The sequence below is a fragment of the Patagioenas fasciata genome, chromosome 13 (assembly GCF_037038585.1).
Source record: "Patagioenas fasciata isolate bPatFas1 chromosome 13, bPatFas1.hap1, whole genome shotgun sequence".
NCBI classification, from domain to species: domain Eukaryota; kingdom Metazoa; phylum Chordata; class Aves; order Columbiformes; family Columbidae; genus Patagioenas; species Patagioenas fasciata.
Window position 1 is genome coordinate 18,821,504 of NC_092532.1, and position 144,179 is coordinate 18,965,682.

Genomic DNA, 144,179 nt, shown 5'->3' on the forward strand with positions numbered 1-144,179 from the left:
ACGTCCAGTGAGATCTGCTTCCCGTAGATGCTCCAGAAAGCATCTGTCATCACCAGTGCCCTAAATCAGCCTGGCTTGGCACTTTCTTATCCATTTCTACCTTTTCTTTCTTAGCTGGTGTTTCCTTTTCCATGTTAGAGTTTGGTCTTTTTCTCTACTTCCCTGGCCAAATCTTAGAAACTTTCTGTTGAGAGGGTTAATTTTAAACAAGATGTGGTGCCGTGACAGTAGCTCTGTGGAATGGTTTCATTGTAGATGTATTTGAAAGTATTTGTTTATCTGAGCTGTCTGTTTAAAATAACGCTCATGAGCTTATGGGCAGATGAGGAAGGTAGTTCTAATTAATATTTTCAAACAGCATGGCACCCCAGACAAATTAAGTATGCTTTTCTCTCATATTTTAACCATATAAACAGATGTTTAGAATTGTGCAGCTGTTTTCCTCAATGGGGCAAGCATAATTAACAAATGTCTGAAATATCTGTCCGGATGCGTACCTGGGTGTGCATCAAATGGGCCTTTGGTGTGACAGGCCTGATGCTGTACACAGCCGGGCGAGTTACCTGTCACTGGCTTCTCCTGAGATCTCTCTTGTGATACAGCCACTAAATGCAAAGATCCAATTTGTTTAAAGCATGTACAGAAGTTTTGTCAGCGTTTATAGTGAAATGGAGCAAGACCTTATCTTTGCCCTGGAGGATCTAACAGTGCCCAGCAGCACAGCCCTCATTTGTGTAGTTGAAGAAGAGGTGCTGTCACGAAGTTTTCTGTTGTTGTTGGTATCTGTAGCTGAATTAACCTGCTGCAGCGTGGTCGGGGCTTGGCTCCTCGGGAGAAGCTGTGCCACCAGAGAGGTGCTGGTGTGCTGGGGGTGGATGTGGGCGCCTGTAAATGGGAAAACAATGAAACGTTCAGGAAATACGTCAGGTAGAGCTGGTTCATTTTAGCAGTTCGTCATCTTTCATCTTTTTGCTGTTTTGTGATGCTGCACCTGAAGTTCCCAGTTGACTTTGTCATCTCGCTGCTTGTTGTGAACACATGAGCCTTTGTCTGTTTTCAGTGGAACAAGATGGTTTTACGTCGTTGATAGTGATCCAAACTGTGTTGACTTGCAATGGATCCATAACCCTGTTTGTATGATGAGTTTACTTCAGTTTCACACTCCACAGGGCCTGGAAGCGTTTGAGTCCCATCCCTTCGGGAGTGACCCGCAGGGTGCTCTGAAGGGAGCGGAGAGCCCCGGGCACAGCCGAGTTCCGGGGGAGGCTCATCGCCCCGTGCACGTTACCGCTGACATCTGATTTAAAACCCCCAACTCCGGCGAGCTGCGGAGGAGGCAGCTCGGGCCGTCGCTTCCCCGCTGCCGCCCACAGGCCAGCAGCGCAGCTCCGCAGGAGCCTGGCGGGAGAGGACGCGCCGGCTCGGCTGGGCCGAGGGGATCCCCCAGCCCGGCTGCGGCGGCCGGGGAGGCAGCGACTGCCGCCCCCGCGCCGCTTCCCCGGCAGAGGGGGCCGGCGGGCCGCGGTGGCGCTGGGCGCGGCCTCTCAGCGCGGGGCCGCGGGCTCCCCGCAGCCCGCCCGGCGGAGGGGCAGCCCCCGCGGGCCGTGCCCGGCGCTGCTGCGCTGCCGCCCCGCCCCGGTGCCAGGGCGCGCCATGGCCGCGGCTCCCGCGGAGGAGGGGGCCGGGGCGAGGCGGCCGCGGGGCGCCCCGTGCCTGACAGGAAGCCGGGCGGCCCGGCGCCCTGGCGCTGCGCGGGCGGGCTCGGCCCTCGCCTTCCCTTCCGCCCCGGGCCGCGCTCCGCCCGCCGGCTGGCGGCGGCCCCTCAGGTGTGCGCGGCGGGGCGCGGAGCGGGGCGGCGCTCCCCTCGCCCTCCGGCCCGGCCGCCGCAGCTGCACGGCGGGCCTGTCACGTGGGGCGGCGGCGGCGGAGCGGCGGCGGCGCTGCGGTCTGTCCTCTTCCACCTGCCCCGGAGCGGGCAGCGCGGAGCGGCCATGGGGCTGCGGCGCCAGGCGGCCGCGCCACTCCCGGCCCCCCGGCCTGCGGGGACACCGGAGCTGCCGTGGTTCCCCCCGCGCTGAAGGGCAGGCACCGGCGACCCGCCATGGAGAAGGCAGCGGCCGCGGAGCTCCGGCAGGGCGCGCTGGTGCCGCTCACCGCCATCTGCCTGGGTGAGTGCCGGCCCGGCCGCTCCCTGCGCGCCGGGGCATGTCCGGGCACGGCGGGTGGGGGTGCGGGCACCTGCGGCGGGGCTGCCGGGCCCCCTTCTCCGCTACGGGAAGTTACCGTGGTGGGGGTGGGGGAGAAGGGAGCAAGACGGGACGACGACACACCGAACCGGGTCGGCGGATCCCCCTCCCGCCCCTCCGCTTCCGAACGGGGCGGGCGTCCCCCAGGGCGCCCACCCGGGTGGCCGAGCCCGGTCGCTCCCCGGCGGGGGGGCGGCCGAGCGGAGTTGTCCCCGCTCCTACGGAAACCAGCCTTGTGCCCTTGGCTTTGAAACCGCATAGCGTTTGCTGGGGGGATTGGGTGAAAGAAAAAAAGTTGAGACACCCTCGGTGCGTTCTCCGGAGTTGCGACTCGTGCGGTGCGGCAGCGGCTCCCGGGGCCGTTACGAAACCGCCCGCGGTGCCGCCGCGCCTGCCCTGCGCTGGGCGCGCTGCTCGCCTCCCGTCACTTCTCTTGAGTGGCAGGGTGGAAAAACGGTCCCCCCCCACGTTTCTCTGCCATATTCTGCTCTCCTCCCTCCCGTCTGCTTGAAGCAATTGCTCTCCGCTCTGCTTCGCAGCAGGTGTTAAGTTATGGCAACGTGATGAAATGTATTACTGGTTTCCAGTCTGTCAGCCCTTTCTGTCAGGAAAGATGTTTTTTGTTAGGGAGAAGCGTTGACGCCTGTGACTAGAATGAGCGAGTGAAAGGCCCCGCGTATTTAACAGGGGCAGGTAGAAATTAGGAGTTATTAAAGCTGACTGCTCTGTTCTGCGTGCTGCCAAGAGATTGTGGTGGAGCAGCGTTGTCAGAGGCACTCACACAGCTGAGCGCTGCTGGGGCTGCTCCGAACTCTCCTGATGCTTATTTGGTAAACTGTTACATGTGCTAAAACCACAGCTATTTGCTAATCAAGTGGGTTAGAGCTCATTTTTAATCATCTCAAATTACAGCGTTCTTTACATAAATAATCAGAAATGGGTATCTGTGGCCAGACTGCTCGTTCTGTTTTTTTGTAGAAGTTTCTTTTTAACATCGATGCTTGCCTGGAAGAATGTAGGAAGTTAAAGTTTAAAGGCTGCTCTGGTTACTTTAAATGTATCTATTTTAATTAACGGAAGCGCAACACAAAAAGCTATCTAAGCAACAAAACCGTTTGAACATCCCTTCTATCTAGTACAACTTTTTTTGCGGAGACTTGAGGGGATATGAGAGATGTGCACAGCATAAGAATAATGTCTGCAGCGCAGTTTATTTAAAGTTAGAGAAACAGACAAGTTTCTGCTGTATCTCTGAATTTCTTGGGATTATTTTTGTGGCCTGGTCAGACCTTTGTTAAAGCTTTTGGTATTTAACAGAAATAGCACAGTTATTATTGAAATGACTAATAAGATAATAAAAGATCATGTAAAGTCCAGAGTTTAAGTGAGAACGCTTCTTGCGTTTAGCTGTGGGTAATGCCAGGTTGAAAGTTTAGTAGATTTCTGCTTTCTGTGACTGCTGGAATTTCATGGTCTGGCTCTTCAGCTGGAAAGTTTTATTCCTATTCTTTGCACAACTGACAGTAGTAGAAGTTGAGCCACATGGGAGGTGGGAAGCTTGTAAAGTATAAGAACCTATTAGAATATAGTGCTGCTGCTTTAACTGGTTTTGTGTTTTACTTCCTATTTGTCTGTCCTTTCCTTTCATCCTTAGTTTTGGTTCGTGCTTTTTGTCATTCTTTGCTGTTACTTTTTGTTTTCCTGTAGGCTGTATGTGGCGTTTGGTGTCTGTATCAGAGCGTTGCTGTATGTGACCTTGTCTGTAAACTACAGCTCCAGAGAGTGAAACTGGGTTTGTTGCAATTGTTTTTTCATGAGGCCACTTTGTTTCTTATTCTTGAGAAATTCTGGAGGACACAAAGTTATCGAATAGGAAATAATCAAACCAGCAGAGCGGGTGTCTCTTTTTGGCTGTGGGAAAAGCCTGGTAGCTGTCGCTTGGTTTGGAGGTGCCGAGATGTAAATTTCCCTTTTGATCCAAATAACCGCTTTCCCAGCTGAAAACCTCACCCCGAGAATTATTTAGCAATCCAAATAAAGGCACAGTAAGTTTCCTACATGGAGTTCAGGCCAGCTGAACCACTTCTGTTTTTTCTGGCTTTCCCATGACTCTGCCCAACCATTAAGGAAAAGAGCATCTAGAAAACTTTCTAGTGTACCTCATGTCTCTCACCTGTTTTTATTTTGACAAGAATTTGTTTTGACAAGAGTCAAGAAAACCAGCAGGGAACGGCTGTTCTTTCTTTTGGGCCTCTGACACTTTTGAGAGCTGAGCGCTTCAGAAAATGCTGGTGTGCTGTGTGCTCTTGTGGTTTGATTTGACCATCTTGAGTGAGACCGAGAGTGAGGAAAAGAGAAACCATAAGCTTATTCAGTTGCTGGGGAAAGTACCTGATGTGAAACTTACACTGTTTTAAACAACTGTTCTCGACTACTGGCTTAGTGTGAAAGAGTTTGAAAATGAGAGCAAAGAACTTGCAACAGTGGGCAATAGATGTTTTGCATCTGCAGAGATAAAAGAACATTTTTGAGGGTTGTCTTTCCTAGGTACCTGCCAGGCCTGGCCTGCAAAGCTGCTGGTAACTCTGTCCTTCTGGTGGCAAACTAGGGCTGTTTGTCTGGCAGCCCTCAGAAGAAGGTGAAGTGGCTCTGGGTGGGCTAATTCCACTCTATCACGCCCCTTGTCTTCATGCTGCTTATTTCCATTTAAAGGGCATGGGGGCCCCTCATCAGCCATGGGAGGGAACCTCTGCTTGGGAGCTCATGTTCTGTTATGGCCATCAGGAAGATTTGTTTAGGAAACATGAAGAAAGGTTGTAGAATGTACAGACCCAGGCGTTTCCATACAGTGCATCTTCAAACACTCCTTTCAGTTGTGCTGGTAATAGTTTTGTGGTGCATATTCATGTGCTTTCTTTGGAGCAAACAAAAATATTTTAATTTTCATGAAATTAAATTTGTGACTTAATCACTGGTTAATTTCTTCTTGGTCTTTGTGACCGTATTACTATGGTTACAGGAATAGCGGTACTTTAATACTGTGAGAAAACTGTTGTGTTGCTGTTACTGCTGTGATCCAAGGTTTGTCACAGAGCAAGAGTTACCGGTGCTGAGCGGTTTCCTGGTGCAGGATGGCAGCGTTGCTCCTCGTGTGCTCGCTGACCTATGGAGCAAGCTGTGCTGTGAAACAAAGGAAGTAATTACATGGCACCTTGTTATTATCATATAACAAATGTTACTGTACATTAATTATGTAATAAAATCAGGGCTGTTAAGGTCCTTTGAACATTGTGTTAATGCTTATTAACACAAACCTGCAGCTCAGGCCTGTTTCTTCTCAAGCCACGGCATGCGTGCGCTGCCATTTAGTTGCCCCCCTTCCCGTGTGCGTTACTGAAAGCTTGATCCATGTAGAAGGAGCAAGCAGTCACTGCCCCTGCCCCTGAAGTCCTCTGCAATGGGTGACACCAGGAGCGGTCGTGGTCCTTTTCTCTGGTTTGCAGGGCCTGTGCTCAGCCTGAGGTCTGTAGCGGTCTGTGCACCCCCCGACATCGCTCCCTGTGTTTAGGTCTTGGAGCGCTGGCTTCGGGAAGGAGAAGGTCCAAAGTGTGGGCGTCCAGATGTCCGTCAGGGCAGGGCTGCTGTGATTCAATAGTTCAGACCCACCACTGACAGAAAACCGTGACTGGGGTGGAGCTGGCAAGCTAAGAGATCATTTTTAGCTTTCCTGTTTCCACCCCTTTAGTCTTAGGTACTTTTTTCCTCTTGTGCTAGTTTAATTTATACCAGGAGGTGGTCAGGGCAGGGGTCATTGGTTTGTGATGTGTTTGGATGGTGTCTGAGACAATGGGGGCCTGCGCTTGTATGTGGTGCTCCGAGACATAAATAGTTGTAATTGTCAGCAGCTTCCCAAGTGACTGCTGGGAACAGGGACAGTTTCTCTTCCTCTCTTCTCCTATTGTTCATTTTTTAATGATGTTTTTTTACTAAATGCTTGCCAACCGGTCGACTACAAAAGGATGTAGGACTTAACATACTCAAAATAAAGCCAAAGCCAGTGCTTGGGCTGGCATGTTGTAAATCAAGTTTTGTTAACCTTTTAACCCTTTCTAATTCAACATTTGTCAATTTATTAATAGGTGGTCTTTGTAGATTATAGAATACTGCTAAAATGCAGCAGTTAGCAAAATACACTGTAATCATTAGAGAAGCGCCTTAAAGACTATATGGGGAAACTAATATGGAACTATATGTTAGTGCTGATCTGTGGAGCAACAATTACACAGGAGAATTTATTTTTTTGGGCAGTAATTACTCTTACCAGCTAACTCTAGTGATGCATACTGTGAGAGAAGACTTCTGAGAAAGTGAAGAGTATTTGGAAACTAATCTGTCAGTCGGGTGTGTGTTGCCAGCACCACCTCATCCTGTTTTGATTTTACCAGTGGACCTTTTTGAAAGCTTTGTTGCCTTTGATTAGTCAAGGCAATCATGTTATATTTAGTGGTTTATTTTCAAGGTGACGTTTACCTGAGAGGAACAAACTTTGCTTTATTCAGAAGAAATGTATTTACAGATAATCTCATGAGTATTTTACAGCATTTAAGCAGGTGAGATGGCTGGCTATGATGATGGATGTTTCAGTGTAATTGTTCTTTTGTCTTCCCCAATTAAAAAAAGTCCCGCAGAAGACAATTTAGAATAGATTGGCCATTGTTTCTTTTGGCAGCATATTTGACAGATGCCAAACTAACCTTGTGTGTTGACCTTTTTTATGGCTGCAGTGAAGGATGACAGTTGATTACATGACTTGCCTGGGTAGATAAGCAAAGTTCTTGCTGGAGCACTGCAATGCGTTTGTGTTAACACCCCAGCGACACCTGGAGATGGTTAACTACTGATTGTCACCCTGTGCCGCTGGAACCGCTCTGAACAGTGTTTTTCTGTCTTTACACAGTGAACCTCTTCCTGACCGGTAAAACAGAGAGTGCTGTTACCTCATTAGGTAAGACGTTCTTTTCTTACTTGTATTTACTGTTCTTTTGAGTTGTTGCTGTTTCTTCCTTATGCAAATAGATCTTCTAACAAAACAGTAGGACCTTTGTTTGAGACAGAGTAACAATGTCGTTCTAGGGAGTTCAGGACTTCTCGCTCTTCCTGGGGTTAGAGGCTCCATCAGTGTCACTGTGCTAGGAAAAAATCGCAAGCCTGAGGTTAAGGTCCTAGTACGTGCTGATACATCCAGGAGAAAACTCTATGTTTAGGAAATGTGCCTGGGAATATCAGGCCAGGGACAGTGGCCTCTTCCCAGGGGAGCTAAACAAGAATGTTAAAAATGTCTCATGAATGTCAAAGTGGAAATTCAACTAGGATCACAGCACTTACTGTAATTTCCTTCTCTGTAGCAGTACTGTGACTTACCGACGTTACAGGAACATTGCAATCAGCATCCTCACAGTGATAAGGGCCCTCTTGCACCTGTCAATCTGTCACGTTGGTAGGTATACTGTATGCCCAAAGGGGTTGCAGCTTAACGTAAAACAGAAGAACCAAGTAAGGGACACAGCAGGAAAAGGAAAAGGAAAACATGAAGATAATTCTAAGGCAGTGGATTGGTTAGTGTGAGCATTGAAGTTGACATGAGGGGTTGAGAGAAGGTTTCAATCAGGAAAAGGTAGTAATTTTATGATGAGGTAACTTCCTTCAATTTAGCCGAGGGAAACTGTGGATGAACCATGTAGGGTGTGCTGTTTGCAGCATAGTGGTTTAATTCTTTCATTGGAAAAACTCCAGAATCTCATCTGTGTCCTAGTCTGTTCTGCCTGGACGGTTCTTTGGCTTTTGGTGGAGTTTGCCATCCGTTGGTATGAGTTTACAAAGTGTAAATTGAGTAATTATACAGTGGCTGGCCTAGACTGGTGATACTGTCTTGGCCTGAAATATATAATGCTTCATCCAGTTGGCTCTGTTGTTTTCTAATGCTGTTCTTTTGCTAGAAGCAGCGAGTTGTAATATTTGGCTTTTATTCTTTCAAGTATGCTGAAAACCTCAGAGTAGCTTTTGTGTTTTCCTGTCTTGATACTAGTTTTGAGTTACTTTATCTCCTGACAGTGCAACTGGAGTGGGGGAGAAAAATAGTCATAAAAGGTCATTGCAATAATGTGATCCACGTGTAGCTTCTTTTAGCTGTGTGTTGGAGGGTAACAGGTTAGGGTGGTGCAGTCGCAGGGCAGGTGACCCTGCTAGGAGTCATCTCACAGGAGACGTTCCTTAGGAGGCCTCTTAAAAGCTGGGAGAAATGCTTGCTGTCCTGAACATGCTCTGATACGGGAGCAGAAGCAGCCTGCTGAAGGCTGATAGAATGAAGAGGAGCCTAAAATCCTTTTCTCTCCCCAGACTGCGTTAAGCGATGTGTGCGCCCCCTCCTCGAGAACTCGGGGAGAGTTTCCCGCCGACCCCAAGACAGCCACTTGAAGAAGGGGATATTGCCAACTGTTCGGTTTTGAGAAGTTCCTTGTGGCAAGTGCAGACCATCCTTTATCCAGGAGCAGATGGTTGGGATGTATCCCCTGGGACTGGGGCAGACCCCGGGGCATCACAGGAGAGTGTGAAACTGCAGGTTTTATTTTCTGCAGGGTTTGTCTGAAAATGTGTTCCTGCACAGCTTAGTGCCCCCAGCGCTGTCCTTTGGTGGAGCTCGATGTCTGTTCTGTTATAGTCACTTTTGCAAAACCAGGAGTAATGTTATTCTTGTAAAGTTTTGGAAACTTTTCTTGCAAGTATTTGTGGCATATTTAGCTGGCAGGGGGAATCTACTGCTGTTTACAGTAGAAGAAATCCATTTGATTATTACAGAAAGAGCCTCATTAAGATTTATGCCTGTTTGACAGAAACTCTCTGAACTCAAACCTCTTCTGGAATATGTTTAAAATTGTTTTTTTGTTTTTGTTGGTTTTTAATCTATAAAAGATTCATTATTGTTTGTCTTCAGAATTCATCCTTCTTCTTTTTTTTTTTTTTAAAAGCACCATCTCAGCAAGATTTTTTGTGGATTGGTTTCCCAATCTAGGGATTGGTGTTTTCTTATGTTTTTTCAGTAATCCTAAATATGAAAAACATAAGCCATTGGGAGCTTTTAGTAAACTGAGTGTTCACTTCTGGGTTTCTGCAGAAATGCTGCAGAAAGAGAGTTATAGAACAGTTGTTGAAAAAAACGTCCTTGCTATTGTGTGGTGTCGGGGATGATAAGCCCTGCAGAAGCCAAGACTGTACCTTTCTATTTAGAGACTTCCCTTTCCTTTTGATGTTTTGAATTTGAAAAGCCTTTTGTTTGCTTTCCCTAAGTGATCGCACTGTCATGCCGACAATGCTGATCCCTGTGCGGATTCCACACACTCCATGGCCAGGAGCTGAGTGGGGAAGTGGGGCCCCTTTATTGACGCTGAATCCCCAACAGTATGAAGTGGTGCCCTGGTGTGGTTGTGCTGTTTTGTTGCCAGCACTGAAGGCTTTGTCTAGTGCAGGTTTTCCTTTCAGAATCTATGTAGGTGAAAGAAAAGCTGCTGAAAGCAGTGATCAGGTACTTCACCTTGTCTGCCACTCAGTGGGGAGTGCACAAGGAGTAAATGGGCAGATGACTGGTTAGGAAGGAGATCTGTTGATATATTGCAAATGCTGTAGTAATGGGCGTTGCTTGGAAATGAAAGGCATCAGAAACATAAGGCAATCAAGTGAGGTTTGGGTAAACACAATAACAGTTTTGGGGGGTGGATGGATGTGTGTCCCTTGTTTACCTCAACATGTTTAGGGGACTGTGGACATATCCTTAAAATAGTGTAATTGCATTTTGACAATATGAATTCAGATCAGTGGTCCGTTCAAATCAGGAGCCTTTGAAAGAGCAAATCAGTTGTTCTTTTCATTTTGAGTTGGGCAAGTCTGAAATGCTTGTTGTGTGTCAGAGGGGTAAAGTGTGGGCAGGTATTGAGTAACACTGGCCATTGCCAGATGAACTGCCCAAAATGGCACAGAGTGGTAGTGCAGCCCTCACCCTGCTTGTGTCCTTAGATTTTCACAGCTACAATTCTTCTGTTAAAATGGAAAATCTTTTTCTCAGTTCTTCCTGTGTCTCACGTTCATAGCAGATGTGCAGTGTTAATATGAAAAAGCATTTCTCACTGAGAACCTGAACTGTCATGTTGCATCAGATCCCCTGCTTGCAAATTAGGAAGATGTACGTTATTTGAAAAGGAAAGAAAACGCTGGTGGTGTTGCTTCAGAAGAGCTGGGTTATTTCAAATAACTAGTGCTCAGGATCTTTGTAAATGCTTCCTAAAACTGAAGAACAAGTATTTGGGAGAATAAGAGCTCTGCTTAACTACACTGATGAATGTATGAGTGGGAGAGTCACCAGCATGTCAATGGAAACTAAAATATGCTTTGTGTAATTATGATTGTTTTCTGTTCTATTGCGTATACTGAGAATAAAGGATATTAATCCAGAACAGTGTTTGGTGCAAGGGGAACAGAAATATTTGCAGAGCTGTTGCTGGAAGCCTCTGTATAGTGCTGTCTGGTGGTTTTGCTCTTTCTGCTTTGTGCATTCTGTTTCCTTCCCATTGAGAAGTTTTCATCATCTGGCAGTTATGAAATGCACTCTTTCCAGCTCCTTTTATGTGGTTGCTAGCTCTAGGTCCTCTTATGCTGCTGTGATGCGCTGATGCAGTGACACGTGTGGACGAGCACATTTAGAGACCTAAACAAACTGAGAATTAGAGTTGAAAAGTGCTTCGGATCTTGTAGTTGCTTGTATAATTCTGGAATTGCATCTGTGTCTCGGTATTTTGCCAGCATCTAGTGTGGAGCCTGTCTGGTTTTAGAAATGTGATAACAAAAATGGTGGGGTGTTGTTTTTTTTTTTTGTAATTGCTTTGCTGCAAAATATTTGTTTGGAAAATAGGTGTTTTCATGTATTTATGTAGTCTGTATGCCTTTGTGGCCTTTGAAACCAGTAGGAATGATGTATACATTTCAATGAAATGCCCTGCTTGGAGAGTAAAAATAAGCAGCTTTTTGTATGTTTTGCCTCAGGTAAGTTACTCACCTCATGCTTTTTGTATTGCTGTGGCTCTCAGTTAAGAAGCGCTTCCTGGGAACAAGTGGAATGGTGCCAGGCACAGGTTTGGGGTGGGGACAGGCAGCTTCTTCACCCCGGCCCCCCAGTGCATCCCAGTCTGATCCCGTAGTGAACTGGAAATTATAGATTTATGTGGCTGAACTCCAAGCAATACTGTAAATCCGTGATTTATAACACAAGTATATTTGGATGCATATGTGTATAGAGGAATGTGAGGTATTGGCAACCTTTTTTTCTTTGCCACCTTTTTAAGCTATGAGAAGGTAAGCTGCTGTCAAAAATTGGAATATTCAGCTGCAATCCACAGGTCGTGCTCTAGATAGTAATTTGTTTTAAAAATAGTTTTAAAATACTTTTGGAGAACGTTCAGAATAGCTACTGCATAACACAGAATTTTCTCTCGTGTAGTCTGCTGAGAGCACATTTTCCCATCAGAACAGCTTTTCCCCTCGTCCTTGCAACATTTAACTTTTATTTTTGAATTACTTAATTATAAATTATCAGTATTTGCTGTAACCTTAATTGGCCTGCTGTTTTCCATAGGAAGATCTGAAAGTGCTTTGAAAATATTGAGCTTTATTTAGCCCTGTTTGCTCCTTACCCTGTCTGGAAATTTTGTTCTATCTTTGGGAAGGAATTTAGAGTACTTAGTAATGTTCAATGAAAACATTTGGCATCAAAATCTATTTAACTTTTTTCTTTTTTGTAGGGGATTTTTTTAAACCATTATAAACTCTTTGTGTCTATTATATGGTTAGGAGAATAAACATCATCTCTGGGAACATGTTACAACAAAACGAGCTTCTAGGAACTGTACCCAGTTGCTGGGTGAGGCAGCCAGGCTTTGGGAAGCTTGTACAAAGGATTTCTGTGTTACATCCTCTTGGCAGATGCACGCTGTAGTATTGATTGTAGGGTTTGGTAGATTTGTACAAGGTTATTGATTGATCCTGCATTGAAATGCAGGTTATACTTACCTACACTTAGAGTGAGTGTTTTAACTAAAAACCAGAGCAGGAAGAAAGCAGTATGAGGATAAAACCGTTGACTCTTTTGTCTGCAATCCCCAGAAACTGATGAAAGCTCTTGTAGATAATGTGAATTGTTGATGAGGCAAAGCATTAACAATGTATTTCTAACCCCCTTATCAACAGCTCCTTGCAGTGGAAAACTGGAACAGCACACAGAGAGACGGGGAGTCATCTATAGTCCTTCTTGGCCATTGAACTACCCTCCAGCTGTAAACTGCAGCTGGGACATTCAAGGAGATCGTGGAGACATGATAACGATAAGGTATGGTTTGATATTGTGTGGAGATAATGGATTGCTTTGCTTAAGTGAAACAAAATGTGAGTTTATATCTAATAGATCAGAGTGAGGCCATTTGTCAGAGCTACTGAGTGGTGGAAGGAAGCTGAAGTTGATTACACTGGAACATGATTGCAGGTTGGGCACCTCTCTCATTTTAGAAGTGTTCTGCTGTGTCTTGTTTCTGTAGGCTACTTCTGACATCCATTATCATATATGCAAGTCACTTGTAGTCTATTTATGTATTTACCTTCACAATACCCGTGTGAGTTTCATCCACCTCAATAGATGAGGAGGTAGAAAACAGTGGTATATTCACTCACATTAAATAGTCCATCTTCTCTTAGTTGCTTAAAAATAGGAATAGGTGAAGGCTGTAAAATCTGGAACAGCCTCAGTGGAATACATAAAATTCTTAGAGCAAAACTGTTTTTTTTCTGTAATGTCTTGAGATGGTGCTGTGTTTAATTGACAGTTGAATTTAATCATTGCTTATTGTTGCTTGTTAACCAAAAGACACGTGCTTTTCTGGTTAACATTTATTTCCAACAGAATTACATAATGGTTAGCATTTGTGGCACAATTTCTGCTCATTCTATAAAAATGCTATTCAGAACAGACTGGAATGTATTACAAATGATTTGTTAAGAATGTTAGGCTATAATATCAGCGTATTGCAAATGTCCATAATTTCTCTGGGCTAATTGTAGTATCCTTCCCAAACTAAGAATTTCTTATTAAAACAAACAAACAAACCAACCTAGGAAAGGGGTTTTTGTTTGGTTTTTAGTACTGTTGTATTTGACACCATCTGCTCATTCTTTGCTCAGCTGCTTAAAAGGACTGCAAACCTCTTCAACTGCAGATGCTCAGCAATTAAAAACAAATCTGCCACAGATGGAATAATAGGAAGGCTCCATCATCCGTAGTTGAAAATAGGAACGACTCATCAGAAATAAGGAAGTAGATACCTGCCAGCATTTGAGATCCAGAAATAGAGACACTCTTTTAAACCCCATTAAATTGTATTGGACTTGGGGAATTTGTTTCAAAGCAGAGATTGTTGGGAACTCTGCGGGAGCATACAAATGAGACTCAGGACAATAGTCCTGCAATTTATGCTGGGAAAACGCCTCAGAGTTCCCAGTTAGAACTGGACTTCTCTTCTGCAAGTACGAGTGTAACAGAGGCTGAAGAAATAAAGGAAAGTAAGATGAGGAAACTGGTACTAATGTGTGTATACAGTTTAGATGTGTGCATAGCAATATGATTTGAAAGTTTTCTTCTTAATGGGTTTGTTTTCTATCACTGCCATATCCTGCCCTGCTATACACATACAAATAATGGGAGCCGTGTGTTTACATCCTGGGGAGTAGTACTGTGGTGTTACATTGCTGACTATAAATGTACTTGAAATGACTCACTATGGTGTATGGAATGAAAAATGTTACAGCACTAGAGGGTTTCTTTAAAAGGTTGTAGCCCTCGTAATGCCAAGGATGCAGAAGAAGCAGCTTGCACGATACAGGCAAACCAGGAAAGAGGGTTCAAATACAAACATTTTTTCTCCTTGGGTATGCTTCTTGTCCTAACAGTGTGCTGATAAGGCCATAAAAGAGTAGCTTTTTAAATTTTCCTAGGAAAATGAATCACAGGTTTTGTGATAACGTCTGGATTTTGAAAGGTTTTCAAAACCCCACCTCCTCTGTGTTATGTCACACTGAATGCATTTCCTTTGATCTTGGATTCTCATTGAGAGTAAGACAGCAACGTTATATAAGTATCGCATTTGAGATGCAACAGGAGTCATTAAGGGATAAAATTGCTATGTAAAGTAGTTTTGATTTCTAAACCATTTGCAGTTGGTGGTCATTTTTTATTAACGTATTATTCAGCAGCTTTTGATAGAACAGTGCCCAGATCTACATGTGGATGTAGGATGCTGGCTCCTGTGGGCATGTCCTTCAGAAGCTTGGTCTTAATATGTACCTTTCATGTGTGTGTATTTGTTTTCTTTGTATCCTCACATTTCTGTGCTTATTGTTTACCTTCATAGTTTGCTTTCTAGAAATCCTTGGTGGAGACTTCACAAGAACAGGAAATCCATGTTCCTTGTGCTTACACCTCTCTGTTATAATTGTGTTTCAAAACTTCCATGTTTGTGTGTCTGGTGGAATGGTGCTGCTAAAACCTGGGCACAAGTGTGTAGCTCCTGTTTTCCAGGACTGTATTGTGTCAGTTTAGATTCAGGTAATTAGTATGTTAATTATTGCTTTGGAAAACACTTGATTTTTCCTCCCATTTTCTCTATTTTTGTTCCTGTTTTCACAGAGGACTACATAAAAACCCTGTAGGATCAGATGAAGATGTCATTTGCAGTAGCTGCCTTTGTACCATCCTTAAAAGGATTTATATATGTATTTTTCCTCATATCTGAGAAAAAGATCAAAATAATTTTTGGTTAGCAGTTACTTTTATCTGATGGCTGTAATTAACCTGGTGTGGGCAGAGTATAGATGAATTGTGGTTTATGATGCAGTTTAGGGGACTGAGGGTAAAATGTTCTCCATGTTCAGAATTCAAGATGAGAGTATTGAAAAGTGATCTATTTAGTGATCTCCTCAAGCTGTTTCTTACTAATTGGGGCGAGGGGGGAATCCCCTTCTTTGGCTTCCACTTCAGGCACTTGTGTCATGGCTTTGATAAAAGAAATTTTCAGATACCGTCTGAGTTTTGGTTTCTGAGTAAAACCGAGGCCTGTTCACAAAAAGGCTTGCTGGTCTGTAATTGTATGAAGAATTAAAGGGACTGCTTCCTACTCTATTTTTACCAGACTCACAGTGTTTCAGAACTTGGCATTAATTGGAAAAAACTCATAATAGCCATTTATTTCATTCAGTTGCACGTGCTCGGCTTTTGAAAACACGGCCCCTGTGTCCCTTGCCTAAGGTTGCAGTGTTAGCTGGTGCTTGGGAGCTGGGAACAGAATAGAGCTTTCCTGACTTCCAGGTCCTTGTGCTTCAGTGGTTAAGCAGAAGTTTTTAATGAGCCAATTAAGTCATCAGTTGTTCCCGGTCTGCGCTTGCTGTGAGAGGTTGGCAAATAGAAGTAACTTTTTTTGCTTAATTGGCTGGTCTGTTTTATTTTGGGACCGTGCTCTACTGATCTACACATAATATTTATTCTCCAATTTTTTAATGAGTTTAAAGGGCCAAATTAGACATCATTAAAAAAATATTTACTAATTACCTCCATTCAGGTTTTACATCTGCTTGCCCTCAAAGAGTGTACCCGTTTTCGTGATCATCCCATGTTTGTCCTATTCTAGTTATTAAGAATGCTTTTTTTTTTGCTTTACTCTGTAGTTGTTCGTGCTTAAATTACAAAGAGGGTTGTAGGGAATTCCCTACATTATTTATAGAAGTACTTCTTTTTTTTTCCCTAGCTGCTTCTCCTTCTTTCAGTGCAGATGGCGAAAAGCTTAGCTCTGCTAACCATTAGTTTTGCAGGCAGCACATTTTTTTCATCTTTTCAGAGTGTAAATGAATATTTATGATAAGCTGGTTTAATGAAGTTCTTTCCAGCAACATAAAAATACTTGGCAGTTAATAGGAAAATATAATTGTAGGCTATTGTTGCTTCACTTGAGTAATTTTACAGGCAAGATCTGATACGTGGCTGATCCTGTAGTGTTCTGTAAGCTCCTGGAGTCCTGCTCAGTGTTGGAGGTAACCTTGTTTCAGTATCATACTGTTGAAAGAAAAATCAGATCGTTTTACCTGTTTCTGCAGACTTCTGTGAGATTTAGTGTAGTGTTTGTCAGTTCGCATCAAGTTGTTCTGATCCTCAGGCTTTGAATGCTCCCAGTGTTTAATACACCATTCTTATATTTTTCTAAAGGAATTAGCTGCCGAAGAGGCATTCCAGAAACAAGTTAACTGGACTTAGTGCTTTCAAATAGCATTTTTCAGAAGAAACAAAACCTGCTAAATTGGTCCAATAATTTAGATCTTTCACATGAGTCTCCTCCTCTATTCCTGTGTTGTGCTGGAGATCACAGGTAACAGTGAGAACAGCCCAAGGGGCAAAGCATTTCAAAGGATGTTGTGTGTGTTAGCGGTGGGTTCTGTACTTCAATATTGCAGTCCTAAGCATTTGAAATACCAGTGTTTGTTTGAGTCCTGCAGCACCGTGCCCCAGTGCTGCTCCTCTCCCTGCCCTCCCAGCTCGGACTGTGGGCTCTGGTGGTGGAGAGGAAGGGGAGCCTGGAGGAAAGCTGGTTCTGCTTCTCTTCATCACGGAGCGCTGAGGTGCCGCAGCAGGAGAAGCTGGTGGGTGGAGGGGTTGTCAGCATCACGTGGAGCAGCCGTGGTGCGGTGGGGAAGGCTGCGGTTGAGGGGTGCGAGGGCTGGGGTTCAGTGCGTTGTGCGCGGTCGGATGGACCTCTGGGTCCACATCCTGCTCCTTCAGACATGTGCACTGCTGGACAGGGTTGGCAGCTGAACCGACCCTTCTTTTGCTTTCCTCCCAAACCCTCTGCTGCCCTCCCCAAGATGTTCAAAAATACCACAGTACTGCTTGGTGCTGCCTGAGATATGGGTGACATTATCCATTGGTACTCTCTGTACAACTTGATTCTGTTTCTTCTTTTAATCACAGAAAATAACGTGGGTTTTGGATATAAAGGGCCTGAGACCTCCCTCAAGAACTGTAACTACAGACTTAATTCAGTACTTTTCGAAGGACTCTAAGATGTTTTCACAGTCCTACAAGCAGTAGGAGCATGAGACTTTGTCCTTTATTTCCAGTGCATGCCCTCAATCATTCAACCATTGGGCTAATCCTTTTGACAGAAAAATTTGCATTCCAGTTGGAAAAGGTTCAATAGAATAAGTAGATGTCCCCATGCTCTATTTTGTGGGTAGCAGGATTAAATTATTCTTCAGAAGACTGTAACAACAGCAGCGCTAGATCTAATTACAGATGATGAACGAAGTGAGGTAGCAGAGGTTGAACACACTACTCAGGACTCTTAGGTAAAATAAATCACTGGGCTATTTAATGTCAGATTAATATGGCAGAAACTTCTTACACAAAACCTTGTTTCAAATGGATTATAAAGTGAAAACCAATTTTACGTATTCATACATGCACACATATGTATGCATGTTATTTTGAATTATTTTTTTACAAAGGAGTGTGGTTTTGTGGTGAGGTTGTTTGATGGCTCATTCAAATATACCCTGCTTTTGGTCTTGAGTAAAAATCCCCATCAGTTGAAATGGGACAAAATTTGCTTTGATTGGAGACAATATAACTTAAAAGGATGCTGGAGAGGAGCGACAATGCCTTAATCAAAGCAAAATTTGCTCAAAATATGTCTGTTGATTAGTTTGCATGAGGTAGAACATAATTGCTTTGACTTAGCTTTTGCCTTAAGAAGAAGAAATTTTATAACTGCTATGGTATCTATTATATGTAAAACTTTGCATCAGAACTAGAACATCTGTATTTCAGAGAAATGGTGTTTATTCAGTGATGTTTGAAACTCCTAGGGGGGGACCTTTTTGAATACCAAGGCATTTGTTTCAGTAGCTGGTGCATCCCTGAGAGGCATCGTGTGTTCAGGGGGGCTGCTGAAGATGATACTTCCTTGCCAGTCTGTTCATGCAGGGCATGTGTGTAGCTGACTTCTCTGTATTCCTCCTTTGTGTGGATCTTAAAAGGATTAATTTTTATTTACTTATTTATTTATTTATTTTAAGAAAGAAATGCATTTTAATGTGAGGTGCAGACAGCTTATTATATAGGCAAATTCTCCCCCGGGTGCGTGCAGTCTGTGTCGTGTAACTCACTATGGGTGAGTTATTTACCCGATGGACAAAAGTAGCTCTTTTCAGCAGAGCGGGGAAATTGAGTGGCTGTGGGACCTGGTGGGAGTGATGGGAGATGAGCAGGATAGGAGAATGAATTCTGTAGCTCTTTAGGTTGCTCCTGGTACATCCAAAATAACTGTAGAAGTAAGAGATTAAAATATGTAGTAAATCCTCTTGTTTGTGTCGCAAAAGCAGAAGTTTTCTAGTCATTCCACCCATACCTAGTTCTGAATTTCTATTTCTTGATTTACTGACTTTTTCCTTTTCTTAAAAGTTGTTGTTGGGCAGATTGGTATTTCTAATAACTATCCAAAAAGCCTTTATGACAAGAAAACCCTACGGGCAATCCTCCAAGTAGGCGATAGAAAGCCTTGTTGATGTCTGGTGCCAAAATGAGTTACAGAGGGAAAAACCAATGTGGTATTTCAGTAATGCTGCCTCACATCTCTTGCATCAGACTTGATGTGGGTGCCTGTAGTTTCACTGGTGCTTTGTGTAATTCCTTTTCATGCTGTAGTGCCTGTTCATAACTTTCTTGGTCATTAAAAAGTTTCTTGCAGAACACCTGGGACAGAAACTCTTTACTTTACCTTTGCATGACTGAATACTTCAGTCCTTTCATTCTGACTGCACAGTCATCTAAAACTTCCTTGCAAAATATGCTGATTTCAGAAGCTTGATAAGATTGCTTCTAGCAAAGAAATACGTGCCGTGGGAATATTTCTCCCCAGCTGGGAAGACACACAGAGCATGGTGGGAGGAGAGTTAGAAAAGAGGAAGGATGCATTTCTGGGCAGATTGTCCTTGCCTACACATATGTTGTTGGACATCTCATAATTTCCGTTTTAATTTAACACTTTCAGTGATCTCTACTCATTCTCTTGCTGTTAATTTTTTTTTTAGAGTCATTAATCGCTGATATGTTTGGCAGAACCTAAAGGTGCGTGTTGGCTGGGTCTCCTGCTTAAATGAATAAGCTAGTTTATGTACTTGCCATTCTTTCCCTTTCACCTCCAAAAGACGAGGTCTGGCAGGTATTGACAGTGTTTTGTAAATACACAGTGGTATCAGAAAATTATCTTTCCATTTATCTTTTCCAAACAATTAATCCTTTATGTTTGTGGAAAGCCGTTTGTGGAAAGTGGTCTGTATTTCGTAGCACCTTTTCAGTCTTTCTGAAACTTCTGTCTAGGTATTTCCAAGGAGTATGCACAAACTTCTACCAAGTTAATTTTGTGTAGCTGAGTTATATGAAGGAGGACCAAAATTAATTTCTAAGTGTTCTGAACAGCGTGCCCTTTCCCAATGAGTGTGCTTCTTGGTGCAATGCTATTGTCATTGCAGATTACCAAATGCAAATGTAATCTGTTTCATCAGACACCAAATATGCTGTATGATTCCTGAGCTACGGGTCAGGGAGTATTATCTGATTGTCTTTGGTGTTCTGCAAACAACTGGGGCACCTCTTTGCTCTTGGTAAGCTGCTATCAAATAATCACTGGGCTTGGGGTAGCGGCAGGATGGAGGTTTGTCTGGAAAATGTTATAAGCTTATTTGCATTCCCAGAAAGGGAATATTTTAGTCTTTGAATTAAAAAGCGATAGTGTTAGACTTCAGGTTCCATTTCCACCCCTTGCAGTCCTATTCTATTCTTGCTCTCTTCCTGCCCCTCCATAGCTTGAAGACCTGATTTTTGTCTCTTATATTTATCCCTTCAGGGTTCTTTGTACTGCTCCCTGTTATTCTTTTTCCAATACAGTAGTGTCCCTCTCACCTCATAGTTTCATAGCTTTTAAGGTTGGAAAAAACTGCTGAAATTAATCTGTCTTCTGTATTATATATTCTGGAGTTTTGCTTTTACTCCTATCTGTATTTTAGGAAGCAGTTTTGTTTGAGTAAAAGAAGAATCATCCTTTCAGCTTTTGGAGCTATTTGGCATGCCTTTTGTGCCTATAAGTTGGGTGCTTTTCCAAACTGAGGGAATTTGAGTGCTCTGTTTATATGTGCTCAAGATACTGTAGGTGTTTCATTATCTTTGAATGCGATCTCTTTATGTCAGCACTGCTTGGTGCAGAAAGCCAGCCGTCACAGTCTGTTTTTTCTCTCTTTGGCTTTGTTTCAGGTACATGTCCTCTTTTTAACTTGTGGTTTCTTTTGTTCCTAACAGTTTTAAGAACTTTGATTTGGAAGACTCTCACAAGTGTGCAGTAGACTGGTTGATGATTGGCCCGTCTTCCAAGAGGGAGGAGTACAAAGTGTGTGGGTCTTCCATACCTCCATCTTTCATCTCTGCAAGGGAGCACGTTTGGATATTTTTTCACTCAGATGCATCAAGCTCAGGACAGGCTCAGGGATTTCGCCTTTCTTATATTAGAGGTAAAATCTCGCGGTTTTGTTGATTTCATTTGTACTCTCTCTGGTAAAACTTGAAGACAGTAGGACAGGAGTCTTGGGCCCGTTTTGATGAGCTATTAGGATGTTAACCACTGATATTATTTCCACTTGGCTTTTTAACAGTATTCGTGAGGTGCACTGGCCTGATCAAGTGACTTGTGACATACAGGGTAGTAAATGTTAAAAATTAACATCACATGGTTCCAAAAGTTTTCATACTGACTTTTTTCTCCTTACCCTCTTTCACAGGAAAGATAGGTCAGGCTGTATGCCAGTCAGATGAATTCCGTTGTGCAAATGGCAAGTGTATTCCCAGTACTTGGAAGTGTAATTACATGGATGAGTGTGGTGATAACTCGGACGAGAGAAACTGCACTGTCCCTCCAACAGAGCCTCCATCCAGTATCTGTCCCTCAGGAATGTTCCAGTGCAGCGCAGCCCACTCCACCAAGTGCTTGATGAACGAGCTGAGATGTAATTCAGTTAAGGACTGCAGCGATGGTTCGGATGAAGATAATTGCCCTGATCTTTCCTGTGGCAAAAGGCTGGGTAATTTTTATGGATCTTTTGCTTCCCCAGACTTGTTCCGTGCTGATCACAGCAGATCAGACCTTCGTTGCACATGGTATGTGGACACCCAAGATAATCGACATGTTCTGTTGCAGCTCGATTTGCAGTTAGGCTACAACGACTATGTAAAGGTGTATGATGGCATTGGAGAGAGAGGTGATAAATTAATGCAAACGTTTTCATACCACAACAATAGGCATTCGGTGAGTGTGGAGTCTTCAAAGGGCCAGCTCACTGTCTCATATCATGCACGCTCCAAGAGCACTGGCCATGGGTTTAATGCAACCTACCAGGTGAAAGGCTATTGCCTTCCTTGGGAACACCCTTGTGGAAGCGATGAGGAGTGTTTCACAGATAAGCAGCATTGTGATGGCTGGTGGCACTGTCCAAATGGCAAGGACGAGGAGAACTGTCCTGCTTGCCAGAAGAACGAATACCCATGTGAAGGAAACAGTGGGCTTTGTTACTCAATACTTGACCGCTGTAATAACCAAAAGAACTGCCCAGATGGCTCAGATGAAAAAAACTGCTTCACTTGCCAGCCAGGAAACTTCCATTGTGGTACAAATCTGTGCATCTTTGAGACTTGGCGCTGTGATGGCCAAGAAGACTGCCAGGATGGAAGCGATGAACACAACTGCCTGGTGATCGTTCCCAGGAAGGTCATCACAGCTGCTCTGATCGGCAGTCTCGTGTGCGGCTTGCTGCTGGTGATAGCGCTGGGTTGTGCATTTAAATTATATTCTCTGAGGACCAGGGAATACAGGTGAGCATCTTGCTTTTGTAATGCTTTTGTAGCTGTGAATCACAGAATCACAGAATTGGCTAGGTTGGAAAAGACCTCAGAGATCATCAAGTCCAACCCTTGGTCCAACTTCAGCCCATTTACTAGATCATGGCGCTAAGAGCCATGTCCAATCTCAGTTTAAAAACCTCCAGGGACGGTGAGTCCACCACCTCCCTGGGCAGCCATTCCAGTGCCTGATCACTCTCTCTGTAAAGAACTTCTTCCTAATATCCAGCCTAAACTTCCCCTGGCAGAGTTTAAGCCCATGTCCCCTTGTCCTATTGCTGACTGCCTGGGAGAAGAGACCAGTTCCCACCTGGCTATAACTACCCTTCAGGTAGTTATAGAGAGCGATGAGAGAAAAAATAGTTGATTTGTTAACCAGGGAATTTGCAAAATACTGTGAAATCAATCCAAGGAATTAATGACAATTAAGCAGCAATGACAGCATTAGGCTTAGAGAAGAGTAGGTACAATTTTTGGAAGCAGTGAGGGGCATGCCAGGTCTTCTGTGATCTGTGAGAAATGCACATTTATCGTGCAGCCTGGCAGAACCTGTATCCAACTTGAATCAGAACTGTTTTGAGCAGTTTCCTCTCCCACCTCCTCCTCCTGTAACAAAGCCCTTGCACTGCCTAAAACTGAATGTGCAACTGTTACGGTAAAGTCTTTGCTGAATTTGAACAGAATAACTCTCCCCCTCCCCTCCCCAAATACTCTAGTTCTCAGTTCTGCTGAAGGCGACGTGCTGCGGTGGTGAGGCAGGAGCTCTCATCGCTGTGAGCTGTGCCTCTTTCCCCAGGTCCCATATTTCTTGCTGTATGGATAGTGTGTTTTTCCGTGTTTTGGGTGTTTGTGCCAGCCTGGTTCTGCCCTTTGGGAGAGAGCTGTAAGGGACTTTCAGATCCTGTCTCTTGTCACATGCACCAGCTCCATGTGCCATGCTGCTGACACCGTTTGTGTTTTCAGCACAGTGTGCTTTACGTTCTCTCCTTATCAAATCCGCACGATTAAGGAGCTGAAAACCAGCCACTGTGCTGTGCTGGGAGCCTCGGTGCCTTGGTTCTGGCAGACCAGCCAATGCTCTCTGCAGCTGCAGGCTGCCCCTGTTGTGTGGTTGTTTTCAGTTCTCAGTGTTGTCTTTCCCCAAAATAACCTTTGGGCCCTTGCTGAAAAAACTTGAAAAAACTTCAGTTGCCACGGAGTCCAACCTGGGACCGCACCAAAGAGTTTGCTGCTTTGAATCACTGGTGCTTATACCCTCTACTCTTATTCCTTTTGTCAATTTTAGCATCCTGGTAAGATTTCCAGGGACCATAGTTGAAAGTTGCATTTTTGCTGCTAGTGGGAAGTTGTCTGCACTGCTTTTATACATTAATGTGAGGGAGGCAGGACAAACTGACTGGTACATCCCTTCCATGTTTTCCCTCTGATTCTGTTTCCAGAGCATTTGAGACCCAGATGACGCGGCTGGAGGCAGAGTTTGTGCGGCGGGAAGCTCCACCGTCCTACGGGCAGCTGATTGCACAAGGACTTATCCCCCCGGTTGAAGACTTCCCTGTGTACAATGCATCACAAGTATGGAGACACGAGTGCTGATGAGCCTATCAGCAGCCACACTACTATAAATTAGATAGAATAAATCTGGAACTGTATTCTTTGAGCAGCTGTGCTAATGGTACAGAAGTAATATAAAAATGTGTATGTTTTACTTGGAGCCGAAGAACCACAGTTATGCATCTTGATGCTTTGGGTAGTCTTGAACACGTTAAATGTGTTTGCTAGAGAACCGCAGTGAGATAAGCACATACTGTTTTGCTGTACATCAAGATAAAATGAACAGAGACAAAGGTCAGAAAGTGAATAGAAAAAAGGCTTTTCAAGCTGAAGCTGTAAATGTACCTGAAGCGATAAGTGAGGTCTTTAGTAGTATTTTTGGGAAATTCTGGGATCATTTTTCATTTACAAATACAGTACACTGGGAAGCCCTTAAGTCATTCTTCTGTTTCACTGTTGAGTTCTCAACAATCTCCTGTGCCCTGTCAAAAGTACCCAACTGTGATAACAGTTCCCAGTGTTATAAAGCTCTTGTAGTTTGTTACTCAAGTGGAGAAGTAGTTTGCCTTGGCCTTTCTTCTCTGCTGTCATCAGCTTTTGAGGATCCTCTGCTATTGCTGATGATAGGGGACTCAATGGTCTGCACCCTGGTTCTTTAGTGGTGATCTGATTGTGTGAGTTGGAGCATCTTCCTGGGTAGACAAGCAGAGCTTATAAAGGAAACATTTTAGGAGAGAGTCTTTTGGTACAGGCAGAGCTGTCTTTGATATTTTAAAATAGTTAATTAGAAAATACGTGTTTGACAAGGAAGTGAGGGATCAAGCCTGAGAATTCTGGTAAGGTGGCGATATTGGTGGAAATAACAGGGTTTAGGAGAAGCCTTTTGACTATGTGAGAAATCATAGTTTGTTATATCTGTATTACAGGCTTCTGTGCTGCAGAACATTCGAACAGCCATGAGGAGGCAGATGAGGCGACATTCATCAAGACGGAGCTCGTCTCGGCGGCGCTTGGGCAGGCTCTGGAACAGACTCTTCCACAGACCTCGGGTGAGAGGACAGATCCCGCTCCTGACGCCCGCTCGCACTTCACAGACTACGCTGGGTGATGGAATCATCAACCATGCTGATGGGACTACTCGGAGTTCTCCGCCTTCTCCTGAGGGACCTAGTTTAGAGGCAGGTTCCCATGGCCAAGCCAGGGCCCTACAAGAACCTGGATGTAGCAGCTTGCAGCCAGAGACTGAAATCACAGAGCTATCACCTTCAAATGTCTTACCGAATACTTGCACAGCTGCACATGCAGAGCCCGAGGCTGGACACACTGATAAATCTTTAGGTGCTGAGACCTCTGGCAGTGAGCCTAAGCAGTCCAGTAATGTGGATTCAGGAAAGACTTTCAGAGATCCTTTGTCTGAAAGTGCTACAGAAACAATCCATGGAGGGTCAGCACCCAGGAGAACTGTCCCAGAGGGCAGTAGTTTAAGTAGAAGTCATCCGCTGAGTGAAGAGCCATGTAGGTTAACCTTAAAGAAATGGGAGTCTGCTTATCCAGACAGCCCTGTGAATGTTCATATCCAAGTGGATGGACAAAACCGATGTTGCCCTAACTCGTACCGGGAGGAGCCTTTGGGTGTTCATGCAGCTTGTTGCCATTCCGTGGAAGTGCCAATGTTAGAGTCCTCTACTCCCCTCTCTGAAATCAGTACCAGTGATGATGAATCTTTACTTGTTTGCTAATAAAAATTTTTGTTTTGGCCCTGTAAATTTTGTAACTTCGTTGTTTATATGACAGTGCACTTCGATGATAGGTGGTGTGCCTGTGCTCTCAACTTTGGCTCTTCAAACCAGTGTGCTTTAATCCCCTGGGGAGTACAGCACAAGACTAAATGGGACAAGTTTTTGTCTTCCTTGTTATTCCTGAAACTCCAGTGGGGCAGAAGTAGGCCAGTATGCAATGTCAGGGGCTAGGAGAGTGCAGTTTGGAAGCATCTCCATCCTCTGGTATTTCCTCTGTGCATTTATTCACTCTGCATTCAGGGAATTGGTGTTTCTTTTCTTTTCAAGTGGTCTTACTGAAACTAGAGAGAACTCTGTTGGGACCTGGGGCAGGCACCAGTCATTGCAACTATGAGTACTAAAGTAGAAATAACATTTTTGCCTTTTTAGACATCATAATTTAATTAAAATTCAATAATTTCAGTCACAAATACTTAAAAGGAAATAAAATCCTTTCTAGTTTCCTCTTCATAGAAACTGTTTGCTTCCTTTGCTTCCTTCAGAAATGTTTTGATGCCCATGTGTACTTTGAGGTATCCACTAAAACCAAAGCTTCTGTGTAGAATACCCAGAGTGACACCAGGTGTCCTATTTGCTGCAGCTTTGCAATCAGAGATGAGCAGTGTTGAGGATAAGCAGTGTGCATTGAACCCCACATGCAGCAATATTTCTTGTTTGTGTTGTCATATGTTACACTCTTTTCACAGTGATGTTTTGAAGGTTGAAGAATTGTTTGCTTTCTCCCTACCCTTCTTTTCCCCTCTTCCCTTCTGTTTTCAGGGACTTTTATGATCTTACTACTTTGGCTGTGCCCTGATGGGTACTGAGGCTTCAGAGCTCCCCTTGGCTGCAGTAGGAAGCACTGAGCATTTGGTGACTGTCAGGATCAGACTTCTATTTGATTTTGAAATAAAATCTGCTTCATGTTTGCTTGTAAATCTGCTACCTAGGTGCTGACGTAGAAATATTTTAATTTTTTTTTTATTTATTTTTAGAGATTTTGTTTGCTTTTTTATTTTAAGAACTGAAATAGATTAGTGCCAGTTTCAAAGTCGTGTGGATTGTACAACCTTAAATGTAAACTGATGCCTTTTTGTTTTTTAGAGCGTGATTAGCAGCAAACAAGTTATTTACCCGGAGGAAGGTGACTTTGCTTAACCAGGAGTGACCTGGTGCAGAATGCCAGAGCGGCGCAGTGCGATGGCTCGGCCCTGCCGTGATGGATGGGGTGTTGGCCAGGCTCCCCCATGCTCTAACAAGAGCTCTGCCGCAGTTCCCCTCTGATGCAGTGACAAACTAAAACTTTTTACATAGGAATTGACAAGGAAGTTAATCCTGAGTGCTCTGACGCCTGTCTTTTCCTGTAGGATTTCAAGTTGCCCAAAGGTATTAACTGAATTTGTAAAATTGAGGCGGGCCTGGGCTCTGCTGTCCGCTGGACCCTTTTGGCTGCAAAGGCAACAGGCTTTCACAGCCAACAGTTCGGTTTACATCGGAGTGTCAAAGACTTTGTCTTGAAATGGGCTATGTTTTGCCCTGGATCTTTTACTGGGGCTCTCTTTGGGGGAGTACCTTAAAAAGAACAAGGAACAAGACTTCAGCTTTACTGAAATGTAATGCGGAATAATTAAATTGAAGTAATATTTTGTCCTCTTCAAATTGATTTCATACTGTGCATTCCAGGGGCAGAAGATTCAAACTCCTTAAGGGCACGAATAGCAGGAAGGGCTTGTGGCAAAATGCATAAGAAAGAGCCATAGTTACGTTAAGTAAATACTGCTCACTGATTTTCTCCAAGTGCTTTTGTGATCAGAATTCATTTCACCAAAGGAAATGTAGTTTTGAAAGAGATCTTGCTTTCATAGCATCCTTACACATTTTAGGTACATTCCACCTTTGCAAGACTGCGTACTGTAGTCATGACACTGCCAGGGTTGTTGTTTGCATCTAAGGCTACAGGTTTTAGGGTCCTTTTTGGAGGGTCTGAAGGTGATTTCAAAGAGAATTGTATGTCTAAAGTAGTTAATTATAATTGGGAAGAAGACTATATTTCAAGGTTAATATTGTGCAGATATAAAGGACCTTAGAAATAAGTCTGTATTTAATTCTGTTACAGAAGAGTGTTACTATAATAATGTTGATCATACTATGCCTTAAGCTATCACCATTATAAGGCTCTTAAAGCTGAAATATACATACTTCAGAATACTGCTGTATTTTGGGAACAATTCTGAACATCTAACACTGCATTTTATTTTAAGATGCGTAGCTTCACATCTTTTCTTAAATATATCATATATATTTTGTGTACTGATCTATTCAGTAATTCGGTGGAAATTTCATTGAGAAGTTTTTGGTGGTTTGGTTTTTTTTTTTTTTGGCGCTTTAAAGAATCCAGGTTCATGAAAATGTGATGTTTGAAGTGTACAGGAATGTTCACAGCCCTCACTGCTGGAATTTGTAGCCTTACAGTGAGGCTGGTGCTCTTAGTAAGCACCTAATTTTTGATTTCTGTAAGGCAGGATTCTCTCCCGGCTCCCCCAGCTCATTCCTTGGAGGGAAGAGGCACAAATGTACCATCAGTTTTGCAGAAGAAATCTCAGTGTCTGCACTGTGAGCACGAACAGGTGCGTTGCGGTGTCCTGGAAGGTCAATACCCGAAGAAACCACAAAGTCTGCCCTGGTGCATGGCTGCCCGGCCTCCAGCTCCTGTCAGCATTTAGCGGTGAATCAACCATCCTCCAAGACACCCGAGTTCTGGTCATGTAAGGCCATTTACATTGTGTTCAGAGCTTCCTAACATTTGGGAAAAACAAAAAAGGTGAAAAACTGCGACTATGCCAGGCATGTGAAGAGGAAGAGCTCATTGTTACATGTCTTTGCTCAGTGGAAAACACCACACTCTAATGACTCTACAACCTAACCTTAGTCAGCTAATAAACTTGTGAGAATTTTTATTATTTTAATAATGCTTTTCTGCACTCTTTAAAGATTTTTGTAGACAGAAGGGAAACAAAGTATTTCAGATAGTTTTGGCAGTGGTGGTTTTTTGTCGTTATCGTTGGGTTGGTTGGTTTGTTTTTAAGATACAAAGCTCCACTGCACAAGCAGCCACAAAAAATCCTAAAAAATCTCTGAATAGAGAAGAATTCCTGTGCTGGATTAAGAATGACGGAAACTGATAGGCAGCATTAAGGGGAAGGACCCCATTATGTTTTCTCTTACTGCTACTAAAACATGAGGAATATTTCTGTTTGCAATTCTGGCACTTTCCAGCTTGTGTATCACTCTGTAATATCCCTTAAATGTACTTGTTTTCTTTTTCTGTTCTCTGCTTTTTCTTTTTTTTTTTTTTTTAATTTTTATATTGTATATATTTATTTAGGTATAACATTTTACCGTAACGTATGTACAGGTATATGGTTCAGGTATGGCATCATTGTTGCCAGTGCCTGCTGGTTTCTGGACAATGATACTAAGCAAGTAAGATGCTGGGCATCGTCATACTTTGCTCGTGCTTTGGATCTCTTCATTTTTAATAAAACTTCATGTGCCCAGAGACTGTGGGTTTCTGACTGTCACTCTAACATTGAAGATGGAGAATACCTGAATTGTACCCCCACAGCCTGCATATGCCAACCCTCCCTCAATGTGTTGACGTGAATGTGAAGGGTGGGGGTGTTTTGCTTTGGATTTTGGTTTGGGTATGGTGTGTTTTGGTGTTTTGTTTTTAATTTATTATTATCGTCTGCTTATTCTCATAGCTGAAGCTGTGGAAGTGCATCACTTTTTTAGATAGTGCATGTGAAATCTTGCCACTATAAATTCACCGTTGTATACAATTGCCTTTAAAATGCATGTATGCTTATACCCCGAATAACAAAAAGGAGCCCTGAAGTGTACGATTCTTCAGGTGGTTAAAAATATCATTTTTGAAGCACAGCCTTTCACTCCCATGGCTGAGGGCAATGCTTGTTTTGCTGATCCTTCCCAGTCGGAGTTTGGAGGGCACCACTGGCTCTCTCCTACTGTTTTTCAGTAGAAGGTGGGGGCTGAGTTATTTTGTGTTGACAGAGATTTACTCTACAGACTTGGAAATCTTTATCTCTGTTGAAGAGAATTGGACAGACTTTATGGGCATCCAGATTTATCTGTAGCCATGAAGGACACAGCTTGCTGCAGAGGGATATCATCTCCCAACCCAGCAAAAGAGTGTTTGCTTCGTCATGAAGTGCTGATTCAGCTGCAGTGATAGTGGCAAGAGCAGTAATGCTACAAACCATATCGTGGTGTCAGTGAGGCCAAAATGAATATAGCCCATAACACGGAAATGGGGTAATAAATGATACCTGCACACTTGCAGCAGTTCGTAGACAATCTGTCCAGTGCAATCGGTATGACAAACCAAGGAACTAACCTGAAAAGCCTTGAGGGAATTATGTATTTTTCACTCAGACTATTCTCTGGGAGGAAGAACTGGTTTGCTTATTTAGGATTTTTTGTCTTTGCAGGAAACTTGAGTTTTAGTTTCCCAGGCAGGCGTTAGGATTTCAGACCTGGTTCAACTGGCTGGCTGCTCGTCACCTGGACTCGCAGGGAGCAAAGCTCATCTCTTGTCTCTGTGTTACCCCACAAACCGTTCCAGCAGAGAGCCTTCCCTTTACATTCCAGCTCTTGTGTTCTTGGCCTCAGGTGGTGCCTGAGCCTGATGGGAGCAGTAGAGGTTTATATTTTATTCACTCATCCTTCTGTGTGTTTGCTGCCTCATGATGCCTTCTGGGTCTCTGCCTCTTCTATCACTCTTACCTTGGGACTTTAAGACAAATTTCGTTTTGGCCTCTCAGCATCTCTTGACCACTTTCTAACCCTTTTGCTTGGAATTTCCTTTTTCACGTGTCCAAGTGCGGAGGTTTCTTGCTGAGTTTAGAGCACCCGTGAGAAGTGTCAAGGAATGAGGACGGGAAGTTCGATAAACCAAGAGGCTTTGACTGAATTCACAGCTGGGGACAGAGGTGGTGACTCAGACAGGAGCATCCTCCAGAGACAGAGCACACACATCCCAATCCTAAAGCTTTCTGAAAAGACAAACTCCAGCAAGGTTTACCCTTCATTTTTTTTTTGTTTGTTTGGGTCTTTTTTGTTTTGTTTGAATTTTTTTTACATTTTCATTTGTGACATGTACTTCAATATGTCTCATAAAACTCTCAGCAGCTGAATAATTGCTAACTTCTTGTCATACAGTGCTTGGTACAAAGGGGCTGGAAGGCAAGCAGCTTTTCTTTTAAAGGTTTTAAGAATTCACAAGAAAGGAGTGAAATACGAGAAACACATTGGCAAAGGCGTCTGAAAATGAAGCGTGGGACAGCATGTCTGTTGGGGTTTTCTGTCTGTTTGTTTTCACCTCAAAGATGAGTCACTTTATTTACCTTCAGCTCTTCCACACGGAGAGACACGTTTGCTTTCGCAGCATTAGCTCGTTCACAGGACAGCGGTGGCAGCGGATCTGTCCCCGTATCCCCGACCACCGCAGCTGCTCACCAGACGCTGGTCGTGCTCAGCTGGAGCCACCAGTTCTGCGCAGAAGTGACAGAGTGTGGCTAATGAAATCTTGTCTGCACACTTCAGGTGCGTTTATTGTAAAGATATTTCCAGTTCAAATTAATATCAAATCCATGGTGACTCATCAGTTCTTCCTGAGCTGGATGAAAGCTCTGGTCTGATACAAGTCTCTCACCTTGACCCTGCTGAGATCAAACCCTTCTGGTTTGTGTACTAACGTGAACTGAAAACAACCAATTCCTTAATCAAGCGAATGAAAACGTGAGAGCAGCTGGGCCAGCAGCAGCAACTCTGCTTCCCACTGGTGCTCACCCAGCTCCTGTTTCCTCCCGAACATCAGCCGCTTTGGCAGAGGGACCATCTTCCCATCCCCGCTTTGCACAGCAGGTCTCACGGTGACGTCCTGATCCATTGCTGCTTCTCTCGATGCTGTCATAATACAGATAGGAATAATCCAATACATCTTTACTTGATTTTGCATTAAGCTTACACCTGATATACTCGTTAACTCTTGCATTATATTATTTTCCCTCTGAAATTCTCTGAATGCTGTATTATTGCCAGCGCTAAAAGAATAAACAGCACAAAGTAGTTTTCTGCATTACAGCCTCAAATATTTTGTGCTACATAATTACAATAGCATATAATACAGAGCACTATATGGTTCTGCATTACTTTTAAAGCTTTGTTTGAACGTCTTTCTTTCAGGAACTACTTGCTTTCCTGAATCAGGTATCACAATATTCTTGACATACTTGTAGTGTCAGCTGTCTTGGGGTTTTTCTTTTGTTCAGTAGGCTTTAAAATACTGGTGACGATGTCTGCTTTGGACTGGTTGCACTGTCTTTTGGAAAAATCAAACTTACACGGGGTCAAGCATGCTGCTAAGTTTAATTTAGCATATGAATTTATCTTTGTAGTTCTGTATATTGACTTCTATAGTTAGAAATTGTAAACGTTAGGAACTAACTTTTGTGAAGGCTTGAAAAAATAGTGTATGTGATGTTGGGAGCACAACTGAAGCTGTTCCTAAATATTAAATTAGACATTGTGGAACAACTTTAGGAGATTGGTAGGTAATTCAAAGGTGAGCTCTACTAAACTATCCTGTTCTAGATTCAGCCTTCTGATTTAAGGCCAAATGTTGATTGTTTCAAAACATGGCAATATAATCAGGAAAAATTTGAGCCAAACCTGGTTAACAACTATGAGGCAATTGGTCCTTTCATTTTGCTTTTGATTTCCTTAAAGAAAACCCAAGGAAAGCCTTGGTAGCAATTACAGCACATTATTATTATTATTATTATTATTATTATTATTATTATTATTATTATTATTATTATTATTATTATTATTGCTACTACTACCTTTCTCATTACCATACAGACTTGTTGTCTCAAGAGATGCAAAGTTTCTGTACTGGCTGATTTCCATACGTTAATTATTAAAACAAACAAAAATAAAACCACAACAGGACTTAGCAGTTCTGAAAGCAACCATTATTACTAGTGCTATAATACATTTCATTTTCCCACTAGACAATAAAGTTATTGAAAAAATTAATCTGTTGGAAATTATACCACAGAAAGTGAATGCTGAACCATGGAAAGTAAGACTCAGCCAGTATAGCCTCCAACACAGATGAAGTGTTCAGGTGCTGCTCAGCCAGTAAAAATAGAGTAGGTGTGCTGTGAATTTAAAAAAAAGGCAAAAATAGCAGGCTTAATACATACAATTTTCATTAGCAAACTTTATATATTCATAACTATTCAACATGTGGAATCTCTTTACATGTGTGCGTATATACACACAAACCCACACCTTTTTCATTAGCTAAATATATATTTTAATCTGCTACAATTAACAGCTTTATACAAAGAGAGTAAGTTGCGTTTCTTTTTAGTGTCTACCATATGAAAGTTCAACGACAGATGGACAGATATTTAAAAATGAAAATACTTCTCGATAGTGAATTGTGTTGGAAAGCCATGTTCCTTCAACCAGCTCCTTATTTTCAGTATTCTTAAATCTTTGTAGAGCATGCAGTACTTCACAAATGAAGAGATAATGAATCCTTACTTTTTGTACCAGGGAAAGATACTTTTAAAATTAAATTAACATGGCTGTTACCAAAGCTACGGAACGTCATAGGTTTTGTTTTCAAAAGTTGCAAAGGAACAGTAGCGATTCAAAATATTGCTCGGAGCTGTTCTCACATTTTGCCTTTTCAAAAGATTCTTTGGTGTGAAAGTGGCCATATTGCTACAGCAGCAAATCTCTATATATTAATTAAATATGTGAACTAGACTTTTCTTCTAGTGTTTGCCACAAATAAAATATGCAAAACGCCTTCTAAAGAACATCTGATGTGAGAATGATTTAACTTTTCACTTGGCTGAGCACAGCTGAAATGGGGATTTGTCTCTGAAGCAGCGCGCCATCACCTGACACGTCAGCAGAAAACAGACTTTGGGCTTCGTTCCCACGTTTCCCTTGAGTTCCCACTGCTGAGGTGCTGCAAACCCTCCCCATCTCCATCTTCCCGTCAGCACCCGGATGGTGCTGAGCTCCACACAGCAACGCAATGAGCTCTATCCCCATCTGCTCTGCCTTTGCAAAAATGCTTCAAAATTGAGATAATTGAGATTTTTATCACTACCTCTGTATATTTTTTTTTTCTCTGTATCACCAAATGATTTTTGAACAGTCAAGCAGACTGCTGGTTTCGTACCCTTTCAGGTGTGCCCAGGCTGGTTCATGTTCAGCGCAATCCAAGATGCTGAAGGGAGTGGAGCACCTCCCTTATGAGGAAAGGCTGAGGGAGCTGGGGCTCTTTAGTTTGGAGAAGAGGAGACTGAGGGGTGACCTCATTAATGTTTACAAATATACAAAGGGTGAGTGTCAGGAGGATGGAGCCAGGCTCTTCTCGGTGACAAACAATGGTAGGACAAGGGGTAATGGGTTTAAGCTGGAACATAAGAGGTTCCACTTAAACTTGAGAAGAAACTTCTTCATGGTGAGGGTGCCAGAGCCTGGCCCAGGCTGCCCAGGGGGGTTGTGGAGTCTCCTTCTCTGCAGACATTCAAACCCGCCTGGACACCTTCCTGTGGAACCTCAGCTGGGTGTTCCTGCTCCATGGGGGGATTGCACTGGATGAGCTTTCCAGGTCCCTTCCAAACCCTAGCATTCTATGATTCTATGAATGACCCTGCCCCAGCAGAGCCGGTGCTGGATGCTCGGATGGACGCACCGTGTTCCTGCAGGTGAGCGGGGGGACGAGCCTTTGGGTGCAACCTTGAAACCTTGTGGTATGTGGGAATTCACCCCACCCAGGGACAGAAACAGGAATCTTCCTGCGGGAATGGCTGTCCCTGCACCTCCTCGCTTTCTCTTGATTTCTCCACTTTTATTTTGAGTTGGCAACTGCCCTGCTTCTGAAACGCCTAAATCTGTATGATTCTGATGGACTCTCATGGCTGCTAAAATCAGTATTCCAGAGCTGTATCTGTGCTGCTTTCCCCTACTGAGCAAGTATGTTGGCAGAAAAAGAAACCAACCAGCACCTTATTTTATATTTTATTTATTTTATCTTTTTGTTTTTGTTTTTTCTTTTTTTTTTTTTTTTTTTTTTTTAGGGAAAACCTACAAGCTACAAATGCCATGGAGGGTGTAGTTCATTTTCTGAGCTTCACTACTGGAGCTCTAAAAATCTTTTTTTTTCTTTTTTTTTTTTACAGAAAAACTTTTTGCAAGAATCAGCATGTAAACAAGAAGCCACTTCAGCCTCAGAGGCCACGTCATCATTTCCTCGTGGTTGTCTTGCTCGTGGGTCGCTGAGATGCGGCCGAGGGTGCCTCCTCCTCCTCAGCAACTCCCCCCTGAGGGTAGACCACAAAACACAGCTTCTGTCCCCAGCATGTCACGGACTCTACGAAGAGCAAACATTTAGGGGGTTAATAGGGATGCTCGAGCTCTTCTAAACAAAAGTGTGATGCTGGGGTGACGCAACATGGGAATGAATGGGGCATCTTCCCAGGTGGGGCCATTCAACCCCGCTGCACAGCTGAGTGCCCCCTTCAACCCTTTCACCTCCAGCTCAGCTGTAACTCAGTGTCTGCGCAGGAGGGGCAGTGGAGAATGGGCAGCTCTAGGGATGCCCACCCACAGCCCTTCCTCAGCTGTGCCAGCAGCCGAGCCCCACCACAGCCGGTGGAAACCCATGCAGGGCCAAGGGCTGCAGTGTGCTTGTTTGACAGTCCTTGCCTTGCAGCAGAACAATTACAAGTCAAACACAGCCAAAACATAGAAGACTTGTGTGCAGTTCTAATTTTATGTGACTGATAATGTAAGGCTTTCTTTTGAGTGTGAAATAATTCACTGTGCCGTGTTGGGCTTGTGCAGTGGGACATGCAGGTGGCACAGTGGGAGGAAAGCAGGCTGATGGGGAGGCAAAGCTCTTGGCTGTTTATTAGTCCTTTTGTGATAACTTATTTAGCCTCCATGGACTCAGAGTTATGTTCCCATGCACCTGCTCTGGGACAGGCTGCCATGAGCAAGCTGAATGGATGGGGAGTTGCACAGGGGCACGAAAGGAGGCAAATGTGCCCAGGAGGAAGCAAAGCCATTGCCCAAAGACAAGCGCTGTCTGGCCACTTTGTGCCAAGGGGCTGCCTGTGACTGGGAGAGGCAGTTGGGCTCGCACAGGTGGTTCCCTGGCTGGTTTAGTGCTGATGCAACCAAGGTTAAGAAGGTCCCCACAGCCCCAGGCACAACCAGCAGCCCCAGGAGCACAGCGAGGCACCGCGGTGCTGGCTTACCTATTAGCCTATTTACACACTTTGGTTTGTTTCTCCAATAGACTCCAAGGAAAAACACTGGCACTCCAGTTAAAATGATAATGAGTCCAACTCCACAGACGACCGGCTCAGAGTATAAGCTGAAGACCAGCAGAAATGCCCAAAATGCCAGGTAAGTGATGGGCACGAGGAGGTTCACCTACCAGGAGAGAGCAGAGCAGAGCACAACTGCAGAGCAGCAGCAGGGGCTGACCGGTGGCGGGGGCTGCGGGGGACTGCAGGCAGTGCTGTGGCTTCAGGACCCCCCCATGGGTCATGCCCCCTTCCCTCTACCACTGTTGACCCCCCTGCCCATCACAGTGGGTTCACAAGGGGTCTGCCTGTGTATCCAGTTGTACGCAGTTTTTTTATACTAATGACGTTTTGGGACATGGTTTGGGACCTTAAAACATTGCCACTAAATCAAAAAACAAACCGTTCTTCGAAACGGGAGGATGGAGGGCTTGGTGTGCCTGTCCCACCATTTGCATCGCTACTGCAACCCAGAGATTTAGCTTTCACATTGTCACCTTGATAGGTCTGAAGATTTTGGGTTTCTTCCAGCGTAAGACTAACAGGCCTATAATTGTCACTCCATAGCAGAGGTAGTTAATAAATGACACGTAGTTGATTAGTGTGTATGTGTCTCCAACAAGCATGATGACAAGGGTGGCCAAACACTGCAAAGAGAGAAGCATAGCCTTACTTGAGTCATTACTAGAAAAGATAGCTTAAAATCAACAAAAATTAGCCAAAACCCCCCATAAAAGCAGTTAGACTTCTTTTGTTTACAACCACTGCTGGGCATCTGCCGCCTCCTGCAGTTCGGAGCATTATCCGAATGGGGCTGAATGGGGATTTAGGGTTATTTGGGGCATGCTGAAGCCAGAGCCCAGCCAGTCTGTTTGTAAATACTCAGGGGTGCTGACAGAGGGGGGCTGTGCTGCCCGTGGCCCCACTCACCCATCTCTGTTGTGTGTTTTAAAGGCTATTGAGCTCTATGGGATGAAGGAAGTATTTCTTGCAGACTAACACACTGCGGTCACTGCACTACATTGTTGCAGGTGCCCTATATATTATCGAGAATAAGAGCTTTGCCCTTTAACTCCACTGGCCCACAGCTTATGCTGCAGATGACTGGCATCATTAATCTTTTGAGCATTACTTGTGTTTGGAAACTGGCGGATGGTAGAAATTTCCGTGCCTACGCTTGCCTGTTTGTACTGTGTTATTTCTGCATTACTCTGTAAAGCCAAGAGAGCTGGCTCAGGAGTCAAGGGGTTGTTCCTTGGGGCCTGCACTCCTGCCTGTCGGTACCCCCAGGAGCTGAGCCCCTGCCAGCCCCACATACTGGTCCTGTGAATGTTGTCTGCTGGTGGCCAGAGCCTGAGGGAAACTAAATACCCAAATTCCTCCAGAGACTACTCAGGAGTTTGGTCTGTGTTACTCTAGGCACTCCTTTTGCTTATGTCACTTTTTCATAATTAGCTGTTTCAATATCAATGTCCTCTCGGGAGGGATGGCTTCTGTGCCACTGGCACCAGGAATTAAGCACCACCGCAGTCAAATGTCCCGTTGGTCCCTCCGTGCCCCTGTTCAAAGCCTCACAGGCTTGGCAGGGGGATTTCAATGCCTTGAGCAGCCTCTCCACAAAATGGATTTAAAATAGGGCAGTGTTTTATATTGACGTCATATAACGTGTTCCCTGCTTTCCTCTGACAGGCACACAATACCATATGCACATACGACCCTCTCCAGCCACTGACGGGTTTTGCAGCGGTCCCACTCGGAGCGGTGAGATTTCGCACGTAGGTGACACTGATGTGTCAGATCCGGTCACGGTGTGGGTGTGATCCCTGAGCAGTGCGAGGCTCAGAGGGGTGTGCTGCTCCCCCCAGCCACCCAGCCACAGGCACACAGCAGGTGGGACAGCCAGCTGCTCCTCACCGGCTTGTAAAAAACCCCAGGCTCTTTATTTTACATCTAGCTTGGCCCCTTGATTTTTGAAAGGATTAATAAAAATACAGGTCTCACTGGTGATGTTAAAAAAGCCTTTCTCCACATACAAAGAAATCTTTCTCCATGCAAAGAGCTAGGTGTGATTCACTGGAAGGGAAAAAGGAACCTGATGTATTAATTAAGTTTGCCTAAAGTCTGACCCAGTTTGCTATTGTAGCTGCCTACGCTCTATTACTTTTATATTTCTATTTCTTAAGGAATTAATATTTCATAGCAGCATTTGATATACCCTGATCTGCATTAAAACGCTTTCAAGTGATGAACTGATATGCAGCATTGGTTCTGTGACTGGCAATACAATTCACAGAGAATGGTTTGAGTGGGGGGGCTGGTGTATGCCTGATAGATTGCCCAGATCGGCTTGGGTGGCCTCCTCATGTTGGGGCTATTTCACAGCAAAACAGCCTCTGAAACTCAGCGTGTTATTTTAGCCAATGTATTTTTAAGGACAAAGGAGTTCTGCTTCATCAGCACCAGCAGAGCTCAGCTGCCTGGCAGGAGCCCGTGATGGGGCCAGTGGTTGCTGCTTGCCGGGGCAGGATGAGGACAGTGTACCCCAAAACTCTGCACAGGCAACGTGTGAGATGTTTGTGATGGAGCACTAGGCCCCAGGAATGCCATAAAGCCTCAGCTAGATGGGTATTTTGTTGTAAAAGTGGAATGTGCAGGAGGCTTATCTGGCGAAATTTGGTCTGGGTGTATTGTGCCAGTATTGCTGTTAGAGCCAGGAGACACATAAATCCAGTGCATCTGGGGTCAAACCCTCACTGGTTTAGTATCAGTGGTAAATCTACAGTTGGTAGCAGAGGATGCAGCCGAGATTTCAAGCAAATGCGGTTTGGGAAAGTCCCTTGCTTGGGCCATGCAGCTGGGGAGTCAGTTCCCTCTTTAACATCTTCTGTGCTGCAGTAAAGCCCATCGCATATTCTAGCTTCACCATTGGTAAAACTGTATGAAGCTCTTTGATTCAAATAACAACTGTAAGTCATTAGTATCATGGAAATTTATGGTGTATAAGAAGTGAGAAAAATCTTCTTCCCACGGGAGCACAGTGGCAAGTTGACCAGCCCCAAACCCTCCCACTGCTTGACCTGTTGGTTTTTGATCTTTGCAGGTGACCTCTTGTCTACCTGACACACTCAGCAGATGCATTAATCAGGGCCACTGTAATTGTCCTTACCTAATTTTTTGGCCCACAGAAAAATACCCCATGTCCTCAGAGCACTGTCTGATCATCCCTCACAAGACGCCTTGCTCATTGAAAGTAAGAAACTTTAGGAGCACTTTGTCCTCTCAGTGGGACCTGCCACGTCTCTGGCTTTGGCAGTGGGATTTAAACCAGTCCTGCCCAGGTGGGATTAGCAGTGACCACAGATATTTCCAAATGTTTGTGGAAAGCAGGTAAAATTGGTCAAAAAGCTTGTCTTTTCTTACAGAAGTATCTCTGTTTCAAAAGCCAGTCTCTGTCTCTGCTGCGGGTAGGGCCAGTGGTAACTGGCTTTTATTGCAGCTCAAGTGAGGTGTGAGGGAACCCTCCAGGCACCAAGGGTGGTTGGGACCGGGAGGAATTATTTCCAAGGCTGAAGGCTGCTCCTCTCTGGGGCTGTTGGAACTGCCAACACCCACCAGCAGCACTCCAGACTGCCTTCTCTTCTCCTGGGGTAAAATGGCCTCTCGGGGGATTTTTCCAGCTCTCCACTCCACGATTCAGTATTTCTAAAAGCAGCTTACAGGGCGACAGAGCAGAGATGGTAAAACTTACGCAGACGAGCAGGGCCGGGATGGGCGTGCACTGCTTGACGTGGATCATGGCAAGCAAACTCGGCAAATGGCCTTCTCGGGCACCAGAGAAACATAACCTGGAAAGAACAGTAATGCTGAATCCCCTGGCTGTACAACAGCCTGTTCAATATCTAGCCATGTAACATCTCCAATCTCAACTGCCTGCATCGGGCTGGGTGTGGAATGGAACTGTGGCCAGTGGGTGCCGGTCTGGGGAGACCACTAGAGACTGCCAGCATAACACGGTGTAAGTTATCTCAACTAGACCCTTCAGAATATGAGGCCTTTAATGGCTACTGTCATCTGTGAAATGGACTGCTCTGAGATGCCCAATTACCTCTGAGGAGGAGGAGGACTGGAATCTGTGCAGTCCCTGCCTGCTGGCCAGCAGTCTGCTTGCCCAGGGTGGGATGAGTACTGCGTAGGTTGTGAAGGCGATCAGCCATACATAGCCAAGGCATAAAAAAAATCTCATAGATATTTCCAGTGTCAGAAATGTTTTGGATAAGGTTTAACATGCCTTAATATTTCATTTTAAAGCGTATAATCTGTTAGGTATGCACTTAGATTTGTCGCATCTCATGATACCTGTGAAAGTGCTGAGATAAATAAATTTCACAAGATACTTGACATGTTTCCTCAAAAAAATTTTATAACTTTTTAATTAAGTTCAGACAGGTGAAGTACTATAAATGGATTTTACAGATTGTGGTCCCACTATCAGCAGTGTGTATGCAAAGCATCTTGCCTGAAAGCAGTTTTTTTCCATAATGGGAAGGAAAATATCTGTAATTTGGAACAGCACCAGGCCCTAAAACTCCTCTTTGAGCAAAGCACAGTTTAGCTTGTAGCTACTGGAGCTTTACTGATGTAAAATGACTAAGGTTCCATGTTAAAGCTGCGTTTGGCTCTTACTGTGAGCAATTCCACATCTGCAGACACTTTCAGTAGCTCGTAAGGATTATTTTGCAAGAGATTCCATGATTCAATATTACATTTGCTGATTCAAAACAAAGCAATTCATAACTGAATGTATGCAACACACCCAACAACGACCTCATGCTCCACAACATCCAAAATATCTAGCTAGCATTTCTTTAGCAAGTTAAATTAAAGCAGCCCCTCCCCAAATTAGATAATGTTCATAAAATTGTACTCCATCTAACCTTGATGAGGTAAAAAGGTATCCATTTATTCCTCCAAATGTAGATAGGGCCACTGAGACTGGCATAACCCAGGAAAAATAGCCCAGTAACTTTTCACCAAATGTCTAAAGCAACAGAAGGCAGAGAAACTGAAATACACTGCAAAGCACAGAACTGAAATCAAAGTGTATTTTAGACATCCAGGGAATGGTTTACTTACTACCGCCACAGCGTTGGAGGACAAGAGCTCTTGGGGTGACATGGCAGTGAAATATGCAATGTTGGTGAACGTATACACAAATGTCACCAATGGGATGGATATGAATATGGCGCGAGGTAGGTTCCTAATAAAAGAATCAGGAGGGTAGATAAGAAATTACAGTCATGCACAGTGAGACCACAACAACCGTGTACAGCCTGGGGAAGGTCACCCAGCTAGGTGGGCTGTTTCTCCAGAGGAAACCGTGTTTCCATAGGCTCTGACCTGCTGGAGAAGGCTAAAATTGCTATGAAATGCCACGTCTGCAGAGGGCAGCTCCCTGGGCCAAAACCACCATGTGCTCCCTTTGGGCTGTTGGTTGGGATTGAGGCAGTGTGTTGCTGAAAAACGCAGCAGCCATTTCTCAATAACCCTAGGTACAAGCACCCGTGGTGGAATAAAATGCCATGTTTTGCTTTATCTTTGCCTGCTCTGAAAAGGGACGGGATCCTGTTGTCCAGGCGACTGCTTTGGCCCATCCCATGCTGTAAACCTGGTCTGGTCATACAACGCCATGGCCACTTAGAGTAGAATAGACGTACTTGGCCTCTGATTCAGAGACCTCCTTAGAGGTGGACACCTGAACCATTCTGTATCTAATGCAATCATGCACTTTGTGTGTCAGATTTGGAAAAATGCTTTTTAAAAAAGTATTTAGCCTTTGTGATTTTGAACAGATTTAGTAAAAATGGGAAGTTTTCTTGGTTATCCATTACTTTTTTTTGTATTTTGGTTTCCCTTCAGAAACTGCAAAAATATAAAAATGAAGTCCATTCACTCCTTTTTCTTTTTATTTCTCATGTGAGGCCATATTTGCCTTATTTAAGTCATAACTTTTCATTATTCAGCTTTGAAATTGTGGTGGTCCGTTACAATGTTGGTGTTCCATTGAGGGAAAACATTACCACACTTTCTTTATTCCTGCCAAGATCTCTGGACGTACCCTTTACCACTCACTGGTGTGAAGGTGTGTGCAGAGCCACTCGCAAGGCCGCAGCTTTAACTCATTTCCATCCAGGCTGTGTAACAGCTTAAACTTCTCATTTAATTGCTGCGTGCACTGGATGCCTACAAATAACTAATGCTCTGAGAGCTGCTCTTGGCATTTGTCATTCCACTTCATCAGCTCAGGAATGTTGAAACGTTTGAGCTTTGCTTTATAAAAATCACTTTCCCTCCAGCTTTCCCAGTCTGCTTGTGACAATCCTTTCCAAGCCCCTTCCCATACCCAGGACAGCAGTGACCTGATGTCAGTCGCCCCAGTGGGCGAGTGCCCATGGCTGTGCTGGGGTAGGGACCACTGCCTTCATCACGCAATGACTTTCTAATCTTCTCTGTTTCAGATCTCTGGGGAAGATCACCTTTGGGTGGAAAAGCAAAGTGACTTCCAGCATAAATCAACTTTTTTCTAATGCATGTGATTCTCCCTATAAAAACTTGTGTGGCATCTCATCAGTGGTTAATTTCCTACTAGAGAAGCACTGTATGATTGAACAGCGCCAGAGAGATACTGCTCTGTCTATAGGCTGGTTTGATTCACTTAATGCTTTGTGCACTATGTTTCTAATTTCAGTGTTTCTTCCACTTGCCTACTATTTGTTCTAGACAAAAAATCCTTCATTTAGAAAGACTGGTTCCATAGACACAGAATGACATCGCTGCAGCTTATTAAATGAATAATATTACCAGATGGCTCCAATGTCTCAGCACTTCAAGAAAATGTGGATGGCATGGAAATGGATACTTGCCTGCGGGGATCAACCAGTTCTTCTGTTACATAGTTCAAGAAGTTCCAGCCACTGAAGGCAAATGACCCTTGAAGAAAAGCTAATGCTAAATGCCCCACCGACGGAGTCATCCAAAAATTGAATGCGTTGCTTGGTATCAGCTCTTCATAGTTTCCTGCACAGAAAGCACAAGCAAGAGGTTAAGCCACCCCTAGAGAAGTGCTACCTACAAGAGACACCAGGAAACAGGTAACCTTTTGGCTTTTATTCTTCATTGGATTTGAGACTTCATGCTCGTGCTTATTCATTTTGCACCCAGAGTACTTCAGATTTAAAGGACATAAAACAGACTGAAAAATTTCAGTAACTATTGTGAAACATCCTCAGCTGCCCTTTGTTATTCTATCAAAACATCAGAACTGACAAGGTGGATAGGAAAGGGACTTTTTTAAGGAGATACAGCTGATTTCTCTGTTGTGCCATCCTTTCCATGGCTGTGTGAGTACAGAGCATCATGGTTCAGCTAAACCCTGGGTACCTTTGGGTTGTTTTTAAGGAGGAAATAGTGCAGTAAGTGGGAAAAATCAAGTCTATCAACAGTATGACACCCACGTTAGTGCTGTCTCACAGAGTACCTTTAAAGATCTGTATGAAGCCCACAATAATGATAAGGGTCAGGGCTAAGAGTTTTCCCGCTGTAAATATGTCCTGAATGCGTGTTGCCCATCGAACGCTGGAGCTGTTCACCCAGGTCAGGAGGACTGGAGAGCAAAAGACTGAATTCAGTGAAATGAAATTATGTTTATTTAAGAACACACAGGCAAAGCATCAAAAAGCACAGAGTGATACACGCGTTCCTGCCGGGAGCCAGGGTGAGGAGGAGCGTTGCCTTTCCCGAGGAGATCCCAGCTGCAGGGGCATCCCTGGCAGCCAGCAGCCTCTCCCCTCGGGCGCTGCTGCTCAGGGCTCCCCCAGCTCTAGTAACTGTGCCTGAGTAGTGCTCAACATGTGGGGATCGCTTCCTTCTCATGGAAACAGTGAGCAGCTGGAGTACCTGCAGCTCTGGTTTGCTTCTGCTGGCTCCGTAATTAATGCAGAGCTGGTGGCGTGCTGCTCTTCTACACACTCGCATTTGTGAATGTAAAAGAAGACTAGGAAGGGCTCAAATGTTTGTGGGTAACCTGTGCTGGTAGGTCACCCATGCCAGTTGCCCGCGGCTCTGCAGGGAGCACAGCCCTGTCCCATCCCACGGGATCACCTGCTGTCACTTTCCCCAGGACCCACAGGGATTCAGGTGTCACTGTGCACTGCTCCAGCCCACGGTGCTTGCTGCAGGCAAGTGGGAAGGGACAGAATATCCCACACCAGTCATGGTGCCTGTCCTGGGACCTCCCTGCTTGTCTTTTGGATTGTGGTCATGACCCCAGCCTGGCTGGGGTGGCCCCTTGAGCAGTCCCATGTGAAACTGAGGCAAACATTGTGTATGCGCGACAAGCAAATACTCACGTAAACACACCATGGAGAGGATCCTGGAGGCATTATAGGGGGGGATACAGTTAGGGAAGACGGGCTGCAGGACATAGTTTGAGAAGGTCAGAGAGATGACAGCTAGACTGGTCGGGTACATGATAAGCACTGCACTCCACAGCAGTAGAAACCTGAAAAGACAAGAAAAAGCACAAGAAAGCAGTGCTGGGGGTGTGCTGGAGGTAATGCATGCTCGGCGGTGCAATGCTTCGGGATGGTGCCCGAGGCATCAGGACCAAGCACTTTTGTCCCCATCACATCTAACAGTCACCTACTTGTGCCTCTCCTCATCCCTTTTCCCATGTTCCCAGTGCAATCTGAATTTTAAATTAAACATTTTTAAGCAAAGCACAGTTTAGGGATGGATAAAAGAGTGAGGATTGTGTCTAGTGGGCATGCTTTGATTTAGCTGTGTATCTCAAAGCGAAAGCGTCTCTGCTGCTCCTGGGCTGACACGTTAACGGCAGCACACAGCAGGCCCTATGTTGAAGTCATCTCCGAAGGGCTTTGGCAGGGCCACCAGCTGTGGGGCAGCTGCACTCTTGTGGCTGCTACTGGCTCCTTGACGGTCACTAGGGGGTTTCTTGTCACCATTCAGCTCTGCAACCTGGGCCAGGCCACCTTAGTGCTGCAGTGTTCTGTGACCACCCAGCCAGGTCCCACTGGGGCTGGCTTTCTGCTTCCAGCTGCAGCTGATTGCACTGAATGAGGTACCCTTGCAAATATAAAGTGTGGGGTATTTTGGTTTCTCACTCTAGGAAAAGGAAAAAAGATACTTATCTTGTAAAATCAGCAGTGCATCTGGTTAGTGTTTTAAGATATTTGAAGTAGTATTATTTCTGTAGTAGAAAATGAAATCCTTCTTGCCATGTACACATACATGTTAACTCTTTCACATACATGTATAAATGTAAAGTGCAGGGACACACAGCACATCCTTTACTTTGCCTTGTTTCTGAGAAGTATGGGGTCAATCTGATGCTTTTGTTATTAACAACCAGAGAGTTAATTTGGTAAGCTGGTGTGATGCAAGAGCTGGTCACCTTCCCAAATGGTACTATTGTTTTTAAAAGCCAGTTTTGTTGTTTTGTTTTGCTTTCCCTCCTATTTATTTTTTGTGCGACTGCTTCCCCTTCCCCATTTTTCATGTTTTCCATTGTGGTTCAGCATGGTTTTCGCCAAGTAAGAGCTCTGTGCTGTTTGGTGCTGAGGGTGGCATACCCAGTTTGGGGCAGCTCTGCAAGCAGGAGTCTGAGCACCAGGCAAGCTAAGAAGTTGAACCCCAACACAGGGACTTGCTGGGTTAAAACACTGAAGACTACCCTTGACTTATAGACTGCAGGAATTGCTCACTGACAGGGTTAGGCTGCTGGTGGTGCTCAGCAAGGTCAAGTTCAGCCCTCATTGCCCCAGAAGCCCCATTCAGGTGTGCCCAGCAGTGCTGCTGGCGGCTGCCGGGGTTGGGCAGAGCTGTGCCCACAGGGCCATGGGGTTTGCTGAGCAGAAGCCACCAGCTCTTCCCTGACATGTTCATCTTAACCTGCGTGCTTTAGGTGGGTAGAGAACTGTGTTCAGATAAAAACGTTCAGTGGGGTGAATGACTCTGAAAACAGTATTTCAGGCAAAACTGACCCTTTTATGCTGCGATACAGAGCACATTACAGTTGGTATTGGGTAGAATATGGTTAAACGGGAATGTGAATTATTCAGTAGATTTCTGACAGTCAATATGTTTCATGCTGAATTGAAATACATTCAGGACTGATAATGCCAATTAAAGTAAATGCGGAATTTCAGCAGAGGGTGACAAAGTTGCACTGTCAAATGAAGCTTAAAGAAGAGATGGCTTTAAAATAAGAAGGAAGCTTGCCTAAGATGTAGGCCCACTTTTATCTTGTTTGTTTTTTTTTTTCAGGCAAGTTTTAACCAAAGCCTGTTTCTGAGAAAAAGATATCCACGCTAGTCACTCAGACAACGTTCCCGTCCCTGGCCACGCGGCTGCCGGGGCTGCACTGCTGAGCACTCGCCTTGGCCCTCGCGGTGCCGTCGGCAGCTGCCAGGAGCAGGACTGGGAGCCAGAGGTCCAGCCAGATGGGAATGGCTGTTCTTGTATTAAACTGCTCATGGGGAAGAGGCGTTTGCTGTGGGTGGGAATTAATCCTGATGAAATTACCCAACAATCTGAGTGTTCTAGGAAGTCTTTGTTTTTAAAGCACCACCTTTTATCATATGTTGTGTTGGAAGAGTTGAGGCTGCCATCTCCTTAGCAAAGAACAACTGTTCCAGATCAGTTACGATTAATTTAAGTGACACAGGGCTGAATCTTCCTGCAGACATAACTGATTTTCAGTTGACCTCCCTATCATGGCGTATGAAATTTGACAACTGGAGGTGCGCTTTCTGCCCGGGGCAGCCATGCAGAGGGGGTGTAAACAGCTCTGGCAGCCCAAAGTCCAGCTTGAAGCAGGGAAATGTCATTGTGGCACACCTGGAGTTACTTTGCCTGGCTCTTCAAGTGGAAGGTGGGTAGTGGGAAAGTGGCTCTTCAAGGGGAAACTGCCCTGAGGGCTGAGTTGTGGCACTGAGAGCATCAGAAGCTGAACCCCATGGGATCGGCTCTTATGGTTACGCAGTAATTTACAGCACCACAAGAACCGGAGAAGTTAAATCTTCTCTCATTCCTGACGGAGAAACAATCAGACCTTTAGAAATAGGTTGGAGACAGCTGAATGTAGAGAAAAAGGAAGGTGTGTCTGCTCCTGTGATCTATCTTTGTTTTTTTTTAATTTTTTTTTCTTGTGTCTCTCCTGAGTGTTGGAGTTTGTGTGGGCAACCCAAGTACCTGCATGTGCTAATGGCAAAAGGGACAGTAAAATAACCTTATTGTCTGAGGTTATTGTTCTTCTGAGCAACATGTAATGACTGCCAATGGCTGTTAGCTGGAAGTACTCTGCCTTGTTTTTTTGTTGAGTCTAATTGAAAGTCCACTGAAATGAATGCTTATCCTCCCATCAATATGTATGTGCATTAGATAATGTCTCTAATCAGATTATTTTTCCCAGTTTCAGTGGAATAAGTGACAATCTGTGGTAGGAAACACTGCTTTAGGGGAAGTGTGGCATTCATGTGGAAGTGCCTGTCATCTCTCCACCAAAAGTGAATTTTTATCAGATATCTCTGCATACTAATTTCCTCACCTGTTGAAAGAAATGAACAGGATGGTTTGATCTGGGTCTCTAATAGTCTAGTGGGCTTAGTGAAATTGATTCTGGAACTTGTATTTGGGATGTACCTGTACACCCAAGAGGATCTTGAATTAGATAAAAAATATGTAGTCACAGCAACCTGTGAAAATAGAAAATTATAGTGTACCCTACTTGTGTGTCGTTAACAAAAGAAAACAGTTTGAAATAGATGCTGTAGTACAGATCACCTTATGATGGGAGAATCTGAACTGGTTTAAGAAAGTTGGAGCTAGTTTGAATATTATTAATATTATCCTGCATAGCTGAAAGAATTATTGCCTTTGAAAACTTCAGATTTTTGCAACAGCAACAACAAAAAGGAACCATAAAAGTGTATTTGAAACATGTTTTACTTGCAGTTTGGAGTGACACTTATAAAAGTTTGGCTTAGAGCTCTCTGCTGATTTCATTGCTATTGATTTTCAGTAAGGATCTGTGATCAGTCCTCAGTCACTGCTGGAGAAGCAGCTCAGTTGCAACGTAGTTGCTGAGCATTCAGAAGTTGTATTTATCAGAAATGCACTAGTGTTTTTTTCATGAAGCTGAATTTATTAATTGTCTTCTGCAAGAACACATATAAAGCCTATTATTTACTGGTTTGGGTAATGTTCTTTTTATGATCTGTACAGACATGCAAGCCCATATGCATGTAAGATGAGCTGTGCTCAGCTCCAGCAGCACGGGATGTGACCCATTCCCTGCGGTTACTGTGCTCATGCACAGATGCTATTTAAAACCAAGACGATTTCTAAATGAAGATGAAAGTGAGAAGTCTGCTCTCAGGTACCAGACCAGAGCCCAGTGCAACTGAAGTCCTCCCTCACCTCTGCCTTCTCCCCTGGCCGGAGCTCCTGGGCCATGTCCCTTCCCCAGCGGAGTTTTGCCACCACCGCCGCTGTCGGCAGCACTGGTGCCCTGTCCTGCAGCTGCACCCAGATGTGGAGCAGGGCTGCTGCTCTGTGGCCAGAGCTTCTGCCAGCTCAGGAGATGGCCCTGCCCTGCTTCTTCCTCTTACTCCGTTCACTTTCTTACAACACACCTAGCAGTACTATGATTTTTTTAAATTATTATTATTTATTCACACAACCAACTATCAACACTGCCAGGCACAGAAGGTGGGGCATGTAGTACTCTAATGGCTGTTACAATCAAATAGTACTCCTTTGTTCCTTGTACCTATACAGGAAAACTTAGGGAGGATTTTGAATGGCAGGGACAAGACAACGGATGTGAAGAGGAAACGTCATGGACTGGGTGGGTACGGCACATGCTCCTATAATAAACATCTTCGTGTGAATAGACCAAATCATCCAAATTTGCCATTGCGAAAATCCTTTGGCAAATGCACTAAAACTGTGTGTGTTGAATATGATGTTGTTTACTATAGAAGGGTTACATTACAAAATAAAATTAAATTTTTGGAGAAGCAGTGTTTTTTTCCCTCGGGAGAGGCAGAGTGCAGGCTCCTGAAGGGCCTCATTCAGCTCAGAGTGCTGGGAGGTGATGGGTTCTTCCCAATTGGAAAACTGAGGGTGCTTGTGAGAATTCCCCTCAGCTGCAGGCTTTAGGTGGTGGCTCAGCAAGGTGTGCAGCAGGGTGCAGTCCCAGCCCAGCTCTACTGGAAATCATGACTGAGCCCCCCTGTCTTTTACACAAAAACCTACCAGGAGGCTTCTTGCCTAAGGTAACCCTTTGCCATACTTACAACATGGTGTATTTTCTTGTGAGAAAATGAAAAGCGTCTTTGCAAAGCAAGAATGGGAGCACTGCTGCTTCCCTTCTGGTGATGAGGTTGTGCTTTTTTGATACTGTTTGTTCATCGCAAGCCTGGACACTAAGTGTGCTGCTGCTGCTGCAGGGAGCTCCCTGCTTTGGGAGGTGAAAGTGTTGCTCTGTCCCCAGGTAAATGCTGGGTAGTGACCCATCAATGGGTGTGCGGGGTACCACACAAATTCTCTGAACATGGCAGAGTGAGCTGAGTTTAGTCATACTTGATTTCTAATTACTTTCTTTTTTCCTCCTAGAAAGCATAATTCTTTTGGTTTTCTTTAACTGGTGGTTTCACAGCGATATTCCTGGGATAGCACTCGTGACCACTTGTGCAATCCTATGCTCTTTCATTTTTGTGTTCCTCACTTGCAGACCCCGTTCCTGGGAGCAGGTATTGGGGAAGCTGCTGCCTGCTGCAGCGTCCTGGGGGAGCGGGGGCTTTGCTGTGCAGTTCCTGCACCCCGTGAGAGAGCAAACCTCAGTGAAGATCAGCTGAGATTTTGGTTAACCAAGCCTATGCTGTTGTTCCCTCAGTCATGCTGTGACATGAGTGTAATTTTCTATGCAAAGTGGGACAATGTTCAGAGGAGCGATTCTACTGACTGAAGAAACACAGACTTCTATAAGAACTAGTATAAGGCAGTGCCTTATGTTTGACAATCACCAGAAAACTCCCTTGTCACCTGGTGTGTTTTGGGATGCTGGCTGTGCCCAGTGCTTGGGTGGCACTGAGCCAAGGCAGGCACGAGCAAGGGGACAGGCCATGGGAGTTGGGGACAGCCTGCGGGCATTACGCCTGTGCTGATTTACTCCAGCTCAGCAGCCAGCTCAACTGCGACAAGCTTGTTTCCTGACGCAACAAAATATACAGTCAAATATAAATGATGACCTCTTCTCACTTGTCCATTCCTCCCTTAGGCACACTACTCCACTTCTGCTATTTTCAAAGAGAAATCATTCCTTGAGTTGGCATTTCCCTCTCTTCAAATTTACAGCCCTTGTTTTTGTACAGTTGCAGTAAGTGAGGCAGTGATGCAAGCGGGTACCTGAGCCTGACGCTTCTCCTTATCCATCAGTTTTCTGTATTCTGCTGCGGGAAGGTTTCACAATGTAATGCCACAGAAATATTTGCTGCCTTCTGCATCATCACTTAAAGGAGGGTTTTGGATTATGTAGTAGCTCCATCCTGGCTTCCCTGATGTGTGAAGCTCCTCAGTACAAGGTACTCATCATTTATGGCTGGTACATAGGAATGTCACATGGACACAGCATCATTTACCGCCTGGTTCTTTCTTTTCATGGACTTTATTAAGAGAAGGAAGTGAAAGTGTCTGTAGCTCTATGTATGAGGAATTTGGTATTTCTAATGAGAGCAGGAAAAATTACTTTGCAAAAGCATTTTATTGACAAATGTTCCGTGTCTCTTCCGAGTCAGATATCTTCTTCAAACTTAATATACTTAGTGTTTTCAAATTACTTTATAGAGACAGGGTACTTACCCAGCTAACCCACCAAAAATCTCTGTGACGTAGGAATAATCCCCTCCTGATTTGGGGATAGTGACTCCCAGTTCGGCGTAACATAGAGAGCCAAGGGCAGCCACCCCGCCGCCAAGCACCCAAATAATGAGAGCAAGTCCCACCGAGCCGGTGTGCTCCAAAACTCCTTTTGGCGAAATAAAGATCCCAGAACCAATGATATTACCTGGAAAGGATAAAAGGCTTGCAGTTAGGTAAAGAAAGTGAGAAATGGATTTTTCTCTTAAAGAAAAAAGGAAACAAACCCACAGCTCCCACCCAATCAAACAAGAATTCCCCACCAAATCCTCTCGCAGATTTTGCATGGTTGTATTTTATTTTATTAGACCCTTGGGAAAGCATTGCTATTTATTGGCACTCCAGGAGGGTAAGTGCCTGCTGAAGCACAGTGAGACCCGGGTGACCATCTGTGTTTGCCAACAGTGGCTCTCTGGCATGAGCTCAGAGAGCTTGCACAACCGTGTGCTGTCACCCACCATGGCCCAATATATCAAATGGAGCTAGAAGCATCTTGTAATGAAGATTTTAATCTCCTCCTGAAAGGAATCTAGACAAGATAAGGCCCATCTTCAGGGGGGCTGGGACGTCAAAATCCACCCCCATAGCATAGCACACAATGCAGGGGCCATGAGGCTGGGTGCAGGGATGCCCCTTGGGCACCGTGACTCACGAACGGAGAAATGGGAGAGTACCTGCCAGCATACATACATGCATATTTCTTTTTTTCACAGACACCTAAAAGTACTGCAATCCTGGGAGGAGCCCATGGGATTTTGGGGACCATGTTGAATTTAGGCCTTACTGCTTTTCACCACCATAGATCTGTAAATTTTACTTGCCTCTTTGGGATGGGACAGTACTCCTTTCTGGCAACCCCAGTGCTGAACAAACAGGAATTGCCCAAAGACAGAACAAAACAGCCCATAAATGAGTCTCCTAGCTCCCCACACGCTGTCTCTTCCTGCTCAGTGCTCTCTTTCACCTTAGTTCAGGTTTGCTGCTATTTTTGGTAGCAAAGAGCAGATGCGAATACCCATCCTTCAGCAAGCTCCCGGTGAGAGCTTCCACCCCCACACTGTCACCTTTCCATTGTGCCAGCACATTGAGTCAGGATAAAATCCAAACGCAGCCTGGCATCCTCCAAACTGATAACGGACACGGAATCTAGCAGATCTTCAAGATGATGTGCAATGTTACAATGCAGCATCTCTGCAGACTTGTGCTGTGTGGGGCTGGTGGGGTGACCCCCGTGCTGGCGAGGGGTGCGAGGTACTGCACACCTGGCTTTCTGCATCTGCTCAGCTGCTTTGGGGTGATGGGCAGACCTGCTGGTGGGGTCATGGGGGAGATACGTGTCAGCAGCACTGTGGGAAGCGGTGTGATCAGGCCATGCTGTGATGGGGAAGAGACGAGTCCCGCTGAGGTGTAACTGCAGAGATAAGGTGGCGGCAGTTGTCTGGTGTGGCAGTGATTAAGTGCAGCCTCAATGCATAGAGATATAGTCTATGGTAAGGTTTTTCATTTTTTTTTTTCTTTAATGCTTGCATTTGGTTTTGTCAAAGCCCTTTATCTCTCTGTGCTTTAGGTTTCTGCTGCTAAGAAAGAGCATTGCTTATCCCTGGCTGCACGGGTGCTGGGCGCCGAGGGGCATCAAACCCAAATTGCTGTAGGGAGAAGGTTTACATGGCACAGCATGGCTTAAAGTGGCACTGTCCTGCTATAGAACACTGCCAAAGCACTCCTTCTCATGGGTGAGTCTATATCGAGCTGGAAATGGCTAGTACTTTTTAAAATGTACGGATAATGATTTCTGGGTGCAGCTATCTGGAGGAACAGGCAGCCTTCTGAATGGTCCTTTCATACAAACATTCACAGGATGTTTTTTTTGTTATATTAAGTAGTTAATCATATTTTTTAAAAGCTGATGTCCTTTGTGAATGAATACACGATAAGGCAAAATTGTCTTTGAACCTCATTATGGATTTCCTATTATTTTGCTCTTGCAACATGTGTAAAAGCCGTACCAGCAGGAGTGGAAGTGCTACGCCCATTCCAACAACAAAATGTTCTTATGGAAACCTGCCATGAATGCGGTAAATGTGCCTGGGAAGTACCTTTGCCTTATGCAGGGTAGGACATGTTTAAAAATAGACATGATGAGCTGCTGAAATGCTCCAAGAAAATGTCAGAAAGTGCTTGATGAGAAGCAGAGTTTTCAGGAGGTCTCAAGTTCCTTAGCAGAAGTTCTTAGGCCAGAAGACTTAGCAGTAAGGCAGATGCTTTAGCTACAAACAGGTATTTCAAAGCAATCCTTGGTCAGCAGGACCTGGAGGTAATTTGGTCAGAAACTCTGGGGCAAGAAAGAAATTGACTGTGCAGTTCAGGGGGACTGTCATTGCTGTGCTCACCATGTTGGGGATAATTTGTTTCAGCTTTATTAGTGCTAGTACTGCTGATACTCTGTGTTATTTTTTCTTCTAAGATGTAAAGAGATGGAAAAAATTAATTACTTCTTGTAAAACAACCACATTCTCTGCTCCTCCATGGCTTCTACTAGAGCTTCTTGCTACAGGACTACACGTTTGAACCAAAAGGAAACTAATGCTTGAATTTCGTATGAAGTTGTGTGACCAGTCCCAACGAATCAGTACTACGTAATCACAGTAAACAGGACCTCATCTAAAAGCGCAGTATTACAAGCTTCCCAAGTGGCTGATGTTCTCACCACCTCCAGATCAAGCCCAAGGAGGTACTGATGCACTTGCACTGCACAATCGCTCAGGTAAGGTAGATCCATGCTCGTGGTGCCACGTGCCCCAAGCCCACTGCAGGTGCTCAATACCTTATGTCTGCCACAAAAGGGGAGGTGGAGGCACATGACATGGGGCAGGTGAAGCGTGCCAAGGCAGGGAGCACGGGATGATAAGCCTGAGTTTGTCTCTGCCTGCTGGCCCACGCCTGCTACCTTGGCACGTGCAAATGTTCATAGTAATAATAACAATACTATTGCTACTAATAAAAAGACACCCACTTGCTCAGCCCTCTCATATTCCTAACCTTAAACAAGTATCAGTTTTCTGCAGGACGGATGCTGTCCTCGACCCAGTGCTGTGTTGTGTAGCACTAATGAGCCTTGAAAAGGCATCCTGCAAAAATACTGACCTCTGGAATGAAATCCTCTTTCTGTTCTAGGCAGTTAAGAGTTTGTAAAGAGATATCTGAGAGCTTTGAACTCAACAAATTCTGTGATTTTTAAATTTTTTTTGTTAATTCACAATAACAGTGATCTGTGATGGGGGTGAGGAGAAAGGCAGACCTCATAGCTATGCCTGCTCAATGTTAAAGAAAAGTCTTTTTGTTTTTAACTTATAGAAAATGGTCAACAAAACTGCTCAGGAGCTGCTCATTGGTGTGAAAAGATGTTACTTCCTATTTTTCTAAGACACCGAAATTCTCAACATTGTCCAGAACAACAAAAAAGTCATGACACCAGGTAAGATCTTAGCAGTGGTATATTTCAGGCTATTTTACTTGCCTTCTGTGTTTTGTAATTTATTTTTTTTTAAAGGCTTCACAGTTCAGATTTGGACAATTTTCTAAAACAACTCATGAGGGTTAGGAACAATTCTTCAACAAAAGCTGAGGTTCTCATGGAATAATACCACTTCAAGAGTTACTGTGAAAGGGGGGGGAAAGGCAACAAACGTCTAGATATAAGAGATGACAAAATATCGTGCTGTGCATGGGAAACAATGCACATTGCAGCAATTGACTATAGCGAGACAACAGGATGAAGATAACAGAAGAAAAAAGTCCTATATATAGGAATTTATGCTGTTTAATCTTTTTTTAAATCCTGAACAAATATTTTCCCAGCTGCATTTTGTACACGGTGCTGTAACCCGCTGCTGGGAGTTGTCTGAGACTGGAGGCCAGTCTGTTCCCTGTGAGCCGCACTCGCAGCCCTAACGGCCGGGGTGGCTGTGACCCTGTGCACTGGCAGGTGCCACTGAGCCCACTGGAGGCTGGACAAACCCAGACCAGCTGTTGTAACGTGGCCGTGAAGTGGGCATGAAGCCAGTTCAGTCTGCCACGAGCCACGCTCCATCTCCACTGACTTAGTGGAAGAGGGTTGCACACCACGTTTTTGCTGAACAGAATGCCAAAACCCCCACCCTTTCAAATTTCCAGGCCTTTATCTAATTACGTTTGGGATCTTTTGTCCTTGCAACTTTGATGTTGAGACCTGGCCCTGGGGTGGCTTTCCCAGACCAGCCGCTCATAGACGCAGCGTGTGGTTTTGCTTGTAGGTCGGTGCCATGTGTGGATCTAAACCATTCAGGAATCATGATATAGACCTGCAAATTAGGGCACGAGGATTTACTGACAAATCCAGGGTTTTCAGTTCCTCTGGCTTTTGAAGTAGAAGAGCACATTTGGGGTTGGGGTTTGATGTTTTCAATGTAACTAGGGGAGTTGAAACTCGTTTTTTAAGCAAAAGCTGAATTCTCATGAAAACAGTTCGAGAACTGCACTTTGAAGGAAAACACTAAATATCACTGTGAGAAAATAAAGGGACCTAGTAATACTTTGCATATTCATGCAAAGTCCTTAGGGCATCTCTTATTCATCTGCAGCACACAAGCCACACAGCCTGTAAAAATAATGGATCTTGCTGGCTGTTGAAAGTATTCAGGAGTTCTTTCAGAATGGCCTTACTAACTGTATTTAGAGAACATATTTCTGATAAAACTAAGCAATTTCCTGTGTGGTTAGCAGAGAAAAATATCACTCATGCCTTTTTACTGCTTGTGCATTTCATTGAAGATCTATGTTACACATCTAGAAATTCTGAATGGGTCTGTAATACAAACTAGAAAGCTGTCTAAGCAGCTTTTCCTCTTACAAAGTGAAATTTTAACACAAAGCTGGCAGAGGGAAAGCTGACATTACCTGGGTGTTCTGCTTCCTCCAGTATCATTGTGGAGGTGCATCCCATGTTTATTGAATCAGAGTAGGAATGAGGAAGACAGTATTCAGCATCATCAAGGATTATATCCCCAACTGTATATTGGGTCTTTCATTGGTACAGTTGTAACAGATGGTCTCTGTCTGGGTATCATGGCTATGGTGGGTGAGTCTGACACCCTTTCTCAGTACCAATGTGGGAAATGTAAGCCATTATTTGTCATTTTTTAAAATGAGGCTGTAGCAAAATTATTTTTTCAAGTGACATGCTTGAGACTGGCGTGGTTTCAGTTACAGCTTTCTTTTGATATATTGAAATACTGCATTCTTAACAGCAGATTGAGACAGTTTGCACTGATAGCTGTGAATAGAAGAATAACCAAAAGTCTACCCATCCTCTCAAGACTCCCACATGTAAGTAGATACGGTTCAGACAGTCTGTGTCATTGCTTAGAACAGCTCTCTTTAAAACAATTGCTGAAACTTTGCATCTTGCCTGGGAGTTAATAAATATAAATATATATATATATATATCTTATTGGAGTAAGCAACATTGTAAAGATTTGAGATTACAGTTTAACATCAACAAAAAAAAAGCTTAGTCAAAAGGAATCATGCTTTACAAATTGTTTAAATCTAAATTAAATGAGGTGGATTACGTCAATGATGATGATGTAACTTATCGTGGATATTTATTTAGATATTTGTTTGGCAGAAAACTGCTAAAGTAAGCAGCCTGCAGTCCAGCTAATTGCCAGTTACTAATTGGCTTTCAGACGTTGAGCACTCCTAATGGAGGACATTAGTGACCAGTCCTGATTGTCACTGCCTGTTTGTGAACTCGGAGCATGACACACCTACAAAACCAGCCAAGAAATAACAAGCGTAGCTCATAATTTCGGTGCTAACCGGAAATCTTGTGGCAGCACAGGCAGTCCCACTGGCTTGATTCATTTCCAGCAAATAAACTTGCCGACCATTTTCTTAACTTGTCGTCAAGCGTGAATTTAGGCTGTGTGGCAGTGTTTTAGACATTCCATGTAATGGCTTTGAACTGCTTTGCCTTTAAATAGCACTCAGAAAAGTCTTAATGAAGAATGGATGAAGAATAAAAGAATCTATAGAGCTTGGCATTAAAATAATAGCCATTTAACTTCACATGCAAGTAAAAAATGTAACTACTGTACCAGTGGAAAATGAATTATGGCTCCTCTGCTAATACACTTGCAAAAGAAAAACAGCTACAAAAATAACAGTGAAAATTTAATGTCTACAGGGACTGGTATTTAACCAAATTAAATCACCTTAAAATCTGACTTCAGTTCAAATATTTATGTTAAAATTCCTAGCAAGTATGAACATGACCAGTCATTATAAACTGTAATTCCAGCATTCCAAGTGGATTTTACTGGGTTAAGAATTTATAATCTTATTATGCTACACCCAACCTTAAAGATTTTAAATATCAGTCTATGTAAAATACCAACAAAAGTGTTTTCTGTAACTTGTGATGGATTTATAAAGCAGATATTTACCTTCTGAGCACTAAAATACAGGTGTAGTCCATGGGGACCTGAGAACCAGGTTTTTCTAACAATGAAGGCATGGTTAGAACAGAAAACTGAGTAAAGAAAGACACAATTTCACTAAAAACAACTGATGCAGGCTTACAGAGGGTGTGATAGCCTGTTTTAGTCACAGGGTTAGATTTTGCTGTTGTATACGATACTATGGAGATTTGTCAAACATTTAAATATTTATACATTTTAATGTAATATCTATATGTTAAAATATGGCCCTGCCCGCCATCCCCACCCTTCCCGGGCTGACATCGCCCTGGCCCCTGCACCCGCCCAGCCCCAGCCGGTCCCTGCTGCTGGACCCAGCTCACAAATGGCAGGAATAAAGCAAAATCCAGCAGTGCCATCAGCTGGGAAAAATCAGGGACTGAAAGTGTCTATTAGTGAACTCAGGGAGCTGCAGTGTGGATGGAATATCATTCTTAGCCAGAATTTTAGGGAATATTACTGTGGTTGTCACTTATTTGTTTTGCTGTTTTCCCCAGTGTTACTGTAATCAACCTGTTTGCAAGATCATGGCATTTATCTTTTCCTTGAGAGATAAGAACTTCTGTCTTATTTTCTGTGGTGTTTTAAGAAAATGTAAGACTGATAAGATTGCAAAGAGCACTGATGAGCAGAACTAGCAAGCGGATACTGGTTGTACATGGCAGCTGCACCATGGTGATTTTGGGGATGCGTTAGGCAGCTGTGTTGCAATTAGATGAAAAATCCACCATCTAGAGAAGAGCAGTCAAAGCAAATTTGTGAGAACTGCTGACCTGAGTCTTCCCAAGACCTCTAACATATCTGGCATCATTTGAGTAGTTCTTTAAAAGTAGTAAGCTGCACTTTTGGCTCTGCCTTAAGGTGTATGAACTGCTTGATGCTGACTGTTAGTTGGAATCATTTTCTACCAGCAGTGAAAAGCAGCACCTGCAAAGCCTGCAAGGTGTATTTATGGGACTGCAGTACCTTGCTGCTCAGCTGGAGCCTGCTGGTTACTGTATGAGGCTGACCATGCTCAGACCATTAGTAGCCTAACATCTGCCAAGGTACCAAATAGCTTAAAACCAGAAAATGTAGCAATTTAAAAATTCTACCATTCTGAAAGGTGATACTCTTTCTACCTTATTTTTGTAAAATTAGGGATAATTTGTCAATTGTTTTTCTTCTACAGAAGAAGGTTAACAAAGCGAACCTTCATCAAGAATGCTTCTAAGCATCTGTTTTGGTAACATCAGCATTACAAAATAATCTGCTGCTTGAACAACATTCAAAGGAGGTTATATTGGCAGGTGTTGACTGTACTTGTAGGAAGGGCACATCTGTACTGTGAAGGCCTCGCTGCAAAAGATATGATGTGAGATATTATCACTATAGTACTTGGAGTCAAATGCAAATGCTCCCTTAACCAAAAACAGCACTGGAAACTGTAACCCCATTCTCTGGCTTGCAAGCATCGCACTCTCCTGAGTATGCACGTGGGCATATGCCGTGTATGATAGACTAATCTACAAATCTGCATGTTTCAAATTGCAGGGCCCACTTAAGCACCTGGAAGGTGACATGGTTTTCTCTGTCAGTCGGTGCTGGTCCCCACCTGAGTAACGCCTTTCTGCACTGGAGACCAAACATTTAGATGATGTGTGCAGAGGACAGACCTTCAGTAAAGTAGATAAATGGCCAGGAGATGTCAGGGATCAGGCTTCTTAGGAGCATGTGAAACAGTAAATGAGAAGTTGGACATCTGCTCGTGCATGGTTTTATTCCATTTTATTCGAGTAACGCTGCTGCAATGTGTTTATATCAAAGGAGAAGTTAAAGCCTGTATGATAGGATTTTTGTTGTTCTAAATTGAGAACTCCTTTTATTCTGCTAATCCTTTCACTGGCTGCAGGCTCTGTCTGCTCTTTTCAGGCACACAGTCCACTGCTTTATTTCCTGCTCCTCTGTTCTGACTCTTGTACTTGGTCTGATTTCTCTACTTCCTTAACTTCTGACTTGTTCTCCTCTTCTCTTGCCAGTGTTGGGATATGTGGGCTGCATTTCATTACCACAGAGAGCAAACCTCAGCCTCCCATGCCCTTCTCTATATGCTGCAATGATAAGGCAGAAATATTGGGAAAAGCCATCTCCTAGTGACTAGGTGGCATTTTCCTTGGCATATTCTCCAAGGAGTAATGCTGAACAAGCTGCAGCACACTGCTGCACTGAGAGCAGCCTATGCAATAGTACAGCTGTGTCCAGGCGGGGATTACTACCACCCAGTTTGCTGAGCTTCACCTTGCACCTTCCTTTCCTTCCTTCTGCCCTGACATCAGGGACCTTGAGTAGGGTTTATGGCAGCGCCAGGTGAAGATGAGGGTGTCCCAACACAGAGCTGCAGAGCGGTCCTTTCTGGTGGGTCTCACTGCATCACCACTGGCAACGGTGTAGGTGGTGGTGGGCAAGAGGGGTTTGTACCACCCCCTTGACTGTGGGACGTCAGCACATACAGGAGCTAATGCGACCCTTGAAGGAAAGCAGTCCATGGCATTAGAGAAGCCTTCAACCCTTTCACTTGCTTCCAAAGAGAAACCGAATGCCAGACTGACCATGGTGCTGTGAGAGAGATGTGGAGGAAACCTCTCTAATGTTCCTAAAATGCCTGGGTTGCCCTGGTGAGAAAGTGCAGCACTGCACAGTGCTCTCTATAAATAGTGCAGCTTTATGCTGTATTAGCCCTTGTTATCTGTCCAACATCTGTTTTCTGAGCTCTCTGGCCCTCAATATCCTGACTTGAAATTTTACCTGCAAATGGCAAAAATGTGTTGTCAAATCCCCTGATGTAGAAATTGGCAGTTCCTAATGCCCTGCTCTGTATGCAGGCTGGAGGAGGTGGGGGTCTTCTCTTGGACACTGCCTGACTGATAACTACCAGATAAATTCTGATTTTAAGGAAAGCAACTGACAGTGGAGCAAGGTCCCCCCATAGTGCCTTAAGGGGCAGCTGTCTGTCCATGCAGTTGATTGAATGTTTCTCTCTTGGCTGAGAAATCCCACAAGTGACAGCTGCACCTCTGGGATGCTTCTCCTAGTCCCTCTGCACCTGCAATAATTTTCAGTATTTATAAAGAAAAAAAGCAATTACAAAATGCTGCTGTAAAGCTCAGCAACTTAGCTTTATTAACAGTCAAAGAGTTCAGCTGTGTCAGGGAGTGTTGTGGGTCAGTAAAGGACACCATGACAGCTACAGGTTTTTGCCAGTCCAGCCTCTTCAGCCCTACCCATGCCAGTGGCAGGGACCCTCACACCATCTCGGAAGTATAGTTTATTTCATGGAAAATGCTGGTTGTGGGGTGTTTGATGTGTTTTCTCGCTTCCTCTCTTCTTTTTGCTCATTCTGACTGAGCACAGTAAACAGATCACTTGAACAGACTGGAAAATTTACCAGGAACTGCTGCCCAGTGGGAAAGCCTCCCCCTGTCCATTCCTGAAAGCTGTCAGTCCTCATGGAAGTGTCATCATTTGACTAACTAGCAGGATGCAATAAAATGGCTATATGCAACTTCAAAAGTCGAACAGTACACTAACATAGGTTCACAGAAGGATGTTTTTTGTTAGATGAGTCTAGGCTGCAGTGTAAGAAACCTGCCTGGAGGCTGGCACCAGCTCCCTGACCCTCACCCTGCTCCCCAGCTGCTGTGGCACCTCCCTGCTTACCTCGCACTGCATCACGCTGCAGCTTTTTGCTGGGGAAAATATCTTCCTCCTTTAATACATGTACATTCAGCAAAGTGAATGCTGAGAATTAAAACTTTCTCTCTGCAAGCATTGGGGCCCTTTCGACCTTCAGCTGTGGCTACCAGAACCCACGTGTGAGCCATGTTTGCCCCAGGGCTCTAGAGCAGCAAAGGGACATGAGGGAACTCATGGAGTGGCATTACAGGAATGAACAGGTCTGGAGAAAAGACACAGCTTGAGCTGATTTGCTCACTGTAAATGCAGCAAAACCTAATTTCCAGTTTCGCCCTTAGTTTCCCCTCAAATTATCAGGTTTTATGTATGAGCTCGGCAAAAGTGTGCTCAGACTTAGGCCAACCGGTCAATTTTTTGACCATGCTTATGTAGCTTCTGCAAACATTATAACCTGCAATGCATTAAGAAGAGCATCTCTGAACTACACATCACTTGATCTCTGAAGGGGTATCATGGGAACTTAAGCATGTTTAGCTCTAAGGTTAAACTTAGTTTTCAATATTGTCTTGAACAGTAAAGGAGTTAAATGCTGACAGCACCTTCCTGAATTGAAATTCCACGCAATACACGTTTAAAACACAGCAATGTGAGAACAGCAGTAACAAGCCATCTGAATATACCAACTGTTGTGTTATAGCTCAGGTTACATTATTGGGAAGAAAGACTAATTAAGTATCTCCTGTAAGCTCTACTGCCACTGTCTGGGATCTTACACGAACCTTATTTTGGATGCAGATACAAATGAAACATGAGCTCTACAGCAAAGCTTGCTGCTCTTGGAGGTTTCGCAGCTCCTCGATTGCGAATCATTCAGGCTCTCAAGTTTGCATTCTGCTGGTTGTAAATCTGTGTTGGCAAATTCTGGTGTAGTTAGTTTTACCACGATCAGCATGATATCATTATATCTCTACATGGCTTTGTCTCCATTTTAGCAAAGAATACAAAGATACATTTACGTTTCACTGTGGTCAATGAAATGAGGTGGTATTTAAAAGCAAAAAAGGGTATTTGTCTCCTGGGGTGTGCACAACTGTTGCATGATGATATTTGATTTAAAGCTCACACCTACTTTTAAGTGCACTTTAATAACTATCTCAACCTGAGTTTAAATTAGATGTATAAATACTTATCAGCTTAGTATACCCTTTTACAGGTATCATCTACAATGCCATGTTGCTGTCCTCATGTATTTAGAAACTGGTGCTGACTTGAATCTTATTTTTAAATCATTAATTTGTTTTTAAAGGATACACTTAGATAATTTTACCAACAAGAACTAGAAACTTCTTGATTTCCAAAACAAATGTCAGCTTTTCTTGAAGCTGTTAAATATCTATGATCTGGGAATTTAAGGAAAAATGCTAGACCTGTTGTAATATGATCTCAAGAGTTAGCGATTTCACTACATAATTTTCTTTTGTGTATATGAATCCTGTGTTAGCAAATACCACAACTATCTCTTGAAATTAAGTATATTCAGAATTAGTAGACTTCATGTTGCTCACTGGTGTCTTTATATACCAAGTTGGTCTAAGCAGTTGACCAGCTGTATAAAAAATTTATCCAAAAAAACCACTTGTTTACAGAATGTTTTGAGTACATAGAGACATAGAATTAAATTAGCTAATCCTGCAAAATACAGATTAACACAGACCTGAATGCCCCTGCCATGGCAACGTATAGGACCCTGGTTATGATACACCTTTTGTTCCAGTTCTGCCACACATCAGAGATGTTTTACTTGTTTTAAGTAACTAGGAAAGAAGACAAACATGACAATAGATCTCTGTTTTAAGTAGGTTCTTTATAAAGGTCACTTTACATAAGTTTTGTTGTTGGTTTGTTTATTTTTTTTCAGTTTTGGTGCTTTTGAGCAGCTAAATCTGAGCCAAGAAGTCCTTGGACTATCTCAGAAGGCCACAAAGGGAAATGTAGGGATGTCAGTAGATGGTATTTTCAGAAACCCGTCTTCAGGGAGGTCCCGCTGGAAGTGAATTCACTCTTCTTGGCCTCTGCGTGCTGCTTTCCTTGTCTCTGAAATCAAGACAACGATCTCTACCCACTGCAAAGGGCAGCTGGGCTGCCTGAGCAACTCCTGTGCCCTGACTACACTGGGTCAATGACAAGCATTTTGATTGCTAGATTCGTGGTAAAAGGAGCGTGTGAGACTGGCCCTCTATAATTTTAATTAACAAGAACAGATTACACTTGTCCCCATCGCCCTCCGCTGTGTGAGCTGAGCACAGTATGGTTCATTCACACCCAACCTCCCTGCGGTATGGCTGCAGGCCTCGCTCTGTTATGTGGGCAATAATGGACTAATGTTCTCTGTACCTAGCTGCTTTCATTTAATTTAGGGCCTGATCCTATGAGGTGGTGAAGTCCTTGGCTCTCGTTGACTTCAGCAGGATTTCAGGGACTCAGGACCTGTTATGAAAAGGGTCTTTAATCTTCTGTCAGGAGTCTGAGCACTCGAAGGGGAGCTATTCCTTCTGTACGCGCTCCTAATACGTACAGGATTTGGGTACCTTTTGTAATACTCCGCTTAAATCCTAATGCGTTGCTAGGGAACTGGCCATGTCCACAACCAACAAACATGCAGACGTTGTGTCCTACTGGTCTTTGGCAGAGTTCACCGTAAGAAATGGCTTTACTGCAACAAGATCTACTAGCAGTAGTATAAAAAAGTAGTTTGTCGCTTTTTTAAATTACAAATATTTTAGTTCTGTCATACAAATAGAAATCCCTTTCAAGGTGAGCTCTAGGCATGCAAGGACACCACCCCCAATCAAATATTGATTCAGCTATTTTTTAATTTACTTGAGTACAGCATTTGGAAGCTTAACAAGCAGATACTTTCTGCTCTTTTGTACTAACTAATGCTACTACTATTTTCAAGGCACATAAAAAGAGCTGATTATTTACGTTTCCAAAGTGTACAGCTTTTCAAGCTTTCAGACAGCATTTAAGAGTATCAGAAACACTGAAACTTCTGTGTTTATGGAGTCCTAGAATGCCGTTTCTGAAATGGTTTCATTTCCCCTTCATGGACATCAGAACTGTGTTGTTTTAAATTAGTAATAAAATAAGGCTTGCAACCCCAACTACCAAAGAAATAAGTCTGCTATCAAAACAGGACAAAAACTGGGCAGAGAAAAAAGAAAGTTATGGGGAAATGGAAATAAAATATAGTCTAGGATGACCTTAAAAACAAGCAAACCCTGTTCTATTTAGCTCTCAAGAGAGCTGCTAAAGAATTTTGAAATAATCCAGAGAAGGAACTCAACCCCTCATTTTCATTCTTCTCGGTCCATTCCTTGCAACTCCCTAAGAAAAACTGATCTCTTGGGTGTTCTGTACAAAAGGATGAACGTTTATGATACAAAAGCACACAGCTTACAGCTGTAAGTCCTCATATTCCTTGACAGTCATTATCTTCAGGTTTATGGAGAAGCACATATTGATCCTTTCCAAGGCATGGACTGGCAGGGAACGCACTTTTGGATTCATCAGCCTCGTGGGACTGGAGCAGGAGCAATCTCACAGCGCAATGTGGGACCCATCATACATGACAAGTGCTAAAAGCTTTTTCTCCTTGTCTCATAGTGGTTGCACAACGTAACGGTAAAAAGATGGAAGACACTTCAGAACTACAAAAGACTAGCCAACTAGTGATGCTTTTTATTATCAGACATCTAGCTTATTATGTCGTGCACATGTGTTCAAGTACAATGACCTTTTTGCAAAACTGCTTAAGTTATGGAGAAGGCATTTCAGTATTCAGAGCTCAACCTCCGTCCTCCACTGTCTGAATACATCTCTGTACTTAGCAACATTTTCCAGCCTGACTGCTCATCTCTGTGTGATTATCTGACCCAGGATTAATGTAGCATAATTAACATGTCTGTGAGTTGTCCATTGTCACAGGTGAACTAGAAGTTTTGTGATGGGCAGCCTTGTGACATACATTGTCATAGACCATATAATACTGTGGATTTTAGTTCTCTGATCCAGTGTATTCAACAGATGAGATTCTTCCTTAACTTGGTATTTCCTGGCTTTTGTGACTCTAAATTAGGTCCTTACATTGTTCAAACATAATTTTTGTGGTATATTATATTAAGATGTTTGGCCTGATCTAGATTATGTGGCTCTGTGTAACTGATGAAAGAGCTATTGTTTTTCATAGCAGAAAAAATGCCACTCATCCAGATCACTGACCTATTTCTTGGAGTCAGAAGTAACCTTTCTGAAGTCTTACTGATTTTTTAATGCTGTTTTACATTATTGATCTTGAAGCTTCATCTCTGGAGTGTGATTACAACAGTACTTAAGGATCAGATTAAAAATTTCAACTTAATTTTCAGTGCAGAAAGATTTTATTTTTGCACAAGTTTTGGTACTATTCTAAAGAAGGTGTTAAATGAATCGGAGCCATTAGGTCATGAAGGTTATTCCATTACTCAATGATACAGAAATTCCTCAGGCTTAAACATCACCAGTATATTCCTCTACACCTTTCTTTCTCTAAGATCCAATGGAATTTGATTCTGTTGTATGAAAGAGATGATGAACCATGTCCAGGAGCAAGAATGTAATCAGCTGACCCTACCATCCGATTGGGCCATTCATTACCCTGAAATAAAAAAACCCCAGAATCTACAGGTTCCTGGAGATATGGACAATCTGTAGACAATCACTCCTCTAATCTTGTTTTCAGCCCTGACCTGCAGAGGCCAGTGCCAGAAGAACACATCAGGAGCACAAACTAATACTGCATAAGGAGGTTTTGTGGAGGCTGGCAAGTGAATAAATATTTTTATCATTATATACAGCTTTCCTCTGCAGGAGAACAGGGCTTGGATATTCTCTGTGCTTTCTCACTATACAGAGAGGGATACAGGCATTTAAAAATGAATTAGGATGCTGAGATGCATAGTCCATGCTGGATTGCTGGCTCCCTGCTCTTCACCGTGGAACATCTGCTAAAGAAGTCTTTGGGAGACTTCTGAGTTTTTCAGGACCAGCAGAAAAAACGACACTGTTAGGATGTTTTATATTTGGGGCACTTTGGTACTGACAAATGTCTTCTCATTTTATCATGCTGCAATCAAGATGACAAAAAAGTGTGGCAGTTAGTAGAAACTCCCCCACAGCCCAACAAAAAACAGGGTCTTGAAAGGAAAAGTTTGGCACACAAAGAGCTCCAAACACAAAAAAGCTAAACCTCTACCAAACCATTTCTGCTTGTTGTGAGCCTGCCAAAGCAGAACAGACTTTCTCAACAGAAAAGGCTACATTATGCTAGAAGGAAATGAGCTGCAAGGCACAGGAAAAGGGAACACGAGTGGAGATTTATGGCGCTGCTGAAAGCAGGCACTGTACTGCCAGATCAGGAGTAAGACACTACCAAAGGATGCTGCTACCTTTGTTTTTTCATCTATCAAGAAGAGTGTCTGTTGCAGGGTATCTGTACTACCCACATCCATTGCAGAAAGCCCATCGCTTCAGCCTTCTCGTCAGAGTCACTGCATCCCAATCAGAATTTTCTGGTTTAGGAGGTAACAGGGAGAAAAATTCCAAAACCAAGTAACTAGCAAAACCCACTCAAACTAAAACCACCCAAACAAAAACCACCCGTCAACGAATGCCTGACAGTTAATAACCTGGGAACAGAACTGTATTACAAATGTTGCAAGTTTTGCTCAAGTATCACTGACTTCATAAAGCATAGACTGAGTTGTTTTGCAAATGATCTTTGTTATGCCCTACTGCTGTTCCTGAAGATCATATCGGGGATTTGTTCATATTGATATTTTCCCGCTGTTTTGGCTCTTGCTCTTTGTATTGTACATGAGGGACCTCACATGCTGAATTCTCCTGGATACAGACTGCAGCAGAAAGGCACATCTGTGGACAAACAAAACCATTTTCTATGCCCAGAAAGACGGAATTAAGAAAAATATAAAGTTAATTCAAGTTAATTTTTTTTTCCTTCTGCTAGGATTCTCTAATTAGGGATCCTTTTTGCCTCCCTCTGTAAATTCAGACTCAGAGGTATGCTGCTAGCACAGAGAAGCTCTAGGGTCTCCCTGGATTTTTGCCAGGTTAATTTGAACTTTGCCAAGGTTTTTACTTGCAAGTGAAACTGTGGCTTGTTTTCAGCTCCCTGAATTCAGGTGAAAGCGCACCACCAACGATCCTGATGGACAACTGTATGTTGGCACAGCCTCAAGGAACGCAAGAAGATGGCATCAGCCCTAAAACATATCAAGCCATAAATGTAACTTGCACAGCAAATTTTGGATGTGCATCCCTAGGTCTCTTTCTTTCAAAATGTAGGGTCTGATCTTTCTCAGCAGTATGTCGCTGGGTATCATACCAAATTGTGGACACCTATTAGCTTTTATATACATATGGATGCTGGACATGCACTTTTCAGTAGTTATGAGTCCTAAGACTCTGGACTATACAGAAGAAAATCTTCACAAGTGCTTCAAAAGTGTCTTTGTGGTTTCTTGCTACTAAGGTAGATGTGCCATTTATCTTGAACAAAAATTTCCTCCTTTATTTAACCATAATTTGCATTTATAAGAGAACAAGATGTTGAATGACTTTTCTACATTTCTACAGTCCAGAGCTAGATCCTGAATTATTTTCCTGAAAAAAATCAGTCATGTACGTGTAAATACTTTGCGTGCTACGTCAGCAAGCGCTGTGTGTAACTGAATGCTCCAAATACTAGTTAGGAAGGTGTGTAACAGAGATAAGGAAGACACTTTCTTTTTAGAAACACTTTTTTTTGAGAGAGAGAACCACTGAAGTAATCTGTATTACTCTCACAAGTCAGTCAACAAAAGCATGTCCTGCGACTTCAGTTAGCTATAAAAATGAAATGCTCTCAGAGATTCCGAGAGGGAGAGGCCTTGATGCAGCGCTGCCATTTTCTGTGCCATTTTCTGGGTGGGATCACAGAAATCAACACCTAGAGATGTGGGTGTTTTTCTTGTGTCTTTCTCATACATTTCTGCTTCCGCTGCTGTCCTTAACTTGGGTACTACTCCAGTAAAGTCCAGTGGGCCTGTCTGGGAATGATCTCCTAATGACTTGATACATTACTTGATAAAGAGATAGATCTGATGGGTGCCGGTAGACTCAATGACCAATAACCAGTCTCCTTAAGCAACAGTGGCACACGAAACATGATCAGAGAGGACTGACCAAGTAGCTGGCATTAATACTTATCCATTTCTATTTATATTATTATATATACATTTAGATATTATTATTTTAATGAAAAATATGAGCATGAAAGCTATTCCCAGTTCCATGCGTTGTCCTTCCCCAGTGTTAAGCTAGCAGCTTGCCAAATCCCAGAGCAGATTTCTGTCTATAAAACCGTCTTCGGAATTTAGGGCACATAAGAATGGCCAGAGATATAGCAGCAGGGAAGGCTGGAGAAGAGTTTTCCATTAATGGCAAGGAGGAAAAACGACATCCAGTGCAACTATACCTCTGAACCTGGTGTTATCTTGGAGCACTGCCCTTGGAAGTGATATTTACATAAATGAAAACTTCCCTGCAGGTGCATACACAATTGTTAGTAAATAAGCACAAGGCCAGGCAGTATAACGACAACTAAGGAAATTTATTTGGTCATTCCCTTGATGGGTTATCATGATGCGGACACAACCCTGACATAAGGAAGAATCTCCCATGCAAAGGGGCTTTTCAGCTCGCACGCGTTCTGCTGAGACCATCCCTAAGTTGGCTGACTGAGTGCGTGAAGTGTGCTGGGCGATGTGAACAGACAGATTCCAGAAGCTGCTTCCAGAAGCACCAATAAGTGAGCCTGTTGCTTGCTGGACTTCTGATAACAGTTTTGATACTATCATTGGACTTGAAGCAAGAACCTGTTTACAGAGGATCTTACACCAAGCTTGTAAGTGAGTAGAATAAGTACTGCAAGATTTTTTTGAAGTAACCCAAAGTCAGCTGACACAGATAACTTGACTGCCTGTGCTCAGCAAAATAATTTAAAGAGATATATTTAGTTTTAGCTGGCATTTTATTGTGGCTCCATTTGCAGGTCTTTTCATGGGTCTTATATAGCCTCACATAAAATCATCCATGTGTATACAAGAGACTTCATAATGTGAGTGTGACCGTATGGCTATTTTTATGCAGTTTTATAAGATGCAAAAATAGATGTTTTAAGAGATGTTTAACTGTTTGTTTTACGTAAAAATACTTGATCTGTATTAAAATAGTCAAACACCTCTCATCAAATGTCTTATGCACGCAATTTATATATTCAGTTGCATGTGCATTTCTAGTGTAAGAAAGGTGAATTTTATTATCCAGACCAAAAGTATCAGGTTGGTATTGGACTTTAATCAGGCTGCTGTTTCTAATTCTTGTACTTTTCTAAAGAACAGTGGAATGTGGCAGAAACTACACAGAGCCAAGTCACGGAGCTTCTTAATTTTTCATCTACATACGCAAAACTCTCACTGAAGGCGCTGAATGAGAATTTCTCTGTATAGCTAATGTGCCTGTGCCTATAGAAAAGATACATGTGCAACAATCTTTGTTACACATACAGCTCTACAAAGAAGATATAAAGCCGACCACGTTGAAAGCGCATAAAATAACTGTTGAATTAAATATGTGTCTGCTAAATAAATAAAAATTGGGTTTTCAAGCAATTAGACAGTATCTGTAAGTTATTATTTAGTAGATAATAAAGTGCATATGTTACTATTTTTTAAGCCGTATCATTTCATCTGAGTATTGGAAAGCTTAATTTGCAGTGTAATTGAGTACATTAGAAGAGTATTAATAGCTGCAGCCCATGAGAGATTTGTTTTCACTGTACGTAGCCATGTTGAACACAGAGCGGTTTGGGTGCTCTGATAGCAAGTCTCAGGCACCTTCCAAAACTGCGTGGCAGAGATAAATTACCAGAAAGATTTGTTACTTCTAGTAAACACTGTGTTCCCCCTTACAGTCATTAAGTATCAGTCTCTTTTTAGCATTAAAACAAAAACGCTTTGTATTTAGTACCTGCATTTACATTAGGATATCCCAAAACAGGCGTCTTCTGCCTCAACATGAGAAAACCTTTGGAAACAGACTTCTTCTCTAAGTAGGCTTGTTCATACGCAAGAAATAAAGTAATGAAGGATAGTCTTAGCATTGTGAGACAGCCTGCTGGGAGAAATCAGGAGATTGTCCTATGGGCTAGATATAAGACAGGCATATTATATTCCTATTTTGATTTATTTGTTCTGCTATTTTTTTTCTGAACATCTAGTATTTCTTAGGGCAAAGCCTTTCAAACCTCTATAAAGAGAGGATAAACATTTGAAAGTATGTTTTGTGAGTCTATAAAGATGGCATAACAATTCTTTACGTTGACAAATATCTCGGTTGTAAAAGCAGTAAGAAAATGGTCCTGTAATTCAAAACATGGAAGGAAGGCAGAAAAGGAAAACCCGCTTTGCAGGGAGTTAGCACAGGCCATGGAGCTGCAGGGCAGCTGGTGGGATGAGGGGATGAGGGGATGTCTCTGCCTACCCATAACAGTCACTGCTGCCCAAACCAGTGTGTACCCTGTGTCCACAGGGCAGGCTGAGCATCTCCTTAGCTCTAACAGCCAGAAGCCTAATACTCTAATACTTAAACAGTTTGACAGTAATCGATTTTATTGTAAATATAAACATTTTTCCCTATTCAAATGTCTTTGACTAGATAAGAGGCTGTTTCACAAGATTTATTTTGTACCAGAGTTTTATATATATATATATCTATATTCTGCTTGTAACATATCACAAATGAGTCAAGTTGATGCAAGGTTGACTGGGAAGGGATCAGAGAGAGCAGGGTAGCAGTCTTGAGGTACAGCTGTCTAATACCAGAACTAACAAATACCATAGACGACATAAACTGGCCCTATGGCCAGCAGCAACCCAGGCGATATCTAACACTGAAGCGCCTTACTGACAGGACTGTGCCTCATTGAATACCCACAAGTACCCCACTGTTACGCAAGGTTATCTATGCTCCACTGACATCTAGAAACTAGATTTCCCCCTTTAAATATGCCAAGGGATTCAATGTAAATGTATGTGTGTATAACTAGAACACACCTTCCCACAAACTACAGTTATAGCTGCCCAATAGATTTTAGTATTTTACTATGAGAATGGTATTAAATATTTTCCTTTTATATAATAGCCTCACCCACGATGCAAGAGATCCTGTTCAACGGTATTAATGTGTTGGTTTTTTTTTTCTTTCATCTAAACAGGGCATAAAGGTATACGGGGCTAACAGCATAAAACTGCATTAAGGTGGTATAACCTATAGAAAGTATGCAGTAAAGTCCTCTTCCTCAAGCTTGGGAACATCATTTGTGCAGACACAACAGGGTGTCCCAGCCAATTCTGCTACTGTGCAACATATTCCTGTGGATGTGGCAGCTTTTGTGCCCACTGCCATCTTCCCGTGCTGCCACAGACCTTGTCCCAGCTGGCACTGTAAGTCTCTCCAACAGCCCATGGTGGAGAACGCAATGGCTGGGTCTTCCCATAGGGTTTTGAGGCTCACTGGGTTTATAAAGGATGCTTGTATTTGGCTGGGAAACTGCTCCTTCCCCAGCCCAAACACCATGGAGATCGAGCATGCGGAGGGAAGGTGCCTGCCCTGATTTATCAGTTTAGACTCTACTACGGGGAAGTGTGAGAAGCAGGCTCAGCCCCGCTGGCTGGCAGCTCTGAATCGCAAACCAGGTTTGTTGGAAAGGGCACTGAGTGGCAGTGGCTCTGCCAGCAATCGGTGGGCGCGGGAAGTGGGAGAGCGTATCGCTGCCGCTGGCCATGCTGCCAACTCCATGCAGATAGCGTGGGTCTGGGATGTTCGGCAGCTTTCTGAAAGCCCGAGGTGCCACCTTCATTTTTGAAGAACCCCAACCTGAGATCAAAAAAATAAACTTTTGTTTTAGCCTTAGAAATAAGAGCCGCATAAGCCTTAAGAGCTCAAAAGGCCGAGGGGAAAATGCTTTAAAAAATCTCAGGGTTTTGTGTTCAGTGAACGGCCGGGATGGAGGGAGATTTAGTCAAATTTTGTTGGTCCCTTAAGAAGGGCTGTGCATTACAGCTGATAGCGAACCGCCGTCCCGTCTGCCGCTCTCTCCCTCTGCTCAGCTCACCGCTGGCCGAGATGCGCCGTCCCATGCAACACCGCCCGGTAACCTTGCCGGTACCGGCACACCTGCCCGCGGTGCCGTGCCCCGCCGCTCCCCCGCGCCGGCCGGTCCCGAACCCCAGCCGCACCGCGACGGGCTGCCAGCGCTGCCCGCGGGCGCGCAGCAGCGGGACGCGCTGCCCGGCGGGGCCCCGGCCGGCGGTGCGGGCCCTTACCGATGATGATGGCACAGGCGCTCACCAGCCCGATCTCCTTCTTCAGCGCCACCCGCTCGGGGCCGCCGGGCGCGCCGCGCTGCTCCCCGCCGGCCATCGCTGCCCGCGCCGCTCTGCCCCGCTGCCGCCCCGCGCGCATGCGCCGCCCCCCGCCCGGGGGGAGCTGGGAGGGGGTGTCCCGGCCGGGGGGTGTCCCAGGCGGGGAGGTGTCGCCGCCTCTCAGAGGTAAAGGCACCTGCGGGCAGCGGGCGCAGGGTCCCTCGGCCTCCCCAGGGCGCCTCGCAGGGTGTCGGTGACCGGGGCGGGCAGTGTGTCGCACGAGGAGCGTGTGTCGGGCGTGACAGCTGCCTCCGAGGGACCTGCGAACGGCTCCCCCGAGGAGCAGGGTAAGCGACCGCAGTAACACCAAAGTTAGCACGGTTTAGTGAGTGCCACACGTCAAATGACACTTTTGGTCTGTCGGTCAACAACCTCTGCCCCAGCGCCCAGGTAGCCTGAGTGCTCACAGCTGATTTTGGATGGCTGTGATGACCCAGACCAGCTCCGTGTGGGGCTCGCCGTCACCTGGATCTTTTCAGAGGCAGCCCACGCGCTGCTTGTGCTATATTAGTTGAGCTAGTGAAATAATTTAAAGGAAAAAGCATGTTATTGCTTACAATCAGTGCTGACAGTGTGTGGCCAAACAAGCATAATTAAAACCAACACACCAATGCCCAAATGCTGCTGCTTAATTTCTGCCTTTTCTCGTCAGTTTCTTCCCGCTGGTATCACATCTCTGCGAAAGGGGTTAAACCCCCAGCCCCTGTGTGCAGCAGCTCCCTGGCACCTGTGGGTGCTGAGCAGCTGCAGGGTGTCCTCCCAGCTGCCCCGGTGCTGCGCTGGGCGGGCAGCGCAATGTTGATAACCTGCAGCTAGAGTCACATGTTGGCAAGCTGGAGGAAATAAGAAGTATTTCCTTTCCTCACATGAGGCATAAATGTTGGGATGCTTCATTTCAGCAAGAACATAGGAGTACAAAGGTAAATGCAAGGAAATAATGGCATGTAGTAATTCACAGGTTTTTTTTCTTCTGTGGACAAACTGCCTTTGTAAGAGGATGATGTTTCCTCAAGTCATAGCTTGGGAACCTGGGCTCTTCCCTCATGTTCTAACAAAGGGTTTATTGATGGAAATCCCTGTTTCATTCCTTGTTTATAAGTCAAAATGAGCCCCTTCATGAGAGCAGTTGTGTTCGGTGAGGATCCCCCCAATCTGTGGTGACCTGTTCTGAAAGTGCACAGGTTAGAAAATTTTCATAAGAAGATTATGTGGTATCTGGGAGGTGCGAGAAGGAGATAATGTGAATCTGTGGGCAACCAGTGCAGAAATAGAAATTGACCATGGTGGGTTGGTATCAATGGGAGGAGGAAGGTCTGGTCCTTCACCTCAGTGAAGGAAGGTGGGAAGTTTCTGTGATGGTATCAGTCTGATTTTGTCTGACTTCAGAATGAAAAGTATGAAGTGATGTCTGGTGAGTTGTTTGAGGAAATCAGCGGACTCTTCTTACAAAGCTTATAATGGCAAGTGAGTTTACTTTATAAAGCTGCTTTATACTGCTGCTGTTATAGAAAGTCTTATTAATTGTCAAAACTGAGATTTGTGTCCTAACTCTATCTGTTGCTTTGTGGAATTGTAATTTCTAAGTGAACTGACTCACTAACTACTTCTAAAATGTAATTTTTTCAGTTACTGTGTACTTTTTGTATAAGGAAGCATTTTACAAGAAGAATTACCTTCTGAACTATGTAAACAGTACTACTGTTTTCCTTTTAAAGGCAGGAAAATGCGAAGACTAGAAACGAAGTTTCAGATGTTCAAAAGTAACCTCATGTTTTAAGTATTTCTCCTAGGTGGTTTAAAAGATTCTTTCAAAGCTATGTTTTCCACTGGTAGCAGTGCAAGTAATTTCTAGTGCCTCTGAAAGTTTTTATGTGCTAATTTTATATGGACATTATGAATTACTCTGTGAAAGTTATCTGTGACTGTTTCTTTTGTAAGAGCTAGAAGTTAGAATGAACTTCATCCAAAAAAAAGTACAAAAACCAAGAAATATGGGAATGAATGGTATTACTAGCTGTAATGCTGACTTCTATGAGCCTAATAAAGTTTAGGATCAACTAAACTTTAGGGAACTACCACAGATTCTGTTAAATGAATGACTACCTGAAAGGATTAACGCTGCACTTAATTTCTTTTGTGGCAGTAGAAATGTTGGTTTCGTCTGGAATATGTGTCTAATCTTTGTGGTATTGTGTGGAAGATAAAAATCCTCATCAGCCCTCTTACGCTGATTAGAGAGGAAGGGTGCATGCTGGCTGTGGGATGATGAAAACAAACACTAGAATTTTATTAGCTCTCATAATCTTCTTACACTCAACCGTGCAGTAGCTACAGGATTTATGTTTTTTTAAACATTCTGGCCAGTTTAGGAGGCTTTTCCAGGGAAAATGCGAAGTGTTCATACATGTGTGCACTCTGCTTGCTGATATCAATACTTTGTTCTGTAGTTCCTCCTTGTTGAAAGCCATGAGGCACAATTGGGTGACTTTATCAATACGTTTCCAAGTATTTTACTGATGGTAAGAAAGGAGAACCTGACAGAAAAGCATCGGAACAGTCTCCTTAGGAGAGGTAGCCAACAAACCATTAAAACTGAGAAAAGCAGAGGAACCTTAAGAGAATTATCTTCCTATCCAGTTTCATATCAGATGCATTTTGAACGAGGCTAAAAGAATAGCGCTAGTGCAGGAAAACTGTGCGGTGAAATATCAGCTTCATCACACCTTTCGCAGCAGGAACATTAATGAACTGGCACACCTGATTGTGGCTCAGCAAGGCCGGGATACTGTTTATTACACCTAAGTGTCAGCACTAGGTCCTGTTCTGAGAGTTTAATCCTTGAGGGAAGCATCTGTGCCCTTGCCTTTGTGTGGGGCTGTTCCCAGGAGGAATAGGCAGCATGTGCTCCCTAGGTCACCATGGAGGCTTCTGGCAGGGGAGACCCAACCCTTCAGCTGCACACCCGAGGGATCTTATAAATGTCCATTTGAAGGGACCTATATCTGTATATGATTGTATTTTCCTCAAGATACACAGCATTATTCAGTAGGTACTTTTTTGTGATGTCTCCACCAGAATGTACCCCCTAGTGCAGGCAATAAGCTTGTAAGAAGTTTAGCCTAGTTACCACGTAGTGTGGGTAATAAACAGGGTGGGTAAACAAGGCCGGGTGCGGCTGTGTAGGTAATGGAGGAGGATGGTGGCTGTGCAGCAGCTGCCCAGTCTACCCCGACACATGAAACAGTACTGGGATAACCACTATGGGCAAGGAGATACAGTCAGGAAATCTGTGCTGGTAACTTAAATTAGGATTGTAGTCCTGGACTCCTGTACTTTTTCTCATCTGTCCTTGGAAAGAGGATAAATTCTTTACCTAAATCCATAGAATAGCCACTGATTTAGTGATTCTTTTCCCAGTGTGTGCATGGTAAATCACTTCCCTTTTCAAAGTTTTAAGTGTTTTAGTACTGCCGAAGGAGTAAGCAGGTGGCTGTTTACATGAGCTTTCAATATGCCTGCATGCATAGCAAAACACAGAAGCGTAAAACAGCAGTGGGCCAGAAACCTGTTGGAAAAGACAGCAGTGACAAAGGTTGCCCACATTAACTGCCAAAAACTGCTCCTTTTTTTTTTTCCCTAGGCTGAGTGCCTGCCTACTTCGCTGTGTTTTTTGCATGAGGGTGAAGAGAGGACTTTTCTCTTCTTGTGGTAGCGTTGGCTGCTTATTTAGGTTGTGTATTCTGTTGTATTGTTAATATAGTTCCAAAACGAGCAAGTCAGAGGGCATGTACGTTCTAATTAGTAGTTATATGAGACAGCTCTCAGAGTGAAGACTTCTTTTAAATTGTTCTGGATCTGAACATACTGTATCTACTTGAATGATGAAATGCTAGTAAGCAAAAAAGCCAAAGTTCTTTGTGGGAAGGCAATTGCTGCATAGCAACTGCACAGAGAGGATGCAATGAAGCTTGCATGTGTTCTCCTTTGTTGCTATTTTTGTCTTCGTTTTCTCAATGTTCTGAAATGTACAGGAATTATTAAAGTTGTTGGAACCAGTTATTTCATTCATTGCCACTAATGCTCTAAAAAAAAAAAAGAGAGAAGCAAACAATGCAATTTGTTTTTTGCATTTTGGGAAGAAATAATAAAGGGAATTTAATATGCCATTTACAAAGCGATGCTGTGACTGAGTTTTCAGATGAATATGGTCTGTCATGTATGGGAAGAGAGCAAGGTTAAAGAAATATAAAGACTCTTAATGACAGTAGATGTTCTTTCCAGTCTCACTCCCTTTTTGTATCCATCTAAACAAATTTATATTGTGGTAAAAGATAATGCTACGAAACTGAAACATACCATAGCTGTTAAAACATAATTCAACTTTGAATTTCATGGGGTCACCATAAACTACAGCTGGGAAATAAATACTTGAAATATAAACTACATTGTAGTGTATTTTTAAATAAAACAGTGGGCTGACTGGTTTGGCAAAAAGAAATTTGGGGAGTAATGGGATTGTAAAATGATTCTTAATTGCTAATAAACTTGAGAGGAAGGTTTCCCATGTTGAACAGTGTCTGTGGACAGTCTGTTACATCCAAACTAAATATGGGAAGCTGGTCTGAGCTGTCCTGGTGGATGTGTACTGCACCAAGCCCATGCGAGGGCGATTTTGCCAGCCCCACAGCTGACCGGGGACTGCGGGGTCCCACTGCAATAGGATTGCTGTTACTCTGTGCTTTGTCACCTTCCTGTAGTAGTACTGAAACTTGTAGGGCGTTAGGATTAAGCCTACAAGCAGGAGTAAGGCCCGTTTACTGGGAGGTGACATCAGTGTGAGGGAACCATAGGAAGCCTTTTGATTTAAATGTGAATGAGTCCCAACAGGCAACCCTAAATGTAGCCAGGTGCAGGTGGATCACTTACTTGTTGAAAGCATTTCATTCTCTGTCACTTTGCTCTATCATGTTCAGTCACTATGTGATAAAGGTAGAGAAAAATGGTGTTCTCTGTATTGCTAGTAATGTGATATTGTACCTCTGTGTTTTCAGAAAGCTGTAGCAGAAGAAGCCACACTAGTATGTGACTCCTGTGTCACTACCTGGTACTGAAATAAGAAAACAGGGGGTGTATGTTTGAAAGGAGGAAATTGTCCAGAGTAGCTTTTTTTGGGTAGCTACTTTTCTCTGAATAATAGCAATAGGAAAGAGGTAGAACAGTTCTGGAATAGGTCATGGTTCATGCTAACTAGCTAAGCATCTGAACCAGGTAAAAGTAATTCCTATGATTAAATATAATCGAATAATTTGCTGCTTATGTTTCTATCATCCTCCTTGATTATTACAAATTTCATTCACAAAAAATATTATTTATAAACAACGTCCTTTTACGTTTGTACCTTGCCAAATGATAACGTGAGCACTGAGTAAATAGAATGTGTGAGCCATTCTCTAGCAATGGGTATGAAGATCCTTCATGGCCTCCACTGCCTTGCCCTAGCAAAGCACTGCTCTCTGGGACAATTTAAACACGGTGTGCCAAAGGGTAAGTGGAGTTCTCCTTCACTGATCTGCAGGGGTCAGTGTGAGTGCTGGCAACGCAGGACTATACATAGAAATCCAGCAACCATCTTTAACCAAAGATGTCCTCTGGTATGCAGTAAGGCAGCAGGAAGCCTCTGTTTATAACAAAATGTTCATTTGTCTCTTCCTCTTGTTTCAAGTTTTTGGGAAGACTCCCTTTCATGTCAGTAAAGGGCAGGAATGTGATCAAGAGCTGGCAAATACATCATCTTCAGGCTTACAACAGTGGCTTTTGAGTCGGCTGAGTTTTAAGAGTACATTCCAGGCTTGTTGAATGGATGAGATAGTTGGAAAAGCAGGCTGAGAATCGGGTCTTCTGTGAAGCTCGCTGATTTATTTCTGACAATGAAGTATATCTTCCGAATTCTGCAGTATGTTGCATTCATTAGGCATTGGGAAGAGCCTCAGTAGGTAAGGCTGACTGAGACCATTCTTTCATGGTCCTCTGCAAGATCTGGGAACTTTAATCCCCTGATTTAGGAAACTCAGGAGGTTCTTCAGGCAGTATGGCTGTGTTTTGAGCTCCTTTAAGAGGAATGTGGGTCTTGTACTCAGCAGAGCTTGCCTAGTGTTAATAACTCAATCCATAGCCTCTAGAAATGGCAGTATTTTAGCAATGTACAGAAAAGTCAGGACCACATACTCCACTGCACTCCTTTGAGCAGCAGGCTTTTATCCGTAGAGTCTGGTGACCAGAATTTTTGCTGTCCTTTAGCTATGAACTGTTGGACAGTTAGATATCTGTGTAAAAGCTCTACTTCTAAATTTCCAGCTACATGAAGGGGACCATTGTATTGCCCCTTCAAAGATATTTAATGACAGCTCATAAGTAGATGACTGTAAGTAGATTATGTAAAAACCTGTTTGTAGGTTGTTGATGAATGAGGTTTCTAGCGCCAGGGTTACTGAAAGAACCTAGTTTCAGTTGAGCACTGGTACAATTGGTGTGTTATCAGAGCACACGGAAATGCAGTAGTGAAAGGGACCTGAAAGGATGATCGATTTCAGAACAAGCATTTGGTTTATGCCTTTTTTTTTTTTTAAAGATCTCTGACAACACTGTATTATTTCAACATTTCACAACTATGATAACTAGAAAGCATTTCTTAAATCACCAATCTAAATTTTGTTTGTTGTGATTAGCATAATATAATTCTCTCCTCCTCAGTGATCACTAGGAAACTGTCTCAATTATTTCTATACTATGCTTTAGTTTATCAATTTGCTAGAACACTTAATTTAGTCTCATCTTTTATAGATTGCAAGCACGTCTGTTTTCTTCACTTTTTTTCCCTGAAAAGACGTGCTTTTTACACCCTTTTCATATTGCTGTCATCAGGACTGCCTTCAATTTCTGAAGATGGTGTCTGAAGTTGGACATAGTATTGAAACTGATCCATCAAAACAGCCAAATGGGTTGGAATAGTGACCTCCATTTCTTACAAGTGACATTTCTCCCAGCTTGGGACATTTTCTTTTTTTCTTTTTTGTGTGTATGTGTGACCGAGTTGTGCTGTTGACTTAGGTTTTTAGCCTGAGGTTCACCATAACCTGTTTCACATCCTTTTCGGAAGGAAAAGTACCACCAGGTTTTTTCCCCCCTCTGTGTTGCTACAGTCTCTGTCCTTCCCTATTCTGCATCTGTGTGCTAGATCTGTTCTTCTTGCACCACTTGTGCAGCTGAATATCAGCATCCTGACTTTACACCACTTCACCAGTCAACTGAGATAGTCCTGAATTTTATTCCTCACTTCTGCATTTGCGGTTGCTTTTGTATTGATGCATCCATGAATTCTTAGTCTCCATTCTTAGATGCCGTGCTTAGTCCCCACTCAAAATTAATAGTATTAGTCCCTGGATAGATTCCAGGGGACCCACCTCGAAATTTCTTCCCGGTTTGTCAGTGCATTCTGTATAATTACCTTGAGTGGCATAGGTTTGTTTATTTATTTACTTTTTTAAACCAGTACACAGGTAACATGACAGTTGTCACTTGGCTCTTATTTTGTATTATCTTGCTTATGAACATGACACGTTGGGCAGAGTTAAAAGCTCTAGTTTAAAGGAAATTAGTTCATGTCTACCACTTCCTCTTTATCTACTGAATCAAGTTCCCTGACGGACACAAAAACCGCGACTCCAATCATCCCCCCTTTTCGATGAACTCTTGTCATCCTCCGAGACGCCCAGTAGATGGCACTCTGGATCTGTAACAGTATTTTAAAGTAAAAGTGCTCACAGTCGCTTCCTGTGCTATTTTAAGTATTCATTTCTCGAAGTTTGGTATCTAAGCTAAAGATTAAAATTACCGTAGTAGCAAAAGTTTTGTTAAAGTGGGTTTGGATTCACGTTGTCATTGTATATATATATTAAAAAAAAAAAGTCTAATAATCCTTCCATGTATATCTGCAAAGCACAATTTTATATGGTATGCCAGTGAGGGATGAGCCACCTCTGTGAGGGCAGCTGGAACATGTTCCAGCGTTGGCTGTGCGGCACAGTTGTGTATCCATGCCCGATGCATGGAGAAGCAAATGGGAAGAACAGAAGATCGGGGATCGTTCTGCCACGTATTCTCCCAGTCTGAGTATGGCGCAATTGTAATTTAGATGAAGGGATACAGCTTGTTCTCACATGAGGCCAACCATTATCACCATGATCCCCAGGTCATAGCACAAGTGTAGTCCGTTTTAAAGAGTTCAAGTAGTATTGGTTTTGCTAATGGCATTAGCTCTGGAATACTGTGTCTGATTGTGTTTAAGTTGCCTGAACCACACTTGCTGCTTCCTTTTGGTAGCATCCAATGGCTGCAGTAGGGATCTGCTGGCTGTGCTCTTGCTGAGCGCTCTGAAGGCTCCTGCCTGGTTTGGGGATCCTGGACGCTGCCCTCTCTGGGGCCCAAGGCACGGCTGTGTGGCTGTCAGTGTGCTGTGGGCCTGCGCTCAAGATGCTGGGGCAGAGCAGCTCTCTGCCCATAGGGGTAAGTCAGCTGCCAGAGGAAATCTCCAGGCTGCTATTCCAGAGATTTACCACTGAGACACAACGGAGCAGACTGCTGTCTCCTGCCTTTATGAATACTGTCTTCCTGATAATTGATTGCGTCAAGGCAAAGTTGGTGGTGTTTAATCTAACCTGTCTTGGCTTTGCCTTCAAAGGGACTAAGGCTTAGGATGCCAGTTAGCTCTGTTCATCCAAGATTTTGGAGCTCCCTCTCAACTCTTCCTGACCTGTGAGCATGCCTGAGTCTTCCAGGACAAAATAAAACAAGTTAGCTGTGCCACCTGGCAGTGGTTTGAACCAACTTGTTTGACTTTGCCCTAGAACTGACTAGAAGTGCTTACGCAGCCTGTTACTTGGTCTCAGCTGGAAGGTGTTAAGTAACAGCTGAGAAACAGAAAGAAACAGCTTTCTAAACGGCCTGCGAACCGTATGCCCTGGGTGAGAGGTTTTACATTAGCCTATTGGCTTTCCCTGGAAGAGACAAGGTGTGCTCCTATGGCTTGTTTCAGTGGAGGGGTGCTATAAGAAGCTGTCATATCTCAGCTGCTAGCTAGACTAGCAGTATTTTCCTGCAAAGGTGTGTTCCCTGCCTGTGCGGCACAGGTGGGATTGCTGTGCCTGAAGGTGCCCAGTGGAGCCACACAATGTGCTTTACAGGGGTGCTGTGAATGGTTCAGGGTGGACACTCCGTTGTAGAACCTCACTTTGTTGTGTACATCTGAGAATGAGGAAGCTGGTTTGGCACACCAGGTTGTTTAATAGTCTTTGAAATATAAAAAAGCTTCCCCTATCCCCCCTTCCTGTTATTAAGCTGGCGTATCTATTGTATTATGCAATAGTAAGGAAATCATAACATTTCTTATCTGTATAATTTTATTGTTTTTTGAGCATGTTTGCATCATGCTCTTCACTTAATGTATTGGTGTATATTTGCACAGAGAACCACAAATAAAATAGATTATCCTGTTGTCAAGGAGTTCATCTATGTGCAAGATGAAGAGCTGTCTTTCAGACAGAAATGTATATTTTGTTTAAGTGCATTGTGCTTAGAGTTCATACACATCCCCTCCAGTACTTACCTGTTAAAAGAGTTCACAGAAACTACACTGTAAACCCGCTGGAATAGTTTTTATTAAATAATTTTCTCTGGTAAACAGGGAAAACAGACCTGCAAGGAGGTTAAAATCTGGGCTTGGCTTTGCCACTAATGACAAACTCAGGCCCCAAAATTTGCTGAGACAGAGATGACAGGCTCTCGCAAGTACATCAGGTCATCCACCCACCCCTGCTTTCTGGTTGCTGCGGGGTACAGGTGCACTCAGACAGAAAGGACTGCGTTGCTTTTGAGCTTTGCTCACACACAGGGCAGAGCAAGAGGGAGGTGTGGAGGCCATATACACCTGTTCCTCTCAAATGCACTAGACCAGCACCACCAAACATTTCTTTTCTCGCATTTCTTGAAGAATCACTGTTTGTGGTTTTCTTTCAGTTTTGGGTGGCCATTTATAACCTGCCAACCTTGGATGATTCCCAGTCCAAATAATTTGTGTTTAAAGAAAAGCTGCATGGGAAGAAGGATGCTATGGGTAGGTAGGATTGCCAGTGAGCCCGTTCTCTCAAATCCGCTGTGTGCCCCAGCCCAGGAAACAGTGAATGATACTCAGACGCTGGTGCTTTCAATGTGACCTTGGACAAATTTCGTACCTCTCTGGACTTGGTTGCCTATCTCTAAACCAGATGTTTCCTTCCTGTTGCCATCTGCCTAGAGACTTGTAGTCTTATGTATTGTATTATCCTTTGATATTAGCACTGGTGGGCTTTTTCAAGCGGAGGAGGGATGGGATGTCTTTATGTTAAGCTTTGACAGTGTTATCACAGGGGTAGGAGGTTTGCAGCGCAGTGCATCATCCCAAACATTTTTGATGATAGCATCAGATTTTTCTCCTACTTGCCCTTTTCCCTAGAAAGGGGTTAGGCTCTTCGGGTGTTGCCTGACAAAACTCAGGAGGTGGGTGGGTGCGGTGAGATTTTCTGGCTGCACCTCTCTGTAGGGTTACCGAGAGTGCAGAGGGATCTCACTCCAAACAGGGAGCAGCCTGCACAAATGCAAGTAGAAGCAGAAGATTCTCCAAGGCAGCATGTTTCTTCTTTCTGGAACAACTTGCCAACAGAGAAGGAGATTATGTTGGAAAGCAGCTGGGCTGTTCTCTGTGTGTGTGCTTGTGGCCAATCATCCTTCATGTGAGCACATCAATCTCTTGGAGAGATGCAGTTTCAGCCAGGTGTTGGTATTCACTTGCTATCTGCACATCACAATAAGGAAATGCAAGGGGAATTTGTAAGCTAGTGAAAGGCTGTGTCTCTAGTAGGGGAGAGCTAGAGTCTAGAGATAGTTCTATGCTTGTAATCTCACTGATCTCTCTTCAATTCTGCCTGTTCACATAACAGGTGTTGCTGCAGGATGCCTTCATGTTGTGCAGCTCACCTTAACTTCAGTGGCTTCTTTCCACCTCCCTTCAGTGCTCTGCCCAATGTCCTTTCTTGACCCTCCGCATATGTGCTAACATGCTTTCTGACCATCCTCATCCTCCCTTCAAACTTGGAAGATGTGGACAGACAGACAGACCTATAGCACAACTGCAAACCCTCATTTTCTTGGGCAACCTTGCTTGAAAGAGCGAAATGTCCAACTGTAGCCAATTTTAAAGCACTGAGGTGCAGAAGTCCAGCACTACATGGCACGTAGTGTTGAAAATAGTGACAGTCTAGACATTGTATCACCTGTGGAACTATAGAACAGCAGACTGTTCATCAAGTGCTCTTAATGAAACTTGCTTAAGTGCTTTGTTGGGCTGGAACCACAGTCAGCCTGTGGCACGTGGAATATTTTCAGCTGCAAAGTCTCAAATTGTGGAGTCAACTCCCATAGTGTTTCAGGAATAGCTCAGGGAGCTGCTGATAGCTCAGACAAATAGGAGTTTTTCTACCTGAGTTGTTGGCCATTCAAACTGAGCTCAAAGTAAATCTTTGGGGAAGCCTGTAACAAATCAAAGAATCTTGTTTAACTTGGTTCTGGCTGAATGCTGCACGTCCTTGTGAGACTCTGTATACTCCACTGATTCACAAACATCTGACTCTCTCCACTGACAATTCTAAGATGACCTGTTGAAGGAAAAAGAACACACATGATCTTCTGAAATGCTGGTGATTCTCAGTGAAGCAAGTGCAGGTGTGTGCAGAAGGCAAAACCCAAGTGTGCTGGATGAACACCTGCATGCTGCCATGGCTGAAATCATCTGCTTTGTCTGGTTTTCTTTGCTTACCCAGCACTGATTGCTGATGGCACCATGTGGTATGTGGATTTCAGGGTGCTCAGCCTCCTAAAGTCTAAAGCGCAAGGACTAAGAACCAATGTGTATCTAGGTGTTCTTTTTGGTACCTGATGTTAAATAATACCAGTACTTTACATCTAAAGGCTAGCGCTTTCACTTTTGCTGGTCTGTAGTTGCAGTATTTTCTGTCTTCATTATACACATCTCCTGTCTCTTCCTCCCAGTGTGCCCACCAAACCTCATGCAGATTTTATGTTATGTGGGCAAAGCATATGTGGACCTGGGTAGTAGTTTTGTTTGACTGGGGGCTTCCTGTAAATGGCAACCAGAGGGCCTAGCCCACCCCTGTGGCACAGGCTTTTAAAGTCCCATTATTGCTCTGAATCACACCTTTGTCTCCACACTCTGAGTCACATATTAAAATAAAACTGTGGGAAATAATAAAACCCAGTTATATGAATGTGTTTTTTATTATAAGGGTTCTTAAATTTTTTTTTATTACTGCTTTGAGGCCAACTCATCGTCTTTTGTTATGTTCATTACAAAAGGCTTTGCTCCAATTCCTGTTAACTTGAAGGGAAAGGAACACAGTGCACAGGGAGAAGAGCAGTTCCTTGCTGGCATCCATTCCCTTGTCCTCAGCATGCCTCACAGACTTTACCACAGCAGCTCTACAAGAGCCCTCTGGGGCAGGCGGTGTTACAGGGGAGGTTGACCAGGCAAGTTTGCAGAAGACGACTCACAGAACCGGGGGTCAGGTTGAGTTCTCCAAGTCTTGTACCCAGCACTCTAGCTCTTGGCTTCTATTGTTCCAGGTACACCTGAGATGAGCTACAGTCCTTTGTCAAGCCAATATGAAATAGTTTTCAGCTTTCCTGATGTCACATCTGCTTTATCTCCAGGAGACTGAGAAGTCTTTCTCAGTCACAAAGAGGTAGAAGATTGGAGGCAGGAGGGGAGGGAGTGGAGAAAAAAAGTAAGAGGCAGAAGGCTTATTTATATGTGCTAATTAGAAAAGTAGATTGTTCCCATTTAAAATGGAATAATCTGCTAGACCACATTTTTGTCAAGTGTTTAGGCTTTGTAGACTGGGGAACCCTTTGGTGGAGCCTTGTTCTTCCTAGGGCTTTGTAAATTAAAGTGTTTGTATCTTGACTGAAGCTTAGGAAATTCCTTTTCATCTTCAGTTTTACATCATACTTGTTGACCACACCAGAACTAGGGCTCCTTGCTCAACACCCAGCACATTATCCATGCCATTTTTCCTCTCACCCTAAAAAGTAGCTGGATGTTCAGATACTGACCAAGTCCTGGATGAGCCCTCCATGTGAGCCTGGTGTCATACTGAAATAAAACAATTCCTCGTGTACCTCTGGCTACAGCTTCCAATCCACCCCCCTCCCCCTTTTTTTTTCCTCTTTGTTCTGTTTTTAATTTTCATCTGTCCCTGCTTTCTTAGATAGAGATCTCCTCTGTTGCAGGGCATGATATTTTTCTGCCATCCCTGTCGCACTTATCTAGGTCATCTGAATTTCTTCTGGCTCTTGAAAGAGCAGGTGTTTCTGAGGCTACAGCCTAAAGCTCTGATGGAGCAGGTGAGTCAGTAGTTGGCTTCCTGGTTACTCTATGGGGAGAGTACGTTGAAGTCTTCATTACAGATTTGCTGTAGCTTTTTTCTAAAAATTCTCATAGAGGCACTAATCAAACAGTTGTGTGGTTTTTTTGTTTGGTTGGTTTTTTGTTTTGGGTTTTTTTTTTTTTTTATTATGTGGGCTTCTGATGATCTAAAATTCTGCTGCCACCAAATTTACAGTTCATAAGGCACCCAACAATGTCTGGTGTTGAGGACTTGCCGTGGTGAATGACTTCCCAGTGGTCTTTTTCTGGACATATATTAAATAATCCTCCATCATCATAAATACATTTAATGTTCCCTGACTGACCGTCCACAAATCATTTAAATAGCATAATTCTGGTTTATTGAATGTCTTCTGTGACATGTGATTAATAAACCATACAGGATCTAAAATTGTGGCAAGTTCACTTGATCTCTAAGGATGGCATGTAATTTAAAATTACTTTTTTCCTGTAGACTCATTAAATCATGAGACGTTTTCTGCTTCACTGCTAGGAAATAAATAGAAGTTGTTGTCAGGTAATCAAAAACCCAACAGACCAAGAAACTGGCTCTTGAAAGACACAATAGATCAACAGGATAGCCCTGTGTGGACCAAATGCCTGCAAACTGGGCACTGTCTGAAAATAATACATACAATGGCTGAAACCTCTGGGCACAGCTGTGAAATCCCTGCAGGTATTTTATTCCCTGTTCCTCAGTAATTCAGGTGACTTTTGTAAGGCTAATGCATGGAGAGCTCCCATGGAAACGAGAACTAATAATAGGTAGAAAAAGCGCTGGGGAGAAGCATGTTACAAAGGCTTCGCAAAAGCTCTTAATCCATGAGATCTAGCATATACTATTGAGGATATTGAATAATGGATTTGCTCACTGTACACATATAAATCTCATAACAGGCACCTTTCATTAACCGTGGCATTCTGAAACTGTTTATCTGGGATCTAATGTGTACCCTTTTTGGTACTGAGTTATTGCACTAGGATATATTATCAAGCTGAAGTACTGGCTGCTTCACTCTTTCTGTTTCTGTGGTTTGCCAGAACTTCTGCATTTCTGAAAAGAAGTGTATTTTTAAGGAAAGAAAACGATAGTTTTGAGCCCGAGTGTTTCCCCACAGGGTAGCTGTTCATGGTCCTTTTGGTTTTGTGAGTAATTGGCCTGGTCGTGGGCACTCAATATCTAACATTTTGCATACAGTGAGTGGGTGAATGACTTGTGTCCATGGCAGTGCTGCCTGTGGCTAAATAGAGCAACTGAGAAATTCAATTTTTATAAATCTTTAAGAATAGGTAAGAGGTGTAATGTGCTGAAAAGCTGCCACATTAACATGCAGTGGGCCATCTTTTCGTTGTTTTGATATGCAGCAACAGTTTTATAGCTGTCTCAGAAGGTGTTAAAAAGCTTTCCTTCAACATGGATAATATTCCAAATATTGCTATGTTTTTATGTGGTTTCAGAAAACTAAAATTAACTAGAGTGCATTTGCATATACCCTACTTGTCACAATTACAGAGCAGGTGCAGAAATAATGAGAGTTGGTTTCATTTAATAGCAAAGATTCAGCAACGTTTGTCCTATCCAACTGTCTACTCTTTTTTTCCTTGTAAGTGAATCGAGAACCAGAGCTTGAGATGCACGATCACTAGCTTCAATTGCTTGTCTTTTTTGTCTCCCTTTCCCCGTGTCCCCACAGGGTCTCTCAGGAGAGCTGAGTCAGCTGAGAAGCACACGTGCAAAGATGTGTCAGTCCCCAAAGCAAGTGGAAGCAAAGTGGCCGGGTGTGTGTTGTAAGGTGACAAACACTGGCACTGCTTTATTCCTAAGGTGCTTGACAGGCAGTGATGTCTGTGCTCTGACTCCCTGTTTAGTTCACCTTTGTTCCCCTGCAAGCAAGCTCTTGGACTGTTCCTTCCGGCTCCAGGCTGCCTTTTCCTTCCTCCTCTTCCATCACTTTCAGTGGAAGGGGCTCTCGTGTTGACTTTGTGGCTTAAGTTCATTATTCTCTTCTTCAGGATTTCCATCCTCTTCCTGATGAGGAGGTAAAAAAACCCTGAGGGGACTGAAGCCATAATAAACTCAGGTTCAGTGTGAAAAGATACACAGCTTTTCCCCTGCTAATGGCCACAGTAGGACTGTCAGGGTATTTCTTGTGTTACTCCACTATCCTCTTGTAGATCAACAGGCATTTTTTTGCGACAGTTCCCAGGGAAGAGGTAGCTCAGAAACCAGCAGAGAAGCCTTGTTGTGTGATGGGCTCTTACTTGGACCTGTTGCCCATCTGCATGATGCCTAGACTGGAGGGAAAAGCAACCCAAAAAGGGGGTCAAGAGCAGAACAGCGCTCACCCCATAATGACTTATTCTGCTGTGTTTGCTATCTGAAAGATGAAACAGCTTTGAGTGATGAAGTTACCCCATGGTGTTCCTCTGAGAAAGCATTCTGCCCTCTCCTCCTCTGTGTTTTTTGGTGGCATATGTCGTCTTCTGCAGCCATAAGAATTGCGTTCTGTGATCCAGTTAAGTTCTGGATCCAGTTCTGTGATCCAGAAATCTTGATGCCAGCATCCTGTCAGCTTTCTTGGTTTTGTGCTAATTTCACGTGATGTTGCTCAGCCTAGGCTGACTTCTTGCCTGTCTTCATGCTACGCATGGAGAAAATGCATCTGTCACTCTCAGCATATTACAAGTGGTATCACTTGAAGGTGTTGGATTTCCAGGGTTGGGCCTCAATCCTTCCCTGAATTTCAGTTGCTTGTTTCACATCAGCAAAGATGATGTTTGGTTTATTTTAGTCTGTATAACTGAGAACTGGTGACCAGTACATGCTTCATGTACTTTTTTAATTGTAAGACTTATTTCTGGTGCTTTAAAATAATATTAAGTTTACCTTTTAGGTAGGAAATACCTTTGGAGGTACAGTTTTCATGTGACTGAGGTGATACAAGAACTAAATAAGTTCAATGTCCAAAGCAATTCATGCTCAGTGTTTGAGTTCCAAAGATGGCAAATGTTTACGTGCATTTAGTCTGTGCTTTACTTTGTTAGAGAAAAAAATTGAGGAGGTTTGGATCTACACATAGCTGGTTGTTAGAGGAATTGTTCTAATTAGTAATGGAGTCCAGGAGCTTTGCCTGATTTCTGTTTGTTCTTTTTCTGGTCACAGGAAATCTGCTCAGCTCTCTTTCTCAGCATTAAAATAGGGATTATACTATTACCTTCTTTTATTGCAGGGAATATGACATCTGTGCCAAGGTGATTCTGGAAATGTAGCTGAAAATGGGCAAACTACCTTGGAAATTACCACCTGCAGATGATGCAGGCTGATGTGAAGTCGGTAATGAATGTTTTGTGCATATGCATTGTAAAAGCTTGTTACATTAGAAAATATCAAACAAAATTCTGAGATTGACAAAGACAACAATATAATCTCACGCCTTTTACTATGTCCGCTTTATGTTGGTACAGTGTATATATAGCTGATAATTTTGTTTTACACTGTACCAGCATACTGCAACTCTGGTTGAGAAGTGTCATCAAAACTGCGTTGATGTGTAGAAGAAGTTTGAGTTCCGAACAGAGATTTTAAGTGAAGGGTGTTAGAAATTAGTCTTAAATTCTTTGATAGTATAGGCTGTCCTAATTAATAACTGTTTCAACTTCAGCGGTAATAACAAACAGATCACTCTGATTATCTTGAGTGACAGTGCACAAATAGGCATATTTTGCTGGAACTCTGGAACTGTGATGACAGGGACCGTAAATGTGTCCTTGTAGGATTTGAGTCTGCTTGCTGGGTTCTGCTCCTTATGATGCTTCTGTGCATCTCCCCCTGGGATGGTGAGAGAAGGGCTGGCCTGATCCTCTCTTCTGGCTGCCTTGTACCACAGGCTGAGGAGAAAATTAGTAGGAGAGGAAAAAGAGACATTGCACAGATTCTTTTCCCTCTACTCAGAAGAGAGCCAAGGTCAGTGCTTTGCTGTGACACAGCCTGCGTTCTTTTCCTGTACCCTTCCAAGGATGTCTTTAAATCAAACAAACAAACCCCAAACAAAAAACCCTAACCCTCCCCTCAAAACCAAAAAACACACACACAAACCAAACCAACAAACAGAACTCGATCAAACCAAAATAAAACAACCCCCATTTTTGCCTAAAGTAGGCCTATTTCTGTTTTCTTTGTGTATGAAACAGTGGTTTCATTGTTGATAATGCAGCAGAGTAAAGTCTACCTGCTTTCAATTAGGGTAATATGGTTACCAGGAAGGAATAAATACTAGAATCAAAGTGTGATTTCACCTGCTTTTGTATCACTCTTCGTGAGTCTCAGCCTCTCTTCTCTCTTTTGTGAGGGCACAATATGGGGAAAGCACATTCAAGGCTGGTATTTTCTATCCTTTTTTTTTTTTTTCTTCAAGCATTGGTTTTAATCTGATTCTTATACAGGAGCACACAGTAGTCAGAAAATCTACTTTGCTAAAAAGGTGGATGCAGATTAAATTTGCTTACAGGAGAGCCATTTAAGCTCTTCTCCTACTGGTCCTATTGCAAGATTAATGGAGGAGAATACAGACTCTTCAGTGTCTTAATATTTCAAACTTTTAGTGTTGCAAGAGTTGTGAAAATTTTCATCTCTGTCTGAATTTACTTTCACTTTTGGGATTTCTCAGTTATTGTGGATCACTGTTCTAATGAAGGATTTTGGTTTTGTTTTTTCCTTGTCAGCAGCACCTCTGAAGGAAAATTCAGCATGTAAAAAGTTTCAAATACTAGAAAAAAACCCAATAAAGAATCAATGGGGGAATGTAAACATGAATGAGAGTTACTTTGAAATATAAAAAATCCTAGATGTGCTTAACTTGAAGCTGCCTAGAGATCAATGAATGCCAGTGAAGGACCTGATTCAGTAAACGATGCTTAATTCCATGAGATGCTGGCAAAAGAAGCATTAAACTCAATAAGATGTATTAATATTTGGAGGATTGGGCCCCAAATGTGATTCTCTGATTTCATCTTGAGCTGTGGATGAGTAGGTGTAGACTGTATGACAGCAAGGTTGCTGTAGTAATTATTCATTAGCTTTAAATAACAGGGTAATTATGAAGGTAAAATTCATATACCCCAACACACCCTTTTTTTGCTAGCTTTTCAATTTCTGAAGAATGCCTACAGCCCTTTGCTTTGTGTTGTAAAATAGGGCACTGCCCCTAGTTGTACATGGTTGTTTCTTTGCTTTTTTGCATGTTCCTTGCAAGAACGTGTGCTGGGGTGAAAAGGTAACATGAATCAGGGATGCAGGCACTTGAAGAGAATAAAAACTCAGTTTCTCCTTTGCCTCCAAGGGTAATGAAGGTCACCGTGGTGCCCATAAACACAGGAATACTGCACACAAGACTGGTTTCTCCCTGAAAATTATTGAATTATCTGTTTTTTCTATTTCTGTTTGCTTCTCTTCTGGGGTGAAAAGCAGCTAGCAGAATAGAGGTGAAGAGGACAAGTGGCAGTATTTTGGAAGATGAGACCCAGTCTGATAATCTATATCCTAGATATTTAACCATCAGGTGCTTTTGGGTGCTGTGGCATGACCACTGAACTTGTGTTACATGGGCAGAATAGGCACAGTTTGAATGCTTCTGGATAAAAGTTCAGATGCAGAAATCAGTTTATCTCGTGTGGATTTAACCTAATTCACTATATTCAGAATCTTGGGATGAAGTCCACAAAAACGACTCTGTCTCTTTTACCTGCAGCGGGGAATTGTTGCACATGATATGCTGGGGTTATGCTCCACAAGTTTTGCACAGCAGCTCTGACTTAGAGCTTTTGTGAAGCGCTGCTGCAGTGCAGGGAGCCCGGCACGCACCGTGTGCTGCCCAGCACTCAGACCTGCGTGCGCAGCAGGGGAATGATCTCTGCATCCTTATGGTCCCGTGTGTAACCATGGGCTGACGCAGCCTTGTTCTGCAGTTCTGTGCTACAGACCCCGTTGCCCTGCGTTTGACACTGAGGCCTTTACCTGCTGGGATGGACAATTTGGCAAGGGTAACATGCTCAGCAGTGCTCTCCTAGATAGCTTGTCAAGGACAGGCTGCCCCTGCCTGTTGCTTTTACTGAAGTTGTTCAGTTTTGCTGCCCTTCCCCAAGCTGAGTACTACAACCATTGGCTAAGGGTTCTTTCTCTGTTTCTTGCACCTTGAGCATCATACTGCGAATGCCTAGTGGAACATAGCAGAGCTTATGCCCAGGAAGGCATACATAGTTCAGGCCCTCACACAGGGTAGGATTCATATTCCAGGTGTCTTACATTGCAGATAAATTCTCAGTGCACTGGACTGTTGGGATGGAAGGGTCACCAACAGTACCATACTTGTCTGTCTTCAGATGTGCCTTCTTCAAGGTCCAATCTGACAGATGTGCTCTGGGATCTAAGAGTGAGCTTTCCAAGTGAGAACAGCAAGAGGATGCTGAGTTTGTGATCTCAGGTACATCTTAAATGTGAGGCAGCTGAATGCTTAGTGTTCTTGCAAATGAGGTTTTTCTTCACCACCTGATAATATTCACAACTCAGTAGTAGTGGTGAGGAGCAAAGTACTAATAATAAATAAGTGCTTAATCAGTTTTGGAGCCAGTCACCTGATGTGTTAGGCAAGCACCTAAGATCTTCTGTAGAAATAACCTATCATGTTTTTCTGCTCTTTTCAGTGAGGGTGGCAGAGCCTGGCCCAGGCTGCCCAGGGAGGTTGTGGAGTCTCCTTCTCTGCAGACATTCAAACCCACCTGGACACCTTCCTGTGGAACCTCAGCTGGGTGTTCCTGCTCCATGGGGGATTGCACTGGACAAGCTTTTGATGTCCCTTCCAACCCCTGACATTCTGTGATTCTAGTGGAGAGAATGCAAGCAAAGACTGTAGACTAAAAAGACCCACAATTCTGGTGTGTTCTGAACTGGAGAGTTGAAATATTATCGTTCTTGTGTGGTAACAGGCTGGTGCAATTTCCATAGCAGCTGAAATGCGGAAGAGACTGGAGAGATGAACAGGCTCATGGTAAGGGAAGAAATAGATCGTCAGAAACTTGAAGTTTTGGAAAACTGTTGCTATCTTGGGAAGTATGAGTGCAGATCTGTGGGAACAACCTGTTGAAAATAACACGGTTATTAGAGAGCTAATTCTTGGAGTCTAATGGAGGCTTTTCAACAGTGAGCTACTTTGTCACTGTAGTGTCTGGGTGCTCTAGCCCTGCGCTACAGGCCCCTTTTATTATTCTGAGATAGCCTATTATGTTGTAAAACCTTGTTTTAGGGAAAAGCCAAAAAAGTGTGATATATAAGCTGTTTGATATATTTATGGGCAATAAATGGTCTTCACAATTTTTCTTGTATCTGGACAAGAACAACTCCACGTACCAGTATAAGTTGGGGAATGACCTATTAGAGAGCAGTGTAGCGGAAAGGGACCTGGGAGTCCTGGGGACAGCAGGATGACCATGAGCCAGCACTGGGCCCTTGTGGCCAGGAAGGCCAATGGTACCTGGGGTGGATTAGAAGGGTCAGAGAGGTTCTCCTCCCTGCTTACTCTGCCCTGGTGAGACCACACCTGGAATATTGTGTCCAGTTATGGTCCCTCAGTTCCAGAAGGACAGGGAACTGCTGGAGAGAGTCCAGCGCAGGGCAACAAAGATGCTGAAGGGAGTGGAGCATCTCCCGTGTGAGGAAAGGCTGAGGGAGCTGGGGCTCTGGAGCTGGAGAAGAGGAGACTGAGGGGTGACCTCATTAATGTTTACAGATATCTAAAGGGTGAGTGTCATGAGGATGGAGCCAGGCTCTTCTGGGTGACAACCAATGATAGGACAAGGGGTAATGGGTTCAAACTGGAACACAGGAGGTTCCACTTAAATATGAGCAGAAACTTCTTCTCAGTGAGGGTGGCAGAGCCTGGCCCAGGCTGCCCAGGGAGGTTGTGGAGTCTCCTTCTCTGCAGACATTCAAACCCGCCTGGACACCTTCCTGTGGAACCTCAGCTGGGTGTTCCTGCTCCATGGGGGGATTGCACTGGATGAACTTTCCAGGTCCCTTCCAATCCCATTCTGTGACTCACATTAAAAAAAATCCAAAACTAATCCACACACCCCCAGGCCAAACCCCAAGAAAAAGACCCTTTGCATTGTCAATGAATTAAAAAATTAACATTAAGAGTCCAGGCCTGTAAGGAAAGGGAGAGCTCCCATCCAAGCAGCCAAGACAACGTGACTTTTTTGTTAGTAGAGCCCTATCTGTGCCTCCTTCTGTACCTCCTCTTGCTCTATGTCCTCAAAGCAGCACTGTTATTTTTTAAACACCCTACCAACTTGGAAAAAAAATCTTATTAGGCTCTTCCAGTAACTATCGCACTCTGCCTACCTGCTGCACTGTGCCCTCCAGCAGAAATGGAGCACGCTCGACATGTAGCTGTGTGTAGGGCTGGGCAACAACTCAGTGCTTGGTATTAGAAGAGTATTTGAGACCTTATTAAAATCATGTTGGGGTCTCTGTAAGAAATACACTAGGCGAACCGTGATTTACACAATAGGAAAATTAAAACTGATACAGAAGTATCTGTGGTAGTATAGTTTTTTGCATTAGACCAAACATAGGAGCTAAGCTGTACACAAAATACTATGAGGAAAAATAGAAGGTCAAAAACATATACACCCTTTTGTTGCACAATACTGTAAGCTGTATGCATGTGAGAGATAGATATGTATAAATATATACGTTGCTCTCTTATGCATGTTCCTTGGACCTCATACTGTATAATTTCATAAATAGAATCTGTGTCTATTGTATTGAGCCCTTGGTTATTTTTATTTCATAACACCAGCTTTTTTTATTTTAATAGTATTCATCTGAAAACATCTGAGAGCCAGCAGCTCTTTAAGGGAAACGTGTTTACTTGTATTAGTGGATTGCTTAGCCAATGGCCTTTGCGTCCGAGCATCACAGAAACACTAAGTAATTTTGAGAGGCATATAAATGCATCAAACACAGTTTTCGAGACTGAGGCCTTTACATTTTTCAAGTATATATTCACAATTTGGATGCCTAGCTTTGGGTGCTGCCCACCATGGTGGACAGTCACAAATGCAGTTGTCTTCACAGGAATGATGGGTGCTCAGCACCACTGGGAGAGGTCAGGTGTCCCAGGCAGGATACATGAACTAACACTTCTGTGGATCTTAGCCTCACATTGATCAAATTTAGCCCAACTCTTACAGACTGTTCATGTATCAGGTAGGAAGAGGACCTTTTCTCGTTGCCTTTCAGTGCTCTGTGTTAACCAGAGTCATTCTTCTTCTTATGTCACTTTAATGAAATGGTTGACATGTCAATCCATTACTTCAGAGGTTAATGGCTACATGGAAAATAATATAGGAGACCCTTGTGGTGAAGCAGAAACCCTATCATGCTATTTCCTTTCTGATCCCCTCAGTTTTGACAACTCTTATGGAAAAGGAAAAAAATAAAAGAAAGCTTTTTGTGTCTTGATTTCTCTCAGTGACATTGGTCAGTGAAGCTGGGATTTTCCCGGTGGAGTGAATCCAAGTTCTTGCTTGTTTTCCTTTTCCATTGTCTCTTCATTTAAAAAAAAGGAAAAAAAAAAAAGCATCAGTGTGTGTAAGTTTGAATTATTTTGTAGATGGAAGTGAATAAAAATTGGATTACAGACTTTGAGAAAACCATGACTGTAAAAGTAGGACTCTCATAAAATGAGTGTCTGCTTATTAAACAGGATTAGCTCTGTCATACAAGTGTTCAGGTGTAGCAAGCACAAGCAGAAAACAAGCAATTTTCTCACCTTTAGTGAATGATATCCTGTCCTATTTCTTATGGTGCCCTGTAACATCAGAACATTAGAGTTCCAGTTAAAAGATCTACACTTAAAAAATAAACCCCTCACCCCCTGCCCACCTCCCCCTCTCTTCGTGTAGAGACTGAACAAAATTGCAAAATATTTTAAACAGGAAAAGCTGCTGCTAGAGTAAAAAAAAAAAAAGAGGAAGGTTTTATTGCTAAATTAGGAAGTGGGAGGTCACATGAAAGACGTTTTCCTCAGGAAAAGATCGGTAAATGTGAGGCAAGGTGATCTGCTGTTGCAATACAGCAGCTCTCATCTCTCTCTCTCTAACAGACAGTTCTTCCAGTGTCACGTTTTAACTGTGTACGTCGTGTACCTGGTACCCAAACAACAATAGCAAAGCGTGATGGTCTGGGTAGTGAGTATTTTGTAGCAGCAAGGTACTTGACATTAGTGACAACTAAGAATTATCAGGTCATTTTAGCTTTTTATCTGGGGCCCTCAGTTCCAGAAGGACAGGGAACTGCTGGAGAGAGTCCAGCGCAGGGCAACAAAGATGCTGAAGGGAGTGGAGCATCTCCCGTGTGAGGAAAGGCTGAGGGAGCTGGGGCTCTGGAGCTGGAGGAGAGGAGTCTGAGGGGTGACCTCATTAATGTTTACAGATATCTAAAGGGTGAGTGTCAGGAGGATGGAGCCAGGCTCTTCTCAGTGACAACCAGTGATAGGACAAGGGGTAATGGGTTCAAACTGGAACACTGGTTCCACTTAACTTTGAGAAGAAACTTCTCCTCAGTGAGGGTGGCAGAGCCTGGCCCAGGCTGCCCAGGGAGGTTGTGGAGTCTCCTTCTGTGCAGACATTCAAACCCGCCTGGACACCTTCCTGTGGAACCTCAGCTGGGTGTTCCTGCTCCATGGGGGGATTGCACTGGATGAGCTTTCCAGGTCCCTTCCAATCCCTAACATGCGGTGATTAATTTGAAAAGTTCTTAAACATTTTAGTGTAAACAATATGGTATAAAATAATACAATTTCCCATGCTTCTTTATCATTTCACAATGTGACTTAGAGTTATTAAAGTATGTTTCCCCAAATCAGGAGTTACGTACTTATCACACAGCTTAACAGCTTATTGTTACAGTAGTTTGTCATCAGTTTTTTTGAGCATTAGTTTACTTGTTCATTCCAGAATGCAGGCTAAGGTTTTTCTGTTGATGATTGCAGCTACTCGGTTTAATTAATTACAGTTTGCTCAAAACCCACATGAAATAGCTGGTCTCCAACCCCAAAAAACTTGGGAAGAAAGAAAAAAACAAACATCCGTATGCTTGTGGGTTATATGGGAGAGATCCAGGAGCTCAGATAGCAAATGCAAAACACAGTGGAAAAGGAGGCTCAGCAAGGAATTATTTAATGCTTTTAGATTCTTTTTTCTCAGAGGCAGCAACAAAAGGACAAGGTCGGTGATCATGGTGTAGCAAGAGACATTTCAGCCAGGTGTGAGGGAAGTTGGTGCGTGTTTTTTTTTGGAGGGGGGGGGTGTTTTGTTTCGTTTTTTACTGGGATTGTGGTCCAACATTGGAACCTGTTGCCCAACAATTGTAGAGACACCAATCCTGGGGATGTTCAAAAGCTGAGCCTTGACCAACCTGCTCTAGTTGGCTCTGTGCTGAGCATGGGAGTTGGACGAGGGGCCTCCAAAGGTCCCTTCCAGTCTCTGCTATTCTGTGATTTGTATGTGGTTCTGTGTATCTTAGTTCCATAAATTACTCACTATAGGCCAGATTTTTCAATACTGTGGCACAAAAGTATGAGATATGTTTCTACTCATGAGGGTAAGTAATTTCTCCATGCAAAAATGGGTGAATTCAGCATATGTACTTTTAAACAGACTCAGTCCTCTGTGTGCAATGTGTTTCAATTACTTTAAGCATAAGGATTTGCCCTATCGTTATTCCTTTGATCTTGTCCCTTTATGGATAGTTACAATAGTTAGTTCTGATTTTCTGTCCTGTTTTCCTTTACGTAGGAAGGACTCACAATGTTAAACAGTGTTTAAACACTGTCAGTCTCAGTTGCTTGGCCAGTAGGAATTATGTATGGTCTAGGATGATGAAATCTAAATTTTCTTTATGAATTAGTAATAGTTTTTTCCCCATTTCCCAAATGTCTACATCTACGTACCAAATTCTCGATGAAAATCAATTACATTTTGAAAGATATTGTTGAAACAAAGGTATCAGCATTCAGAATTGTTGGTTCTTGTAGATTATGTCTTTTCCTTGATGACCTGCAAATAATTGCTGTGATTATTATGTTTGCTGGTAATTTAAAAATAATAGATCTGAGACACATTTTCAATAAGTTTCAGTGGTCGAAAAAGGCTACATTATAATTATTTAATAAGCTAAGAAAAAAAAAACTGAAAAAAAAATCTGTTCTTTTGCAGATGTTACATCTCTTGTAGCGTGAAATGTTATTCTAACGCTTTAGAAAGTGTTTATCTTTGGTCTAAGCAATTATCTGATTGGCACCTTCTTTCTTTTTAATCCCCCACTATCTTTTCTCTTGTCTGGCTTCTTCAGTTTCCCTCCTCCTTTCCTAAGAACTGAATAATAATTAAAGAGAAAAAGTCTCATTAAAATACAGTTAGTTAAATATGTATGTTTTAACAATTATTTCTAATGGAAAACACTACATGTGATGGCCGCTGCTATTATATGTATTTTGAAATAATTCTAGATTTGAAAAATGCGTCTTGTGTGGACAGACAAAACCTTTCCCTTCCAGAGGTAATTTCTGTCCTGGTGGTGCTTGATTCAACACGCTTAGACTACGTATGAGATGGAAAACTGGGGAGAGGAGAAGCATATGTAGAGCCTGAAGAAAATAGTCAGTTATTAAAACAATTTAGCTTGCCATTAAATCTCACAATTTTTGAATACAAATAGGTTGCTCTTCCCTTTGCTTCATCTGTTGTTTTATTATAGCAGAAAACCTGATGCTGAACAAAATAGGCAGAGTAGCCTGGTAGTTAAAACAGAACGAGAAACCAGGATCTGGATTTTTGGTCTGACTCCACCAATGACAAACTGTACCATCCTGCGCAACTTACCCAACCTCTGAGTCTCGCTTACCGCTCTGTAAATGTCAAATAACTACATAGGATGCTGAAAGGTTTAATTAGAATTAATTTTAGTCTTTCAAGTACTTTGTGTTTCTCAGATGAAACGTGCTGTGCAAGTGTGAAGGATAATTATTATGTTGCGTCTGTGTTTTTCTGATACATTATTACTATTATTTTATTAACTGTGTTTTGAAAAAAAACCCCACGGTACTTACTGGTTTTCAGTTTTGTTTGTATGGTTTAAAGTTAGTCCCTATGAGCACAGTAAGTAATTAAACTAATATTGGCATTGAGTTGTGGGTTTTTTCATTTGAAAATGTTAATGGCTATTAGTAGATTGTCACAAAATGTCTGGCTGTTTCGATACTTCGAGCACCTTGAATCATGCATTTAAGTGTAAGATGGGTCATATTGCTCCTAAATGTAGTCAAATAACCAAGCAGTAAAAGCCTGCAAAGTCTCTGATAGCTTCCTTGTAGCTGGTCAGGCTTGATCCAGATGGCATTAGGGAGCAATCCTTCAGAAAATTGTCCCAGCAATCAGCGCTGGTGCCAGTCCTGTCAGGGGCTGAGCGCCCCTCATGCAGCAGGCCACTGCCTGCTTCTCCATTTCTTTTTTCAACTGAACCACTGAAGTCAAGGAAAAGCTGAGATACCAGGGGATGACACGTAGCACATGGAAGCACGCAGTCTTGTTGGATAGGAGATAATTGTGTTGTTTCCAGATGGAATCACTGCTACACGAGAAATAAAAATAACTGATTGTAGCAGAAACTCTGTGTCCCAAGGACATAATAATTCAGAAAGTGTTGAGTTATAAACTGTGCTTGTACTTTAACATGGATTTGAGCATGTGATCGGGCTTTTCTTGTAGCTGAGTGTTCATGAGCCTTAAATAGAAAGGCAGTATTAACAAATAAGATCAGATCATTTTGGGATAATGAACTTCTTTCAATAAGGTTATTGTTTTATAGGAAGGTCACAGTCTTTTTGTCCTCACTTGCCATGTACTATAAAGTGTGACTGTACAATTATTGTAACACACAGGACTTCTGTGCTATTTGCAATGAGAAAAACATGTCCGGAGAGACAGTCTTTTCCAGTCAAGGCCATAGATGTGATGAAGACAACTTATCTTGCTGCTGGACATACTGCCTGGAAAACTGCTTGCATTGCCTTGATGCCCTCCTATTCTAAAGCAGGTTAGAGCATAAGATAAGGTGAAGGCGTTTGTGCCCTTCTTGCACTTTATAGGTACAACATGCAGATGGTTGCAGGTGTACCACAACACTACCTAAGCAAAACACAGACCCAGCTTGTCCACCAAAGCTGTATTTTTGTCCTGCTCTAGTAAAATCATTCTTGAGTGAAGTCCTTAACAGTGACAGTCTCACTGGTATAGTTGTCTCCACTGTCACTGTCCTAAGTATTAAGTATGTTTGGTGATCCTCACAGATGTAGGATAGGGTTGGCCAATGTGAGCTTTGTCAACTTTATGCAATAGACTTCTTTGCTAGCATAGACCAGATACTAAAGCCAGGATTCCAAACTTACACAAAAAGTGTTTCTTAAGTATGCTAATCCAGCCCTGATTAAGATCTGTTAACATGGGAACTCCAGGCTGATAGTAAAGTGCTATGTGCTAGTTGGCTGTTCTTTTGCAAGCTGGATTACCTAGCAACTTCTGTATTTGTAGGATAGGATGCCAAATAAAAGGGTGCACACATTTTGTCAGGCTTGTTAGCTAAAAAAAATGTTGTTTGATGTACTTGGCTATTATGAGGAGTGGTGTGGTGCTGGAATGTAGGGAATAGGGACAGATGCATTTGGTGACCCCAGCAGTTCCTTGTTTCTCCCTTGCTATTTGTGTCAGCCTGTGATGTCTGTGTTAACACGTAGGATTTGAGATCTGAAGTCATGTCACAAACTAAACGTTGATTGTGCTGTAATGCCTGCTGACCACTGGGTTGCCTGGGGTCCGATGGTTCTGGCACCACACTGGGCAGACAGCAGTTTGATGTCCAGCACATCCGTGTTGCCCTTTGAGAAACAACTCGTCATGGATACGAATCTATCTGAGCCATTAACAAATAGGCTACCAGGTCTATGAAGACTGACAGACTGAAAGGGAATGCAGATGGGTACTATACATTTGCAAGTGTTTATTATTTAAAGTCTGTGACTGGGAAATATATAGAATGAAAGGGTCAGAGAAAGACAGTGTGCCTTGCTGACTTTGCTTTTTAGATTTTAGGATCAAAAAGAAAGAAGGAGGAATATGTCACATTGCAGGTAATTAAGGATTCATCAGGAAATAAGGAACACTTGGTCCCTCTCATAGCTTTGAGGACAAAAGGTGAAGGGTATCTGGTGTAATATCTTCCATATGTGGCATGCTAATTGGAGGGATAGAAATGAGGTATTTGGAAAGCTGAATCTAAGCTCTTATAAATGGAAATTGCTTTTGCTTAATGAGTTTGCTAGTAGGCTGAGTGCTTTACTTTTGGAAAATAAGAAAAGATTTTTTTTTATTACATGTTTGTAAATTAGGGCTAGCCTACTTTTTGAATTAGTCCTAAAATTTAATAACCTATAAGTGAAGAATTATGTTTTTTTCTTTCCCTATAAATATTTGGGATTTGAATTATGATTCCTAAGCATTGCAGTATCTTCTCATTACCAATGCCAAAGAGTTGCTGTAAATGTAGTCTGGACCGCTGGCATCTTAGTCCAAGTCTTTCCAGGGTTCTGAAAGCCTCACATTGGGAATGGCATACAGAAATAATTTGTTTCTCAGACCCTAGATAATTGTGGGGCTTATTCCGATTAGATATAGCTTTGGTTTTGAGGATGAAAAAGCAACACCACCACTTGGTTTTGGTAGACATCCCCTGGCCCAGACAAAATGAGTCAGTGTGTGCAGGTGAGCTGAGCCAGAACAAACACCTTCTGGGCAGTTATGTCCTGTAAATTTACAAGTTCACCTGGGATGGAGAGGACACGATTTCTTTATTAAGGGCTGTAATGTGAGAAATGTTGAGAGATGGAGCTTCACATTATTCCCGCTAGATGGCAATTAAAACACATCGTATAAATCTGGCTGGTAAAGCTCGCCACAGCTTTCAACTCTTGTATCTTACTTCAAAGTGTTAAAGGCTGAACTTTTGTGTAAGGCTTTGGGATATCTGTATTTTCCTTGGAGCAGAGCATGCAATAATTTCCATATGACAAAGGAAATACTGTTAAAGCTGAACTGAAGTTTGGATTGCACATTTGGATTCATACATGTCTTGGCAGTTTTGAAAAGGATGTATTTGGTTTCTGTGTTGTAGAACCCCCACCTCCTTGGGGAGGGGGAGTAGTAGAGTCAGCAGCAAGTAGGAGAGGTCTTGGCAGGGTGGCCTCTTGGAAATTCGCTGCCAGGAAGCCAGAAGAGCCCTAATTAGGCAGGCAAGTAGAGCCCGATCCAAAGCCTGCTGAAGTTAATGGGAGTATCTTGAGTTTGTGCTTTTTTTTTCCTGTTTCCAGGTAAATCTACCAAATGAGTCTGTCCTCTTCAGCATTCTGCTTTATATGCATTACATCATCTACTGCAATTGCTGGCATACTAGGTATAAATGCATGTCTGTATTATTTCTAATGAAGGTACACTATTCATGTGCTCTGTATGAATAACTTACAGGAATACATGTGAAGTAATTGAATTGTTTTTCTATTTTTTTTCCTAATTAGAGTTTGAAACAATGTAATTTTCTCACATATGTGTCGGAGAGTATAATTTCATTCGAATGAAGGGGAGGGGCATCTTTTATCCTGACTTTTGTCTCAATATGTTTCAGTTAAAGTTCTAATTAAATGCCGAATGTCACATGCTGGCTGCCCTACCATACACCCAGAGACCTTAATAACAGCTGATCCTGGACTTACAAAATGTCATAGCTAGCAGAATTCAAGCAAAAGCTACTACGGCATTAGTCCTTCTCTGTTCAAAGTTGCTCCAGTACTGGCAATACTCATGTCAGAGATAACTAATGTAAAATACTGGAAACAACTCTGTGCTTTATAATCAGGAAAAAATTCCCCATAGATTCAATGGGAATTCTGCCTGGGTAAACCCACAGGTATTGTGTGCATTGTGAGATTGCATGCAAAGGAAGATCATCCCTATAAACTTAGCTTCATGACCTGATTTAAAAAAAAAAAAATCTAAATAAAGATTAATGAAAATAGCTTCTCTGATTACACCACTACTTTATGCTTATTTGAGCAACTTTAAATAGGTAAGGAAATATGAGTTTCAATCTGTGCCTGGTGCCCCAGAGTAATTGAAACTCCCCTTTGTTGCAGAAGTGCTGGCTATAACCACTGTAAAGCAGTAAAACATCTGTCAGATATTCTTGCAGAATTCTATTTTTGTCTGTCAAATTTTATTCTCCCTACTCACATAATGTTAGTGTAATTTTTATACCTATTTTAAAAGATACACTTAATCCTTTCATTACAGAAGGCACAGCATATGAAAATGGAAGATTAGCACTTTCAGGATTTTCACGTTGGGAAGTGACAGTTGAATTCGGATAGCTTTACACTAGGATTTATACAGAGCTGGGACATTTGTGATTACAAAAGGACACCAGTTTCCTGATGGCTGAGAATGACTGCTACACATTGTAACAGAGAGAGGTTTTCATGTTTTTCAGTTTAGCTGAATTGATGTTGCATCCCCGAAAGGCTCAGTTTACTTCCACAAGGTGTTGCACTGCAACTCTGAAGAAGTAAAGAAGTTTCCTGTTTGTATGGATGGGTGACATAACTGTTTTTTACCATAAAGGCAGATGAGTTTGTCCCCATGTCTTCTCAGCCAGCTCTAGATATGCTCCAGGTAGACACTTTCACATCCTATGCTAGGGCTCCCCTGATATCCTGTCAGTGCTCTTATCCTCTGATTGAACTTCTGCCTTGCCAGCTTGTGCAGCATCATGGAGAGCATCAAGGAATTGATCAGTTTGCAAGGGATGGTAGCTGGATTAATTTGGGAGGGAAATGCAAGGCTTGGTGTTCATGTGGGTATTTGTATCGTGTCTGGTACCTGAGATCAGTCACTGAGAGCTTGCTTCTGTTTCTCCAAGTGGCTTTACACCTTATCTTGTAGAGTTAACCTCCAGTATGTGGCCTGTGGAGAGAGCAGAGCGTGACTGCAGGTGGAGGGCACTGGGTGTCCAGAGGGGATATGTAGGTGCTTCAGTGGGTCCATGTGCAGCAGGAGCTGTGGATTCATAGCTCAAACCACCTTCCTGAGGATAGATGATGGCTCATGTTCTTTCAAAGAATTAAGTAGAATAGTTTAGTTTTTTATTTTTTATTTATATTTTATTTTTTATTTTAATTATTTTTAATTTTTTATTCTTTTTAGTTTTATTTTAATTATTTTTTATTATTTTTATTATTTTTATTTTTAAAATATTTTTTAATTATTTAATTATTTTATTTGTGATTTTACACACTTGTATGTAATAGTCCAGCAGTTTAATGAGGAAGCCAATGTTCAGAGCCTCCTCAGGCAGGAGCATCTCCAGCCTGCATGTTCCTCCTCCCAGGACAGCTGTGTCAGCTACCTCTAAGAAGGAATACAAGACTGTACGAGACAGACTGAGTGCAAGGGAGGGAATGAATCTGTTGATTAGTGACTAAAGAATCCACCAGAAATCAGGGTCCAGCCCCAATTCCAAAGAGTTCCTAGTTGAGCTCTCTAAGCACCTGGCTAGGGAGGCATGTTCATGTTGGGTTCTCTCTTTTCTGATCCAGTTAATTCTGAATTCCTTTCTGCACATGACTACTTCAATAGGATATGCATTGCTCTCTGACTGCATTTTGAAAGAGTGGGATCTTCTGATTGCTGTCAGCATGGCTGAGACCATCTGGCAAGTCAAGAGGCTTTGGTGGGCAGGCACTGAATTCTTGCATCCTGATCCAAGATGGCAGTTGTATAGGTGCCGAGCAGAACTCAAGGAATGAGGTGATATGGTAAAAATTAAGTTTTCCTCTGGAATTAGGGCATTTCCAGGCGAGGTATCAGATTTCTGTATGACAGTTTTGTACTAAGGTACCTACCTTCCTCCTAAATGATGCTGTGAAATGTCTGCATTTTTCACAAGAGTTAATCCTTGAATCCCTGCGCATTTTAGAAACTTAAGTGGGCTGCTATTCAGAATGCTTGTGTCTATTGCTTTGATTTACTTCAGCCGCATTAGAATATGCACAAGACACAAAATACCTTGTACTTTCAACTTAGTTATTGCAAAGTCTTGAGTGACAAGCTATTGGTAGAGTTGTCCCTTGTTCAAAAGGAAGCTTGAAAAAACAGAAGATGGTGACAATGCAGTCCTTGAACGTGGACTTTTGGAGTCCTGAGAGAAGCATATGTTTGATTACTGTACACGACAGCATGTGAACATTGTTCCACTGGTGCTTACAAATAAATTTTACAGGATTTCTTGTAGTGTCTGAGCTGATTTGAGACTCTACAGAATTGAAATATGCAGAATAAGTTAGTGTGAGACTACTTTGTGCTCAATGAGGTGCTATGACAGATCCTACAAATAAAACGTGGAAGGTTTCATTTTGCTGGCAACAGGAGATCGAGCAGAGCAAAGGCCTTACAGAACAGTGTGATAACTGCTGGAGAATCCTTGGTCGGAGAGGACCAATGTGCTGATTCATGCTCTGGCACTTGGAGCAATTGTGCTGTTTGTTGGGAATCACTTCATTGTATCAGTGGAACTGAGGTGGAAAAAGTCTAGGAATTCATTCTGGCTCTTCATTAGACTTCGTGACTCCTGGCTGCATTTTACATCACAGTATCTTTCTGCTGCCAGAGAAGGTTTGAAAGAACCATGTGGCAATGTTCCCTGCCAGGAGTGAGCCTGATATTAGATTGCTGGTGGGCTTCTATCCCATCTCCTCAAAAACACAGATGACCTTCAGTTCCCCTTTCTTTAGTAATTCCAGGCGAGTTAATGGTTGCTACTGGAGGTTAATCAAAAGGTGGAAAGATGCCCAGAGAATGGAAGGAATGTAGTCCCGGTGAATAAGTCATGGAACAGGAAATGTGAGAAGGCCTGGGTTCCAGTACCAGCTCTCCTGCAGAATTGGTACCTACTGTCTGTCTTTTTGCTTCTCTGTGAAATAGAAGTTTTGCCTCTGCTTTAGAGTATTTGATGTTTGTGGATGAAAAGGTCTATGTAACTGCTAAGCAAATATTATAAATTGCTTTTTATATTGTGGGATCACCTCACTTCAGCTGAAAGCTCTGAAAGTCCATCAAAAAACCTTCACTGTTCAGGTAAAATTATTTGGGAATGAGCAGCAGGATTTCAGATGCAGTGAAACTATAACAATATTACAGTGCTGTAGTGTTTCAGTTCCTCAATCACTGTATGAAGAGAGGACTTAATTTTGAAAATTGCCAGAGGTTGCCAGACAGCAGAAACAAACAAAAACATTATTACAAGTAATGGAGTTAACATTATTAAAAGTAATGGACAATATGATTGTACAACTAGTACTTATGTATTTATCCTAAGTTGTGTCTTTTTTGCTGAGAGGTGGTAAGGAAAGGTGTAATGGCTCAGCAGCTAGTCAGAAAGGTGCTTTTCTGGGAGGTTTGTGTGATAGTAGAAGCAAAAGCCACATGTAACACCCAAAGCGTGAGAGGATGAGTCCCAAGCTGGTCTGCTGCATTGCTGTGTTCCAGCAGCACTTTCAAGTGATATCTGCTATAGTTCTGCTAGGAAAGGCTTGCAGCTTTGCTCTCTCTCTCTCTGTGTATATACATATGAATAGCATGAAGACATATTTTTAGTAGGCTCATCTTCTGCTTATTTAACCACAAACGTATGGGCTACTTTTACTTGGCAGTTAGCTGTTGGCTATCTTTGTTGACAAGGGTTATCCCATTTGAGATGTTTTGGTTTTTTCGTTGTTTAGTTTGTTTAGCTTTAAAAGCTTTTATGCTCAAGTTACCTTAAGGAAAGCCTTAAGACAGCAAGTAAATAAATCCCCAATGCTATGAATTCTGTAATGCATCCTCCAAATCACAGATAGGAATGTGTCAGGAAGAAAGAGATCAGCTCGCGTATGAGCGTTCATACGTGAGCATTCAAACATATAGTCACATCTCTTTCCTGTTGGCTTTGTTGTCTTCCAGTTGAAAGTTTTCTGGTGGTACCCTGGAGCAGGCAAAGGGCTGAGTATGACAAGGTGAGCAGGCAGTTCCTTCTCAGCAGCTTGGAGTTGCTGGGTCACATCCACTCTGCTGGTGTCCAGGAGTTCTTGAGCTCTGATGCTAGCATGTCCCATACCACCTGAGCACTATTCTATCTTTCTCTCTGTGAAGATTTCTCCGTCACTTTTGACAGGGCATGAACCTGTTGAAGTTCCAGTTGGGGGCCAATGTGAGGCAAAAATCCTCTGAGAACCTGGCTGCTAGATCCCTGTTGATCTCAAGCTGTACTGCTGATCTTCCTTTGCCACAGTGAAAAGAATCCACACCAAGTCAGCCTGGCTTGTCTTGACCTAGATTTCCTAGGGCAGCTGCAATTTAGTATTACTTCTTGGCATTCTACACCTCCAACTTAAAAAACTAACAAACTCAACACTGAGATATTCTTTTTGTTTTTTTTTTTTAAGCTTTTGGGACTTGCCTAGATTGAAAGGTGATAATAACTGACTGTTGCTAAGGCAATTTCCATTGTTTAAATCCTCATTTTCCTCTTTCATGGTAAATCACTGGAAGTGCAGTTTGATATAAGGGTGAAGAAACACATTAAAATTCAGTGGTTTAATAGTATATATAATAAATTAATTAAAGCAGATATACCTCTGAATTTCTCATGCAAACATTGTGTGACACTATACGAATTGGGTACTGGATATATCTTTGTGTACTTGTCTGTGCAAGTACCTTTATGGTACCTGTCCCTGCAAGTAATCTTATCCATATGCAGTATTTGCATATGCCAATTTGTTCTTTGCACAGAAAGTATTCTTCACTGTCTGAAAATTTTGTCCAAATTGTACTCTCACTTTTAGTGCTTTCATTGAAGATTGGAGAACAGTGAAAGGTAAAGAATTGCTCCAGGAATTCATATTCAGAAAATAAGATACAGACAAAACTTGAATTTTTGTGGATATGTTAGGAGAAAAGAAAAATCTCAGCTGTGAAACTCTGTGTATTCGGGAGGATAATGCTGATCTGCTGTGGAAGACACACATCTAGCCAGCTGGAGAATGAAACTATAGCCAGTGCCAGTAGTGTGAGGACAGGGGACAGATCCCAGCTAGCAGAGCAGTACTGTTCCAACATGTTTGACATGGCTGCATCTTCTCCAGTAACACAGCACGTGCCTTTGCTGGCTTCCTTCTCAGTTTGTACACTATCCTCCAAACCAGTCCCTGACAGATGGACAACCAGACTGAACTGGCCTGTCAGTTGCAGACAGCGTCAACAAAAAGGACCTGATCCTGCAGAGCAGACAACAGCGCTTGTGCTGTTGCACAAGGTGACCCGAGTGTGTTTCACGACTTTTGTGCTCGTGAGAGTTGTCTGACCTTATTTAAAAATCACTAGTGACAAAATCCCTAAAGGGAGGATGACATCAGATGGCTGGTGTTCGAGCAGGGGTAATGTATGGCCTGATCTACTTTTATATATCATGTATAGCTTACACCAGCATGATGGCTGATTTCAGTCATGCAGACAAGAAGGGTTAATGTCACCCTTTGGCAATGGTATGGTTCTTAAATACTACGTAAGGTACATTTAGAGAGTTTCAGCGAGACTTCAGCAGCCTGTAAGACTTGCCAAGAGTTTTTGCGCTGGAGGAGTTTGGGTTGGCAGGATCAGCCCTAACACGTTAAGTGCTGTTTATGATATTATTACTGCTTCGTGAATTCATTTCCCACAGAGACAGACTGGAGATGCAATGTTCAGATTCAAACTTCCTCTATGCTCTGGGGTGTCAGCTCCATGGTTTAGATTTGGGCCCATGTCAAACTTCTAGTTACTAACAGCAATACTCTGTATTGTGTTTATAGACTATGCTATAAACTGCATGAAGAATGCAAACAGTTGATTTCCATGAAAAGACTAGGAAGATGTACTTTTCAAGAATAAAGGCAACATAATCACCCTTCATAGGTAAGATATGTTATTTACACTATGGAGATTCATGTCAGTACATTTTAAGTAAGTTGCTTGGCTGAACTTGTTATCTAGCTGCCAAGAACGGAAGTGAGAGAGAAGAGCCAGTGAGAATTATTGGACTCTACACTCCAAACTTACATCATGTAAACATTTATAACATGCCTTTTATTTTCAGCATTGACCATTCTGGTTGGGGGCCTCTTTGTTGCTTTATTGCTGGCAGATTGCTTTTGATGGCACTTTTTGGCTTATTTGTGAGGATGCAGCAAGCCAACAGACCTGGAACTACATGATATTTGTAACACGTACAATGAAAATTTCTGGTCATCCCTTTGTCTCTCCAGGTTTCCAGCCACAGCCAGCTGCTTGGTTTAAGCTCTTCCTTATGCCCCTACTGTTAATACTGACTTGCAGTCCATGGTCCCATCCTGCTTTCTCAGCGTATAGTGGTGAAATCAATAATCATGCATGAGAGAGAGAGAAGGAGGCCAATTTTTCCATTTCGTAGTCTCATGGTTGCAAAAAAAAAGGATATAAATTCTCTGTGTTATTTTCCATTGAAGAATAGCAACAGATACCAATTTGCGGTCTACCTGGCAACGTTTATCTTGGGGCAGGAACCAGCCTTTCATTACAGTGCAGCCTTCCTGCTGAAATCACTAGCGCTTTTCCCTTTCATAGTGTCAAGATATGTTCTTCCCAAATTGCTTAAGTTCGTGTTGAGAATGAAATGCATAATTTGGGCAAGGTACTAATTTCTTCTAGATGTGTGTCGTCTCTAAAACAACACAGAGCAATGCGGAGAGGTGGTGAAGAGGAGAATAATTCAGGTTTCTTCCTTCATGCAGTCTTCAGATTTCTGATGATGCTACAAGTATCTGACCCACTGCAATGATGTGGATGAACTCCCTAAGTTTTTCTTAGCATTTGTTGCAGTTCATCAGTTTGTACCATTTAGGCTGTAGCCACAGCTCGATTTATATGCAAGTTTTGTTTGTTGTTGTTGTTTTCGGAGCCCCTTAATGCTCCTCACTGACCCTTTTATAAGCTATAACTTTTGCTCACACGCCATAAGTCAAGGAGTCTTAAGTAAAAAAGCCTATCAAGAAAAAAATCTGGGATGCTTTCCAGGGAAAGGCATGTATAATAGAGAATTCTGGCAGTTTTTCATCTGGCACTAATTTATTATTTCATGCTGGCTTACTCTTTAGACTATAATAAACAGTATTTTACATCTAACAAATCACTTCTGATATCCCTGACCTTGAAAATGGGTATCTAGTATAGGTTTAAAAGAAAAAACTCTAACCAAAAGTACAGTGGGTCACAAACTGATGCAATCATGGTTCTTCTTTAAGTTTCATCATTTCTAATGAAACTAAAGATTTGTGGAAGAATAGGTTGTTTTAATGGAGACATCTACTTTCTCCACTTATGGCTTCTGTGCTAAGTTTTGGAAAGTACGGTCTTCATGTTTAGTCTAAAAGGATTTAAATGACATAAAAATGGAAGAAGATATTGGATTCAAGTACGTAAGGACAGTATTTTGCTGAAGTCAGGAGGCTGCTGTTTGTGTACCCTTAAGAATTCGAAGAAACACTGTATCAGCACACTTAAACTGTGTTTAGATGGAAGTTGCATTCATTCTTAAGTTCCTTATTATCTCAAAGAGAAAAGTATTGTTCTTCCATTTATTAAAAAGCACACATAAATCTCTGAAAGAGAGGAGTCTCTAAAGGTTCTTTGCACCACCGGGACGCGCTGTCTTTCTGTTTTAAGATGAGTGGTAGGTAGGGAGCTGTTGTCAGGTCCCTGGATGGGAGAAAGGATGAGAAATTGAAATGCATTTTGATTAAAGAGCAGCAGAAGGCTGCTTGTTTGGTGATACAAGCAACAGCTTGACTCCCTTTCCTGTTCCTTAGTAGTAAGTGTACCCCTTGAATACTTCAGATTCATTGAAACATGACACTGGCCACGAGGCAGAGGCTTTAAATCGTTTTCCGGTTTCCATCATCTGCATTTTTAAGTTCTAAATCATTTAGGGTAAATGTAACACAGGTAGATGCTTTGTAGAATTTATAAGCAGTGGCTACGCATGCACACACACAGACACAGAGCCACATGCAAAGTGTGTCAGCTTACATTGTGATTTGGATTGCCTTAATCACTATATTGATAGAAGAAAGCTGTAAGCCCTAATTGGTTATGACCGTTCAAATCATAAAGAACTGTCATCTTATTTGTGTAATACTATTAGTAAAGCTGCTCCCAGGAATGCTAACCCACTGTTTCTCTTAATAGCCTGCACCTGACTTCAAAGCTCACTGAAATTAAGCTTATTAGTTCTACTCATGTTGTTATTATGCAGACACCTGTTCAATGATAGTTCTGTACTCTTTTTTTTTTTCTTCCTTCCCTTCTCCAGCCCTTAAGGTGAAACTTGGCTCTCCTGTGAACTCTTTTCATTTCAACAGTCAGGAATTGCTAGTTCTGTTTGTATCCTGCTCTGATGGTGTTTTTCTAGGGTATGACGATGAGAAGTGGTTCCCAAAATAAATGGTAAATGTTTATTGCAGAATATTGGGCAGCCCTTTGTGTGATGTTAGTGCTTTAGTGATTAGATTAGTTTGGTATTGTTTCTCTTTAGCATTTCCTTCCAACAACTTTAAAGTGTGTGTGTGTGTATTTAAAATACATGTTTGATACAAAACCTGAATGACATAAGAACATACTCCTCTGGAGGAGAAATAGAGTTTTCTAACAGTATAAATTTAAAGTTGTCTGCATGTGCTATTATGAGATTTTAAGAAGACAGGAAAAAAGCATTTGGGATAGTTGGTAATAGCTTTCCAACTATTAACCATTTTCTACTTAACCTGTGTAACAGAGGGGAACTAGCTGACCTCTTCAAGCCCTGATCATAGGGGCCCCGAAGTTTTGCTTCAGCAGCTCTGTGGTTGGGGATGTGTGCACAATGTGAACACACTCAAAGAATTTAAACAGCAAATGATTGTGATTTTTTTTAATGGGGTTGTTAGATAAATCCTATGCATCTCATTTATGCACACACTCCTTTGAAGCCAGGAGATTGATTGTACGAGCAGAAATTGGTTGAATGTATACAAAATGTCATGTAAATTTACAGTGCTAAATAGAGGAATTAGAATAATTATAAAATATGCAGACATCCAGTCATGTTGGGTAGTCCCAGTGTAGTCATTGCCGCAAAGAAATTAGCTTTCTGTCTCAACTGTTGAGCTAAAGTTAGTCAAACACTTATAATGTGAATGCACAGCAAAAAATAGCTTTTCAAAGAAACAGTTTAGCTAAAAATGTGCCAGATGTTCAGACTAAAATACCAGTTATCCAATTTTCTTGTCAAAAGTTAATCTCCTTTTACATTTAAACCATGCTGTGTTATGTGAGGTTATACCGGAGTGCAATGTGAAGGGATGGAGCATGCCATATTGTCAGTAATACAATGGAATAGCTTATATTTGAATGGAGAAACACATTTTCAGATTTGTTGCCAGGAAGATTTGCACATTTTATGTTTCAAAGGGAAAGTCAACCAGATTTCACAAGCCACGCTGTTGAAGAGCAAATTAACGTTGACTGGGGCCAATGCCATAATATCTTTCCTCAAAGTGCAGCCTACATATTAATTAACATTTGTAAAGCACTTTGAGGTGCTGGATGAAAGGCAGTATAGAGTACAAAGTTTTTGCTATGATTAATTAGTTATCACATTGGACATGTAAAGTGCTTTATTAGAGTGTTGCAGACTATTATTTATTAATTGTTGCTTTTGCCTGTGGCCTTCCTTGTTCCATCCTTTACCTACTGTGTTACTGCCCTTATTAATCACATTCTTTGGGTTGGAAGCAAATGCTTTGACCTGTATGGCAGAGGCTATAGACTTTCATCAAGCAATACCTGCAGGAAGCCAGTATCTTCTAGTTAGGTACCAAGACATCTGACCTTGATGAAGACTTAGTGTCACATCCCTAACAACTTGCTTAATCACCTGCACTATTAAAAATGCGTGGCGTGTATTTTGCCTGTCTAAAATTTCTGTTTCCTTTATGTCCTTTTATGCATTTGTCCGTAGCTCTACTGTAATTTCCAGTTAAAATATAAGAAGCGATTTTCCAGTTTTTCAGGTGGGACCCCATGTGAATGCAACTGGTCATCAAGGGGGTAATAATCTACTTTGTGCATATGAGGTTGGATCTCACTGCTAAGAGCAGGGAGCATATTCATTGAAATACGGCCCATTCCCATGACCCTTGATCCCTGTGCTAGAAGACCTCTCAGTAGCTCAGTTCATGTTTTTTTTAGCTTTTCAGGAAACTAGATTATGTATAGAAAAGCCTAGTCTATGCTCCCATTAGGCCTATAGCTTTTCTGAAACGAGCTTTGGCAGAAAACAGACCTGGAGCGTGCCTTGGTGTTTTGCGGGCTATGAAGCAAACGTGGCTACTTGTTTTGTCTGGTGTCACTGCAAGCTGTGTGTGGACACTTGCTTCCCTTTCTCATTTATATTTCTGTGGTTTGAACAACACTAAGATCATTAATTAAAAAAAAATAATCTGTAACAGTCCTTTTATTGCTATTCTTCCTCCAAGACAGAATCACATCTGCCTAAAACTTTCAGACAGAGACTTCTTTAAATGGTCTCAAAGAAGATCTGGTGCCCTCAGACCACTCCATTCCCCTGCTCCTCTGTTTCAGAGAATACTACCAAATCTTGAGCTGCAAAGTTTCTTGATACTTGTCCAAGCAGAAACCTTTTACATACCTGAAAACTCCTTATCTACTATTTGATTTTCTCTTGTTTGGAGACAGCTTTAGTTCTTTCACGTTTTTTCTGCACTAGTCATGATTTCTAGCTCCATGAGTATTATGGTTGTAGAATTCCCCCATTGCTCCACATGTGAGCAGAGAGCTGTAGCTAAGGCTACCGGGGTAGCCCAGGGGGAAGAAGGAACTTTGGCTTCTCTGCGGGATGCTCCTTCCGCTCTCCATCTGGTGACTGCTCACCCTGCAACAGCAGAGGGCTGTTCAGACCCCCTTCAGGCTGCTGTTCACCAGGCTGCTGTTCTCTGCCTAACAGCCATTGCCACATGTCACCTGCCTTGTCCTTCTGGAGTTCATGACAATTGCAAAATATTGATTGAAGATGCTGTGATACTTGAAGAAGTGAAGTGGAAAAACAGAGCGTACCAACTCTCAAAGAAGACTTATCTGAGGCATGAATACCACGTCACTTACTATGCTACATGTTCCTAGAAATGACCAGAATACATTATGACAATGCGCTCTCACGTGTGGAAGGCAATTAATACACCACACTAAATATTTTTAAGTATTTTCAAGTATTTCCTTTACCAGTAATTTTTTTATTCACAAATTCCTGTGGCCTTTTTTAAATACATTGTGTTTCATAGGTGAAAGCTACATACCTAACCTACAAGTTTTGGACAAGCTATGCCTGTGCCTTGTGTGTGTAGAAATCAATAGGAGACATCCATATAAAATACAGGTTTATATACAGAGTATCATGAAAGAGAATATGAGATGAAGGGGAGTAGTATGAAGATTTTTACTGGCATCTGCTTGAGACCATTGGTATTACTCACTCTTCACCATTTGTGAGACTGTGTGGCTCTCCCAAGCTCATGCTGATAAAGCAGTCACCATCCCTTAGTATCTGATTGCCATGTCTGCAGCAGGTATTATTAATACAGACAGTAAAGAGAACAGAAAAGAAAAATAATACAGTGCTAAAAGATTAAACAATGGCATAATTAATTAGATGCAATTGATGGATTTGATCATGCCTACAAACACCTTTAATTCCTTAAAAGCTGTTACACAGACAGATGTAAAAGCTCAACCTGTGGAAATGGAGAAAATTCTTGGATTGCCTCACCCTTGTATATATCTTCAAAAGCTATTTCTAATCTTGCACAGGCTGTTAATGTGGAGATAGTAGCAGTTATGAAACCTGGGCTAGATTCCAGATATGTTGTATCAAAGTGTAGAATGAAAAGGAAATCAATAGTCACTCCTCAAGGAAAGTTATGCCAGAATTGTCTAGTATAGTCTAGATTAATCAAAGCCGTAACAGCTTTTTTTCATTAGTAGAACATTAACAAGTAAACAACATTCCTGTTTTGTTATTTAGTTATACTAACCTTTTTCAACAGCTAGGCCCAGTGATAAGTTTGGATTTTCTCTGTTTATAGAAAACTGGTACATCAGCAGATAATAGTACAACTCAATATTTATGGAGTGCTGGCTTTCTGGAAATGGAGGAAGCTGGAAGTTATTACTAGAAGAGTTCATTAAAATGTAAACAGGAGTGAGGAGACAGCACTGACAATATTTATATATTTATTTACTTTCGCTATTGTCTGGTTATACAACAATGTCAGGGCTGTGGCGTGAAAGTGGGAGTTGTTTTGGGCAGAAGCTTTTCTGCTGATCCCCTGAAAGGGGGTGAATGCCAGTAACGTGAGATCTCAGATTCGGTGATACCCCAGTGTGCAGATGCCATGTAACACATCACAGTGTCTGCTTGAGCAGCACGTGTTTTCTGGTTATGATGTGTATCTATATTAAAATTAAACTGTTCTATTGTTGTGGTATCTGCTGTGACATTTTGAAGAGGTTATTACAATGGAGAGACCGAACGTTGTGTTTTGTAAATGACTTGGAGAGTTCCTATAAAGTTCAACACTTCAAGGTTACTTTGATTCTACTGACCAGTGCCTGGTGTTTTCTGAATACCAAACAGATAAGTATATTTTAGCTGTTTCGTAAGCCTAACAATACATATATTAGAAGATGACAAACTACTTGGCCCATCGTAATGGAGGGGGGAAAAAAAAGGAACAATACTTGTTCTGCGGAGTTTATTATCTGGATAAGTGAGAGAGATCTTATTCATAATTAGTGAGTCATATGTATTCTAGCTATGGTTTTAAAAATTTACTTCCTCTTTAAGTTGTGTTGCTCAAGCCTTTGTGAGGAAGGATTTCTACAGCAAGATGGCAGAACAGCACATATAAGCAAGAAGAGGGAAAATAAAGCTGTTCTTAGTGTAAGGGGGCAACATGGAAGTGAGAAGGCAAAGACTGGGAAAGGTGTGCAACTAGTTTATTCAGAAATTTGCGTGTTCTTAAACAAAATGGATACATGAAATGTGATGTCTGGCATTCTGTGCTATAAAATATGATATCTCAAGATTACATTCTTCCAACTAAGACAGATGTAAAAGTTTCAGCTTGCTTGATGTTTACGTAGAGCTTCTCTCTGCTTTTGTAAGAATTTCTGAAGTCCTGTGGTACTTTCCCTCTGTGGCAGGTTTGCCGTGGTTCGAGTAGCCAAGAGCTTTTATCCCTGCCTGCTGAGTGCTTCCTAGGACAGGGAGGTCTTGCTGCAGGATTCTGGAGCTTAAAGCATTTCTTTGGTGTTCTTTGTATACAGCTTTCAATGTGCTTTTGGATCGAAAGTACTATGCAAATACAAAAGATTTATAATTAAGATTGTGTTAATGTGCAGTAATTGTGCATAATGCTGTGCACCACAGGAATTCCTCTTTTGGGTTGTCTGACTGGTCTTTTTGTAAAGATACAGGTTAATTATGAGGTTCATAACCATAATTTTGCAATTATCACAGGACAGGCGATCTTATTGACATGCATAAAAATGGGTTAATGAATCACAATGACTTTTGGATTATTTAACCTATCATGAAAACTCAACACGTATCTCATGTTTCATAAGTTTGAACTTCCCACTGATCACTGCTGAAGTAACATGAATATAGTGCACTGCAAAGGGCTTAAACCATTCCTTAGTTCTGTGGTTGTTACTGATTGTGATGATAATGTGCTGTTAGACCACTCTGTGATATGTTTAAAGAAAGGACATTAAAACACATTAAGGATAACTAACTAAAAATCCCCATTTTCTACTGGTGGTGTAAAAGAAGCAAGAGATAGTTTAAAGCAAAACATGAGCTATGGCTTTTATATTTGCTATATTCTGTAACACAGCTGATTTGAAGGCCTGAAGATATTGTTACATTTACTTTGCCCACAGAAGCTCCACTCTATTAAAAACCTGAAGTTCTACACTCTCACAGAATTGGTCCTCTATGTGGACTGCTCACGTGCATAAGGCTGAATGGGGTTCGGTCCTCAGCGTATTACTCCGTCCCTAATTTGAAGTGTTCTTGATTATTAGATAGAGGTGCATTTTCACACGGTGATCCATGACTGGCTTGATGTAACCTTTGAGTATTTTTTAAGTAAAATAGAGTGGATTAAAAAATGTCAAAAGAACTCCTGTTAAGTCAGTGTGGCTCAAGATTGAACTACTAGGTGTGTTGTTTTTATCCACATTAAGAACTGAAAAAGTGGGCCAATAAAGTAAATAAGATCCTGAAGTTAGCCAACTGAAGTATATTCTGAACAATATTTCACTATAAAGTCAAAGTTTCCGAGTGGTTTTACTATTACAATTGCTTAGACGGAATGATTTTGAACATGTGTGGATGAAGAATGAGATGAATGAATGAAATCATGCTTGTACCTGCCTAACTAGTTTTTTTTTATTTTGTAAAAAAGTACCACATATTTTTACACACATTTGTGAGGGAATAACTGAGCAGTGCTGGAGAACCTGTTTAACCTCAGGGTGTGTTCACAGCTTGAACAGGGCTTTTGCAGATGTCTTCAGATCTGGTTCAGGATCAAAGCAAACCCTAGTAACCCCAACACATTCAGACTGACATGAGGGAGGGACAAGGCAATGTTGCCAAGAGAGAAAATCTGAATTCTGGCAATTCTGAATCTTACACGTAGGTGGAAGATGGTAGATAAGAAGGCGGCATGGTAGAAATCAAGTGAGTCCTTCTACTCCCATAATACAGTGGAAGAAATCATGTGTCGTACTCTGAATGCCTGTGGTGCCAGAAAGAATAGGGTGGGGTTAGCTCTTCCTCTTTGTATCTTATTTTTCTTTTTCAGCTTTCTTGCCTTTGACTTTGGCTGCTCTCTGCAGCTTCCCCACTGCTGATGCCTGAATTCTCCTGAAACTTCCTGTGTTTCACAGGCAAATGCCCACTGTTTCTGTTCCTGTCTCTTTTTTGGATCTGTACAAGAAATCAATTTCTGGCTTGCTCACCAAGCTAAACAATAATAATGATGATAATAATTTAAAAACTTTCTGTAAAGCATTACATTACACTTTTTCTTTACCAAATTGAAAACCACATGAGTTGTTGTTGTTTGTCAGGTTAAACTCTCCTTTTGTTCCAAACATTTAGGACAGGATTTTTTGTAAGCTTTTTTTTTTTAATCCAGTTGCCCAGCAGTTGAACAACTCGTTCTGGATTACAGATGTTTCATTCCCATTCTGCCTAAGAGAATTGGAAGCAACATCTTCTAAGAGAGCACACAGTTGCCCTCACTGGGATGTAATTTGGGCTCCCTTTATTGTTCTCAATCTGTCCTTTGGTCACTGTTCCACTTTGCAGAAATTCTTAAATAGTCACTATTCAGCAACTTCAATCTTTTCATCCATCTTGTCAACAACCAGGTAATGGAATAATTTTCTCCTTGCTCCCTCATCCTTCACACATGCTAAATAAAAGTATTTCTTACAGAGTGAAACAGCATTAACATGAGAGACTGCTCCATCACTCTCTCGCTGTTCTCTGAACACCCTAGGGCAAGGCACTTCCAGAAATGTTGGTTCAGATGCCATCAGCCAGAAAAGGCAACTGATCCCATACAACCTGAGTGAGTGTGCTGACAGCCAGGCTTTTGGCAATGGGGGGTTGACACTACCACTTCCTCAGGCAGTTTTGTGAATCTTCTCTCCCTCTGCCCCGCTAATTCTCTCCAGATGAAACCAGTTGACCACTTAACAGTTTCGGGATGACTGAAACAGCATTTCCCAGTAAATTCACCCTCCTCCACTCTACTGCTGACCTTGCTCCTTTGTGGCATTCTTGTTTCTTTAGCATGTCTCTCCATTCTTTCTTCCTCCTCTTTATATTCCCTTTTCCTGTCTATGTTCTTCCCCATTTGTGTGCTCTTTTGAGTTACCGGTCCACCCTTTCTTTCCAATGTGACTCTGCTCTTTTCTTTGAAGTTCCCACTTCCATGGCCCAAGTCACTAGGACACACAGCTCTCCAGGGTCAGACCATAATACCTGGGAGATCTCCAAATGAATGCCTTTAGTAATAGGAAACATTCTGTGTAGTCTACTTAGCACTTAAATTCACCTGGGAAGAGCATTTTTGTGTCATGACTGCATGATTTTGCATTTAGTTAACATCACATCTGCCTGGTTCTTTGACGATAGTTTAGTAATAGTATGCTCAGTGGCTCTACGGTGTTGTACTTAGATACATGGATTCTGTGGGGAAGATGCAGCTTGACATCTGATTCCTTCCGTTGTCTTCTCCAGAGTCATTCATGAGGAATACCGTCAAACGATTTCAGTATATTAATAAGAACAAACATCGGTACAACAATGTTGTCTTCGCTTTCAACACTTGGTGTTCAGGTTTTCCAGACCTCTCTCTGCTTCAAGTGTGTTACAGTGAAAAGTGGTCCTTGTGCTGTCAAAGCAGCAGATGTGAATACGTTCCCCCAAATTAACTAATTCTTAGGTTCAGCTTAAGCAAGGATACAGCTAACACTGTAGTCTGAGCTTACTCTGTTGTGGAGCTGTTGCAGCCCCTGGGTTATCTAAGGTCATGCTGGTGTACACAGAGCATCTTGTGACATTGCAGTGAATTAAAGATGCATGCGTTGGGCTTAAAGTAGTTTTAGAAGATACATTCCCTCTTCTCCCTGCTCATTCCCTACACACACACACTGAGAAATGTGCGACTCAGCAGTCACTCTGCATTGTGATGTGTTCAGGTGCTGTACTCATGAATGATGAGATATTTAATGCCAGCTGGCAATACAAAGTTGGCATAAAAGTGATCAGAGACTTTCCAATTATTTTCTGAATTGTCTTTAAAATGTTGTTTTTAAAATTGAATCTAGATTTGGCCCTTAGAGATCAAAGGTAGAACATATCTATTTTAAACTCAGAGTTACCATGTGGCTCTGTAAAACAAAACAAAAGCAAAGGAGCTGTTTGAAAATGTTCTCCTTTAATCTGTGCCAGCAGTAAGGGATCAATACCAGGTTGTACCAAGCAAGAACAACAAATATCTTGCTACTGATGTATAAGCGGATCTTGCAGTGTTACCCTCCCATCTACAGCACATTGTAGATGTTGAAGGTGAACAAGCAAACTCAAGTTTGCTAGGATTAGTCTATCCATGTCATTAATTAACTCCTGTAGGCTGGGATTATTTTTCTTTTGTATTTGAACAGAACCCAAAACAATAGGGTCTATTTCATAATCTGTGCTATCAGAATACAGGCATGAATGAACAGAATTAAAAATTTGTTTGGCTTTCTTAGCTTTTTAGGTAGCCTAATCTATTTTAAAGGAGATTACCAAGCTTGAAGTGAGAATTGTGCTGAATAATACAGACTTCCTGTTTTCACTTGGTGTTAAGTGTCCGGGCTTTCTCAGTCTTACAGAAAGCTTAAGTTTTACTGGCTAGCAGAATACCATTGTATTTAACACATTTTACACGGCCTCACCTCTACACAGCATTGGAATCTTGAAAGTGATATATAAATAAGACAATTTCTGGGGGAAGCAGATGTGGGGGACACTTTTGTTCTGGCAGAAGTATGCCTGTCCTCTTTCCACATTCACCGCGCGTAAATCATACATTTGTCTTAAACAGGTAAGAAAAGGACAGATTTTAAGTGCAAGAACAAAACACACAGAAGAAGCTTTAGACTTCATTTGCTGTTTCTCTCATTTGTTGCACAACTAAAATAATGACATGAAATTATTTAGCACTCTGTGATTACTACAAACAATGGAAGGAGATTATCTGCTTGTTGCTACAATGAAATGTGAATGCTATGCAGCTGACTACTCTGATGTTGATAGCCGTGAAATCGCTTTTCCCTTAGTCTGTTCAAGTCTTTTACTGACTAAAGGAAATGTTTCTAGTTTAAAATGTCAACTTTTTTTTTCCCAGTTGAAAAATCATAAATCTCTCTGATCAAGTTTATGGCCAGTTAATAGTTTTTCATTCAATAGGAACCAAAAATATGGAAGTATCTTGTATGAGTTGAAGTGTCTACTGCTGTCCCTGAAGATTTTGCCTCAGCACCTTTCCACAGCTCCCTCTTCCCTGAGCCTTGTCTCTGTCAACAGCCAGAAGCAGATGCTGAGAGAAGAGGGGAAAACTCAGGCAAACACAGGTGTACCTCACAGATCCCCTCCTGCCTCCAGTTGTTCGCAGCTCAGCAGCTTCCACCATCCCATTCTCCCCTTGGGAGCTCTCCTGCGGAATTAATGCTGCACACTGCAGTCTCTGTCCCTCTCCTTCAAAACTCAGGCACCCATAAATTCTGGGATATAGAAATTAAAAAGTGTAATTGGGCATTTTTCAAGTATTAGTGACTTCAAATGAGACAAGTATAATTTTAATGAGCTTGATCTGGTTAGCACTCATGAATTACTCCTGGGATATTTCTAGTATTCTGGTATGATCAGATGACCATTAAGTGGAGAGTTTGTGTAGGCAGACTTACCAGACATGGTAGAGACACAGATACTAGCTAGGTGCACATCTCTCTTTTGTTTAAATTTTCTCGCTATCTCAATTATACCACTGAAAGTGAAAATGTAACAAATCCCTGAAAGCAAATGAAGGCAAATTCATTTGATTGTGATGAAGGCAAACGTTTCAGGCAGAATGTTTCTGTAAGCAGTGCTGGCAGCAGACTGCATAAGAGTCATCTTCCTGTATCTTTTTCTCCTCCTTCTCCATGTTAGTTCCACTTGGCAGTGAAAGAAAATGGGCAAGGGGGTGAGGTTGGTGAGTATTTCAATAAATGCATCTGAGGCCGTGCTGCAATAGACAGTCAAACAATGTGTGTGATACTTGGGAGTGGGAGTTGCAGTCTGGGCAAAAGATGCACCAGGGTGAGAGGAGCTCTTTGTAAGACTGTCTTTGTTGCACTCAAATTTTGAGCTCCTGCAGCTGCCAGTGTATATGTAATAGATCTCGGGCACACTGAGGCCCAGAATCTGCCCTTGTAACTTGCAGATATGATCTTCTGCTCCCTGCCGTGGGATTTGCAAGGGAAGTAACAGAGGGTGGCTTAGTCCCATTTTGTACTTAGTAAGTACTGCCAAGGGAAGTATGGACGACAAGCATCTCCCTTTTTAAGCCAAGAGACTATTTCTTGGCTATCTGCATTTAATCAAAGTTAGCATTGCTTGAAATGGAAAAAACCACTTCATGTCAGGGAGATGGTGTCATATCTCCTGGTACATATCTAATCCTACTGCTAGGTCCCTTGGTTTTTGTCTCAAATTGTTAATGAAATCAAAGCATATCCTGGGCCTATCTAGGGAGTGGCTTAGTTTGTGTAGCTGAAGAACAATCACAAGACGATTTTCTAAAAACAATAGGAGATGAAAGAGGAAGTTTAAACCACTTCCCAGTTGAGAAAATACAATTCTGCTGATTCACATTTGTGCAGAATGATAGGTTTTTTTCTTTTGCCCAGTCGTTCTCAGATTGCCAAGATTATATTAATATGAGAGCGCAATAGGACGCTCCCAGATATAAAGCCCAGTAATCAAACACAAGTTCTTTAACTATAATTATATCTTCAAATTTCATCTTAGGTTTCAGTTTTTAGCATCCCTTCCCACTATATTCTTTATACAAATACCCTGGTGTTATTCAAGGATGTTTGGGCAGAAAAAACACATTTACCGATGTGCCACAGGTTCTAAAATGGTGTATCAACAATAGCACGGATACCATTCATAGTCCACAAATTCAGTGTTCAGGATGTGAATGTTTAACTGAAACAACCTGTTAGCTAGGTAAATTGAACACTGGCACTGTGAACAAAAAGAGGGATGTTATGGCCTTGATACGTTAGCTCCTGAGTCCTTCATAAAAGCAACTGCTGGCCAAGCTTTGCCCTTTTAACCCAAGGAGACAGGTCAGAAAAAGAGAGTTCAAGACGTAATGAAAGCAGCACTTTCTGTACAAGATATACCCTCCATAAAAGAGGAACTTCAGACATTTTTGCCATCCAGTTTCATAATACTGAAGAAGATGAGAAAAGAATTTCAAATACATCTGACCTACATAAAGAAAATGAGATGATATATAAGCTTTATAGTAACACTAATTGACCACTTAGGATTTGAAGTGTATAGTTTGGAAAGAAATGCAATCACATATGTTGTGATTCGTTGAAATCAAAAGTAAAAATCCCATTCACTCTGCAGGGCGCTGTTATTTAGTTTGAATGAAGCACTCGCTCAGCTCCTGCTATGACTGGTGCAGTACTGAGCAGCAACACGTACTGTATGTCCTGTTTACCAGGAATGGCAAGAATCTGACGAGGAGTCCTGAGGAGCAGCTGAGTTACCTCAGCAATGGTGGCTGTCTCCAGGCAGGACAAAGTACCTCTTGGATTTCCTGAGTATGTAAGAAACTCTCTTCTATAGACACTCCCTTGATCATCTCCCATGTTTCAACACTCATTTAAGTAGCATTTAAACCATGGGGGTGCTTTGCCACTCTTTGGTAGCTGACGGAGCATAAGCTCATAATAATGGCTGTTATTTTGCGTGGTCTCAGAGAGAGTCTAGGATTAACGGCATAGTGCAGTTTCTTGAGTCGCTGGATTGCCCTTTGACTTTTCCACAACCATTTTCTGAGGTGAGAATGGCCACGGACCTTGATCCTGTCCCTAGATGTGTCTTCTCTGTCTCTTACGTGCTTCCACAGTAGAACAGGTGCAGCTCAGCTCGGTGGGAACATGGGGAGGAGAGCAGCAGGACTGATTCTTGCTGTAGTGCTCAGGGTGACATTAGGTGAACCTGCTTCTAACCAAAAAGACCAGAAAGAATAGGTTTACATCTAAACAGGCCAAATGCATAGAGCTTCAAAGTGATTACTGGCTGTCATTAATATTCTAGCTTTAACTTAATTGTTCACTACTTTTCACTGAAAGTCAGGGCTGTTTTCACAAATGGATCATGGCAGTAATGGTTTGTTAAAAACCCATTACTTAGACTTCTCAGTCCTTACTGGGAACTCAAGTGCTTAAAAGAAATAGTTGTGAGATTTTTTCTGGTTTTATTCAAGAAGATAGTTGCAAATTAGTTGAAATGGGTTAAAAGGTAAAGCTTCATCATGTGAAAATGAGTTTTTTAAAATATGAACTTTTCCCTTTTCCCATTATACCATGACTGCAGAGATGTGGAATCAAAAGCGAGTAGAAGGGCTAAGAAATCAAGCAATGGAAAAGTTGAGAATACCAAAGCGATTGGTTGACTTTAAATATTTAAATTGTAAATAATTCTATTTTAACTTTAAAATAATATGTTTAGATTATTTAAATTAACTGGGGGTTTTGTCATTTTCAACTGGTTCTTATTAGTGTGCATATACTATTTTTAAAGTATTGTTTTAACACAGAACTATTATAAAATTTGACACCTATTTGGATAACAACATTGACCATCAGAACATCTCGGCAGTTGCTGAACATCTACAGAGTGAAAGATGGAACTGGAGTAGTCCTTTCTAAGAAACAAAACTGAAATCCAGTGTATTGGTTTCCATGGGGACTAGCAACAAAATATTGGCAATGAACCTATCAGAGGCATTTGTGGAAAACACTTGGTATAATGGACATAACTTTCTTTCCCTTTTTTTTTTTTATAATAATAGTGAAAGCCAACCATAAAAATAGACATTTTATTAGTGAGAAAATAAAATAAATGCTTTTAGTTTATTTTCAGTTTTGTTATTTGACTAAAAAGAGTTCAACAGTCACTGCAGAACTTGAGAGTTTATGAAGCCGCCACTTTTTGTAGGCGTTTCTTAATATAGCTGTCACAGCTAATATTAATGTTGAGGGTAAACATGAATCAGATTATGCAGTAGAGAATAAAAGTCTTCGCTAACTTGCAACATTTCATTCAGAAAGAATTTTTTTGTTCATATCAATAGGAATTACAGTAAATCTCCAAGATGTGTAATATTACAACCCTGGAACATTATACAAGCTTGTAAATTCTTATACCAAATACTCTGAATAGAAGAGCAGTTATATTGTTAGTTACTACTGTGCACTCAGCACAAACTATCTGTGTTTAAATACTGCCAGATTGTACAGTATTATGACATATATAGGGCCAAATTTAAGGTACAGCTTTTGCAAAATGAAGATTTGGGAATATTTAATTCTCCAGGAGTTCTGTAGAAGTCACAGGAGCCAAAACTTCTAGCAACTTAGATTAATCCTGACATAGAAATGATGTCATTAGCCTGAGTCCTGGGAGAGGTTCTGTGCTCCATGTTCTACTAGTCCTGAGAGTCCTTTACAGATACCAGTTGTGCAGAGAGCCAGGAAAACATAGTTTAGAACAACTTGAGTCCTCCTTTTGCCTCAAAATATATGTCTTTCTGGGAATATACATACATGTCACAGGACCCTTTGAAGGTTTCCAGTATGTGTGTATCTTTTCTGTATCTCTTTGCTTCATTAATCCAGGCATTGTTCTTCCTTTCTTGACAGGGATGATCAGGGTTGCTGTTGGCCCTTATTGTCCCTTTTCCACCTGGTGTTTACCAAAGCTAATGAGTCCTTTGCTTGTCCTTTGGGGGAAGCATTCTAGTGACTCAGTTGGTCTCTTGCTACAGCCAAACTTCATCCAGATCCCAGGAATGAAATCAACAGTTGTTGATCATCCCCAAAGGTAGAGAATTCTGCACCCTTTCCTGGGTGAGAGGGCTGTTCTGTGTGTGATGTTTTGCTATTAGTATTTCAAAAAGAGCACATTTTTATAACCTACGTCATTTGATGCTAGTATTAACTGATTAGTCCTAACCTAACTATTCATTTGTGTGGCATTAGGGTAGATTTTTTTTTAAATTTTTTTTTTCAACTAAATAGGACAACATAATTTTGCCAGTGAAATTCACTGGGCAGATACCCTGCTTTAAAATAGTATTTTTATTTACTTCTATTAAAACTGCTTGGATATGCCTTGCCTCTCACGAAGGTCTTCCAGAGTAGCAGATCTGGAGAGCAGGACAATGCAGGCATTGCCCACAACACTACACATCCCATTTGTACCTCAGACATGTTGGGAAAGGCTGCCAATCAGTAAGGGACTCTCACGCCCATTGAAACCTCAGAGTAATGGAGTTTGTTCAAACTGGTCCCAAAGTCTGCCGCTGAATAGTGACTTTGTGAGAGATGCTCAGGAGGATGCAAGCTCAGCAACCAAGAGGTTCACAACTCTTTTATAAGGAGGTTGTCCTATCTGAGCAATTGAACTAGAGTAACCTTAGCTGGCTCAGTGTTTATACAGCACCAACACCCCTGGAGACAACTCTGTGTGTATCTATGAATATCTACTTATAATAGTAATATAAACTCCAAAGCTTTTGAGGTTGGATAACGAGATTGTTTTTCTTACCCAGCTAGTAAGATATTATGGCATGGAATCCCATGTGTGCTCTAAAACTCTTTGGCAATACTGCTCTTAAAAGGCTCTGACTACCTAACTGGGATGTCTGAGCTGGAAGGCAGTTGACTCCTCAGTAGAAAGAAAGAGCCTCTTGCAGGAGGTGATTCCACCTTAGAGGAGGTTGAATTGTCTGTAGATATGTCTCTTTCTTTCTCTCACTTAAAAAAAATCTCCATCTTAGAGTGCATCTTTTTGTAGTGAAAGCAGAGATAGAGGAGTTGAAAAGTCTGGGCTTTAATCCTAGTGGTCTTCTGTTTGGGCAACCACTTGTCCTGTGCATTTCATTTTGCTTCTTGGTTTTCTGTCTTGTTTTCTCATTTATAAGGAGCATACGTTTATCTCTAAAGGGTACTATTCAAAGTGTGAAGAAATTTCAGTTTCTCAGATGAACAATCCTATATAATCTTAAAGGATTGTATTTATCAGTTAATAAAGTCTACAGTTAGACAGGAAAACAACTTTATTTAAACTTCAGTATGTGCCATTTCGTATAGCTATTGTAAGCCCTACATTTAAAACAAAGGGAACTTCTTAGTTACTTTGCCATTGATTTTATCTGAATCTGATCAAATCCCAAATGGTGAGCTATGAACACCTACGTTTTCATTCTTTTCCTAGTTTCATCTCAGCTTTACAAGCTTCTGTGATCTGCAAACTGGGGCTGTAATTCTCTAAATAGAAGTGCTTTGTGTTCCTGTGTGGTCTGGAAACCGTGTGAAAACTGTGCAATATTTCAACCTTTTTGCAAAGACACTTAGTAAATACACTGAAAACCCTAGTAAAATTTCTTCTTATGGTCTGCTCTCTGTCTCCAACTTGGCCTAAGTTCTCAAGTTCTCAGCTCAGGCAGTAAGTCCCACTGTCCTTATGTGTACTCTGTCCAGGCTGAATTCCTACTCACAGCAATGGTCCTTTTGCTTGAAGAAGAGCTGAAGGGCTAAGTTTTAAAGCCATGACTGAGGTCTGGTTTGCGATGATGTTTTTATGGATCCTGACACTTTGTGGCAGCAGGTCACACTGCTGGGGCTCTGCAGATGTGCAATCTCCGCACATCCCAGTTTTTCAGGAAGCATAGATTTCTCTTGACTGAGGTTGCAGGGCAGGGGAGAAAAAGAATAAAAATGCCAAAGAATGCCTGAGCCCTGGTTTGGATCAGTGCACCGTACATTAGCTTTCTGGTCTAATCCAGGAGAGGGAGCTAACTTTCTAGCCATCATAACTGGCATGCTGTGCTGGAGGAGGTTTTTTCACAGCTGATATCCCATGTCTGACTGATTATTCACATATGCTGTCCCCAAAGGACAGTCATCTTGGGAGTGCAAAACCACCCTCTCAAAACATTGGTTACCTCTGTTCAGTGCAGTAAATAGAATTACATGACATATTCTTGACAGGGGAGTATTGTTAATGTACTTTGCTATAATTTAAGCGCTGTTACGTATTGTTTGCTCTCTTCCTCCACTCTTCTGCCTTTCGCCTATTAAGGAATATTAGCAGGATTTGACTTCAATAGTTTCTTCACTGCCGTAAATGCTGCTCTCTGTTGCACTGCGGGAAAGCAGGGCAGTAATGCTCCACAGCATGGCAGTGAGCATGTTTGCAGGCTCCTGTGCTTGTAGTTTGCTGCCAGCCTTGGTTAGTGTCCCAGGCACAGGGTAAAATGTGCATGAAGCAAAACTCACTCACACCAGCCCCTTCCAGGGAAGGAAGCTGGAAAGCAGCTTGCGGAGTCCAGCTACAAGAGCCCCTCCGGCCCTGCGCCTCTTTGCAAACCTCTCCCTGCAAAGCTTCTGCCTTGGCTGGCTGTCATTGCAGCACCCAGACTGGGGTGACACAGGACAAATAGAAAATTCCCTATTTGTTGAAATAAGTTAATGAGTTAGAGAGGAGCACAAAACAAAGAAGGAAGATGGGCCGGGGTGTTTTATGGGCCCACAGAGGGGAAATGTGCAGGCAATTGTGCAGAACATCTGCCTGTGGGCTGTCCTGGGGAGCTGTTGACCCCAGGCATGCGCCTTGTGCTTGTGCACCTCCCACAGCCACATGTCCCCGGAAAATGGGAGAGCACGAGGCTGACCTCGGTGCCTGGGTACATCAGGGTGCTCTGCCAGGCGGTGGCCCAGGCACCCATCGCCGGCCTTGGTACCCCTGTCCCCTTTGGGCAAGGAGTACCTGCTGAGTCAGCAGGCCCAGCACTGCCTGTCTCTCTTTTGCACTCCCTCTTTCTGTCTGTCTTACTCTCTGTGCCTTCTCTCTCACACACACAAGTTTTAAGCTGTAATTGTTAAGCAGAAAGCTTTGAAAACCTGCCATATGTATACTAGAGAAGTTCAGACACTAGAAAGAAAATGGAAAGAAAACTAAAGCATAGGGGTTTTTTTTGTGTGTGTGTCTGGATTACTTGCTGAGTTTGATTAATAATAATTAGTTTTAATCTAACCTTGTGATTTTGGGTGCTTGAGGTTGGAGAAAATTTGGACTGGGAATAATAGCTCTGAAGTGCTCTATTTGCTCTCTGCAGAGAGCCCAGCATCTCTGAAGGCATAAACAACTGAGGGCAGAGCAGATGGAATCATTTTTCTGTGTTAGTTATTTTAATACAAAGGAACGTGGGAAATTAATATGGAAAATAAAAAAAATAAATTTACCACATATTTAAAAGGAACAGCACATGAAAGTTGAAGAGAAAGGGAAAGAACTTTTTAAGCCTTTGAACATTTTTCATGTTTGTTTCACAATAGGCTGATGTTAGTAAACAAGTAAAACCAAAGGCAAGAGAGATTCTCCATGTATTGTGATCTAGCAAGAAATTTTGATCCAGTTTAATGAGGAGTAAGTAAATACTGTGAGCCTGAATATGGCAGAGTGGTATATTAGCAGAGAGGTGTGTGTGAGTTGATAACGTAACCTTGAGCTACCTGCAGTGAAAAAATGATATGGGGACTCACTGGTGCTCTCAACATCTTGAAATGGTTTGACTTGTGACAGTAGTCAGCTTGAAAACACGTCTCACGTCACTGGAAAATACCCAGTCATACTTTAATAGTTCTCTTGAAAACTGTATCCATGAAGAATGGTCCTTTAAAGTTTAGTGGAGTCAGTTGCAGCAAACAGTTTATTGAGCTAATTAGGCCACTTTTTTTGTTAATTATCCATGAAGATTGAGCATTTTGCTGAATTATTTATTTGGCATTATTTGATGAATAAGGCATGCAAGCATATTTCAACCTCAAGATCTACCATGGCTATTACTTTAGAATTCGCTGTTCACACTCTGTAATTAGCTAGATAAGTTATGTGAGTTTGTTTTGCTGCGATTGGACGTCTCCCAAATTTACAGTTTTCAACAAAGCCAGGCATACACTGAAGTGAATACATTTTGCCCAAGTGATCATTCAAATTCAAGAGAGTAATACACATTTAAAGGAGAAGAGCAGAAAAAAGCCTTTCATGTTTACTGTCATGATGTTTCGTGCACAGCTATAGATAGGGAATATCCGCTGACTGCCATTGCAGGTATCCTTTGTTGTATAGACCAGAACAATTTCTCCCCTAATTAGAATGTTGTACTTTGCAATTATTTTATCACAAGCATCTGTTTCATAAAGCCAACATCGTTACTCTGTTAGTTGTTTGTCACGTCATGTTGGAGTTTGTGATAGATGTCCTTTGCTGTGGAGATTTTTTGCAAGTGAGGAATAGTAACAAGAGCTGTTTATTATGAGAATGTGACTGTAAGAACTGCCTAATACTGGAAATCCATGACTGCCAATGCCATTGCAAGACTGCCGCTGGCACGTAGTGCAGAATGGTCTGAGCAAGGTGGCGGGGACTGGCCGCCCCCCATGGCACTGTGGGTACGCTTTCGGACCTGTTTTGAAAACCTGCATCTTAGTGCTTAGCAGCGGGTACTCACCAGAATTTACCAGATTTCACTGGTAGCGTCACTACATTGGTGTCAAGCTCACTGCATCGCGGCTGTGAAGCTATATGGATATTTTCTTAGTTATTCACAGTCGCATAACTGGCCCTTTAAATTAGGCAATAGGATTCCAGACACCAGTTATGGCAAAAACGTGCGATGTTCATCTCCATTATCTCTGTTACTTAAGGCTTTCAGAAAACCACTAACCTTAACTCCTACACTCAAACAAGCACACACTAGCACATAGAGTTAAGCCAACTTTTTAACTCCCAGTCATTAAGGATGTCAAAACATTCTGATATATGATATAAACTCATTATGACTGGATTTTGTTTTTATTAATGTAAGGGTAAGGTTGTGAAGAACAAAAGATTTTTTTAAGCCTCTTACTCCTTAGAGACAATGTGATTTGGTGGTTTGACATTGTAACATTTTAAAGGGCTTGTTAAGCCCTAATCAGAGCACATTAAGCACTAACATTTTTAAACTGCATAATAAGACCTAAACATTTTAATAGCATATTAACTTGTAACATAAACCAAACACAGTCACAGTGTTGTGCTTTTCCTACTGTTTTTCCTATAACAAGTTAAAACAAGTACCCAATACTTTTAACAGCTATTAGAAAGTTGAGGTTTTTTGGTTGTCCTTCCTGTGTTTTGGTTTCTTTCTTTTTTCTTTAATTATTATTTTTATTTTAAGAAATTTTGTTTGGAGTGAAACTTTAAAATTTAATGCAGAAAAATTTGCTTTAAGAGTTCCCATTTGCTAAATGTTAACAAATAGAGTATACTGCTGGAGAGAAGGAATGTTTTCAGTGAAATGACATTTTGTACTGGGAAATGGTTTTGCTTGAGAAGTTTTACTCAGATCTGATAATTTTGGTGTCATATGTGAATAAGAACACCGGGATAGGCTCTTGCCAGTGCTAAAGGTTCACAGAAAATCTGGAGGAGAATCTCCTGCATGTGGTTCTGGAAAAGAGGTACGAGTTCATAGATATCGTGGCCCAGCAATTTCCTTTGAGAAAAAAAAAAAATAAAAGGAAAGTACTACGTAGCCTGTGAGCGTCTCTTTTTAATTGGTTTGGAACCTCTTGATGAGTGATTGCAGGCGCACCTTCCCTCCGGGGAGCTGAACGCACCACCTCTGCAACTATCCCAGCCCCTCCCGAGTTGTGGCAAGGCACCCAAGCCACCTTTTGGACCTTCATCTTCCCCATGGTATTATGAGGGGAAGTTGTGGCTCAATCCTTTCAGCTCATGTTAGATTGCAGCTGCTCCTGTTTTCCTATAGTGGTTGTGACCCCAGTGCCTTCTGCAGTGGTGACAAGAGGAGGATGACAGCGCCTTTGGAAAGCAGTTTAGAAAATGAGTTTGGAGACAGCTGGGCGAAGCTGGCTTGCAGCCATCCACATGGTACCCAACGGAGAGTGGGCCTCCCTTGATGTGGACAGCCACAATGATGTGGAAATACACATGTGGATTTGGTCCATAAGCTGTCATATCCATGTAATTGCCTCTGCATTGCTGTCCTGCTACCATGAAATAACAGGCCACCTGACTTGGTGGCCTGAAGATCTTTCTTTGGACAGATCAACCTACGCTCCTGCTGTCCTGTCAGGGAGGAGGAAGAGGAGGTAGTGTGCTGTAAGTGACTCTGCACCGAGTCTTGTTTGAAAGAGGGTCACCTGTGTTAGCGGCACCACAGAAAATCCCCAGATAGACAACTTGAGTCACCAAGGATCAGCACTGACGGATGGCTAAAGAGAACTGATAAAGCACTGGCTTTATCTGATAAAGCGCTGATGAGGGAGTGGCGTGCTGATTTCCAAAGGGCCACTTCTAAAATGTGTACTTCTAAAATCTGTACTGCATATTCATCTTTATTATTTGTCACTTTGTGCTCTGAAGTAGTGTCACTGTGGAGCAGTGGATGTTATCTTTGTGTCTCTGGAAAGGAGCCATGTAATTCCAGAATCACAGAATGACTGCAGTTGGACGGGACCTGTAGAGGTCACCTTATCCAAGCCCTCTGCTCAAACCTAAAGTAGGTTTCCCAGGACCATGGTGAGACATCATCTGAGTATCTCCAGAGATGGAGATTCCACAACCTCTCCTGGCAGCGTGTTACCTTTTACAAAAAACATCTGAGCATACCCTGTCCTTTGACAGTAGCTTGGTGCAAAATAAGTTGTTACATCAGCAACCACAGTTCATCTAATTGCTGTGACCTGGTGGCTAGAAGAACGGCATTCTTCATATCAACATTAACCAGTGGCAGCATTACGTTGCTGCTGCACGGCTTTCCCCTTGTGGCTTTTTTTTTTTTAAAGCAACTGTGTTTTTCCAGATTACATTTTTGTTTTTAAGGAAAATATCTGACCTGAGCTAGGATGCCATTTGTAGAGTGGCTCTTGAGTTCATCAAATACTTGTAGATCATCTCCATGTGACTGTAGGCCTGCTCTGGTGACTTACTCTGTAGCCAAAACCTTAGAGGAAGAAGCAGGTTCTAGATTCTCTGGCATCTTAGTTTATCATGTTACACATGTGAATGCTAAGCAATTTACCATGCTTCACAGTTCCTGAGAAACATCATTTTTGCTTTAGAAGACGACTTGGGATAGACTGTGCAAAGACAATAATCTACAGAGTATGTGAAGTGCATTTCTTTTAAAGGTGGGAGAGATTCAGTTGTGAGGAAGTATTTGCGAGTTCCTGAGAAAGAAGGCTTAAAAAGAGAGAGTGTGAAAGATCAGGAGAACCTGTTTGAAAACCTGTCTGCTTTCTGTGTGGTGTATGCCATACTGAAGTTGTAAAATTTCTAAGCTGCTCAGTTGAGTGGAGTACCTGGAGCACTTTCAGACTCCATAAAAGCCATTTAAGAAATGCTTGAAGTGAACTCCATAGGGACTGTGGAATAGCATTGCAAATGGTGCATGTACCTGGATTAACTGTACTCTTGAGGATGAGCCAGTGTTACAGGCTCATAGCCCTTCTTATTTCAATAGGAATATTTGTGGATTTGAATGTTCAGTCTGTGTTTTGACAGGTATTGCTTCTATCTCATTGCATAGTTGCCTGCAGGTTACAGGTACTGTTTTTGTAAAATGTAATGGATACGTCTACCAGAGAAAAAAGACTCACAAGGTCTTCTGCTTGAACACTGAGCTGACTGGATGCAAGTACAAACACATTAGCACAGTGCTAAGCCCAAGCTAATATGCCTGCCTCATTAGCAAGGCTTATCAACGCCGATTCAGGACTTGTGCTGAAAGTCTATGTGGCTTCTAAAGTTCCAATAATATATGGCCAGCAAGGAGAACCAGCAGAAAATTCTCATGCCTGTAAATGTATGAAGACATCTCCTTTGGATGAAACATGTTAGGAGACTGGAGAAGCATTATTTAGACAATGTTTAGGAGACCTTTTTGTTTAAACTCCAATTATTTATAATACAGTAATATGTTTTAGGGTGTTTGATCAACTTGACTGGAAGAAACAGAGAAAAGGAAAAACATGCAGAGAGGGAAGATGTAATAACAAAAGGTTTGCCACATGTTTGTAGATTCCGAATTTTGAAAGACCTATGTAACAATTTTGCATTAATAGCTTCGGGAACCCAGTAGTTTTACCTTGCTTGACACGGGCTTGAAAATTTTCAGTGTTGGGAATGTAATTGAGATATGATTACTTTTTAACAAAGTATGTGTTTTCAATTTATTAGTATAGATGAAAGTCACCGTTAGATATTCGATTTGACAAATGAATCTAACGTTTAAAGACATCATTTACAGAGATGATAGCATGTGGTTCAGGATAAAGTGAGGAGAGTGTGGCATGATATTTAATGCTGAAACTTATACACTAACTTAGAAGCACATCTCAGACCAGGTTAAAGGGCAGGTTTGAACCTCTTCCAGTGTACCTAAATATACAAAGTCTTTTGACAGAAGAAGTTGATGGATAGAAATGGAAGGGCATCATAGCTCCTAATTTGTGTCAATAGGTCGCCTTTTTAATAAAATGCGAGGAGTTTAGGTGAAGTACGCTCCTTTTCAGGCAGCATATAGAACTGTAACAGCTTTTAGAGAGAGTGCAAGTTCTCCTTTTTTCTTGGAATGAAAATGTTGATGTGAAATTGAAAACTCCTTTCAGATGCCTGCTGGGCTGGCAGGATGTCAAGTTGTTTGGCTTGACTGTCTCTCTCTTTCACTCCCTTCACATTGTTTACAGACAACATACTCCCCTCCAACAGACGGTATTTAAATATCAACTAATTATGTGCAAGAGGATTTGGAAAAGGGCACCACACTGAAGACTCTCCATGTCTTAGACTGGGTAGGAATAGACCTTGCTGCAGGCAAATCACAAAGTACCATTGTAAGCAAAGTGGACAGAGAGAGAGGGAGAAAAGAGGTAGGAAGAGACAAAAAGTGCTTTCTGGCATCTGGTTAGAGCTGAGAAAGTGGGTGACTCCCAGCTTTTGCCTCAGGTTATGTACACTAGATACACCATGTTTCCCAGACTCAAGGAGGAGGGGGCACTTCCCACAAAGTGCATTTTAGTCAGAGTATCAATACTGCACTGCCAACCTGCATCTTAACTGGATGGCTTAGTCTCTTTGGTATCTCTGTAATAGTTTCTTGGCTTAGATATTGAGGTGGTTTAAAAACCAATTTTGCTGAAGTGGGTGCCTGTCTTAGCCCAGCTTTGCCTGTGATGTGGACTGGAGCTGGCACACCTTATAGTGAGACTAAGTCATTTGAGGGCTGTTAGTCTTGCAATGCCATTGCTGTGGTGTTCTTGGGAGACAAGCAAGTTCTCCAGCAGCTGGGCCAGCTGTCTGGAAAGGAGTCCTAAAGCATCTCAACCCAAAGTGCTGGTCTCAGATACAGGTAACTGTGAAATCATAAGGATAAAGTGTGTATGGTTTTGGAGAGGAGCGGCTCACATCTAGGCAAGGTAATGTTACATAAATACCTGGGTAGGTCAGCCATGGAAGTGATAGTGCAGGGAAGCTCATGGGAGATTCTTGACCACTTATAGGTTAAGAGTTATTATGTCAATTTTGATGGTGCAGCTACCACAGAGGAGGTGAACCCAGGCAGGGGGCCTTTGTTTTGCTGTAAGCCAAAGAACTCCTGATGTTCCTGAGTTTTTAAAATGTATAAAGCTTTATTTTATTTACAACATTCTCTTTCTTTTGCTTATGTATCCATTCTTGTCAAATTTGGTTGCAATAAGTAATGTGATACAAAAGGTAAATAAGTGGGAGTCTGTCAGGCTTTTATCTTTCCTTATCTATGTGATGTTGAGTTTTGCATATACAAAGAGGACTGGAGACTGAGTGTGACCTGGATTTTAATACTTTATCCGGAAAATTCGCTCAGCTTTGCACAGATTCATACCAGATTCTCTAATTGTTTGAAGGAAAAAAACCATGGAAAATCTATGTCAAATTGTTCATCTGCTTAAAAAAATAGGTGATGGGGAGGGAAAATAGAAGAGTTGAATCCTGTTGTGACTAAGGAACATTTCTTCAGGAGCCTCATCTACCAAATGTCCTTATCTGTTCTCAGGAATTACAATGTGGTTAGTTTACAGTCTATTATGCAAAGTTGCATGCAGTGTGTTAATGATATTGGTAATTTAGTAACTATGTTCTGCACTAATTAGTAAAGCTGAATATTGTATTGCTCATCCTGGATCACTTTCAATACTGCTGCATAGTTTTTCAGTGTGCTTTAACTCTTGTCATTAAAGCATGTATATACAAGCCAACATACCTTGTGAACTTTGGAAAGAAACTCAAAGTCCCCAGTGTTTTATAATGTCTGTCATATTAAGTAAGAAAACAATCTGGTTATTTGATAAAGAGATTATTGTGGAAGAACAGCTTCCATGGTTTAGGGAATAGAACTGACTAGAATCCTTTTCCGTCACCTGTGTTAAATGTAGGGTAAAGGACAATGCTCTGTATTGGGAATACAGCTGAGAGGGAAGGTTTTGACACAGTGAAACTAGTAATACCCTCACAATTAAATGTTTTGGTCAGAGGTAGGTAAAAGTAAGGGTTACATTCTATAGGATCTCAGCCATTTACTCCTGTTAAATATTTTTGGTGTTATCATCAACAATGATTTTTTTAAAATAAAGCAGATACCTGTCTTCTGTGAAGTGACTGAGTGGGAAAGTATGGGAGAGGGTTAGTATTTCAGTCAGAAAAAACAGCTATTTGGAAATGGTCTTACCTCAATATTAGATATACAAACTAGTGTCATATTTGTTATGTGCTGGGTTCTCTCAAGACCGCTGTTAAAGCAGATGTGTAAGCAGTTAAACATCTTTTGGGAGATGCATGGATGCTTCACTTAAAGAGCTAAGAAGAGACCTGTTGCCTGTTCCAACAGCTTGAATATTAATCTAGACTCCCTAGCCTTTTATAAAGTACATAGGACAACCTAGTGTAAGGGTTGAACAGCCCTCTGGGAAGAACCCTAGAAGCTGAGAGAAGACTTGAATTGACGTTTCAGATTAACAGACCAAACTGAATCACACAGAGACTTTGAAATACTTACAATACCTGATGCCAGATCTTCATGTGGTGCATGCTGTACAACAATATACTAGCAGAGCCTTTTTGACCTCAGCGTGTAGCAATAAGCATAGGAAAAACACATCTACCTCACTGGTTCCGAACTATAATAGGTACTAGTACTTGTGCAGACATTTGGAGGTTTTATTAACTAGTTCTGTAATAACGTTAGCTTCAGCATTCAGGAACAGTTTAAAAAGTAAATGAAATATTCAAATTAAGTGGAGAGGAATAGAGGACACATCAGAATACACTGTTAAATCACCGTGTAAATCCTTGATACAGCCACATTTTGAACACCAGACAGTGTTCACGCTCATCTCAGGAAGGACAGAACAGCTGCAGGCAACCAAAGGCACTGAGCAGTTTCCATGCACAGGAGACCCAAAGGGGCTAGGAATCAGCAGCCTGGTTGAGTAAGAGGCAAACGAGGCCCTGCGTGGCCCGTAGAGGTGATTAGAGGATAGCAGTGAATGTTGCAGAATGTGACAGCAAATTAATTACCAAGGGACGTGTTCAAAGCAAACAGATAGGAACTTATCACAACATGATATGAATTGTGGCAGATGCCAGAAGCTGACAGGTTTAAAAAGTATGAGTGAAATTTATGGAGGGAAAATCCATCAAATACTATTAAGCAGAAGGGTACTGCTCATGGTTAGGAAGCTGGAGCGGTCACTGAAGGCTGGGAGGCTGTACTGGGGAAATATCGGTGTTACTCACCGCTGCTGGTGTCTGAATGCAGGACCTTTGATCTAGTAATGTTTTTCTTACGTCTCTAATGAAATGACTGGTTCTGGATCTGCCGCCAATTTGTTACTCCTGAACCAGCCAGTGGTAAATAGGGAGCACTGACAAGACTATCGATATCTAAGCTGGGCAAAAATAGTTACTGCTTAAAGAAATTTCTATAGAAAGTTAGCATTCTTGCTGTCATCTGCTAGACTGCAGTCTTTCCTGTGATAGTATAAAAGTAATAATATTTGTCTACTGATAATGGAGATGAGCTGACTGGAGATGTATTTTTCAAGAGCAGATGTGAGGTGTTAATTTGATATATTGAGGAGAGAAAAATAAAGATTGCAACCAAGCAGGCAGGTGACTTGGTCAGCACAAGTTGTTCCGTTGCCTGGGAACACTGACTCATAGGCTAGTCAGTATTCTTCAGTATTTGTAGGGTAATCAGTTGCATGTATTTCTCCAAATATCTTTGTGTTAGAAGATAACTTGCTTTTCTTCTTACGTAACTTTGTGCTTTTTGCCTCTTCAATAAGACTGTTCATTTCCATGATGTTAGAAGGAATCAGGTGTCTGGAAAGAGAGAGACCTTAATTCTTTTATCTCCCATTACATCTGTTGCTTTGCGTGGATCAAAACTGAAAATAGTTCCCTCCTAAGCAGTTATTAATGCACACCTGCTATGTTTCTTGACATTCACAGAACTGAGATTGTGCTTGAGAACTTCAATAGTATTAGGATTAGATTCAAGTTCCAGTAGAGCCAGAGAAATGTATTTTGCTTTTGACCACCTTTTCCTCAGCATAAATACAGTAAAATTTAAAAAAGCACCAAAACACAAAAAAACCAGAAAACCCTAAGATATCCCCTAGTACAAGGTAATTCAGTGTGAAGCAGTGTCACACAAAATGACTACTGCTGGTGTATGGCCCAAGGTTGAACAGTCATTTAATTTTATCTTGTATAAGAAGTTACCAGATAGCAGTTAATAATTGAAGAGAATCCCATATTTCATAGTAAAAGGCTTCCATAATTAAAAAAAAAGTAGAAATAACTTCTGTGAAAATTAGTGCATCTTTTTTGAGTTGTGAGTACATAAAACAATGAGCTTTTGATTCCATGTGTGTAAAATCTATGGAACAGTTAAGGGACCCGTCAGGAAAAGGAAGTAATGAACAGACCAGTGCAGCAGAGTCCGCTTTGCGGCTCAGCCCTGAGCAAGGCAGTTCAGTGGGGACTTCACCGAGAGAAGGCTGGGCTGGTCCCCAGTGAAATCCATGGCAGTTTGTCAGGCCGTTTTGTAATTCCTTCTCCGACAAAACTGGTATAACTCTGTTCAGCAAGTGTGAAACATAAGAGAAGGCAGCTTCATTGGAACCGATGCCATTTTTCACATCGGTCTTCTCTGTGAGTTTTCACGATACAAAAACAGGAGTGGGACCATACTCAACAGGAATATAATAGGATCTAGCTGTTGTCTGGGGCATGAGGGTGCTCTGGGCTAATTTACCAGCTTGGCATCCTCATCTGAAAAACCCCTGACCTACTTTCTCCTACTCTGGCTGCTGCTCAATGGGTCCTGTGGAGCACTCTAAAATGTGCAATGGCTTTATTTTCCTCTGTTTCACTGGACAAACTCTGTTTCCCTACTGCAGAACAGCCCTGTCTTGTATTTGCCAATGAGGTCCTTCAAAGAGGATAAGCATCGTATTTTTACCCATTTTCAAAATAGATGAATAAATCCAGTTTCTGTCAGATTCTAATTATCTGAAAGTGATTTTTCTTATCGGAGTTGTTTCTGAGTTTTGGGCTTTTATTTTATTTATTTATTTTTTTTTTTTTAGATTTTGTATAAATATATCTGTTCCAGTAAAAATGTCATCAGATCCAGGGTGGGGTAAAGCAAGAGGAAGAGCTCCACCCAAGCTTAGTGGTTAGGACACTCATCCGAGATGTGGGAGATCCAAATTCAAGTCAGTGTTTTCCTGGTTCAGAGTGGGGACTCGAACCTGAGTCTCCCACAGATCAATGAATGGTCTCACTGCTTACTGTTGAGTTTGGGATGCAGGGCTTGGTCTCCCAGGATATTTGTGAGTTTTTGTTCTGATTTTATATTGTGTTGAAGACAAATTTCAAACACTGAAATAATTTTGCATGAAACGGAAGAGCTCTTTTCCAGCCAGCCCTAATTCCCTACATGGCAAACTCAGCCAGGGGGATGAGAACTAGATGTTTGCCATGGCTTTGGAAATGAACATCTGGAGGCAGAGCCATAATTGAGCCATTATACGTTGGAAGAATGTACTTTGGGCTGTGTGGATGGGTGTGCAGGCAAAAGCAGTCAGCCGCTTGCCTACTGCACATGGACATCACTCCAACCAAATACCAAATGTTCATGGACCAGAATTTGCCCCCAGAGCGCTTAGGATGTGGATAAATAGAAGGCAGTTTTTCTACATTGCAAATAATATTGATACTATTTCTTGTGTCTTCCTGTCCTGTCTTCTTTCTCTGCATTGATTTCATTCATAGAGATGGAAACTACCTGCAGCACTTTGGGACGCAGGCACAGTTAAATGGCTGTCTAAGTAGATCTGCTTGAAGCTTTCAGGCTAGCTACCAAACTGTGTGAGGAGCTGCCTGAGAGGTTAGCTGTGCGTGGAAACTCGAAGCAAGCTTGTTGAACAAATATAGATACTACAACTTCTGTGAAAATTTGATCTTTGACTGAGTCTGTTTAACATCGGACAATGTGGTCTGTTCTTTAAAAACAGAAAAATCATGTTTCATCCTGGTATATCTAGGCAACCTATCATGACTTTAGACAAGCTTTCTCACAACAAGTGACTGCTGTGGGGTGTTGGTTGGTTGGTTTTGTTTGGTTTTTTTTTTCACAACGAAGAAAAAAATTTCTATTACCTTTATTGAAATACAAACTTGCATGAGCCCGCAATTACACCTGGAGTCTTTTCTAAAGAAAAACTTTCTGATTTGGAACTTAAATTTTACTGAGCTAGCACTCCACAGTTTAATGTACGTATTTTCAGTACTTGATTCATATTTAGTAAGAGAAACTGTTTTGGTTTCTGAAAAATTATAGGAGATTCCAGGTAAAGAGAAAAGAGATTATAATGTGATGAGAGACATTGAGAAAGCACATATAACTTTATGTTTGTGAAGCTGAACTATAGAAACTGAGTGACTACTTACGTAATGGATCCAGACTCAGCTGGGGAACAGTAATCCATGCCTGTTTATCTTGAGGATCTATCACTTTTAATGAAGGATAATAGCACTCACAACAGCCACATACATGCCTGGAAAAAGCCCACGTATGTAGGTGTAAAAATTTGCCTTGCCTCGGGCAAATACACTTGAAAAATGGAGTGCTGTGGTTATAGGTTGGTTTTGGCAGAATCATGAAGAAAAAACCCCCACCAAACAATACAAATATCTTGTCAATTATAATGTTCTATCTCTTTAACCCTTTGATTTGGTTTTTCCTATTTTTTTTTTAATTGTGCACACCACAGTAATTTTTCCGAGTGACATACTGAAATCACAGCCAATTTGAATAAGTCAAACCATCCCCTGGTACGATTTCATTTTTGTGCTGCCGAAATTGGGTCTATGCTCGTGCCAGAAGCTGTTTATCGTTTGCACTATTGGAGGCAGCACCTGAAGCCCCTCTGCACTGGGTTGTGCAAGGGGTTAGTGGCAGGACATGAGTCTGGCTGGGCAGCTGCGCTGTCCTTGCTTGCTGAGAGCATTGGCACTAAACCTACTGATGGCTGGAGCAAACAGCCTTCGAGAAAGAAAAGGGGATACACTTGCAAGCAGCAACTAACCTGAGGAGTCTGGTCAAGTCAAGAGACACCTCCCAGACTGGTTCCACACCACCTCATTAGCATCACACAATCATGAGGCCCCTGAGCACATCTGTGGCTGTTGAGCCCCTCCATCGGTAGCAGAATGATTATGAGTGTTATCTGTCTGATGATATGCTAAGGTAGGAATAGATAGGGAAAACTGATGGTGAGCGTCAGGCTGCGGCTTCACTTCAGATGGCCAGCAGGCCAACTCCTGAAACCTCCAACAGTGAGGTTTTGCGAGGTGATACAGCTAGGTCATCTGCCTCATCACACCTATTGGCCCAGCGGGAAGGAGACAAGGAAGAGCTGGCTGCTCTATGCATTTAAACTCTGTAGCCCTGATCTTGCAATGAGACTGTGTCTTTTACTGACTTCGATGGCAGTTAAGTCATTACAGATCTCCTTGTAGGACTGGAATCCTAGCTGATCCTGGTGAGGACAGCTAGCCAAAATAACCATTGTTACTGACTCTGGGTTTAGCAGGATGATGTTCTAGCACAGCATCACTAGGGATCACGCCCTCTAAGGCTGCTGCCGGTTTGCTGCTGATTTTAGCCAAAGTACCTGCCATTTCAATATTCCGTGTTGACTGTTACTGGTTGATTCTTAATTCAAACCAGAGAGGTCTCTCATGTGACGAACAGAGTGCAGTGAGTATCCATCCTGCGCTAGGCCTGTCTCTCATTGGAGTGATCGTGATCAACCAGGTGCAAGATGCACGCGGGCTGCTCCGCAAGCCAGTGCGGCGGTGAGCGTGGCCACTGCACGGTGCTGCGGCCGGGGATGGGGCTCCAGAGGGTGGACACCTGCAAGATTCTGTCCCATCCTACATCAGTATCCATGGTTGTATAATGTAGCACCCGAGTCCTGGCTGGTGTGGACCATTTATAAGTGCTTAAGGTTTGGTGTCCTTGCATATTTCAGTTTTCTATCACAGGGATTTCCTCTGACTGTAGCTAGATTGGTGTTCTAATATCCAGAATGGCTTTTCTTTCCAAAGTTACACTGTTCTCTACCCATCTGAAAAGCAAGTGTAGTTTTGCCTCCTAAACCAAGTTAACTGCTAAAGCCTGAGTGTTTTAACAGCAGGAATTAAACCGGCTCGGCGAGTCTGTGTGCCTCAGGAGGACTATGTCCCCAACCGGGCTATTTCACATCTGATACATTGCGGCACGGGTTTCCTGTGACAACGTTTCCATCCATGCTGGGAGGAGAGACGGGGATGCATGATGAGAGATGTAGCCTATCCAGGATGTTTGTGGACATTTGAGACATGTTTTAAACAGTTTCCAAATCAAGTTTCTTATTTTCAGTTAAACACATTGTGCTTTTCAACCTTTCTTCGTTTTGTCTCAGTTGCTGTACTTTTCTATGGAAAGACCAAGTAGAGAGATCCTACTTGTTCTCATTATACCCTTTTCAGGACAAAAATAATTTTTCTGAGGGTTACTTCTTATTTCTTCTGTTAGAGGTACCTCTGGAAGCTTCCATATTTTTCCCTTCAGTAAGAACAGCTCATCTCATAATCAGTCCAAAATACTGCCTGTGAAAGTAGCAGGTAAAAGGTAGCTGTATGCTTGGGTTTCTTTTTTTTTTGCATATCTGTATTTAAGACAGCTAGTAATTAGTTATCTGCACCTAAGAAAGCTATAACTTTTTGCAGAGCAATGTGAGAACAAAACACAACATTTGTTACTATGTGGTTTTAGAGAAAAGAATTTCTTTTGTGCGTGCTGCTTCTATAAGCCAGAGCAGTAGAAAGCTTTTCCACTCAAGAGCCTCTGTAAGTACATTGTATTTAA

At 42.4% G+C, this 144,179-nt stretch overlaps 2 protein-coding genes across 5 annotated transcripts; one reads left to right on the forward strand and one right to left on the reverse strand.

Annotated features, from left to right (window-relative positions):
* The first annotated feature begins 2,051 nt into the window (after positions 1–2,051).
* Positions 2,052–29,213, forward strand: LRP3 (LDL receptor related protein 3). Of its 2 annotated transcripts, none has more exons than XM_065848398.2 (7): positions 2,052–2,168; positions 7,204–7,251; positions 12,537–12,675; positions 20,734–20,942; positions 21,210–22,296; positions 23,763–23,895; positions 24,801–29,213. In XM_065848398.2, exons 1-7 carry the CDS (start codon positions 2,102–2,104, stop codon positions 25,611–25,613), a joined length of 2,496 nt encoding a protein of 831 aa, XP_065704470.1. In that variant the 5' UTR covers positions 2,052–2,101; the 3' UTR covers positions 25,614–29,213. The 2 variants fall into 2 exon arrangements, with proteins under 2 accessions (XP_065704470.1, XP_071670427.1); XM_071814326.1 differs by lacking the exon at positions 2,052–2,168 and adding an exon at positions 8,643–8,765.
* A 5,689-nt stretch (positions 29,214–34,902) lies between these two features.
* Positions 34,903–72,888, reverse strand: SLC7A10 (solute carrier family 7 member 10). 3 transcript variants are annotated; one of them, XM_065848147.1, is made up of 11 exons: positions 72,750–72,888; positions 51,020–51,224; positions 44,485–44,636; positions 43,614–43,739; positions 43,000–43,153; positions 41,213–41,336; positions 41,014–41,117; positions 39,828–39,924; positions 36,577–36,726; positions 36,029–36,206; positions 34,903–35,139 (listed from the first exon to the last, which is right to left on the reverse strand). In XM_065848147.1, exons 1-11 carry the CDS (start codon positions 72,886–72,888, stop codon positions 35,012–35,014), a joined length of 1,557 nt encoding a protein of 518 aa, XP_065704219.1. In that variant the 3' UTR covers positions 34,903–35,011. The 3 variants fall into 3 exon arrangements, with proteins under 3 accessions (XP_065704219.1, XP_071670428.1, XP_071670429.1); XM_071814327.1 differs by lacking the exon at positions 43,614–43,739 and having other exon boundaries at positions 72,750–72,868; XM_071814328.1 differs by lacking the exons at positions 41,014–41,117; positions 41,213–41,336 and having other exon boundaries at positions 72,750–72,868.
* Positions 72,889–144,179: the final 71,291 nt, after the last annotated feature.

What these genes read in the sequence shown, in the direction of transcription:
- LRP3 (XM_065848398.2), top strand. Translation starts at nt 2,102, where the DNA reads ATGGAGAAGGCAGCGGCCGCGGAGCTCCGGCAGGGCGCGCTGGTGCCG. An exon ending in GCTCACCGCCATCTGCCTGG is followed by an intron (nt 2,169 to 7,203) that starts GTGAGTGCCGGC and finishes GTCTTTACACAG; the next exon opens with TGAACCTCTTCCTGACCGGT. An exon ending in GAGTGCTGTTACCTCATTAG is followed by an intron (nt 7,252 to 12,536) that starts GTAAGACGTTCT and finishes CCTTATCAACAG; the next exon opens with CTCCTTGCAGTGGAAAACTG.
- SLC7A10 (XM_065848147.1), bottom strand. Translation starts at nt 72,888, where the DNA reads ATGCGCGCGGGGCGGCAGCGGGGCAGAGCGGCGCGGGCAGCGATGGCC. An exon ending in CCTCTCCATGGTGTGTTTAC is followed by an intron (nt 43,740 to 44,484) that starts GTGAGTATTTGC and finishes TTTGCTCTCCAG; the next exon opens with TCCTCCTGACCTGGGTGAAC. An exon ending in TACCTTTTTACCTCATCAAG is followed by an intron (nt 39,925 to 41,013) that starts GTTAGATGGAGT and finishes TGTTCTTTCCAG; the next exon opens with GTTATGTTTCTCTGGTGCCC.